Genomic DNA, 144,179 nt, shown 5'->3' on the forward strand with positions numbered 1-144,179 from the left:
TATTTGGGGTTCAGGGAGGAACTCAAATCCATCAATACCACCTTGGGCACCATTGTAGGGGTGCTGAAGGAACTCGTCAACACCAGTAGGGACAGTGTGGCACAACAAGGGGCCCCTGACACTAGCCTGGACGAAGGACAGCCCACCACCTCCGCCGGCGCTAGTGGACAGGAGGCACCGGCACAGGATCACAACACCAGCACCCCACCCCCTGCAGATGGAGGACCACCCCGCAAACGGTCCCTGAGATCCAGGACAAAGACAGAGAACAATGCCAAGACCCCCGCCAAGAAATGAGACCACCCTGAATGTCATCCTTCTGTCCCACTTTGTCACCCTGTCCATACTCAAACTACTCTAGCTACACTTCCTATGCCCCTTTGGACAATGCACCTGTGAGACTAATAGACTGGACTCTGCCATGGACTTTCCTCCACCATCACCCCTGACCAATTTACAACCCCCTCCACTATTTTGCACTTAAATAAACACCCTTAAATCACAAAACAATCTGGAGTCAGTCTGTGCTTTCGAAAATGTGTATTTGCAATAACTGCAAAAATGATATATCCAATTTATGCTCAACATACCTATGTTACACAGCTCTAGTCCATGCGGAAACAAAGCAGATGTCACACAGTGGGACCCACATCTGTGAAATTGAAAGGGAAAGTGACACATCAGGGTCCATACACTGGGTGAAAGTGACAGACAGATGAGAGGTAGAAAAATTAAATCAGATGTAGCAGGCAGTGTTGTCTTCTTACATGTGTCTCACTGGAAGTATTGATGAATCACAGTGTTCCTGTTGTCTATGTCCTCTTCCTCTGCTTCCTTGTCTTCACTGTCCACAGGCTCCACAGCTACCACAACACCTCCATCTGGACCATCCTCCTGCAGAAAAGGCACCTGTCATTGCAAAGCCAAGTTGTGAAGCATACAGCAGGCCACGATGATCTGGCACACCTTTTTGGTGAGCTGAATAGGGAACCACCTGTCATATGGAGGCACCTGAACCTGGCCTTCAGGAGGCCGAAGGTCGTTTCTATAATCCTCCTAGTTCGCCCATGGGCCTCATTGTAGCGTTCCTCTGCCCTTGTTCTGGAATTCCTCACTGGGGTCAGTAGCCATGACAAGTTGGGGTAGCCAGAGTCACCTGCAAATGTCGAGGGACAACTGTTAGACACACACTAACTCTTAGGGACATCCCCAGACCCAGACACCTAGTCACACTGTATTGGGTCCATGTCCTCACCTAATAGCCACACACGGTGCCTCTGGAGTTGCCCCATCACAAAAGGGATGCTGCTATTCCGCAGAATGTAAGCGTCATGCACTGAGCCAGGAAACTTGGCGTTCACGTGGGAGATGTACTGGTCGGCCAAACACACCATCTACACATTCATAGAATGGTAACTCTTCCGGTTTCTGTACACCTGTTCACTCCTGCGGGGGGGACCAATGCCACATGTGTCCCATCAATGGCACCTTTGATGTTGGGGATATGTCCCAGGGCATAGAAGTCACCTTTCACTGTAGGCAAATCCTCCACCTGAGGGAACACGAAGTAGCTGTGCATGTGTTTCAGCAGGGCAGACAACACTCTGGACAACACGTTGGAGAACATAGGCTGGGACATCCCTAATGCAATGGCCATTGTTGTTTGAAAAGACCCACTTGCCAGGAAATGGAGTACTGACAGGACCTGCACTAGAGGGGGGATTCCTGTGGGATGACGGATAGCTGACATCAGGTCTGGCTCCAACTGGGCACACAGTTCCAGGATTGTGGTACGATCAAGTCTGTTTGTGACAATTACATGTCGCTCCTCCATTGTCGACAGGTCCACCAGTGGTCTGTACACCGGAGGATGCTGCCATCTCCTCACCTGCCCCAGCGGACGTGCTCTATGGAGGAGAACAGCAAGCAGAGAGTCAACCAACACTGAGGTACGTAAACACAACTTTATTCCATAATTTTTGAAAATCGATATATGCCTGTATTAGTGTTTATGCAAGGCCTAGATATGTGTGACGCAGTCAAAATTTATGCCATGTAGCCCCTTGAAATGGCGGCTGCCTGACCTGTAAGGTGGGACAAGGGGATATGATGTAACTGCGCTGGCGTTGTACACCGTTGCGGTAGGTGGTCGAAGACAGCGGCGCAATCCTACATTGGTTAACATTTGACCCTATGGGTTCCAGGAGCCAATGACGATGTACGCCAGTGGTGACGGTACGCACCGCCGCAGACGTGACTGTCATTTTCTGTCTGTTCACTCACTTGATACCTGATCTTCGACAGGAGAGGACCTACACTGCAAGTGCTGCTGTGACTTCAGTCTGGAAGAGACAATGGCTCATGTGTCTGGGGAAAGGGCCCCTGCCTTCAGCACGGAGTAGTTGGAGAAATTAGTGGATGGGGTCCTCCCCCAGTTCACGCTACCCTACGGTCCTCCAGACAAACAGGTAAGTACACTGTGAGCATGCCGAATGGGCAATGCCTGTGTGGAGTGGTGTGGATGAAAGATGGGGGGGAGAATGAGGTGTGCATGAAACGACAGTGAGTGCATGTGCATCATGGCAAGGGTAGGGATGCGGGCCAATGACTGTGACGGTGCGGACAGTTATATCTTCTCCTTTTCCCCTGTACTATTCGGGTAGGTCAACGCCCACCAGAAGAAGGATATTTTGCGTGCCATCGCCAAGGAAGTCCGGTCCCTGGGGGTCCACCACAGACGGAGCAGCCACTGCCGTAAAAGATGGGAGGACACTCGCCGCTGGAGCAAGAAGATGGCGGAGGCCCAGCTGGGGATGGCCTCCCAACGTGGGAGGGGTGCCCGTCGCACCATGTCCCCCCTGATGTTCCGGATCCTGGCGGTGGCGTATCCGGAGTTGGATGGGCGCTTGAGGGCATCACAGCAGCCTCAAGGGGGTGAGTAGACTCCCATTCTGCTGATTTAGTGCGCATTGTAGGTGTCTGGGTGGTGGAGCTGGGCTGTGGTTCCCCTAGGCCAGGGCGAGTTTAGTAGGCAAGGTCCCTTCTTAAGGCAGGCCATGTGGCACCCCACCCCACCTGTGTTCAGAGGCAACTACACCTAGTCAGGCTCCTGTGACTTCCATGTGTGCAGCAATCGGGCATAGGCATTGTACCCCATGTCCCTGTGATTAATTAGGGAACTCAAAGTGCACGGCGTAGTGCAGAGGGCTTCTGTGTCTGTAGTGTCCGCCAACGGTAAATGTATTGCATGCACTCAACATGTCTTTCTTCTGTCTCCCCCCCTTTTTGTGGTCTCCCTGTTCTTGTGTGAATTAGCTTCATCAGGTGGAGGAGCAGTGGCACCGGAGCATGAGGGAGCTGCAGCCCACATGGCCCTGGAGGACGATACAACGGAGTCAGAAGCCACCAGTGGGACGAAGGGCGAGGGGAGCTCCACGGCGGGGACAGGAGCTGAAACCAGCGACATGGACTCCTCTTCTGATGGGAGCTCCCTTGCGGTGGTGGGCCCCTCTGTGCCCCCCGCATCTGCAGGTACAGCCGCCACCCACTTACCAGCACTGCTTTCCCAGCAGCCCCTCAGCGTGTGCCCCGTGGCCGCTCACCCAGGAGGGTGGGCATCTCCTTCGCCCCAGTCACCTCAGACCCTGCCCGTGTCAGCCCTGCTGCCCTCAGTGAGGAGGCCATTGACCTCCTCAGGTCCCTCACTGTTGGCCAGTCTACCATTTTGAATGCCATCCAGTATGCAGAGAGGCAGTTGCAATAGACAAATGCATACCTGGCAGGCATTCATTCTGGTCAGGCAGCCCACCAGTGAGCTTTTCAGACTCTGGCCTCAGCATTGATGGCAGCCATTGTCCCTGTGTCCAGCCTCCCCCCTCCAACTTCCTCCACCCAGACCCAAACACCTGTACCTCAGCCTATCCCAAGCATACCATCAGACCAGCATGCACACCCCTTAACACACAAGGGAAGCTCAGGCAAACATAAGCACCACACATCCCACAGGCACTCACGCAAGCATCATACACATGTAGACATACCAACATCCACTGCCTCCACTGTGTCCCCCTCCTCCTCGTCTCCCTCATCCCTCCCAGTCTCGTCTCCACTCACACCTGCATGCACTACATCTTCAGCCACTACCTCCATCACCAGCACACCCACCACCACACCCCACTCACTTGCACTCACCACCCCCATTACCATTCCCACATCTCCTGTGTCCTCTCCCAGTGTGTCTGTGAGCCCACCTCCCAAGGTACACAAACGCAGCCAAACACCCACCCAACAGCCATCCACCTCACGACAGCCTCCAGCCCATGCACCTTCATCCAAAGTCAGCAAACGTACACCTCCTACAACCACTACCTCTTCCTCCACTCCCAAACCCCCTCCATCTACCCGTCCCAGTGTGTCCAAAACACTTTTCCTGTCCAACCTTGACCACTTCCTCTCACCTCCCCACCCCTTCAGTCCCCTAGGGCCCGCCTTTTCAGGTCCCAACCCAGCACCTCAGCCACAAAATCTGCGGGAACAGTGGTGCCAGTAGTAACCGGCTTCTGGAGTGTGCCAGGCAGCAGGGCAGCCAGTTTGCCAAGGAGCCAGACCACAGACAGTCCCCCACCTCAAAAGCATAAAAAGTTGGCCACTGCCCGGCAGGAGAGAGGCAAAACATCTACCACCAAAGCCTCTCCCAGGAGTACAGTTGGGATTGGGAAGACAGCTGTGCCACCATCCAAGGTGGGGAAGGGGCACAGAAAAACAGGCAAGTCATCAAAAACCTGCAACCAGCACCGCTGCCAAGGACACCGCTGCCACAAGCACCGCTGCCAAGGACACCATCGCCACAAGCACCGCTGCCAAGGACACTGCCACCCCAGCACCGCTGCCAAGGACACCGCCGCCACAAGCACCGCTGCCAAGGACACCGCCGCCACCAGCACCGCTGAACATGACACTGCTGCCACCAGCACTGCTAAACAGGACACCGCCGCCACCAGCACCGCTGAACAGGACACCGCTGCCACCAGCACCGCTGAACAGGACACCGCCGCCACCAGCACCGCAGGCCAATGAGCACCAAAAGCTCCGACGCTACTGAGACCGCCACAAGCAGGATGAAGCACTCTGGGCACCAAGCCCCCTCCAGAACCAGTGGAGAAAGGCATCCACTACCTCAGTCCTTGGCAGGATGAAGCACTCTGGGCACCAAGCCCCCTCCAGAACCAGTGGAGAAAGGCATCCACTACCTCAGTCCTTGGCAGGATGAAGCACTCTGGGCACCAAGCCCTCTCCACAACCAGTGGAGAATCACATCCACTACCTCAGTCCTTGGCAGGATGAAGCACTCTGGGCACCATGCCCCCTCCAGAACCAGTGGAGATTCACACCCACTACCTCAGTCCTTGGCTGGATGAAGCACTCTGGGCACCAAGCCCCCTCCAGAACCAGTGGAGAAAGGCATCCACTACCTCAGTCCTTGACAGGAAGAAGCACTATGGGCACCAAGCCCCCTCCAAAACCAGTGGAGACTGTTATCCACTTGTGAGACTGTGGCTTTGCACTCCCCAGCATGCAGCAGTGGGCAAACCCCCCACTGTAAAGACTTGTGAGACTGTGGCTTTGCACTCCCCAGGATGCAGCAGTGGGCAAACCACCCACTGTAAAGACTTGTGAGGCTGTGGTTTTGCACTCCCCAGGATACAGCAGTAGGCATGGAGCCTCCTCGTGGATCTGGCGTTTTGCACTCATCCGGTTGAGGTGCCCCTCTTCCCTTCCCCCTGAGGTGCCTGTTGTATTTCGAGCTGATGCCCCAGCAGTGTTCTCTCCATTTTGATCGGGTAACTTGTGTGGGCCTCGCCCATGCATTTTGGGCCCAGTGGTCCACGGAATTTAATGGTGGAATACCTTGGACTTGTATTCTTGTTGTATATATTTGTTTATAGTGTAAATATATATATATATTTTTGATTACTGTATTTTAATAGATTACAAACGTTCAACTCATTTCCTTTTGTCCTTGCATTCTTCCAGTGGGTGTTGAGGGTTGTAAATGTAATGTATCAACATGTACTTGTGTGTGTGTTGTAGTGGGTGAGGGTTGGAATGTTTCTTGTTGCGTGTGTGTGTCACTCTTTTTTCCCTCCCTTGTGTCGTAGGTGCAGTACTCACCTTGGTCTTCGCCACCGTCTTTGATGTTCCTGGTATAGGAGCAGGAAGACAAAGGCTGGGAGTATCTGGAGCTCAGGTTCCATGGCGTCCTGGTTCCTTGTGGGGTGTGTAGAGGTGAGCGTTTTCCCTTCCAAGTCCTGTTTCCGCCATTATTTTTTTTGCGGTGAATCCGCCCCGGAAAAGGTGGCGGATTGGACTGTTGTAATACAGTGGGCGGAACCTTGTCTTCCTCCTGTCTGTTGGCAGTTACCGCCGCGGTGTTTGTTCGGACCGCCGTGGCAGTCGGAGTGTTAAAGTGGCTGTCTATGTTGCCGGTTTCCGCCACAGTCGTAATTCAATTTTTTTTACCGCCGGCCTATTGGCGGATTTACCGCTGCTTTAACACCGACCGCCAGTTTCTGAGGGGGACACGGACAGTCTTACAGACTTTTCAGTGACCCTATAGAAAGTGTGCGTTGTCTGAGGGTGCAGGCTTCGATAAATGCATGCCATTACATAGTTCTGAAGTGAAATCGCAAGAAAGGATGGCATGTTGTCACAGATTGTAATTATACTTTATTGTAAATTACATTCTGGAAAGTAATTAGAAAATATGTGAAAAAAATGAACCTTGCATTTCATGCGCAGAGCAACAAGGGTGGGAGAGAAAGAGGTAGCAAGTGGTAAAGTGCTTGTACTCTCTCCTTTAAGTATGGTCAAATTAGCTTACATTGAATTGGCACATTTCATCTGTTTACTTGTCCCTAGAAAAGTGATACTTCATATCCCCAGGGCCTGTAAATGAAATGCTACTGTGCAGCGCGTATTGTGCCATCCTTTTAAGAAGCCTCTTAAATCATTTCTCATGCCTGCCATGCAAGTCTTTAGTGAAGTTAACTTTTTGCCAGGTTAATTCTTCATTTTAATGCACATAAGTCAATCCTAGGTTAGGTGCTAAATGGCCAATAGGGAAGGATGCAGTGTATTCAAAAGTTGGATATGTGTTTTCAACTTTTACTTGTCCTGGTAATGAAAAACACTTTTCAGTACTGCAAGGCCTGATTCACTCATAGGATAACATAGAGTTTCCTTATTACATGTAATAAGTGCTAAGTTTCAATTGGAAACAGGTAGGAATATCAAGTTTGGTTTCCAAAGAATTGTACTTAAAACCCCTCTTTAATAGTAAAGTTGAATGTTAAGTCACAATCCTAAAAATTCCCCTTTTAAAAAGTTGGTATATTCTTGTCCTAACTATTTGGTGCCTACTGCCTGCATCCTGGGCCACAGGTCTGGATGTAGTTGGCAGTTGGCCTTTGTGTATTCCCCTGAGAGTGTGAGACAAAGGTGGGTTAGGTGGTGGCTAGATTGAAGGAGCAGAGCTGTTTCTGTGCCCGAATATATTTCAAAGGGACTGTCTCAACACATTCACAAAGAACTTAGCACCAGTCTATTGAGACCCCAGAACTCTTGGAGCCTGGGTAGGGGAAGTCAGGAAATTACAGAACCAGATGTGGGGGGAAGTCTAGTGGTTTCTCCCACTTCAAAGGCTGGCACCAGGTATAAACATTGGAACCTCAGACCAACTCTTCATTACACCCTTGGACCTGTGGAAGACTCCAGAAGGACTACCTTGTACTCCAGTGGACTACCCTCCTGCTTCAGCCTCGCCTTGTTTCTCAGAGGACTATCCCGCTGCTTCAGACTTGTCTTGTTTCTCTGAGGATTGCTCTGCAGCTACCAGAGGACTGCCCTGTTGCTTGAGGCCTGCCTTGTTCTTTGGAGGACTGCTCTGCTTCCAGAGGCTTACCTTTTTGTTTGAAAGAGAGAGGACTATCTCCATGAACCAAGTCTACCAGAGGGACTCTAATGGTCAGGTAGCTAACCTCCTGTTCTGAGCTACAGTGACAGAGCAAGCTTCAGGGACCTCCCTGCAACTGTCTAGCTGACCTGCTGCAACTGGCCTTGCCCAGACCTGCAATTGGATATGTCTGGACCTGCAACTAGACCCGTCTGAGCCCTGTTGGCCTTTGCTGGAGTGAGATCCTGATTCCCAAGAGGTGCCTCCCCTAGGTCCTGGACCCTTGGTTGGCATCAGTTGAGCTTCCCCATTGAAATCCTGAAGTTTTTAACTCTGTGCTTTGGACTTTGAGAAGATAACCTTTTTAGCCGGACCAATCTAGTTCTTGTGCCTGGCCCACATTCTATTGTGGTCGGCCGGAACTTGTAATTTTGTTCTGGTCTAGTGACCAGGTACCCACAGTTAGAGCTTTCTGCATCTTGGTGCTTTTTTTACTTCAACCTTTAAAATAGCATATGTCTGATTCTACTGATTGGAGTTTTGTCATTTTGGTCTCGTTTTATTTATTAAAGATTACTCTATTTTCTAAAGTGGTGTGGGGGTTTTCTTGAGCTAAGTTTTCACTTTATTACTGTTTGTGTGCTGCATAAATACTTAACACAGTGCCTCTGAGTTACTCCTGGCAGTATTTTATGCCAGGCCATCAGACAGTTAAGCACAGGTTAAAGTAGTAACGTTTGTGATTCACCCTTACCAGGATTGTGGTTGTTGCTTGAGAAGGGTTTTCACCGCACTCAATCAAAATCTCATTTAATTGCAGTATCCATCATTCAGTAACCACTTCTATCCCAGGTCTCTAGAAGAGTCTTAACAATCTGCTTGTCAGGAATGAGAGCGCTTAGAAACAATGCTAATGAAAAACCATTGACCAGACCCTCAGTTGGCAATGCACTTGAGTAACAGACAGCACCACTACCCTAACTGTGGTCATGTGTGCATGTTTTAGTCAAAAGAACTATTAGATTTCTAATCCCAGCTTCTTCTTTTTAATAAATTTGATGTAATGTCCACTTCATTAAGATCTGCACAGGACTCCCAACAGTGCCATTTGTCCATGAAGGTAATCTCTGGGCATTTTTACCAGAATTCACCCCACGATGCCTGCAGTGTTGTGGGCAATGTGGGACCAGTAAAAAAAATATTATTCACAGCCTCCCTGTTGAAAAACTGTGTGCCTGTGGTCAATTGTAGTTTTCATCATATGACTCTGCTGCCATTTGCTTTAGTATTGCACATGATGGGGAGGTGGATTGGGGATATTACTACATAAGTTAAAGTGTATTGCTTGCTCTTCTGTGGCTGGAAGGTGGATTCTGAGGCACGGTATGCCCTCCCCATGTTCGGAAAAACAAGATTCAGTGTGTGTTTGACAAGTCATACAAATGCATTAAACTTGTTGTACAAGACAGAGTAGCCTATGTCATGAGATGCTTGAAACAATGAGAAATGTGGTACCAGCCTCTGAAATGCTCTCAGAAAATCATTCTAGTAAAATACTCAGAATGAGAAGAGTGTGTGTGATACTCGGTTAGAAAGCAAATATAAGGTCTTCTGTGGAGCCAGCCTTTAATTCATAGAATCATTTGAAACTTTCTTGTGTCAGTTTATTCATTTTTAAAATCACTCTAAGAATGTTAACAGTCCTGGAAGGGTTTGCACTAACACAGTCCGAATGAGTTACACAAAAAAAACAAACATTGAAAGCACTGTAAGCAGTTAAACATTGAGGGGAAAAGTTGTAACTGTCGATAACCAAAGTTTATTTCCTGCATCAACAGGAAGAGTAGACCAGCACCGTGTCTACTAAGGTATGACACTGGTATTGCCTTTCTCTGTGGATACCACATTTGGCAGACTTGTGCTAATGTGTGTGATGTCACGCATAGGTTTTTGGAGTGAAAGTGTAGCGTTCTGTACAAAAACTATGCTTTAACATAGTTTCATATTTTTACCACTGTATATATGCTGTACATGTGTAAAGTTTGAAATGTTTATAGAGAAGACAATTTTACTCACTATTTATGCCTGTCTCAAGGAGCTGTATGTTTTTGGTACAAGTACCTATCTACATTTGTTAAGTAAATAAGGCTTTTCCCCAAAAACTATGGATGGTTGAATGGGAATGCCCATATATAACCACATGGAATGTATACTTACCGCAAAGTAGTCTTGGACTCCTAGCCTGCCACTTGCTTGTGGCTTTCAGGTCCTGCTTGTTCCAGACTGATCCAGTGAAACTGCAACTGCCTGGGTTTTCCATCTGGGGTTTTCCCAACCATTTTTCCCACTCACCGTTCTTCCCACCAACAGAAGCCCTGTCCGCCCCTGAACCTACTTAATGCAGGCAGCAGCGTGATCGCACAGTGGATGTGTTCAGGGGGTGCTGCTGGTGCACCAAATCAAGCCTGTATGTGCCCGTCAGCCCTGGACTGCACCCAGCTACGTGAACCCTGGCCCTCCCTCCCCTGAAGCTCTACACCCTCTCCCCCAGATGCCACAACAAACACTGCCATCCCGCCAACCCATACTCCAAGTTAGGACCTTTCACCTACACCCAGTGCCACTTCACCTGCCACAGCACACACCGACCAGCACCACCCCGGAGACACCACCTGAACAAAAACACCAACTTGCATGCACACTTCTCAACACAAGCTCAATATGCAAGCATTCCATCAAATTATGGAACCTCATCGCCACCCTCACACCCAACATCGTCTTCCTCACCGAGACATGGCTGAACCCCACATCCGCCCCAGACATTGCCATTGCGATTCCCAACAGATATAAAATCCCTCACCAGGACCACACCAACAAGCTGGGAGGAGGCACAGCCATCATCCACAAAGAGACTATAGAGTGCACCACCACCACTGAAAATAAAACCACCCACATAAAACATCTCAACTTCAAGCCCCACACGGATGACAAAACAACATTCAGAGGCACCCTCACATACGACCCCTTGCCCCACACTTGAGCTTCTGCAACACCATTGTAGACTTCATTGTGCCTCTAGCTTTAAACTCCAAGGACTAGATCTTCCTGAGTAACCTAAATTTCCACATTGACAACCCCACCGACAACAACACTACACACTTCTTCAACAGTATGAGCAGCCTCAGACTGTCCCAGATCATGCATGACCGGACACACAGGATACACGCTGGACCCCATTTTCACCTCCAGCAACCACGTCAAATACTGCCATGTAACAGAACACACATGGACTGATCACTCCATCGTCCACTTCAGCATCTCTATTCCCTCCACCTCCAAGATAACTAGTGCCCCCGCACCAGAAGTGGGATAAAATCTCAGAGACCAGCTGGGTTGATGCCCTTAACACCTTCAAAACCACTACCGAAACCAAACTCGAACATGGAGTGAAAAACTTCAACACCTGGATCACCAATTGCACTGCCATCATCATCCCCATCAGGAGCAACATCCAGAGAAAATCCTCCATATATGCCAGCTGGTACACCCAATAACTCAAAAAAGTGAAAGGAGACAGCAAACAGCTGGAGAGGAGATGGCACACCAGCAAGGGCACCTCCTACAGAGCAGCCTTCAAGACCCCCTCAACCTCTACCACCACCTGCTGAGGGCAACAAAGAAAACAGCCCTTGTCGCACGCTTGGAAACCAGCACCAACAACACCAAGGAACTTTTCAACATCGTTAAGGAATTTTCCAGCCCGGCTGCCAGCAAAAACAACATCACACCCTCAGAGGAGCTGTACGACAACCTTTGCACTTCCTTGACAGATATGCCACCACCGTAACTGACACGAATCAAGAACCGACCACCTGGAGCATCCTCTCCACCCAGGACATCACCTTTACTATGATATCCATCCACTCAGGAACTCCCACAGGCCCATGCCTGCACCACATCTTCAACCTTGGAAACCAAAGGATCAGGCAGGAACTCACCACCCTGCTCAACACCTCTATCACCACCTCAAGATTTCCTGATGCCTGGAAAGATGCCGAAGTCAGACCACTACTCAAAAAACCCTCCACCGACCCCACAAACCCAAAAACTACCGGCCAATCTCCCTGCTCCGATTCCCAGTGAAGGTACCGGGAAAGATCATCAACAAGAAACTCATGACATACCTGGAGCAGAACCGGTCACTCGACTCCTCCCAATCACACAGCAATCACAGCACAGAAACTGCCCTGATCGCAGCCATTGATGACACCCGAACCCTCCTTGACCGAGGAGAAACAGCAGCTTTGATCCTCCTCGACCTCTCAGCAGCTTTGGACACCATATCCCACCACCTCTGATCGAAAGACTCAACCACATTGACATCCAAGGGAACTCGCTCAGATGGATCATCCCCTTCCTCACCAAAAGAACCCAGAGGGTCCACCTTCCATCTTTTACCTCTGAACCCAAGGAGATCACCTGCAATGTACCCCGTGGCTCATCCTCCACCCAACGCTCTTCAATGCCTATATTACCCTGCTGGACAACATCGTCAGATCCCACGGTCTCAACATAATTTCCAATGCAGATGACACCCAGTTCATCCTCTCACCCACTGACGACCCCTCAACCAGCAGAACCAACTTCCACAGATGCATGATAAACGTCACCGACTGGGTGAAGAACAACTGCCCACAGCTGAACACAGACAAGATGGAAGTACTGATCTTTGTCATCTTTAGCAACACATGGAACTACTCCTGAGGGCCATCAGACCTAGGACCCTCACCCACTCCCAAATCATCATTGACAACAAGCTCACCATGAAATCACAGATCAACGGCATCTCCTCCTCCTGCTTCCTCACTTTGCGCATGCTACAACAGATCCTCAATTGGCTACCCCTACACACAAGACACACTGTGACACAAGCCATCATCACTAGCTGACTGGACTACTGCAACGCCCTCAATGTAGTAATCACCACACACTCCCTACAGAGACTTCAGAGCATACAGAACACCACAGCCAAACTCATCTTTGGCCTTCCCCAATGAACCCACATCACACCCCACCTCAGGAAACTCCACTGGCTCCCTGTACAGAAGAGATACCAATTCAAGTTGCTGACTCACGCACACAAGGGTCTACACAACCAAGAATCAGCATACATTACTCATTGCCTGAACTTCCACCAACTGTGGCTCCCTTTCACTTGTCTAAACTCCCCGCATCTACCGAAACAATAGTGGAGGATGCTCCTACTCACATCACAGCAAAAACCTGGAACAACCTCCCCACGCACCTCCAGACCATCACCTCACTTCTGGAATTCTAAATAGCCCTAAAGACCTGGCTGTTTGAATAAGCCTCTGGGACCTGCAAATGCCTGCATACCCTATCTGGTGATCAGTCACGCTTTATATATCCTGATGGATGGATTAGGTAACTTTGCAATGCAAATCAGGATGAGTGATGGAAAGTAGATTACATCATAACATTTTGTCTGGGGTTTGTGTCACTTTTGTGAGGCACAAAAGTAGTGAAAAAGTTTAATAAATCTCCCCTTCAGTCTTTGTGTAGATTTTCAGTCTATCTTATACTGTGTGCAGTCAGTAATACATTTTGAAATTGTCCAACATATAGTGCTTTCACTTCCATACTGGGACCTCATAGGTCTATGAACACAAAAGTCACGAGTCCTCAGAGGGCTAAGTGCATTAAAAAAGTATGGGAACTGTGATGGTGCATGCAGTGGGGGGCAGGGGTCATTGTGAGTGGGGGCAGGGTCAAAGGTGTGGCTAAAGAAATAAAATATCCTATAAGTTTTTTTGATCTTTCACCATCAGGTAGCTACATCTAAAATAACACGCAGCTTAAATGAAAAATACATTTAAAAAACGTTATTACTCATTGGCAAATGCAATATAGCACATTATAAAACCTCTATTAGTTAATGCACTGAAGAGGTCTGTGTGCAACCAGAGAGCCACCTAATTAAGTATTGGTTGGTGTAGTGGAGAAACATGACTTGTGTATTTTTAATGGTACGAGGTTGCAGCCTATGACAGAAAGTACTGTGAATATGTATATAATTAATTTAAACATACATTACATACAATTTAGGAAGGGAAAACTGGACCCTGCCAACCTGTATTTGTATTATACAGTAAAAGATAGACTGCTACAAAATGCACAAAAACGTTTAAGATAAAATGGTGCTTCAATATATATTTATATATATATAAAAGCTTAACTCGTAGCACACACTTGCATCTCTTTTAGGCAAGCATGCTTCCCAGGAGGAAGGCTTGTTTAGCTCTCTGCCCGGCTTCAATTTCATCCTTCAGCTATGGCATTTAAACTGTCAGAAATAACTGTCCCTTGATGGTTGTCTTTTTACAAAAAGTAGGTGAACTGTGTTTCAAAAATCAAAATATTATGGGCCCATTGTGCCCCTCCGATTCTGCCACCTTCAACCAAGATAGACCCAAGTGCACCAACCGGTTATACATACATATTTCTGAAGTAATCATATTAACCTAGCGGTGTAAAAGTGGACCAGCCACTAAAAGCTCAAGCAGGCTTGAGCCTGAAGCCTGGCTCAAATCATGTTTCAATTGGAACCTCAAGCCCATAACAAGACAAGCTTTCATGTGGCTTCCTTCTGCCTGCCACCCTCACTCTACCCTCATGCACAGAAGGTAATAACAAAACATTCACTTTTTGAGTTAAAAAAAGACACAAATAAATGCCAATTTAGTGTCTTATTTGTACAAAATGAAGCCAGAAAACCTGGATTAATATGTCTTCCCCACTTAACCAAATTGTGTGATCTTAGGCACATGTTTTATTTAAAAATGTTGCTCTATTTATATGAATGTGGATTGCAAAAAAGGATTCACATCACATGTCACCTGTCATGACATGAATAGTTCTAAGTTTCACTTTTAATAAATACTTCTCAGTGCAGTGCTATAACATGACATATTGATGTCAAAACTTCCACATGCTAACGAGATACACTTTTTCGAATTTTGAAGAGAACTTATCATATTTTAAGTGATATTTGGTGTGATTTTCATGCAAACATTTTCAGGGCTCAGCTTGTTCACAAGCTCTAAGAGCCGGGCTCGGGCTCGGTTCTGACTTGGCTTGCCCTGTTAATTTGTTGTCTTGTCTAAATCCATATTAACAAACTGAGCTTTACTCTCAAAACATTGCATTTCCCACAGATTAGTTTATCTTGCATTTATTTTTAATTTAAGGTGTCTGCAATTATCTTTTACATGCAGTTACTGCTATAATCAGGGCCACTGAGATTATGCAGCAGGAAGGACCAAATTATGTAACAGTACTGGCTGAATTATGCAGCATTAAAAAGCAAATCATGCTGTATAATGTGACACTTTTTGTGGTGGTATTACTTCATTATATGCCATTTGTGCACATCCTAACACTGCATGGGCAAATAGTCCACCTCATTAGTACCAATTTATTGCTTAATATGATGTGATATGAAGACTACCAAACTTCAGAGTTGTAAACCATGAGCGAGATTTAAGAGAACATGACTGTGCCCATCGCTGCGCCAAATTTGGCAGGGTCGCACACCGTCATTTTCACTACGCTAGAATGTGTTGTGTTTAATAGATTATGGCACACCCATGTGTTTACCCCTGTGCCAGAGTTGAATTTGCTGCTGTGTGCCAACGCAGCAACCCTTGCACCATAGTGCACGGATGGCTGCATTGAGGGGTATATTGCTTTTGTGCAGGATGGAAGACCTTCCTGCACAAAAACAATCTTCAATGGCAATTTGCTCTTTCTATGTGTGCTGGAGAATGCAGCACACATAGAAAGAGCAAAAAACAATGGGAAATGAAAGCATTTCTCCTCGTTTCACCATGCTAACGCCACCACTGGGGTGACGTTAGATTTTGGCGCTGCCCCAGGTTTGCGAAAACTGGTAAATTTGGGGCAGCGTCAAATTGCAATGGGTGTTGCTGTGGCATGCTCACAGCAACACCCATTGCACACCCCTTCCATGCAAATTGTTGCGTGTGAACGGGCCGTATTTATAAGATGGCGTTGTAGGAGGTTATCCCTTATTAGTAGAATAGAGGTGTTTCTAGCAGTTTAGGCTGATAGAGGTAGCTATTGCAAAGCAGCTTAGGCTGAACTAGGAGACATGCAAAGCTCCTACTATACCACTTATATCATATCGCACAATATCATACTAAAACACAATACTCAAAGTTACTAAAAATAAAGGTACTTTATTTTAGTGACAATATGCCAAAAGTATCTCAGAGGATACCCTCACTTAGGAGGTAAGTAATATAAACAAATTACATGTACACAAACCCAAAACAGGTAAGTAACAGTAAGAAAAGTAGTGCAAACAATGTAGAATCACAATAGGATGCAATAGGCAAACATAGGTCTAGGGGCAACACAAACCATACACTCCAAAAGTGGAATGTGAATCACGAATGTACCCCAGACCTACGGGAGATTGTAGAGGGTCGCTGGAACTGTGAGAAAACAGTAAGGGTGTCCATAATACCCCACCCCAAGACCCTAGAAAGTAGGAGTACCTACTACCCTACTACCCCAGAAAGACACAACAGTTGTGATAGGGGGATTCTGCAAGAACCACAACACCAGCAAAACACTGAAGACAGATTCCTGGACCTGAGGACCTGAAAAGGAAGGAGACCAAGTGCAAGAGTCGCGATAGTGTCCGGGGGGGCAGGATCCCAGGAAACCCCAGATGAAGGTGCAAAAGGGCTGCCTCTGGGTGGAAGAAGCCAAAGATTCTGCAACAACGAAAAGGGCTAGGAACTTCTCCTTTGGATGAAAGATGTCCCACAGCGTGCTGGATGTTGCAGAAGTGTTTCCATGCAGAAATACCGCAAACAAGCCTTGCTAGCTGCAAAGGTCGCAGTAGAGGTTTTTGGGTGCTGCTAGGGACAAGGAAAGACCAGGATGTCGCCCCTTGGAGGAGGAGACAGAGGGGGCGCTCAACAACTCAAAGAGCCCCCGCAGATCAGGCAGCACCCGCAGAAGTACCGGAGCAGGCACTTGGAAGTTCTGTGAACTCAGAGTCACAAAAGGAGGGTCCCATGACATCGGAGTCCAACTCAGTGGGTTGAGCACTGCATGACGGAGTGCTGGGGACCCAGGCTAGGCTGTGCACAAAGGAATCCTTGGAGAAGTGCACAGAAGCCGGAGCAGCTGCAAATCACGTAGTACACAGGTTTGCTGTCTGGCGTGGAGAGGCAAGGACTTACCTCCACCAAATTTGGACAGAAGGGCCACTGGACTGTGGGAGACACTTGGACCCAGCTCCTGTGTTCAGGGACCAGGCTCCTCAGGATGAGAGGGGACCCGGAGGACCAATGATGCAGTCTTTTGGTGCCTGCATAGGGAAGATTCCGTCGACCCATGGTAGATTTCTTCTTGGCTTCCAGTGCAGGGTGAAGACAGACAGCCCTCAGAGCATGCACCACCAGGAAACAGTCGAGAAAGCCAGCAGGATGAGGCGCTACAATGTTGCTGGTAGTCATCTTGCTACTTTGTTGCGGTTTTGCAGGTGTCCTGGAGCAGTCAGCGGTCAATCCTTGGCAGAAGTCGAAGAGGGAAGTGCAGAGGAACTCTGGTGAGCTCTTGCATTCGTTATCTGAGGAATAGCCCAGAGGAGGTCTGGGACACACTGGAGGAGCTCTGGGCACCTCCCCTGGGAGTTACTGGTCAGGGGAGTAGTCACTCCCCTCTCCTTTGTCCAGTTTCACGCCAGAGCAGGGCTGGTGGATCCCTGAACCGGTGCAGACTAGCTTATGCAGAGATGGGAACCATCTGTGCCCATCAAAGCATTTCCAGAGGCTGGGGGAGGCTACTCCTCCCCAGCCCTTCACACCTATTTCCAAAGGGAGAGGGTGTAACACCCTCTCTCAGAGGAAATCCTTTGTTCTGCCATCCTGGGACTGGGCTGCCCAGACCCCAGGAGAGCAGAAACCTGTCTGAGGGGTCGGCAGTAGCAGCAGCTGCAGTGGAAACCCCGGAAAGGCAGTTTGGCAGCACCCGGGTTCTGTGCTAGAGACCCAGGGGATCATGGAATTGTCCCCCCAATACCAGAATGGTATTGGGGTGACAATTCCATGATCTTAGACATGTTACATGGCCATGTTCGGAGTTACCATTGTGACCCTACACATAGGTAGTGACCTATGTGCAGTGCACACGTGTAATGGTGTCCCCGCACTCACAAAGTTCGGGGAATTTGCCCTGAACGATGTGGGGGCACCTTGGCTAGTGCCAGGGTGCCCACACACTAAGTAACTTGGCACCTAACCTTCACCAAGTGAGGGTTAGACATATAGGTGACTTATAAGTTACTTATGTGCAGTGGAAAATGGCTGTGAAATAACGTGGACATTATTTCACTCAGGCTGCAGTGGCAGTCCTGTGCAAGAATTGTCTGAGCTCCCTATGGGTGGCAAAAGAAATGCTGCAGCCCATAGGTATCTCCTGGAACCCCAATACCCTGGGTACCTAAGTACCATATACAAGGGAATTATATGGGTATATCAGTGTGCCAATGAGAATCAAAGCAGAGAGAGCATAAACACAGAGGTTCTGGTTAGCAGAGCCTCAGTGATACAGTTAGGCACCACACAGGGAACACATACAGGGCATACACTATGAGCACTGGGGTCCTGCCTAGCAGGATCCCAGTGACACAAGGGCAAAAACAAACATACATACAGTGAAAATGGGGGTAACATGCCAGGCAAGATGGCACTTTCCTACAGGCGTTAAGCCACAAAAAAGTGGCTTAATGCCACCTTGTAAATATGGTGCAGTGCATATCGCCACAGGAGTGTCACTGCAAGTGACACTCCTGTGGGCGCTAGGGTTTTTTAAATATGCCCCTAAGTGCTTCAAACTGGTAAAAAGGCCCATACATTCACCCAATCACCCCAAGCATCTTCAGTAGAAAGAACATGCACTTTACAGTGCAACTGGGCCTAAAGTACACACAATACACTTTAATAAAGGCAACAATTAATCGGAATCAGAAGAGAAGATGGATATGGGGGGCTGGGCCATTAAATAAAATCATTTATGGAACCTGATTACAGAATATAACTTTTTCCATTAAAGATTTTTGTTTAAGTGCCTTGTGTAATGAATGGTTTCAAGACAGTAAGAAAATGAAAAAAAGTTATTGGTATTGATATTCTGTCATAAATATTTATGTAACAGTTCCTTGACACACACAAAAGTTAGCAAAAAGTTACTGAAATGCCAGTATAATACAATGTAACAGTCTTGCTCATTTATATTTATAGAAAACTTGCACAACCATTACTTTGTAGTAGTTTAATGTGTGAAAAGGTGCTACTGCAGTGTATTTGTCAATGGGTGAAAGATATGCTAATGGAGCCATGCGCCCCAGTTTATTTGTCCCTACCAAGTCCTTAGTTGCCACTTTGGAAGTGGACTGAAGAGAGTGCGATTCCCCCAGGGGGCACAAGAAGCATTTAAATAAAAACACAAAGACTTCACTTTGAATGACCTGTGAAGTACTAAAGTCCAGCAGACAGGTCAGATAAGAATCCTCTTTGTCATGGAAGCTGCGCAGCCCGAGCCACAACACAGGAGGCAGGTGAGGCAGGAGATCTGAAGGAAGCACTTGTAGAGCAATCGGCATTGCACATTTGGCTTCAGGAAAAGAGCTGTGCAGCATTTAAGTCAGCAGCTCGTTTAAACTTAATTCGTTTTTCAGTGCGTTAAAAGAATTGGGAATGAATAACGAATGGTGTTTAAACAGGGACTGCAGCGCTGTCTCTTTTTAAACTTCAGGATTGTCTGTCCCCCTTGTCACGCCCACTTTTGACCCCTGTGTCCCCCTACCTCCAAAGTCTTGGGGGATAAATCCCCTACGTCCACCACACTTCTTGCGCCCATGATATGTGCTAGCTGACCTGATCCAGGTAGGAGACTCCCGATTATTAAACCAAAAATGACTTTATTTCAGGTGTCTCCCGCCTCAAATGTAACTATTTCACAGTCGGTCAATGTGGAAGATAAAGCCCCCTGGTTTTTTCTCACTTATGCCCTCTTTCTTGTTTCGAAATGTTGGAATGTATGCAACAGTGTCAGCTTGTTCGTAATAGAGCAATTAATCAAACCACAATATTTGACTCAAATGTTTGCATACTGTACAAAAAGAAGCATTTCATTTATGCAACATTGTTTGATGTATATCATTTTTCCTTTACAATCTGTCAGTGCTTAATTTGTAAAATATTGAGTACCTGTGCCCAAAGTGCTGTTTAGAAGCCCGATTAGCGCTATTAAATATCAGTTGACAGCCTGACACTCTGGGCCATATTTACAAGGCCCTCTCGCCTCCTTGTGGCAGATTAGCCTAATTTTTTTACAGTGATGTGGCTCAATGAGGTAAAAATAGCTGCACCACATTTACAAAGTGGTGCAATTCATGCATTGCGTGACTTTATGACCCCTTTCGTCACATTATGCCTGTGCCAGGCAACATTTATGCAAGAGGGGCGTTCCGGCATAAGGAGGCCCACAAAAATGACGCAACAAAATCTTGTAAATTTCGTGCACCATTTTTGCCGTCATTTTTAACGTTTGCTCAAAACAGGCATTAAAAGGATGCACCAATTAAAATAAATGGGCCTCCTTGCACTTTGCCCCACTAGCATCAACATTTTTGACGCTAGTGGAGCAAAGCGCCACAATTGCATCAAAAATGTTGATGCTATTGTCCTAATGTGCATCATGGTGCGCCATATTGTAAATACGCCGCATGCATGGAGCTGTTAGGTGGCGGTGGGGGGGGCAAGAAATCTGGCGCATCACTACTGATGCACCAGATTCTTGTAAATTTATGAGTCTTACACTCTTTAATCCACTGTCAGACACTGCCTGCCCCTTTATTTCACTCTTGCAGGTCCCTGCTTTCTCCCTTGTTTAGGTTTTTCCATCTTTCTCTTCCTCCTCCTCCCCCAGTTGTGTGTTTTTCCCTCTTTTGCTCTCGGGAAGTGTCTGATAAGAAAAATTAAAAGAGCTGGTCCCCAAAAAGGAGTGCTAGGGGCTCCCACCTGTAACTACCGGCTCAAATTAAAGACAGCAATCTGTATACTCCTCGAAACACGAGCAAGCCTCAATTGTTTTCCTGCTGCAGTCCAAGCACAACATATGATATTGGATTTGACACTGTTTATTCGTGAGAACAGTGTATGTCTGTTTTAATTTACATCAATTGTCCTTCACAATCTTGCTAGGTAAACTGCGATATAAAAGAACGAAATTAATTTTATTGGTCGTTTTCTTGTACCACACGGAACCAAAAACCACCTCGAAGATTATGAGGTGAGCACTGCCTATATTTATGCTAAGTGCAGTTTGACCAGTAAAGATTATGCATACAGTGGCAAATAACATCAAATGATTATTATGAAAAAGAAAGTGGTGTTCATTTGATGTAGCTTTTTCATTTTAATGGCATGATGGAATAGAGATGAGTTGATAAGATTTCTGTACCATATCACGAAAAGTGTCTGACCCAAATGTTGTTTCTGCAATATTATTCAGTACAACTTGTAAACACAGACTTTGAATTGCGATATTTTGATATGCATTCGTTGAAGCAAATAAAATTGCCCAAGGTGGCGAATGCTTGTGTAAAAATGTCCGCTACCAGCACTCTATAGGACTATAACTAATCCAAGAAATGACTATTTGAATGATATATAATTCTGTGTGTGATCTGAGGCCTTCATTTGATTGACAGAGGTTAATCAGATCAGAGTTGTGTGAAATTCTGCACTCCTGGGTTTTCCCAACCACAAACTTCTCCACGCCTTCAGTGGAAGAATTCAAATGGAGAAGAGAAGAGAAGAGAAGAGAAGAGAAGAGAAGAGAAGAGAAGAGAAGAGAAGAGAGAAAATGTGTATGAAACAGTAAAACTGCCCAAGAAAAAACACAACAAGAAACTGTACTCAACCCTGTTTTCATCAACTTACCTGACATCACATTGGACAAGCCCTCCCTCTCATCTAGACTGACCACTCTCAGGTCTGATTCATTCGGCCTACACCTACCCTAACAATGCAAAACCGCACCCAGAATAAATGCCAGATGCAACTGGAACAAGCTTCCTGAGGAATCCTGGACCAGAGAACTTTATACCTACTGGCCCTCCACATCTAGATGACCTCCATCAATCTATCACCAGTTTGAATGCCTGGAACACCTCCTGCGCAGACACCCTGGTGCTGCTGCAGTCCATCACTCTCTGACAAACTAGACCGCAAGGTAACTGGTACATAGAAGATCTTCAGCTCTACAAATGCCATTAAGACACACGCATGATGAACTCAACAAAAGCACCAAGAGATCAGCCCTACCACCAGTGTCTCAGATCCATCAAGCTCTGACTGAACAAATTAAAACAGCTCCAACAAGTCCAAAGCGATATTCTCTATCATAAAGGAATCCATCTACCCAACAACCATCACTATCAGTCAGGATCTCTGCACCTAACTCTCCTGCTACTACAGCTACAAAATCAGAACGATATTCAACAAGTTTTTCCCCAACCGAGCCTGCCCACCCTCCAACACGAAGATTCCAGAAACCTGAAAACTGCAATGACCCTCTGGCCCAACGTCACCACAATGGAAACCACTGACACCATGCACGGTTTCAGGGGCCCCAGCTGACCACTATCCACATTTCATCTTCACCAAGAGAATAAACCATATCTGAGCTGCCCTCATCCCAGTACTCAATGATTCACTCACCACTGCTACTTTTGGATGCCTGGAAACATGCCACCTTACTATCACTATTGAAGAAACCCACAGAAATCCTTTGACTCTGGCCAACCAAAGACCAATCTCCTTGCTACCCTATCCGGCAAAAGTCTGAGAAAAGCTCCTTACTAGAAGACTGGCTGACTACCTCAAGACAACCACCTCTGAACCCTTCACAATCTGGATTTAAACCCAATCAAGCAGTGAGACCGGTCTCATCGACGCCACTGACATCCGCTTTATAATGGACAAGAGAAAGACTGAGGCACTGATCATACTCACCCTCTCCACTGCATTGAACACCATTTTTCTCCTTATCCAACACCTCAATGAAACTGGCATACACACACCCATTCTTCAGTGGATCAGCTCTTTTCTCACTGTGCACACTGTGCACACTGATACCGTCTGCCTGGATCCATAGGTTTTCCACTTCCAACCTGACTAGCAGAGTCCCCCAAGGATCTTCACTCAGCCCTATTCTTGTCAATGTCTACATTGCACCACTTGTCAACATCTTCCTTGCCCATGGCACCAGCATCGTCTTTTACGCCAATGACCTTCAGCTCTCCTGCTCCCTCTCCTAAAACACCACCAACATTGAGTTGAAATTCACCACCTGCATCTTCAATGTCGCCAACTGTCTGAAGCTCAACTCAGACAAGAAGAAAGTGGTGCTGTTTGTGATAGGCACATTGCTCTGGGGTGCGGCAGATGGCCATACAAACTAGGACTGACACCCCATCCGTTGAACCAAGCCAGGAACCTAGGGATAGTAAATGACAATCAAATCTCAATGACCCGCCAAGTCAACTTGGTTGCCACCCTCTGATTCCAAACCCTCAAATGCCTCCGAATAAACTTCAGATGGCACCCGCTCAACAATCAAAAAACCATTATACAAGCCCTGATGACCAGACAATTGGATTATGGGAATGCATCACCACACAGTTCACCAGGAGACTGGAGGACATCCAAAACACAGCAGACAGACTCACGTTCAGTCTGCCAACCTGCACTCATATCTCCACACATCTCAAACAAGTCCATTGGCTCTTGGTTAAAAAATGCACACTCTTCAAGCTCCTTGCACATGTTTACAAAGCCCTACATTATCCAGGCCCTGCATATCTAAACAGCTACATCAGCTTCCATGTATCCACTGAATCCTTATGGTCTGCTGGCCTCCTGTTCACCCAAGTTCCCAGTATCAATAGAGCCAGAGCTGGAGGGTATGCTGACTCTTCCTGGCTACTAAAGCCTGTAACAACCTCCCCCTGCAGATCAAAACTGCCAGCCCAGTCCTAGAATCTCATAGAAAACTCTAAACCTGGCCATTCTCATAGTCACCAGGTACGGCGGCAGGCAGCCTCCTCCTCTGGGACTATGATACCCACCCAGATGATATGCGCATTATAAAAATAGATACAACAAAAAAATACAGACACAAGCATTTTAAAATCGAACCTAAAGTCATACAAGTTTGTGGTTATTCATTGACATTTTAGGTGTTTATATGGTAAATCTGTGTGAATAACATATAACACCATGTGTAGAACCATGCATTTTGTAATCAGGCCAGTAACTGGATAATTAATTCATCAACAACAATTATTCACAAAAGATAAAACGATCACCTTAGAGGAGGACATCAATGTTGTGGTGATAAATAGTGATCCAGAGGATGGCCAGTAACTTTTCTAAGTCAGGGGGGCTACTAGATTCATGCTCCTTGCTTAGGGCACAAAAGTTCCTGGTTATCTTCAGGATCACTCTTTATCAACATAGCTTTGCTAGCCTCCTCTGAGGCAGATGCTTGATGGCTAGCAATGGACTGGACACCCACTGAGGAATGAGATACACAGAGCTGGTGGTGGGGGGCTAACAAGTAAAAAAGACAAACTGAGAGATGGCACTACAGGTGGTGGGGGGTGGATTGTGGAGGCAGACAAAGTATTCTGTCTGTAATCAAAGCAGTGATGAAACAACATAGATTCTGATGCTGTTCAGTAAATAGCTGAGAGATCTTTAATGGAACATTTGCTATGGGCATCTAGATCTCCTCAATAGCAGTCATACTGATATAATCATGAGGAAGGGAGAGGACAACCATGTGAAGGTTAGAGGTGTCAGGGGAAAGTGTACCTTGGGTCCTGTTGTTGTTCCGTGCAGGCAGGCACTCAGGGGCATATTTATACTCCGTTTGCGCCGGAATTGCGTCGTTTTTTTTTACGCAATTTCGACGCAAAACTAACTCTATATTTATACTTTGGCGTTAGACGCATCTAGCGCCAAAGTCCATGGAGTTAGCGTCATTTTTTTGCGTGGACACCTACTTTGCGTTAATTATATGCAAGGTAGGCGTTCCCGTCTAAAAAATCGACTCCGAGGCATGTGCGTCGGATTTATACTCCCGGGCAAAATTCACGCCCGGGAGTGGGCGGGTCAAAAAAAATGACGTACGGCCGCTTTTGCGCCGTTTTTTAGTACCTGCAAAAGGCAGGCGTTAAGGGACCTGTGGGCTCTGAAGGAGCCCAGAGGTGCCCTCCCATGTCCCCAGGGACACCCCCTGTCACCCTTGCCCACCCCAGGAGGACACCCAAGGCTGGAGGGACCCATCCCAGGGACATTTAGGTAAGTTCAGGTAAGTTTTAAAAAAAATAAAATTTTGTGGCATAGGGGGGCCTGATTTGTGCCCCCCTACATGCCACTATGCCCAATGACCATGCCCAGGGGACAGAAGTCCCCTGGGCATGGCCATTGGGCAAGGGGGCATGACTCCTGTCTTTGCTAAGACAGGAGTCATTTCTATGGGGGTTGGGAGTCGTAAAAAATGGCGCAAATCGGGTTGAGGCGAAAAAATTGCCTCAACCTGACTTGCCCCATTTCTTGACGCCCAAGCCCCATATCCCCCTACGCCGACGCTGCCTGGTGTACGTCGTTTTTTTTAACGCACACCAGACGGCGCCGGCGGCTAACGCCGGCTAACGTCATTCAATCAATACGGCGCCCGCATGGCGCTTCAGAATGGCGTCAGCCGGCGCTAATTTTTTTTACGCAAAACTGCATTGCCGCAGTTTTGCGTCAAAAAGTATAAATATGGGCCTCAGTGTAGGAGGATGAGAAGATTAAGATGTGGGTACAGAGCAAAGGCCATGATTGTTTGAGGGTAGTGGACTTAAGGGGGAGGTAGATCGAGGTCCATTTCTGGTGATGAGACTAAGGACCAGATGTAGCAAGCATTTTGCATGGTGCAAACTGCGAAAATCGCAGTTTGCGCCATGCAAAATGCCGTTTGCGTTGCACATTCCCAATCTGCGAGTCAATACCGACTCGCAAATTGTGAATGCGGGTCACAAATAGGAAGGGGTGTTCCCTTCCTATTTGTGACTCGCATCGCTATGCTAAATTGCTTTGTGACCGCGAATGCGGTCGCAAAGCAATTCGCAGTTACCACCAGTGTCACACTGGTTGTAACCCATTCGCAAAAGGGAAGGGGTCCCCATGGGACCCCTTCCCCTTTGTGAATGTTGCCAAAAAGGGTTTTTTCAGAGCAGGCAGTGGTCCAATGGACCACTACCTACTCTGAAAAACCGAAACCAAATGGTTTTGTTATCTTTTTTTACTTTGCAACTCGTTTTCCTTTAAGGAAAACGGTCTGCAAAATAAAACAAATAAAAACTGCTTTATTTAAAAAGCAGTCACAGACATGGAGGTCTGCTGTCTTCAGCAGGTCACCATCCCCTGTGGGTGCAGGGACTCGCTATGGGGTCGCAAAATGCGACCCACCTCATTAATATTAATGAGGTGGGTCTTTGCGACCCCATAGCGACTCGCAGAAGGTGTCTGAGACACCATTCTGCATATGGTTTTGCGACTCGGAAATTGCGAGTCGCACCGAGTCGCAATTTCCGAGTCGCAAAATCTAATTTTGCTACATCTGGCCCTAAGTTTCCCAAAATCACATTGGACTGCATCTATAACTAGGGAACAGCATCACAAACATAGTTACTCATAACTTCAACCTGAAATAATACACACATGCATGTGTAGATTTTGAATGACATTTTGTAAGGTTCTAAGGTATAACATATTAACATGGGTTTTTATCTTTTTCATAAATTACATCAAAACAACATTTTGTAATGTTATGTTATGTTGTGCTAAAAACACTTATAATGTGAGCATGCAGTCCATCAAGAATATCCCGGGGTGCACCAGTGAAGGTCCGGGAAAAACCACACATTGGGGTCGAACATTGATGCAAAAATTCTACTTGGGGAACAGCCACATTTTGAACAGTGTTCTGAAACTGCTCTGATTAGTTGTTCACCCTTTCCCTTCTGCCACCCCACCACCCACTCCCCACCCCCAGTGCTGAGCCCTTTTCTTGCTATTTGGGGTAGTTTGTGCTTAGGCCTCCATACATTTTTGTACTCTTAAGGTATCCATGCCAAATCTGTGTCCTCTTTTTCCAACATCCTGGGGATTATAAAGGTGCTCAGGGTTTGCGTATTCCCCTGGAGAAGCCTAAGAAAATAGGCAAAATGTAGCAACATTTTGAGTTTTGGGGAAAAAATAGGCAAAAAGTGCTCCAGATAAAAGTGTTTTTTTCCATAAAAATAGCATCCACGGATGGTTTTCTGCACTAAAATCACCATCTTCCTCGGTTTCAGGAATATGCAGAGTTGAATCAAGTAAAACAAATTTTGTACCACAGTTTTGGCATTTTTCTACGAGGCAACCTATTTTCCCTATTTTTGTGCTCTGAGCCTACTTCCAGTTTGTGGTGGAAACCAGTATAAAACTCATAGGTGATTCAGAAAAGCTATAGATTTCTAAAAAGTAGACACAATTCGGGATTCAGCAAGTGATCCTATGTGTAGATCCCTCAGGATTTTCCCAAGGAAAATAACTGTTGAAAAAAAAGAAATATTGATAATGATTAGGACAAAACAGGCATTTGTGACATTTTCAACTGTAATTTTTTGTCACAATGGCAGATTGACAAAAGCAATACATCATTACGTCCACTAGACCCTTCTTGTTGTGGGGATATATAGGGTTTGTAGGTTCTCCAAGAACCCAAGCTACCCAGAGCAAACAACTGTGCTGCACCACACAAAAGGTTTTCATTGAGTACTGAGTATAGACCAATTTTTATAGCAAAATAGACAGATTGAAAAATGGGTATTGAGGAAACTTATGTACTCCTGAAATGGGCACACGATATAGAGTTTAGGTGCAGTGGGGATTTCCACATCTCTGAGTTTGTAGATACCCATACTAGCATATGATTTGAAGGATATTTTTCAAAACGTCATCTTTCTTTTGCAGTGACTTACATTTGAAAGGCACAAATGTAGCAAAATCCAATTGGTAATAAAAAATGGTATACTATTCGCTGCCCCTACAAGCCTCCCAATAAAAATGGTACCTCACTTGTGTGGGTAGACCTATTGCCCACAACAGGAAATGTCCAAAAATACAACAAGGACGCAGCACATTTTTTCACCCAAAGCTCACCCTCTTTTTCTGATGTAGATAGATTTTGGACCCTAACTCAGCCGGCACTTAAGGAAACCTAGCCAACCTGTACATTTTTTAAAACTAGATACATAAGGGTATCCAGGGTGGGCTGACTTGCGATGCTGACACCCCATTTTTCTATCCAGAATTCCTTGCAAACCTCAAACTTTGACTAAAAAACACATTTTCATCACAGTTCTGTGATGGAAAGTTCTGGAATCTGCAGGGAACCACAAACTTCCTTCCAACCAGGATTCCCCCAAGTCTCCTGATAGAAATGGTACCTCGGTTGTGTGGGTAGACCTAGTGCCTGCTTCAGGAAACGGTCCAAAACTCAAGATGGATGCAGCTCATTTTTCCATTGAAAATGTACTCTCTTTTTCCGATGTGGGTGTCTCTAGGTTTCGGACCCTAGATCAGCTGGCACCTAGGGAAACCTAGCCAACCTCTACATTTTTAAAAGCTAGACACCTAGGGGAATCCAGGATGGCATGTAGGTTTTAATTACTCACAATGCCCTGCAAACCTCCAACTTTGCCTGAAATCATGCATTTCCTTACATTTCTGTGATGGAAACGTCCAGAATAGCAGGAATCCACAAAATTCCTAACACTCAGCATTGCCCCTACTGTGTCAATAAAAATGTTGACCTACTTGTGTGGCTGGGCATAGAGCTGCAACAGGAACTAATCAACCCAAGGACAATGGGAACCCTTGCATGGAGACTCCTACTGACCACAGTTGGATTTGTTCCTCTTGCTGGCACTAGGCCCAGTCACACACATCAGGCATAATTTCTATCAGTATTGATGGGGCTATACTGGGTGGTAGGAATTTTGTGGATTCCTGCAGATTTTGAATGTTTCCTTCACAGACATGGTGGGAAAATGTGTGATTTCAGGCAAAGCTGGAGGTTTGCAGGGCAATGTGGGTGAGAAAATAGTGTGGGTGCATATGAAGCACACTAGACTGGACTCCCCCAGATGTCTAGTTTTCAGAAGTGTCTAGATCTGGTAGGTTTTTCCAGGCGGCCGCCTACCCAAGACCAAAAAGTGCATCCATTTCCCATTGCAAGTGGGAGTTAGCCAAGCTCTCCTGGCCCATATGTAAAATCAACAGCAAAAAGAGTCAAATGTCCTCTTGCTTCCCATTGGAATGAGATGCTTTAGGCTGCAGGAGGAGCAGAAATACTATTGCCCCCTTCAGTTGGGGGGGGGACATAAAAATTCCCATGATGGTGGGCAGCCCCACCCCTCTTTTTTTCAAAAAAATATTCACTGGTATCTAGTGGGCTTTCTACCTCCCACAGAAAGCAGATCAGAGGTAATTACCTCATCTGCCCCCGGGAGGGCAGAAAAACTTTGCCCATTTTTGGGGGGCTTTGCCATGCCCATTTTGGACAGCCCCCACCCCTAGACTTTTAAAAAGAATCACGGGTGCCTAGTGGGTTTTCTACCACCTCCCCCCAGAGGGGGCAGATCAGGGGAAGAAAGACTGATGATGGCTAAAGAAATTCAGGGGGGAGCAAAGGCTTTGCCAAGGGGCCGCTCCCCCTCCCTGGTATCTAGTGGTGGATTCCTCCTTGGGGATCGCCCTCCTGCAATAATCCTCAAGCAGGAGTCCACAAGGGAGGGTTATCATTGGAAAGAGAATGTTTTCCCCTTTCCAATGATACCTCTCCCATCAGCCTCAGTGCTTGGGGGACTGAGACAGCCCCACGAGCACTGAGGCAGAGAAAGTGAATTGAGCTGATTGGCTCATTTCACTTTGGTTTTCAGTGAAATTACGTCAGCGCGTCACATGCGCTGATCGTCATTTCACTGAAAATAAAGAAACAGCCATGGGAGCTGGGGAAGCTCTTCCCCAGCTCCCAAGGCTGTTTCTTTGTAAAGGAAACTCTTCTGGTGCCCGCACTAGAGGGATTTCCAGTGCCATGTTCGCAGACATCCGGGAGCCATCCGATGCACATGACCACCGTGGCATCAGAGGACTCCCAGCCATCCCACGCATTGAACCAGTTAAACATAGTTTCTCTGGCAGTTTATTCCAATACTCTGCTGCAAGAAAGGAAAACGATCTTTCACTTGTCCTAACTTAGTGTAAGTGTAAGAGGGAGCCTAAGCCAGGGAAAATGATCTGAAACCTCTGATGGGGGGTGTAAAATCCAGTCCTGGTCATTAAATAACGTGGTCCAAGTCCGTGAAGGGCCTTTTACTCATTGCACAAGAGACTGAATACAGACCTCATGTTTATCAGCAGTCAATGAAGAGTCTGCCATGTCGGTGCAGATGATGATCTGCCTAGTAATCAGCATACCAGTCTTGCATTAGTGCTTTGAACTCTTTGGAACCACATTAGGGACTGTTCTTCTCTTCCCACATAAAAGGTGCTAACGTAGTCTAGAAGACTTAATGTAAGTGCCTGGTTGATGGTTCTTCTGAATTTCAGTGGCAGACAGTTAGAAGCTTTGAGAAGCATTCACAAAATGCCTTAGCATGAACCACAGATAGCTGCTTTAACCTGCTCCTCCGTATCAAGATGGCAGCCCAGACGCATCCAGAGAAGGCTCCCGCCCGAGCCATAAAATCCGACAATATCCTGCAGCCCCAGTCCCCCCTGAGTGAAAGAAATTACACAGAGGGATGTGAGTCTCTGTTGGTTCTCCCCCGGAGCAGAGTTAGGCCCCTACCCTGCCCCCTATCCACTGCTCGCAGTTATCGTAGTTCGAGAAGTGGCCTCCCGTGCCCAGTCAGAGGCGGCAGAGGGAGAGGGGTGGGGCCGGTGTACGGCCTGCCTGCCTGGCCTTTATTCCTCCGGCGACTGCTTACGTCGGCGTACGTAGGGGAAGCGGTGGCACTAGTGGATGGCCCCCGTGGAGACAGCACTGCAGCGGGGCGTCCTCTGGAGCCGGAGCAGCTGTGAGGCAGTGAGCCTGGGGCTGCTGGGGCTGCCGCCACCCTTGGCCCAGGTGTCGCTGCGAATACTGGATGAGGGCGCTAGACAGAGGCATGTAATGGGCCCGTACACTTTTCGAAAGGAGACACACTTGTGCACGACAGAGTCGGTGCTATAGTTACGGGGCAGGGGGAGAGGGAGGAACCCCCCCTCCATGGACGAAGGTGAAGGAAGAGGCACAGACTCCCGGTGACATACAGCTACACCCTATTATTACTCTGGCAAACGGATCTCCAGAGCCTGTGCATAATAATAGTCACAAGCACTCACAATTGGTGTAATTATTGCCCTATTGGCTACTGGAAGTCAGGAACGGTTTTAAGCATAGTGTCCATTGGACTGGAAGTATTGCTTGAGGGCTGCGTTGCGCCATAATGGGCAAGGGTAAAATGCACAAAGGAGCCTAATCTAATAAGATCATGCAGTACACCACCCCGGACATGGATCAAACACCGCAGAGGGGCAGGACTCCCCAAACCAACCCTCACAGGAAACTACAGATATTTTGGAGGCAATTAAAGGGGCCGAGAAGCGCTGGAGAACAAGATGGACACTATGGAATTCGACATAAATCACCCCGCCTAGACCTCCGTAAGGTGGTGGAAGGAGTCACGAACACGGAAGAGGAGGTAAGAATGCTTCGGGCTATGGTTAAAGAGCGCCAAACAAAGGTCACAGAACTTAATAAAATAGCATTCCAGAACTCGGAAAGACTCGAAGAAGCGCAGAGGGCAGATCATGCCGTAATACCCTCCGCCCGGTAGGGTTCCAGGAACGTTTGCAGGGGCCTTCCACAGAACTTTTTCTTGAGGACTGGCTTGTTACTGCCATCCAGCTCATGCACCTCTCAAAAGTTTTCCAGGTAGAGAGGGCGCATAGAGCCATAGGCCCGAACCCGAAACCTGGTGCACCACCGTGAGCATTTATAGAATGCCTTTTTAATCACATGTATGGAGACTTAGGCCCTCATTACGGCCCTGGTGGTCAGCGGTAATTTGTGAAAAGGTACTGCCAATAGGCTGGGGGTACCTTTTCCCAAATTATGACATTGGTGGTTTGGCTCAAGCCAAACTGTCAATGTACCACTCTGGCAGCCAGGGTGGTAACGGCCGCTGGGCTGGAGACTTCAGTCTCCAGCCAGGCGGCCGGCAAAATCCCACCCTCGGGATTCCTTTCTGACACTGATAGGGGACTCCCCCACCCCCTCCTTAGGGTCTTCCCCCACCCTCCCCCTACCTCACTTGCCCCCGCACATTTACACACGCACACAAATACACAATCATACACACACATGCATACCCACATCCACCCATGCATGCACACATACATACCCACACACCACAACACAGACCAACATACATTGTCGCACACACGCATTCACAACACACAACATACTCACATTCAGTCATTCATGCACACATTCCATGCGACTCACACCCGTGTGCATGCATACAAAAACAGACACACACACCCCTCACACACACAACACCCCCCTCTCCTGTCGGAGAACCCGACTTACCGTCTTGAAGGTGGTCCTCCGGCAGGACACGGGATGGAGCGCTGCTGCCAGCAGCAGCGTCTGCCAGCAGCAGCGTCTGCCAGCAAAACACCGCTAGGCCGTATCATTGCTCACTTTACCGCCGTCCACCGCCATGACTGTTGACAGTATTCTTCCAGCCTTCTGGTGGAATTCTGTCTATGGTCATAATGCGCGTGGGCATGGAAAGTCCTAGATATTTAAAGCTGTTTTGGCGAATGGGGATGGTTTGTTGCCAGTCAACACAGTCTCTCGAGGAGTGAAGCGGGACCAGCAGGGATTTGCGGTGGTTTAGTGTGAGGCCGGAGGCCTCCGAGAATAGATCTAGGATCTGCAGGATACGTGGGTCGCTTGCAGCTGGGTTGGCAACGTATAAGAGGATGTCGTCGGCATACAGTGCCATGCGGTCCTCTGAGCCAGTAGGCCAGGACCATCTCTCGATCAGGGGGTCCTCTCTGAGCAGTTTCGCTAGCAGTTCAATTACAAGGGCGAAGAGGAGTGGGGACAAGGGGCAACCCTGGCGCGTACTGCCTCCAATGTGAAACGGGTCAGACACCACTCCATTTACCTGCACTCTGGCCGTTGGTTTGGAGTATAGTAATCCTACTAGTCTCCGGAATCTGGGGCCTATCCCGTTGCCCTGTAGAACCTGGTGTAGCTATGACCAGTCCACAGTGTCAAAAGCCTTTTCAAAGTCAAAGAGTAGCAAAGCCTTGGATGAGCCCGCTAGAGCGCTATGATGAGCCAGGGCCAAGTGAAGGCGTCTAATTCAGTGTCTAGTACTCCGGGAGGGCATGAAACCGCACTGGTCTGGGTGAATTAGTGACAAGAGGGTGGGTTTTAGTCTGTTTGCAAGGATTGAGGAGAGTATTTTAACTTCAATGTTTAAAAGGGAGATGGGCCGGTATTCTGAGCAGTGTCTTGATGGGGGCTGGGTTTTAGGGATTACTGCAATTGTGGCTTGGTCAATGTCTGGGGGGAAGTGTCCATTATTCTCGGCTTCCTCGTACATGCTGAGGAGGTGTTGTCCTAGTATGTCACTGCATCCCCTATATAGCTCTGCCGGGAAGCCGTCCAGACCGGGGGTCTTACCTGGGGCCATTGTGGCAATTGCGGCCGTTACTTCCTCTAGTGTTAAAGGCTCGTCGAGGACATCCCTCATCGTGGGGGATACTCTGGGAGGGTGATTTCAGCCAGAAGTGGAGACTCTCTCTCTAACTGGGGTCGGGGCGCTCTTTATACAGCCCCTCATAGTAGGCTGCAAAACTTTGTGCGATTTCCTTAGGGGTCTTAGCGAGAGTTCCGGACTCATCTAAAATTTCGGATATAACTCTGCTGGCCATTGGCCATGTAGATAACCAGTGCAAGAGTTTCCCATTCTTGTCCCTCCATCCGTATATCCGGGCAGTTGACGCCCTCCAGAGATGTTTGGCGGATTCTAGGGTGAGGGTTTTGATCTCCTCACGCACTCTCAGGAGCTGTCGCAAGACCTGGGCCGAGGCAGGGGAAGGTGTCTGCGTTCTAAGAGCATTGCTTGTGATTCTAGTTCCGCTATTTGGGAGATACGGGCTCTTTCTCGCACTCGAATGAGGTGCTTGGCGTGACCTCTAACTGTCACCTTGCATGTCACCCAGATCGTTCCTGGAGATTGCACTGAACCTAGATTTTCGTCAAAGTATTGTGTTAATCTGTCCCTCACCGCTTGTTTGTACTCCTCATCCTGTAGATACCAGGCATTTAGCCTCCAGATTGGTCTGTTGGTGGGGTCGGTGCTGCCGAGGCGCATTTGAACTGGTGCGTGGTCAGAAACCCTGTGTGAAAGGATCTCAACTCCAGTGACGTTAATAATGTCTAGTGCTGGGGCGAATACGAGGTCAATCCTGACGTGTGTACCATGTGCAGCTGATGTGTGTGTGTACTGCCTGGTTCTAGGGTGCCAGGTTCTCCATATTTCGCATAGGCCGAGGCCATCATCCCAGTCTCCAAGTGCTGATGCTCTGGACGAGCGGTTGGTCGTACTATTGCCTGATATGTCTAACTCGATATCTAGTACTGCATTGAAGTCGTCCCCTATTAATGTGATGCCCTGGGGGAGATCAGCTATGGTTCGACCAAGGGAGGTCAAAAAGGCCTCTAGTCCCACTGGTCGGGCGTATATGCTTATAAGATTAAGAGGATTTCCCTGTAATAGCCCAGATACCACAATATACCTGCCCTGTGGGTCGGCGTGTGTAGTCGTGATCGTCATGGGTAGTGAGCGGTGAAGCAAAATAGCCACTCCTCTGGAGCCTCTGGTGAAGCCTGAGTGGTAGACTCTGTTGTAGCCTCCTCTAGCTAGCATAGGGCATCTGGTCCCTAGGAGGTGTGTCTCTTGCAACAGGATTACCGAGGGTGAGTATCTGCGTAATGTGCTGTATACTGCCGATCGTTTAATTTTGTCTATGAGACCGTTTACGTCCCATGACAGAATTTTGGTCAGTGAGAGCAGTGCGTGGGAACGGTAATTAAGTATTGGTGTCGGGCCTCTCTCCAGGAATGTCGAGTCAATCGTCTCAAATGGTGGAGCAAAGAGGGGAAAGAGAAATCATTGTAATAAAGGAAACTTACTAAAACATTAACCTGAAACTGAAGTGTGAACGTAGTACCCCCCCAACTCCCCCCCACCCCATACTTCCACCCAAGAAGCATCTGTCGCCCTTGTGTCCATTGTAACCTATACAACTAGTAGTAGAACCAGCTTTGAGGTGGAGTGGTGGACCCCTCCTGATGAACAGATCTTATGCAATACATACTTGGAAAGTCTACGAAGATACGTCCCATAGTTACTGGGGCCTTATTGCATGGCACGTGTTCAGCTCGTACTTGCCGTGTCGGAGTCAAACCCAGGCCAGCAGTAGTCAGTGTTGTGGAGTGAGACTAATGGTTCTTGTCAACCCAATGTCGGGGACTGACTCAGTCTGTCATCTTTGGTTTCTTGTGTCTGGTCTTTATCACTTGGGGCGGTTTCCAGTGCCCCCAACGAATAGGTCACTGCATCGCCTCTCCGGCTCTTGCTCACTAAGTTCACAAGTTCCTCTTGGTCTCTGCGCCTAGACCTAGTGCGTCGTCGGCTCCTCCATTGCTCCCTCCGTGGGAGGGATCGGCCCTCTGCAGACACGTCTGCCGGTTCCCCAGATCCCCGGCAGGGTCTCGGGCCTCCTCAGTCAGCCAGGTCCATGCCTCCTCTGGTGTGTCGAAGAAGTAGGTCTTTCCAGTCATGATGACCTTTAGGCGCGCCGGAAACAGGAGCATATAGGAGAGCTGCATGACCCTAAGTTTCTGTTTAACACGCTCGTAGGACCGGCGTTTGGTCTGCACCTCTCGGGTATAGTCAGGGAACACCAGGATTTTATGGTTGTCCCAGAGGAGGTCAGTTGAGCACCTGGCTTCACCAAGGACCCTGTCCCGGTCTTTGAAGTTGATAAAGCGAGCGATCATCGGCCTCCTCGGACCGTCAGCGCTCTATGTGCTTGTTCAATCAAGAACCAGGTCGATAGCATCTGGTCAGGCATCCAGGATTTAATCCAGTTTTCTAGGAATTCGGACGCTCTGTTCTCTTCCACTTCCTCAAGGAAGCCACGAACCGCAGATTGTTTCGCCTGGAGCGGTTTTCGGAGTCCTCTGCCCGTCGATGGAGCTCACTGGTCCGAGTTTGCAACTGGGCCACCCTGGTTTTAAGCTCGGCAAGGTCATCCTCTGTTTGTGAGACTCGAGTCCCAACCTCTGTTATGCGGCCCACTGCGTTTCTGAGGTCCTGTCTGATGAGGCCCATATCTACACGGACTTCGCCTATTTTGGATTCTACTGCCAGTTGTGAAGTTTGAATAGCTAGGAGGATTGCATTTACTCCATCCGGCGCAGAGGCCCCTGGAGGTGCTGCGACATTTCCCTACGAGGCCGTGGAGACGGTGTACTGCTCGATTTTGTGCTGCATGGCCGGGGGCTGTCTGGCTGCTCTATCTTTCCCCATTGTCCGTCTGGGTGTCTTCGTGCCTCTCCGCGACTCTTGAACCCAAGGGGACTGTTTCTGGCGCGCCTCGACTCCTGCATTGTGGCCACTGCCCAGGGAGGGACACACCGCGCGTGGCTGGTGAGTGTGGTTTCGTGGGTCACCTCAATAGGACCAGTGGCATCCCCCCCCGGCCCCGGGGAGGCCACTCGGTGGCTGAGTTTATTGTCTTCAGGTGTCAGGGTCCCCCCGGGACCCCAGGGGGGAGGGTGCGGTAGGGCGCTCCCCACCTCTTCGTTGAGGTTGTGGCGGTCGCGCAGTGGCTCTCTCAAGTTCGCTCCCTCATGTGGCAGAGGGTCCCAGGGATGGGTACACATTCATCTCCTCTGCGGCACATCGGGTTGTCCACACTCCCCAGGAGGGCAGGGGGGTGGCCCCAGGCCCAGGCGACCTCCTCCTCAATCCCTCAGGGGCCACCGGGGGTCGGCCGCACCCAGCACAGGCCCGGTACCTCAGTCCTCGGCTCCCCCACAGGGGCCCATAGCCCCAGGCGTCCCACAGAGCTCTCCGCCCCTCCAATGTCACTCCCCACCTGGGGGGGCTCCGCACTCGTGCTCGGGGCCGGCAAGCGCCGGGGCCGCTCCACCCCGGGCCGCCACCCCAGATGCCGCAGGGCCCCTCGCACTCAGAGCCCCGGTTCTCCAGTAGCCTTCAGCTCTGTCGCAGCACGGGCCGGGGGATGGGGCAACGAGCCCCAAGGCAAGGCTCACTCCGCGGTCCCGAGCCCCCTCCGCCCCAGTCCAGGACCTTCCAAATTCAGTCCCGGTCGGGACGCAATCAGTCGGAGCCGGTCCCAGCAGGTCTCTGGCGTCCCCGGTTACCTCGGGCCGAGGCCACGCCTTTCTGCCACCGGTTTCCGCGGCAGCCCCATGGGTGGTCCACTCACCCCAGCACCGTCTGGGGGAACGGGTCTCTATGCCCCGGTCGTTCTCTCTTCTCTGGCTCTCTCCGGAGCGCCCGTCGACTCGCCCCTCCTCCTCGCAGAGCCGCGCTCAGGGGACGCAGCCTGCATCCGCTCTGCGGCCCGGCCCCAAACAGTGCCGGGACCACTTACCGGCACAGAATTCCTTCGGCTCTTTGGCTACAGGGCCGTGGCAGGAGGAAGGTCTTTTGGGCTATTTCGTGTCGTGCCTCAAAATATTATAGGGCTCAGCTTCCCTGGCGGATGACGGAGGGGTTCAGAGCACTCTCAAAGTGCGACCGCCATCTTGACGCTCAGGCCACGCCTCCGGGACGGGGTTTCAGACCCTCTTGGTGACTGGGTACTGGGAGGTTGTTGTGGCCACTGCCTATGGGTGGGGAGAATCAGGGGGAGTGGCAGGAGTTGTCACCCCCAGGACTGTTTGGGGATTACATTAGATGTTTTAGTTTGTTGTGCGTTATATTTGTTGCTACCACCAGACCTGTCATAGCGCAAACGCCTGTCTGTGGGGATAAACGGCCCTGCCGAAAACGTCTGGTCACCCTACACCTCTTTGGGTTCCCCCTGCTAAAGGGATAACACACAACAGAATACTTCATAGATGGTAGGAACAGAGGTAAGAGTCGCGGGCCTTCAGGTCGCGGACTAATGAACAGGGTAGATTTGTCCTGCTGGAGGGAACACTAGATGCTCAACAGATTTGTATAGTTAATGTATAGGGCCCAAGTAAGATAATGGTGAATTCCTGGGATCTATGGTGAGAACGGCTCAGCTCAAACCCACCACTGACATGATTATGATGGGTGACTTTAATTGTGTGCCTGACAGCAATATGGACAGATCACTCCCTAAACTTCACATTAAGCCACGTTTGACTGCCTCCCTCCACCTGCTCACACATGCATTAGGGCTGGTATATGTCTGGCGCCAACATCACCCGCACACCTGAGCCTACTCATACTATTCCCATCTAACGATGACCCATAGCCGTTTGGACTATATGTTGAGTACAGCATCATCTGCACATTCTATCACACATATACACTACCTGTCAAGATATCGCTCGGACCACTCCCCACTCCTTCCTACATATACACTTCTGAGACACCACCCAAACTGCCCTTATGGCACATACGGCTGGAGACCCTAACCGACTATGTGTTTCGGGCAACAATTCAGGAAACTTTAACACACTATTTTACGGTGAATAGACACACTACTAAGAGTCGGGCCACTGAGTGGGACACCATGAAGGTGGTTCTCCAAGGGGTCTGTATGTTCACCTCAGTGGGGGTGAGTTGAGTGCTTGAAAAGGAACTGTCAGAACGAGAACGAGAGCTGGAGGCACTGGGGTCAGGGCCTCCGGCAGCCCCGGATCTCAGAATGAAATGGGATCAACTGCAAGTGAAGCTGTCTGAGTGCTGGCTCCAACTCGAGAAATATACTAGAACAGCGGCTCGTAAACATTGGTACGTAGAGTGGGACAAGGCAGGGAAGATGCTAGCTCATTTAATCAAGGCAGAGAAATCACTTGATCCCATATTATCCATACATGACCGAGGGGGCCAGAGGTATATACTCAGCAGGCCATCAGTTATGTTTTTTTGGACCCCCTCCGGAGGGTGTACACCCAACCTCACACTAATGGTGAGACAGATAGGCAAAAGTATTTACACTCGCTACCCCTTGCATCACTCTCAGAATCAGATTGTGATAATCATGGAAACCCAATTAGTAAAACGTGAAGTATTGGAGGCTATAGCAGCACTGAAGTCAGCCAAGGCACCTAGGAGTGATGGTTTACCATTTGAATTCTATAAAGCATTACCAGGAGTCTTGGCGGAAAGCCTGACAAAGGTGTACGACGAAGCATATAAAACTGGATACCTCCCTCAGGCCATGACCGATGCTCTTATAGCAGTCATACCCAAACCGGGCAATAATAGGCTAGAAGCAGGTTCCTACCAACCCATATCACTGCTTAATATGGATATAAAGTTTTTAAGCAGTATCCTAGCAGCAGGACTGCTCCCACATCTCCCAACTGTTCCTACCGACCCATATCAATGCTCAATATGGATATAACGTTTTTAAGCAGTATCCGAGCAGCGAGACTGCTCCTCACCTCCCAATCCTTGTCCATGATGACCAGTCGGGGTTCATCCCACATAGAAACACCCTCTGTCACCAGCTTTGACTCGCACACGTAATTTTCAACCTCCTGCTCTGGCAAGATAAATATGCCCTAGCCTTTTTGGACATCGAACAGGCCTTTGATTCCCTTAATTGGGACGTTGTCTGGTCAGTCCTGGGAAAATGCATTGGGACATCGGTTTAGCCGATGGATTAAGTTCTTATACACTCAGCCCAGGGCCAGGGTCCGTACAGGACTTATGTATCAGACAAAATCATATTGCAAAGAGGTACAAGGCAGGCATGTCCATTGTCTCCCCTAATATTTGCGATAGCCTTAGAACCGCTGGCGTGCAGACTACACCAGGTTCTACGGGGATGGGGTATTCAGGTGGGGATGAATGAACACATAGGCCTTCATTGCAACCCTGGCGGTCGGTGATAAAGCGGCGGTAATACCGTCAACAGGCCGGCGGTAAACAAAATGGAATTATGACCACGGCGGAAACTGCTTAGACAGATAGCCACTTTAAAACACCGACCGCCACAGCAGTAGCAACAAGCACCGCAGCAGTAACCGCCAACAGCCAGGCGGAAGACAATGTTCCACCCACTGTATTACAATGGCCTATCCGCCACCTTTCCGGCGCGGTACCAAGGACATCAAAAGCATGGCGGAAACAGAACACAGAAGCCAAAGGACTCACCTCTGGAGACTCAAGGAAGAGCCACGACGCAATGGAGCCCGAGTTGCACATCTTCCCCATGATTGTATACCTCCTCATTCACTACGAACAGCAACGCCGGCAAAGGCAACCACGATGAGTACTGCCACCTAGCACACAAGGGAGGGGGGAGGAAAAAGAGAGTGACACACACACGCAACACCCCTACCCTACCCCCAACACCATCCACACAAACAGATGCAGTAACATTACATATTCACCCCCTACCCCTCAGGAATAATGCAGGACAAAAGGAATTGATTAAAGTGAGTGTATTAAGATATAATACGAGAAAATCATGATTACAAATCAAAACATTATATACATATATACAAATGGAGGGACACTGCTCAGTCCTCAATGTCCGTGGGCCACAGGGCCACATCACATAGGCCAAGGCCCCACTTGACTCCTGCACCAACACGGAGAGAACACTGCAGGGGCATCAGGTCAAAAATACACAGGCACCTCAGGGGGACGGGGAACAAGGGGCACCTCAGTCGGAAGATGGTACAACACCACTGGTCCTGGAGGGGGCAACATGCCCATCACTCTGTCCTGGGGAGTACAAGGCCACAGTCTCTCAAGTGGGTGGTTTGCCCACTGCCTGGTCCTGGGGAGTGCAAAGCCACAGTCTCTCTAGTGGGTGGTTTGCCCACTGCTTTGTCCTGGGGAGTGCAAGGCCATAGTCTCTCTAGTGGGTGGTTTGCCCACTGCTTGGTCCTGGGGAGTGCGAAGCCACAGTCTCTCTAGTGGGTGGTTTGCCCACTGCTTGGTCCTGGGGAGTGCAAAGCCACAGTCTTTCTAGTGGATGGGTTCTCCACTGGTTCTGGAGGGGGCCTTGTGCCCAGTGTGCTTCATTCTGGCAAGGAGGGGGTGAGTGGATGGCTTCATCCACTGTTTCTGGAGGGGGCCTTGTGCCCAGTGTGCTTCATTCTGGCAAGGAGGGGGTGAGTGGATGGCTTCTTCCACTGGTTCTGGAGGGGGCATTGTGCCCTGTGATGCAGCACTTGGGGAGCGCAAGGTCACAGTCTCTCATCTGGGTGTCACACCTACAGGATTTGCAGGCTCCAGGACGCACTACAGCCCATGGAGGCAGGACTACACTGCCCGCCGGCGGTGACGGCTGCTCAGTGGTGGCAGTGGCAGTGCTGGTGTTGGGGTTGCCAGTGGTGAGGGGAGGCTCTAGCCCTTCCCCTGAAGCCTCGGATGGCTGGCCACTGGGGCTGCTGGCAGTGGTGCTGGTGTCGGGGGTTCCAGTGCTGGGGGGAGGCTCCAGCCCTTCCCCTACAGCCTCAGACAGCTGAACTGCCATGGTTGGTCGTGGGGGCTCCGAATTGGTCCCAGCACCAGGCCTCCTGTCCTTCCTGCCTGCAGGTGCTGGTCCTTTGCCCTTCCCCTTGGCAGCTGGTGGTGCTTCCTTGCCCTTCCCCTTGGCGACAAAAATGCAAAAACCCAGCACTCTCAAAACAAAGTAATTTATGCATTGTGCTGATATGTTGTGGTTTAACCTTTTGCATTGCAGAGTTCAATCCTGAAAACTTATTTTTAATATGCTTACAAATACTGTTCCTTTGCAATGTATTGCTGCAGGTTTTCAGAGTGTGTTAGGGTTTGGCCCCTTTCCAGGGCCTTCCAGAGACTTTCCCTGCAACATGCCTGGGCGTGCTTCTGGGCTGGGCCAAGACTCTATAAAAGAGAGCCAGCCCAACTCCCAGTGCTCACTATTCAGAGGTCCCGGTGCAGAGCAGCAGCTTCTTCCTGAGCTCCTGTCCCAGCGGCCTATTTGCATCTTCCAGTCTTCTGCCCTAATCCTTCATTGGTGATCATTGTTCCAGGCGGTAAGACGGTGGTTGGACTGTCCGACACCGTTATTTAGAATTTTCATATTCTTGGTTTAAATTCTTAAATGAGTAACAGATTAATTGCGCGCTTTCTTGACATTTATATGTTTTTTTACAAATAGGCAAGATGCACGGTTTATTTCATAAAGGTTTGACTTTGTTATTCATTGCGCGCTACCATTTCTTGACATTTATATGGTAGTTTACAAATAGGAAAGACGCGCGATTTATTTCATAAAGGTTTGACTTTGTTATTCATTGCGCACTACCATTTCTTGACAAATACATGGTGGCTTAAGAATCGGCAAGATGCGCGATTCGTTCTAAGGTGTTTAAACATTGTTGTCCCTTGCGCACTACTATTTCTTGACATTTACATGATGTTTTATGAATTGGCAAGACGCACAACTCGTTTGATGAGCATTTACCTTTGTTGTTCATTGCGCGCTACCATTTCTTGACATTTTACATGGTGGCTTAAGAATCGGCAAAAGAAGTGCGATTCGTTTCATTGTACTTTGATCTTGTTATTTATTGTGAGCTGTTATTCCTTGACATTTACATCGTGTTTTTACGAATCGGCAAGACGCGCAATTCGATTAATGATGATTTGACTTTGATATTCATTGCGTGCTACCATTTCTTGGTATTTTATATGGTAACACTCGAATTGGCAAGACGCACAATTCTCTCCTCGAGTTTAATTCCTGTTGTTTATTGTATGCTACTATTCTAAGATATTTATTATGTAATATTCGAGTTGACAAGTAATGTGATTTGTTTCCTGAATCCAAATTGTGTTATTCATGGTGCACAATCCTTTTATGGTGTTTACTATATATATATATATATCTCTGCAATATGCGCAATTTGTGTTGAAACATTTTAAGAGTACACAGAAGGCCAGAGTTTCTAGATGCAATATTGAATGGTCCTATTATACATTCTCAAAACAGGATTTATATGACTGGTTTAAAATTTAGTCAGAATGTTTTTTCTGATTCTCATGTAAAGGAAAGTACTTGAATAAGAAAGGTTTAATTTAATTCATCTTGATTCCTCTACAGGTATCCGGCCATCTTGAAACTTAGTCATTTTAAACTTAACTCTTAGACTGTTCATGTTTTCAGAGTGACTAGGCTTAGAATCATAGTCTAGTAGTGATTTCAGGAGATATAATTTTCATATTGTGTGTTCCAACCTTTTTCTTACTACAGGTCTCCTTCCCAGCTGTTCCCTTCCTAATCTCCCCTTCCCCTCTTGGACTCTCTCAGTCTCTGTGATTTATCTATCAGAGACTTGGAGCTGCTCAGTGGTGGACGTGATGGGAACATGCACAGACCCCGAGGATCTGGTGACTCTGACAGAATAGTGAGCCCACAAATTATTATACTCCTGGCTTGTGTATGTTCTCAGCATGGCCACGCTAGACGAGTTAGTCAAGCCTATCACCCAGCTCCAAGCAGAGGTGGTAGCATCCAAAGAATTTACAACTAGCTTAGCAGAGAGAGTGAGTCAGTTGCAAGATAAGGTAGAGAAGAAGGAACAAAGACCCGCAGGTGTGTCTTGGCCAGGTACTTCTTCTCAGGCTTCTGGAAGTAATCCGATTTCCCTAAATGTTCCTTCTGCAATTCCTTTAGCTCCCCCAGAACGTTTCTCAGGTGACCCTTTGAAAGCGCAATCTTTCCTGGTTCAAGTGGAACTACACTTCACCTGCAGACCAAATACTTTTCCCGATGCCCAGTCCATAGTAGCTTTCTTGTTATCATATCTGTCCGGGGATGCAGCTACTTGGGCAACTCCTCTTGTGTATAAAAATAGTCCCTTGTTGTATAACTGGAGAAATTTTGTTTGTGCATTTTAGAGAGTTTTTGATCGTAGAACTGTAACACTGTCAGCAGATCCTGAATTATTAGATTTACGCCAAGGAAATCAAGACCTAGTGTCGTATTTAGCCAGCTTTAACCGGCTGGTTGCTGAGACAGCCTGGCCTGAAGAAAAACAAGCGGTCTTGTTTTACAAGGGACTCAAAGAGGAATTAAAAGATATCTTAGCGCAAATCGATCCACAACCTACAGACTGTCAAGAATGAATAAATCTTGTCTTGAGACTTGATCATTGTTTAGCAGAACGTAAAGGAACGCGCAAAAAGATTGAAGAATAATCATGGCGCGTTCATGATAACAGAGACTCAAGAACTCCGAAAGAAAGAACGCCGGAACTGATGGAAATTGGAACCATCAGAAGACCTTTGACCAAAGATGAAAAGGACCTCCACAGAGAAAATGGACAATGTCTTTATTGTGGGCGAAAAGGTCATTTTGCCAAAGATTGTCCAATCAAACCAAAGAACAAGCAAGGTCCAGTTCAGAAGGTCGCAGCCAATGCACCAGTCGAGTTGGAAAACTAAAGCACCCGAGATGCAGAGAAGGGTTGCTCTTGGGTGTCACTGTTGACCCTTCACAATCTAGACATCTTAAACTGGAAATAAGAGTTCAGGTCAAGAAAAAGATCTATTTAAAAAAAGCTCTAGTCGATTCTGGGGCTACTGGGAATTTTGTTGATGTCCTATTGGTTAGTGCATGGAAGATCCCATGTATTGAAAAGAAGACCCCAGAAATCATCCAGGCAGTCGATGGAAAACTCTTGACTGGAGGTCCGGTAACTCTTCAGACTATCCCCTTGTCGATGATTTGTGAAGATAAGATTCAAAGAGAAAATCATCTTTGACGTGATCCATGCTCCCCAATATGGGATTATCCTCGGCTTGCCATGGTTAACTCATCACACTTCGGAGATCAATTGCTCATCTGCGCTATGTAATGAACAATGTCTCCAAAAGATTCAAGTACCAAAAGTTTGCAACTCTTACATAGCTACTGCCGCGGAGAAAGAAATTCAGCTGCCCAAACAGTATTCATCTTACAAAGATGTATTTGATGAGAAAGGAGCAGAGACTCTACCTCCTCATAGATCTTATGACTGTCAAATTGATCTAGCCCCAGGTGCGATACTTTCCAACTGTCGTATATATGCCCTGTCAGAACATGAAAATCAACATTTATGAAAATACCTAGATCAATTTTTGGAGAATGGCTTCCTTCGCCCCTCTAAGTCTCCTGCAGCTTCGCCTTTGATTTTTGTTCCAAAAGCTAATGGAGAACTTCGAACCTGCATCGACTATAGGGGTTTGAACAAAGTCACCATCAAGAATAAATATCCTTTGCCCCTAATTCCGGTCTTATTGGAACAAGTAAAGAAAGCAAAAATCTACACGAAGCTTGACCTTCGAGGTGCTTATCATTTGGTCAGAATGAGAGAGAGTGACAAATGGAAAACAGCGTTCAAGACAAGATATGGCCTTTTTGAATACACCGTCATGCCTTTTGATCTGTGTAATGCTCCAGCAGCATTTCAATTTTTCTTGAATGACGTTCTTAGAGAGTACCTCGACATATTTGCCATAGTCTACATCAATGACATTTTGATATACTCAAACAATGAAAACGAACATGTCCAACATGTCAAGAAAATTCTTGCAGCCCTTCGAAAACACAATTTATATTGCAAACTAACCAAGTGTGAGTTTCATGTTACCACAGTTGAGTTTTTAGAGGTTATTCTTACCCCTCAAGGTATGGTGATGGCAGAAAAGAAAGTAAAAGCCGTATCTGATTGGCCCACCCCAAAGACTGTTTGTGATGTAAAATGTTTCCTGGGGGTTGCACATTTTTACCGGAGGTTCATAAATCATTTCTCCCAGACAGTGGCTCCAATCACTAAGCTACTAAGAAAGAAAGAAAAGTTTGTATGGTCCCCAGAAGCTGATCAAGCCTTCTCGACTTTGAAGGAAGCTTTCTCCATTGCCCCAGTTTTGACTCATCCTGATGCGAATCAACCTTTCATAGTGGAAGCTGATGCTTCAGATGTAGCAATAGGAGCCGTCTTATCACAACGAAATAAAGACACTGGTCAACTTCATCCTGTAGCTTATATGTCTTGGAAGTTGAACGAAGCCGAACAGAACTATGTCATTGCTGAAAAAGAGCTTCTGGCGATTCGTGACGCCTTTAAAGAATGGAGACATCATTTGTTGGGTGCCAAATACACTGTTACAGTATATACTGATCATCGTAATGTTCAATTCATGAGTTCCACCAGACTTTTGACCCCTCGGCAATTACGCTGGATGCTTTTTTTTGCCGAATTTGATTTTGTAGTAACCTTCCGGCCTGGTAAAGATAATCACAAGGCTGACGCCTTGTCCCGTCAAGAGTCTACCACGTTGCCTGCATTTCAAGCCTCCAGAGCTATCATTGCTCCTGACAAGGTTCTATGTATCATAAAAACTGAAGATTTATTTGAAGAAATTTGCACCTCTTTCACTGTTGAAAAATGGCAAACATGGGCCCAAGCAGATCCCAAAAGGTCAATCAAGCAAGGTTTACCCTTTCATGACGCTCGTTTGTTCGTACCCACTACCAAACTTCGCAAGATAGTGTTTCATTGGTTGCATGTTATACCTACGGCAGGTCACCCAGGTACTCCTAAAACTCTTGAACTGATCCAACGCTATTTTTTGTGGCCTACCCTAACAAAAGATGTAAAAGCAATGGTAAACAAATGTGAAGTTTGTGCTCGCATTAAAACAAGTCATTCAAAACCAAAAGGGTTGTTATATCCACTTCCAACCCCAAGTCGTCCATGGGAGCACATTTCTTTAGACTTTATTACCGGTCTGCCAGTGGTTCAACAGCATTCAGTAATTCTGGTGGTAGTAGATAGTCTCATGAAATATGGACATTTCATCGCCTGTAAAAAATTGCCCACTTCTAGTGAATTGGCAACTATTTTACTGAACAGAGTGGTTCGTTATCATGGACTGCCAAAGGTTATCCTCTCCGATCGGGTTTACAATTTTCCTCCAATTTTTGGAAGACATGGTGTAAAACACTCCAAGTGACATCTACGCTATCTACTAGTCACCATCCTCAAACAGATGGTCAAACGCAGAGACTAAATCAGACTTTGAAACAATACCTACGTGCCTATGCTGAAAAGGCACTTCATTCTTGGACATCTATGCTCTGGTTAGCTGAGTTAGCTTACAATAACTCATTCCACACTTCTATTGGCGTTACACCCTTTTTTGGTTTATTTGGCTATCATCCTGACACCTTGCCCATCACAATTCCTCAAGAAAGTTCTCTTACTCCAGCTGTGTCAGAAACCATTCAGCATTTACATCAAACCCAGAAACTGATTCAACAGCATTTAGAAAAAGTCAAACAAAAATATAAAAGGAATATGACAAGAAACATTGTGAGGGACCGCAATATCAACCAAGTGACAAAGGGGGTCATTCCGACCCCGGCGGTCAAGGACCGCCGGGGCCGGGGATGCGGGAGCACCGCCAACAGGCTGGCGGTGCCCCGCAGGGCATTCTGACCGCGGCGGTTTGGCCGCGGTCAGACAAGGAAAACCGGCGGTGTCCCGCCGGTTTTCCGCTGCCCTGGGAATCCCCCATGGCGGCGCAGCTTGCTGCGCCGCCATGGGGGATTCCGACCCCCTCACCGCCATCCTGTTCCTGGCGGCTCCGACCGCCAGGAGCAGGATGGCGGTGAGGGGTGTCGTGGGGCCCCTGGGGGCCCCAGCAGTGCCCATGCCAACGGCATGGGCACTGCAGGGGCCCCCATAAGAGGGCCCCACTTTGTATTTCAGTGTCTGCTTTGCAGACACTGAAATACGCGACGGGTGCCACTGCACCCGTCACACATACCCACTCCGCCGGCTCCATTCAGAGCCGGCTTCCTCATGGGGAGGGGTTTCCCGCTGGGCTGGCGGGCGGCCTTCTGGCGGTCGCCTGCCAGCCCAGCGGGAAAGTCAGAATGGCCTCCGCGGTCTTTCGACCGCGGAGCGGCCATTTGGCGGCTCCCTCCAGGCGGGCGGCGACCGCCGCCCGCGGGGGTCAGAATGACCCCCAAAGTGTGGCTTTCCATAAAACATATAGACTTCAAGAAGAAGCACATGTTTAACCCTAAATTCATAGGTCCTTATACTGTCCTTCAGCAAATCAATCCGGTGACCTACAAACTACAATTGCCCAGATCCTTACGGATTCATCCAGTGTTCCACACTTCCCTCTTGAAAAAGGCAGTCCAAAAGGTCCACCCTCATCCAGCTCCTGTTCTAGTACAAGGGGAAGAAGAATAGGAAATCAAGAAAGTGTTGGATTCTAAACTGAGAGGGCGTAATCTATGGTACTTAATGTCATGGAAAGGTTATGATCCTGAGAGTAACTCATGGGTTTCCGCATCTGATGTTCATGCTCCAGTACTTGTGAGACGCTTTCATAGTCTTAATCCAAGCAAACCAGGCCCTAGAGCGCGTCTGGGAGAGGGGAGTACTGTCAACACCAGAGCAATACACGCTCTATTAGCGACAAAAATGCAAAAAACAAGCACTCTCAAAACAAAGTAATTTATGCATTGTGCTGATAGGTTGTGGCTTAACCTTTTGCATTGCAGAGTTAAATCCTGAAAACTTATTTTTAATATGCTTACAAATACTGTTCCTTTGCAATGTATTGCTGCAGGTTTTCAGAGTGTGTTAGGGTGTGGCCCCTTTCCAGGGCCTTCCAGAGACTTTCTCTGCAACATGCCTGGGTGTGGTTCTGGGCTGGGCCAAGACTCTATAAAAGAGAGCCAGCCCAACTCCCAGTGCTCACTGTTCAGAGGTCCCGATGCAGAGCAGCAGCTTCTTACTGAGCTCCTGTCCCGGCGGCCTATTTGGATCTTCCAGTCTTCTGCCCTGATCCTTCATTGGTGATCATTGTTCCAGGCGGTAAGACGGTGGTTGGACTGTCCCGACACCGTTATTTAGAAATTTCATATTCTTGGTTTAAATTCTTAAATGAGTAACAAATTACTTGCATGCTACCATTTCTTGACATTTATATGGTAGTTTACAAATAGGCAAGACGCGCAATTTATTTCATAAAGGTTTTACTTTGTTATTCATTGCGCGCTACCATTTCTTGACATTTACATGGTGGCTTAAGAATCGGCAAGACGCGCGATTCGTTTTAAGGTGTTTAAACATTGTTGTCCATTGCGTGCTACTATTTCTTGACATTTACATGATGTTTTACGAAATGGCAAGACGCACAACTCGTTTCATGAGCATTTAACTTTGTTGTTCATTGCACGCTACCATTTCTTGACATTTTACATGGTGGCTTAAGAATCGGCAAAAGAAGCGCGATTCGTTTCATTGTACTTTGATCTTGTTATTTATTGTGAGCTGTTATTCCTTGACATATACATCGTGTTTTACGAATCGGCAAGACGCGCGATTCGATTAATGATGATTTGACTTTGATATTCATTGCGTGCTACCATTTCTTGGTATTTTACATGGTAACACTCGAATTGGCAAGACGCACGATTCTCTCCTCGAGTTTAATTCATGTTGTTTATTGTATGCTACTATTCTAAGATATTTATTATGTAATATTCGAGTTGACAAGTTATGTGATTTGTTTCCTGAATCCATATTGTGTTATTTATGGTGCACAATCCTTTTATGGTGTTTACTATATCTATATCTATATATATATATATATATATATCTGCAATATGCGCAATTTGTGTTGAAACATTTTAAGAGTACACAGAAGGCCAGAGTTTCTAGATGCAATATTGTATGGTTATAGTATACATTCTCAAAACAGGATTTATATGACTGGTTTAAAATTTAGTCAGAATGTTTTTTCTGATTCTCATGTAAAGGAAAGTACTTGAATAAGAAGGTTTTCATTTAATTCATCTTGATTCCTCTAGAGGTATCCGGCCATCTTGAAACTTAGTCATTTTAAACTTAACTCTTAGATTGTTCATGTTTTCAGAGTGACTAGGCTTAGAATCATAGTCTAGTATTGATTTCAGGAGATATCATTTTCATATTGTGTGTTCTAACCTTTTTCTTACTACAGGTCTCCTCCCAGCTGTTCCCTTCCTAATCCCCTCTTCCCCTCTTGGACTTGTAGTGTGGTTAGTTTTACGTATTCATTGCGCTTTAGCTTCAGGCTTTAGGCCTTTGTGCACTTTGCCCTGAATATATTTTATTCATTTGCTGACAGCTTAGAGCCTCTGTGCACTTTGCTCTACATGCTTTTTATTAGGCTTCGTACTCTTATTTTTCAAATAGCCAGTTCTACGGTGTTGTTTTTTTATTCATATCACACTGTTTTGTCTACTTCAGCACTGGAGTTCTCCATAACATATTTACTCTGTGCTTCAGTCAAGGATACAGTCTGGTACATTGCCGATAGACGTGGTAAGAGTTTAGACTTGGCATTCCTGCGTAGGGACATTTTGTGATCACGATGGCATGTTAGTTATAAAATCACTTCCTTGTCCCAATACACGGAAGAGGGAGATTCCGACCAGGGAACCACAACTAGACGCTGACTGCCTCGTTGCAGATGCTGAACCAAGATCACAGGTCTTTGCTCAGGTATGAGGGCTGATGTCTCCACAGTGATTCTAATAGGCAAGCTAGAAGCTTAACATGCTGTGCTCTAAATAGAACAAGCAGAGGGAGAGTAGAAACTGTTAGACAATATGATAGCTTTGTTCTTATGTTTTACTCTCCTGGTGACTATTTCAATCCTACTGTGTTGTATCGTTCTGGTTATTGCGGCTCACGCCTTAATATCTAAAATACAGTCGTTTTATTAAAACATTATATAAAACTTATACTGTCTTTGTCATTTGTAAATGAGATCATATTGGAAATAAGAGAGTTGGTTTGGATCTGAGTAACCACGACTTCCCTGAGAAGTTCCAAAGATGTCATGCGCTCGGCTGCCAAATCATTCCTTCCACATGGGAGAAATGAGGCACTGCTAGTTAGCCGGAGCAAAAACCGGATTTAGGGTGACAGAGTTCTTTACACGTGGGTCAGACTCAGTCCCCCACACCGTTATAGATCCTGCTACCTAGAAATCCAGTAGTCTCATTTAGAATAATGAGAGCCCACGGGACAGACTCTCTCGGTCTCTGTGATTTATCTATCAGAGTCTTGGAGCTGTTCAGTGGTGGACGTGTTGGGAACGTGCACAGACCCTGAGGATCTGGTGACTCTGACACCTTCCCCTTGGCAGCTGGTGGTGCCTCCTTGCCTTTTTCCTTGGCAGCTGGTGGTGACTCCTAGTCCTTCCCCTTGGCAGCTGGTGCAGGCACAATGTCAGTGCTGATGGTTGGTTTCCTGGAGCCTCTCCCACCTGCAGCAGCTGCTGACACTACTGTGGCCGTGGACTGGGTGGCTGAGGTGCTAGCCTGGGTTCTGACCACCCTGGCCCGACGTGAAGGACGGGGGGAGGGGTAGAGAAGAGGTCAACGGCGGAGAGGAAAAGCTTCTTAGGGACACTGGGGGGAAGACAGTAAAGGTTTGGGAGTGGAGGAAGAGGGAGTGGTTGTTTGAGGTGTCTGTCTGCTGTGTATGGGTGCAGGTGCATGGGCTGGATGCTGTTGTGAGGTGGATGGCGTTTGGGTGTCTGAGTGCTTGCGTTTGTGTACTTTGGGAGGAGGGGGCACAGACACACTGGGAGAGGACACAGATGATGTGTGCATGGATGTGGGTGCGGTGACTGCCAGTGAGGGGTGTGTAGTGATAGGTGTGATGGTGATGGAGTAGTGGATGTTGCAAATGGCCTTCCAGCCCCTGGATGTCATTCACTATTGTTGACTGCCCAACAGAGATGGATCGCAGGAGGTCAATAGCCGCCTCAATCAGGGCAGCAGGGCTCACTGGGGCAGGGCCTGAGGTGCCTGGGGGGAAGGAGATACCCACCATCCTGGGTGAGCGGGCACGGGAAACTTGCTGAGGGGCTGCTGGGAGGGCGGTGCTGATACGGGGGTGGCGGCTGTACCTGTAGTTGGGGTGGGCACAGAGGTGTCATCCACCAGCAGGGAGTTTCCATCGGAGGAGTTTTATCACTGTCCGAACTGTCCCCTCCTGTCTCTGCCCATGGTGCTCCCCTCTGTCCCACTGGTGCCCTCACCGTCGGTGGATTTGGCCTCATGAGCCCTGTGGGATGCAGCTCCCTCCATCGCCGGTGCCTCTGCGCCTCCGCCCAATGATGCTAATGCACATAAGGACAGGGTGACAAAACAAAAAGGGGGGGAGAGACAAAGGATACTCTTGGTCAATGACAGCAACAACACCACCGTTGCCATACACGACACACACACACACAGGGAACAGCCCTACGCACTAGGCAATGCACTACCAGTCACAATGCTAGTCACCAGCCCATGGACAGGAATACCTAACGCCAATAGCAGCATACCTGACACTCACAAACCCCTGCCCAGTAGTGGATGCCTACTAGCTTGTTAGGAGGTGGTGTTCATCAGCCCCTGCCTAAAATGGAACCTACCCTGAAATCTCTGGCCTGGCCTAAGGCCACCCACATGCCCACATCCCACAACCAGAGACCACCCCACCATGCACAACTAGTATATTTGGAAACTATATTCACCCCCTTGTGGCTGCTGTGATGCCCTCAAGCACCCATCTAGCTCCAGTTAGGCCACCACCAGTATGTGGGCCATCAGGGTCAGGGTTCGACTGGCACCCCTTCCTCGTTGGGAGGCCATCCCCAGTTGGGCTTTCGCCATCTTCCTTGCCAAGCGTCTCAGGTCCTCCCACCGTTTGTGACAGTGGGTGCTCTGCCTGCCATAGACCCCCCCAGGGTTCACACGTCCTTGGCGATGGCACGCCATATACTCTTTTTCTGATAGGCGCTGACCCGTAGAAAAAGATACATAGAAAAAGGTCATACCGTTAGGCCTGTTACAATCATGGCCCACCATGGCCCTCACATCCCCATATGCTCAGACATTGTCCACCATACATGCAGCACGCTGCCCAGAACCCTTCCACCACCCACCTCCTACACAAGGCAGTCACACACAGCACTCCATGCATCCATGCCCTTTGCATTGTGCTCACAGTGTACTCACCTGTTGGTCTGGAAGCCCATACAGCATTCGGTACTGGGGTAGGACCCCATCCACCAGTCTCTCCAACTCCACAGCGGTGAAAGCAGGGGCCCTTTCCCCAGTGACACGAGCCATGGTCAATTCCAGACACAGGTCACAGCAGCACTTGCAGTTTAGGTCCTCTCCTGTTGAAGGTCAGGTAGCAAGTGAGTGAACAGAGAGAAAATGGCAGTCACGTCCGCGGCGGTGTGTACTGTCACAGCAGGCCTACATCACCATTGGCCACTGTAACCCATAGGGCCCAATGACAACGAATACGGAGTTGCACGGAGGTACTCGACCGCCTCCCACAATGGCGCACAACGTCAGCGGAATTACCTCATTTCCACCTGTCCCTCCAAACGCGACAGGTGAATGCCATTTCAGGGGGGGAGCAGGCCATGGCTCCTAACTGAGTCACAGTACACATAAGCACCATTTGGGCCTATCCAACAACATACTGTTACAGTCACAACATGCAATGCATTGTAGTGTTTGGGAATGTGTAATACTGACCAGCTGCTCACTCTTTTGTCCCCTAGATTACAACCGCTGCGGATGACTAGGAGATGGAGACATCCCCCCATGTACAGACCCCTGGAGGACAGGTGCATTATCCTCACCTATAGACTTTACAGGGCCACAATCACAGAGCTGTGTGCTCAATTGGAGCTTGACCAGATATTTGCTATCCGTCAACCCACCGGGATCCCCCCTCTTGTGCAAGTCCTATGTGTGCTCCATTTCTTGGCAACTGGTTCTTTCCAAGTGACAGTGGGCTCGGCAGCAGGAATGTCACAGCCAATGTTCTCAATAGTGCTAACCAGAGTGTTGTCTGCCCTGATAAAACACATGCGCAGCTACATTGTTTTCCCCCAAGTGGAGGATTTGGCCACAGTGAAAGCTGACTTCCATGCAATGGGACATATCCCCAACATAACTGGGGCCATTGATGGTACACATATTGCACTTGTCCCTCCTCCCCCGGAGAAATGAACAGGTGTTCAGAAATTGAAAGAGCTTTCACTCGATGAATGTGCAGATAGTGTGCCTGGCGGACCAGTATATCTCCCATGTCAATGCAAAGTATCCTGGATCTGTGCATGATGCCTATATCCTGAGGAATAGCAGCATCCCATATGTGATGGCTCATCTCCAGAGGCACCGGGTGTGGCTGATAGGTGAGCCCTGGTTCCCACCCTGTAGGTGTTGGAGTATGGGTATGGTGTGGGCCCTAAGGGTTAGTGTGTGTCTAACAGTTGTCCCTCGATATTTGCAGATGACTCAGGTTACCCCAACCTCTCATGGCTACGGACCCCAGTGAGGAATCCCAGGACAAGGGCAGAGGAACGTTACAATGAGGCACATGGGTGAACAAGGAGAATAATAGAGAGGACATTCGGTCTCCTGAAAGCCAGGTTTCGGTGCCTCCATTTAACAGGTGGATCCCTGTGCTACTCACCCAAGAAGGTGTGCCAGATAATCGTGGCGTACTGCATGTTGCATAACCTTGCCTTGAGACTCCAGGTGTCTTTTCTGCAGGAGTATGAGGCTGGAGATGGGCGTGTGGCATTAGTGGACCCTGTGGACAGTGAAGATGAGGAGGCAGAGGATGAGGATGAGGACAACAGAACAGCTATTATATGACAGTACTTCCAGTGACACACAGGTAAGACACTGTAACTTCACTTTGCATTGACAGTTTTGTATTTGACATTGTGCATGGCAGCCAGATTTTCCCACTTCTATGGCCACTTACTGTACCCTTTGGTATCTCTATTTTCAGATATCTCTGCCCCACTCTGCCACCTGGTGTGTTGACTGCAGCCAACTACAGGTCATTCCTATGTATACATTACTGTGCAGTTGTATTGCAGTGTTTAAACCTTGTTCAACAAATACATAGTTAAATCATTTGACATGCTCCGTACTTGTATTTTTTCAAAGGGTGTTTATTTAAGTGCTAAGAGGTAGAAGGGAATGTGCAATGGTCTGGGGGGATGATGGAGGAAAGTACAGGAGAGAGTCCAGTCTATTTGTCTCACACGTGCATTGTCCAAGAGGGAATAGGAAGGGGGGCAATGGCAGTTCAAGGTGGACAGGGTGACAGAGTGGGACACAACGGTGACAATCAGGAGAGTCTTATTTCCTGGTGGGAGTCTTGGCAATGTTCTCTGGCTTCTGCCTGGATCACAGGGACTGTTTGCAGGGTTGTTCTCCTTCTGAAGGGGGAGGGGTGCTGGTGGCCTGTTGTTACTGTGGCGGGGCCTCCTGTCCACTAGCGGCAGTGGAGGTGGGGGACTGTTCATCGGTGTGGCTAGTGTCAGGGGCCCGGTGGTGTGCCAGTGCCTCCCCCATGGTGTTGGCCATGTCTGCTAGCACCCCTGCAATGGTGACCAGGGTGGTGTGGATGTCCTTCAGGTCCTCCCAGATCCCCAGGTATTTTCCCTCCGGCAGCCTCTGGGTCTCCTGCAACTTGTACAGTATCTGGCCCTTCGTCTCCTGGGAATGGTGGTATGCTCCCAGGATGTTGGTGAGTGCCTCGTGGAGAGTCGGTTCCCTGGGCCTGTCCTCCCCCTGTTGCACAGCAGTCCTCCCAGCTTCCCTGTTGTCCTGTGCCTATGTCCCCTGAACCGTGTGCCACTGCCACTGACCCCAGGTCCCTGATTGTTTGTGGGTTTGCCTGGGGTCCCCGTAGTGGTGGACACACTGCCGATTGACGTGTCCCGGGGACAGGGGTATGGGCCCGCTGGGTGGGTGCTGTGGTGGTGTTTCCTGAGGAGGGAGGCTCTGTGGTGGTATGGGACTGTGCCTGGGTAACCGACTGTCCGGAGATCCCTGATGGGCCTGGTTGGTCTTCTAGATCCAGGCATCCAGAGCTGCTGTCATCACTGTGGGCCTCTTCTGGGGGGGTACTGGATGTTGCTGGCACCTCCTCTCCGGTGACATTTTGTGGGGAACCTGTGGGGATGTAAATGCAGTGTTATTGTTTCTGCGTGTGACATCATGTGCATGGGTGTGTTGCCCTCTATGGTTGTAGTTGCCCTGGCACATTTGCCTTTGAGTGAGTAGCTATTTGTTTGGCTAGGTGGTTCTCTCTAGTGTGCATGCAGTGGTCATAGGTGTCAATGCAGGTCTGTGAGGGGTGTCCATGCATTGGTGTTACATGCAGGGCTTGGTATTGGGATGAGTGGGTTGTGATGGTGGAGTATGTGAGGTATGTGGGAGGTGGTGAAGTGATGGGTGTGGGTGTGACATCTTGTGCATGGGTGTGTTGCCCTGTATGGTTGTGATTGCCCTGTCAGCTTTGCCTTGTGTGAGTAGTGATTTTGTGGGCAGGTGATTCTCTCTAATGTGCATGCTTTAGTGATGAGTGTCCATGCAGGTCTGTGATGGGGGTCCATGGATTGGTGTTGCATGCAGGGCTTGGTATTGGGCTGGGTGGGTTGTGATGGTGGGGTTTATGTGAGGTGGTGGAGTGATGGGGTGAGGGTAGGGGCAGGGGTTTGTGATGGCATGCAGGTAGGGAGGGTGATAGTAATAGAGATTTGACTTACCAGAGTCCAGTCCTCCTGCTACTCCTGCAAGGCCCTTAGGATGCAGTATTGCCAAGACTTGCTCCTCTCATGTTGTTAGTTGTGGGGAGGAGCTCAGGTCCACCACCAGACCTCTATACAGCTATCTGGTGTCTTGCAACCACGGAACACACCTTCCCCCGTAGGTCGTTCCACCTCTTCCTGATATCATCCCTTGTTCTGGGGTGCTGTCCACGGTGTTGACCCTGTCCACGATTCTCCACCATAGCTCCATCTTCCTGGCAATGGATGTCTGCTGCACCTGTGATCTGAATAGCTGTAGCTCTACCTGGATGATTTCCTCCACCATGACCCTTAGCTCCTCCTCTGAGAACCAGGGGTGTCTTTGTGGTGCCATGGGTGTAGTGTGTGTGGTGTGTGTGGGGGTTTGTGGGGTGTGTTGGGGTGTGTGCTGTGTGGTGCATGGATGGTGTGTGGGTGTGGGGTTCTGTGGCTCTGGTTCTGTGGGTGCTCTTGGTGTGTCTCTCTCTTAGTTGTCAATTTTTTTGAGTCGTAAAGGGTTGTGGGTAATGTGTGTGTGTTTTATAGTGTTGTGGGTGTGGTGTGTGTATGTGTGTCAGGTGTGTGTAGTTTGAATTGTCCAATGTGGTGTTGTTTTGTATGTGTGTGTATATTTTGAGCACAGCTGTATGTGCCGCCAATGGTTTACAGTGGTCGAATGTCCAGTGATTCGTGGGTCATAATGCTGTGGGCGTAGTTCTGTTGGCATAACTGTGTGGGTTTTTCTACCTCCAGTTTATCACTGACCTTTGGGCTGGCGGACTTGTGTGTGTGTCTGTATTGTGATGGATTGCTATGTGTGGATCATAATATGGGTAGCGGTAAACCGCAGCAGCGGTATGTTAGCGGCAGTCAGCATGGTGCTAAGTGGGACTTATCACCAATGTCATAATGAGAACCACAGTCTTCTTATATGCGGATGACGCATTGATATACCTCCGACACCCCGATATATCACTCCACCTACTGCTCAAAATAATGGACAAATTTAGAGAGGTGTCAGGCCTGCAGGTCAGTGTGAGGAAATCCACCCTTTTCCCACTTGGGACACTGACAGGAGTACCTTGCGATGAGCTCCCCAACACGAACTCAGGTGAGAATTAGAAAAAGTTAAGAACTTCAGCCTGTACATAACACAAGACTAAGATTTATTTTATGCCAGTAATCTGGCCGGAGTGTTGACAGGACTAAGATCTTCTGTCCGTTTCTGGAACTCCATTGGGCTGTCCTTGCTGGGAAGGATGGCACTTGTGAAGATGGTTGTCCTGCACAGATGTCTCTATACAATGCAGGGCTCTTATTTTGAAATTCCGAGGAGAGTGTTCCGCGAGCTTGACAAAATCTTAATCGAGTTGCTTTGGAAGGTAAAGAGGAGCCGGGTTAGCCTGGCCACCCTGCGGCGTGGGTGGGCTGAGGGGGCTTAGATGTCCTGGATCTGGAACTGTACTACTACGCAGCCCAGCTCCAACATGGTGTTTCTTGGTTAGATGGGGAGTGGAACTGGGAGAGAAGACTCCTGGAAGGATCATACAAAGGTCACCAATTGGGGGAACTTTTATTAGCAGAAGTGGTCATACCTAAGCACTTTCCGCATTTAATATGTCTTATGGGTCAAATTTGGGACCAAACAGTAAAAACAGCCCCGATAAGAACCCCTCTTGCCTTAGAATTGGATCTATGGATAAACCCCAGTTTAAGCGCATAGCACAAGTGATGTCATTGGATAAATGTCAAGAGGAGGGCTGCATAATGTTAGCGGACCTACACCCAGATGGACGATTTCTATCCTTTCGGGAGGCACAAACACAATTTCACCTAGGAGGAGGTCAATTTCTTCAATACGCCAAAATATCCGCCACGGCACGCCATCTGTAGCCTGTATTCCCTAGTGCACAGGACCCGACTTATACGCTGACCACACTCCTAGACATGGCAGGGGGAAGACTCTTTATTGCCAATATGTATCGTGCCCTCCGTGCTAACGGACACCAAAAGCCAATCAGAATCGAGCAGGTTTGGCAACGATATGGTGCAGAACAGATCTCTCCCCAAGACTGGAAAAAGATACACAAAGGGGTTTGTGGGATGGCCACTTCAGTCAGATTCAAACAAATACAGTATACCTTTATCCATATGACATATCTTTCCCCTCAGCCAAATATACCCCTCTAGACCCAGCTTGTGTCCTAGATGTAACATTGCTGAGGCAGACTTTGTCCACATGGTCTGGTACTGTACAAAAATATCAGAGTTTTGGATACAGATTTTGGAACACTTAAAGGCAGTGACGGGATGGGACGTTTCCATGACTATCACAGAGTGTATATTAGGGCACCTACGGTTTAACCCCAAAAGAAAAATCACTAGAAGATACACAATCTTAGGCTTAGTGGTGGCTAAGAGCTGAATTAGCATACAATGGATTAGCCCTCACCCCGACACTGAGTGAATGGAGGAAAGATTTATTGGAATGGGCCGGGGCGGAAGAGTCACAAATGAGAAAAACCAGGAAGGATGCACGGGCGGAGGAGGTACTGAAAGCATGGGAGGCCATGACCCAAACACCAAAACACCTTGATCCGCAGATGTGGGACCACTCCACGGTTGGTCCCGGTTAAGGTTTGAAAATACCTATGTGATCCATATAAAATGCCCTGCATCAAAGTCTATTCATAAATAATAAGAACCCTACACTTAAGAGATCCAGGAGATACAAGTCAGATACCAGACGCAATACCAACAGATGTAGGCAGTAAACAAAGATATCCTGAAGCATTCTTGGCTTGACTTATACTGGTGGTTTTGGGTTTAACGGTTCTTATAATGTTGATTTAACAATAAGAAAGTTAAAAGAAGAAAGAAGGTAAAACAACAGAATGTGTTATCAATACTTCAAATGGCTTTTTGTTTTATATCCGACAACTGCTCTGAACACCTAAATGAATATTGACTTTATAACAATAAAGAGATTTGTACAAAAAAACTGCTCCTTCATACTAAGTTTGTTGTTTAATTAAGATGCCAAGGTTCCTGGCCCCCGTAGGCAAGAAAGCTTCAACAAGTCCCCGAGGCTGCCAGTCATCAGATTAGTGGCTGTTAGCCCTACTAAGCAGACAACTCAGTGATACTGTAGGTGGATGTGATGACACAGAGGACTAATACATTCACTGTGGGAATCTATCTTCGACCTCATATTTCAAATTCCCGTGGACTACTCACCCATTCAATTACTGAAGTTCATAAAATGAGTACAGTTGAGTTGGGCAACAATAAATATCTGTTATTCCAGCAACAAGACACCCTTCAGAGTCAATGTTGTGCTTGACAAATGTGCCTGTTAAACCGCAGTTAAAAAAAAAATTGTTTGCAATGATTTTACATATCTCTTTAAATAAATAAATATATCAATTCATATATAAGAAGTATTACTTCTTTGTTCCAGGTGATCTTGGTTTTTCCCTACCTCCCCATTTCCTCACCCCCTTTCAGTCAACCAACCACAAAACCTCAACAGTGCTACAATAAAGCACATATATGTACACAAATAAAGCACATATATGTACACAAGCCATCATTTGGAATGATCAAGTAATGCTTTATAGGCCTTGAACATAGGGAGTTTGTTCCAGAACTGCCATAAGTAGCGTGCAAGATTATTTTTCCCTGTTCCACTTTGTGAAACATTACTGTTCCACAGAGCTTACATGTAGATCTTCCCCCTGACCTGGAGCCCTATCCAGGCTCCTGGAGTGGGACACAGATCAGAGGTGATGGTCTGCAAGTATGTGACAAACTGTAAAAGTAGTTTTTCACCTAATGTGCTAATTTGATTGGTACATCATTGAGGTTGAGTCAATAAGCAATAGTGGACTATGACAACATCCACATACACCATCCTGAGACACCACTGTTACCCTACCATGATTTCACATCCAAACTTGTGATTCGTAACGTAAAATGCATCCACTAACATATCACTTCCCTACTGATTCATTCATAGTATACATGATCTGGTTAGATTGATCATTCAAATAGAAACACAAACACAATGAAAAAGCCATGCGGCTTAGAGTTATAGATAGATGCTTTTCCAATTCATTCAGACAACGAATGCTGAGAGAAACTCTTTGTCTGGAGTGAGTGTTGATGGCTGTCAGAGCTGGGGAACGTGCTGTGAAACAAGCTGCTGCCGTGGAGGCCGGAGATGCTTACAGCGAGTCAGTCATGGATGTGAAAAGTAATTTGAAAGAAAACACTGAAGGCCACAAAGTGATGTCTACACATAAGAGGAATTTGTGTTTGAGATGTGGATTTCCATTTCCACACAAAGGAAAGTGTGCCGTCATTGGACAAATATGCAAAGGCTGTGGGAAAGAGAATAATTTTGTGACAATGTGTAAAGCGAAGTAAAAAGTAAGTGCGTCATGACGCAAAGACAAAATGGCCACCAGAATGTTCTAGAAGCAACTTTCGAGGCACTCCCACAAGGCCAAGCGGTGACATCAGTTGAGGCAAATAGATACTACACAAAGCCAATTGCCATCTAAATCATCATCAAACAGTTCTTCCACCTCAATAATTAGTGAAAGTGATGAAAGTGATTGTGCCATGTTGATGGTCACCTAAAAACAAAGTGCACATGTCAGACTGGTCGCATATGCAGAAAAATGTCAGTCAAAGAAAAGCCAACCTGCCAAAGCAGCAAAGTCATACAAACACTGTTCAAACATTACATTACAAATAAATGTATGTTCAATAACTTTCATTATCAACAGTAGTGCATCAATAAATATAATGCCTGCAGAGAAATACAATGAACTGTCTCAATAACCGCAGCCTATGCTGTTGAAGACCAAATTGTATACTTGGGCTGCATTTACTCCCATGAAGAGCCAAGGTTCTTTAGTAACAACAGTGAAATATAGGAAAACAAAGGTACAAGGATGGATCCATGTGCTTCAAGGTACAGCTGCAAGTGCCTGTTTGCTCAGTTTGATCATGGCTGCTGATATGGGACTGATTTATGTGAATTACAACATGAATATTCTTAACAAAATAGTAAGTCAATTCCCTTTGTTGTTTCTTGGTTTAGGAAAGTTAAGGACTATTAAACTAAAGCCGCATATCAATGAAGATGTTCTTTTTTGTAGCTCAGAGACATAGATGACTTGCTTTTCATTTACATGAAGCTGTTGAAAAACAACTTGAATCGTTACTTAAGCATGACATCATTGAGCGTTCCATTGGTCCAACACCATGGGTCTCTCCACAGTAGTGCCCAAAAAGACCCAAAAAGGAGCTGTGCACAAATGCATTGACATTTATCAGGCAAAGAAAGCAATTGACCGTGAACAACAGCCAGGGGCACGCATTGCGGACATGATAGCCCAATTGAATGGTGCTAAGGTCTTTTCTTGACTTGATATAAATAAAGGTTATCATTAGTTGGAACTTGAAGAAAGCTCTAGGTACATTACAACCTTTTCTATACACATTGGTTTGTTAGATATAAATGTAGTTTTGCAGAACTTTTCCAAGACATCATTTGACACATCATGCAGCCTGGTGTGAATGTACTCAATTATAGCAATGACATATTAATTAGAGGATAATTGGTTTTCAGAGCTAAACAGAAGGAGCACAATAGAGCTCTCATACAAGTATGTCAAATATTCAGTGATGCAGGTCTGACTTCGTATGCAGATAAGTGTGAATTCAACAATACCAAAATGAAATTCTTTGGTCATATCTTTTCTATTGGGGGTATGACCTTACTCTGCAAAAGTACAAGATTTATCAAATGCTGACCGTCCCACAAGATGTTTCAATGGTACGTCCTTTTCTTGGCATGCCCAGTTACTGTTCAAGATACATACAAGACTTTGCCGCTTTTAGTGCTCCATTACAAAAGCTGACCTAGAAAAATGTTTCTCTTCAATGATCACAAAAATGTGAGAAGAGTTTAAAGAGAATCAAATATGTAATTGAAAAAGCTACGGTAATGGCGTACTGTAATCCAAAGCTTCATACAGAGGTTGTGGTTGACACTAGCCCAATTGGGTTAGGCGCTATCTTTGCACAGCATAGCAGACTCCCAAATGCTCTATAACATATTGTGGTCTATTCTAGTAGAAGTTTGTTTCAAACAGAACATGCCTACTCACATCCTGAGAACAAAATGTTTGGATGTGGTATGGCCATGTGAACATTTCCATGTATTCCTGTATGGAAAGCCTTTTATGCTGGTGATCATCAAGCTTTGCTGACCATCTTTGGCAATCCAAAAGCAAGAAGCCTCCTCGCATTGAATAATGGGGATTAAAATTGCAAGACTATGATTATACAATTGGGCATCGTCCAGGAAAGGATCACAATCCGTCTGACTATTCTTCAAGAGTGACTATGCAAGGTCATGGCGTCATGGTATTCCATTCAAGACAGCTGAGGCCTACATAAATGTCATTGTCAAGACAGGTAAAGCAGCTGGTGTATCACTAGCCCAGATTGTCACTGCCATGAGTCGTGATAGTGACCTGTTGAAGTTAAAGGACATATTTACACATAAGTCATGAAACTAACATATTAGACCTTCTCTTAATAATGATTGTGAATATCAAAAATACAAAAAATGTCAAAGATGAATTGTCCATAACCCAGACAGTAATTACATTGCAAGGGTCGAGGATCCTGATTCCTGATAGTGTGCGACAAAAAGTGATTGAAGTGGCCCACGAAGGACATGGTGGTATTGTTGCCACAAACAGAGCTCTCCAAGACTGAGTTTGGTTTCAATGCTCAGATTAAAGAGTTGAAAAGGAAATCAAGACCTGTCACATATGCAATTGCCCATCAGTCAAGATTGTGCAACATACTCGGAACATGTCAGAACTCTCAGAACATGCCTGGGAGAGAATAGCCATTTGTTTCTTTGATCCACTTGATAATGGACATCATTTAATGGAGATTGTAGATGAATACTCACATTTTCATTTTGATGAAGATCTCTCATCCATAACTCATGAACGAATAATCGAAAAACTTGATAGCATCTTTGCGACTTGGGGCATACCAGCCACTGTAAAGTCTGAAATGGTGAAAGTCCTGTGACTTTGACGTTCGGGAGAACCATGACAACCAAGTTACCTCAGTGGACCACTGAGAGAGATAAAAGTGAAAACATGGTTCATACAAGGGACTTGGTTCATAAGTTGAAAATAAGTTTATGCAGACAGAAGGCAACATCAAAAGACATCTCGTTCAGAAAATGAGATTTGGTGATCATTCAACTAATGCACAAAAGAAAATCTGATGCTTTTTACAACCTTTCCAAGTGGTGTGTACCAAGGGCACATGGTGACTTCCCAGCACCATGGGAAGTCTATTACCAGAGACTCTACTCATTTTAGGCCTGTGTTTCATCGGTCTTCAAGTTGAAATGGTTAAAGAAAGACTGACTCTGGAATATCAGTGACTGTTGCTGATTCCTTACCATTTTTAGCAATCTTTGACACTGAAGATGACAGTTTACAGCTTGCCATAATACGATCGGGTTGGATGATCAAAGCACCAAGAAGATTGACTGAAGAGCTATAGTCCTACATATATATATATATATATATATATATATATATATAAATATATATATATATTTTTTTTTTTTTACTGAAAAAAACAATGGTTACAGGGACATTATAGTTAGGAAATAGAATGAGGAAAAACCTTAGAAATTCACTGAAAAAAACAAAGGTTACCGGGATGTTATAGTTAGGTCCTGAACTTACTCGTACAAAACCATAGAAATACAGCAGTTATAGTTAGAGTTCTTTCAAGTAACTATAACGTGCGCCCTCGCCATGCACAGCTTTTTCTTCAAAAATTTGACTCCTAACGTTTCATTTATACTTTTAAGGATGTTATAGAAATTGTCATGACTGCTGTAATATCTGGTGTAATTTACAGTGCATGGCGAGGGCGCAAGTTGTAGTTACCTTAGGGCGCAAGTTATAGTATAGTTATTGAAAAAACTCTAAATATACTGCTGAATTTCAGTTATTTTGTATGAGTAAATCATTTCCTAACTATATCGTCTCTGTAACCTTTGATTTTTTCAGTGAATTTATAAGGTTTTCTTTAAACATAAAGGGCCTCATTACAACCCTGGTGGTCAAAGACCGCCAGGGCTGTTTTGACGATTGCACCGCCAACTAGCTGGCGGTGCAATCTTGTGAATTACGACTGCGGCAGAAGTGCTGCGGTAGCACCGCCGGGACCGGCGGTTTTCCGCCACGTTGGTCCCGGCAGTTGTAATCCTCCAGGGCAGCGCTGCTTGCAGAGCTGCCCAGGGGATTACGAGTCCCCCTCCCGCCAGCCTTTTCATGGCGGTAGGAACCGCCATGAAAGGGCTGGTGGAAAGGGGAGTCGCGGGGCCCCTGGCATGCCTTTGGCATGGGCAGTGCAGGGGCCCCCTGTTACAGCCCAATGAAGCTTTTCACTGTCTGCATACCAGACAGTGAAAAGCGCGATAGGTGCAACTGCACCCGTCGCACCGCCGCAACACCGCCGGCTCCATTTGGAGCCGGCTCCCATGTTGCGGCCGACATCCCCGCTGGGCCGGAGGCCAGAAATTCGGTTTCCGCCCGCCGGCCCAGCGGGGATGTCGAAATGGCCACCGCAGGAGTGCGGCTGCATTGGCGGCGGTGCCAATGTTGTAATGAGGGCCAAAGTAATTTTCATTACCATACGATAAGTCAAATGCTACTAGTCAGCCTGCAGCACTAAACATAAAGTAATTTTCATTACCATACGATAATTCAACCACTACGACACACAGCCTTTGGCCGTGTGCAGTGGCAGTTGGCCGCAGAGGCTGGCCTGTGTCCAGGTCCTGTCGCCAGCCCCCATGACAACCCAACCCCACACATCGCAGGGCCTGGCCTGCAGTCAGTCCCTGCAACCAACCCCTATAACTACCCGACACCACATGACCCCCCACTCCCCAGGCAGGTCTCAGCCCCGGGGACTCAATACCCCAGGGCCCAGCCTTTATATTAAATTTATTTTGGGAAGTGGGCCGTGCACCCCCCAGGTCGATCTCAGCCCCGGGGATCCCATCTCCTGGGGCCCAGCCTAAAGATTTAACATTTTTTGGGGGGCAGAGGGTCTGCATGGCCCCCCTCCCCAGGTTGATCTTGGCCTTGGGGATCCCATCCCCCTGAGTCTGATCTAAACATTACATTTTTTTAGGGAGGGCGTTGCGCGGCCCTCCCTTCCTAGTCTGATCTCAGCCCCGGGGATCCCATCCCTCGACGCCTGGACTAAATATATATATGTTATTTAGGGGAATGGGGCCTTGAGGCTTCCCTCTCTAGGCTGATCCCCCGGGAGCATAGCCCACCTCACCAGGGATGATCTTGGCCCTGGGGGCCCTATCCCTCTGGCCCAACCATGTGATCTGCCTCCCAGTCACAATGTTGGGGACTGTGAGGGGAGCCTGAAGGTCCCATGGTCCTAGCTGGCTCCCCATCTCCTTCAGGAGCCGGCATTGCTGTCACAGAGAGGGAGCCGCTAATGCAGTTCCCTCTCAGTGAGAGCAATTGTTTCTTTGGTCTCCCTGCCTGCATCTTGCGGGCAGGGAAACAGAAGAAACCTCTGCTCGCAGTGAGGGAAAGCAGTTCTACCTTGCTGCGAGCAGAGTGTTTGCTGTGGCTTGGCGGTAGCTGTCAAGACTGCCGCCAAGCCAAAGCAAGCAGGTATGTCCTGGGGGTTGGCACCCTGGGACATAGCAGAAGCCAGCCCTTGGGGGGGGGGCGGTGATCCCCAGGGCCATCTGTGGCTCCTTGAGGGGGGATGTGTGTCCCCCAACAATGTAAATAGCCCTAGGGAAGTGGTGGCCCTTGTGGCTCTGAGGGTCTGAAACAGACCCCCTTTCCTTTTTTTAATGTTTGCCCCGGAGAGGTGGTGGTCCCTGGGACTGCGGGGGGCACTCATCACCCGCATACAGTTACATGAGTGCCCCACGGAGGTGGTGGTCCCTGGGGCTGCGGGGGTGCCACATGGCCCTCTGCATACAATTGTAGAAATTCCTCAGGAAGGTGGCGGTCCCCGGCCTGCAGAGGGGCCACGTGACTCCCCGCTAAAAATTACTGAAATGCCGAGGGGGGTCCCTGGGCTGTACAAAGCCCAGGAGGGGGTCTCCGTGCACCTTTCCTTATTTATCACATGCCCCTGGGACCTGATCCACCTGGGCGGGGGCTTTAAAAAAAACACAAGCACTGGAGTCCGTGTTTTGTTTTGTTTTTATTTTTTGTGCTGCAAATTCGCAAATTTTGCTAATTTGCTGCAAAAACATTTTTTTTTTAAATGCGTTTTGCTTTGGCATGGTCACCAGAGCTTAGGTTGTTTCTACCCTGGCCCCCTTTCTTTTTTTACACTCTTTTGTTGAGGGACTCGGCTGAAGCGAAGTCACAAGATGGCTGCCAACACTTCCTGGTTGAAGTTTTGGCAGCCAATCAGAGCTGTGCATTTCCCTGCACAAACTCATCATTATTCGTCAAGTCGTTGGGGAGGATCCGCGGCCCTGGGCATATAAATGTATTTTCCCTTCAAAATCTGCTGGACGGATTTAAATCAAATAAGCGAAAGTGTAATCTGAGTACCAAAAACTAGCTTTCTGTCAAATTTGGTGTAATTCAGTCCAGTGGTTCGAGCTGTAGTTGTGTCTACAGGTCCTATGGGAGTTAACATAGGAAATGCAAATTTCTTGACCCCCCTTTTTCTCTGCCCCCTTTTGCCGGATCACTCCAAAACTTTCCATGCACAACAAGAATCACCCATCCACTTTTTTTGAAAATTTTGTGAAGATTTGTCAAACAGTGCTGAAGATACAGGCAAGTCAAAAAACACTTTTTCTAGGAAACAAGGTCCTAAGTATAACTACCTAGTGGCGACCGCCACTGGGTAATACATATATGTGTGTCTGTGTGTGTATGTCTGTGTGTGTGTGTGTATATATATTCCATGCAGTTGTAGCCCTTCTTAAAGAAGTTGTTGGACCTGGCTCTTTTTGCAGGGTTATCTCCAACTTTTTGCCTTTTCCTCCTATTTCTTCTGACCTGTTTTTATTGGCTTTAGGACTCTGGACACTTTACCACTGCTAACCATAGCTAAAGTGCATATGATTTCTGTCTATAATGTATTTGTGATTGGTTTATCTATGACTGGTATATTTCAACACCCGTAAGTCCCAAGTATAGTGCACCCTGTGTGCCCAGGGCCTGGAAGTCAAATGCTACCAGTCAGCCTGAAGCACTAATTGTGCCACCCACATAAGTAGCCCTGTAAACATGTCTCAGGCCTGCCATTGCAGTAACTGTGTGTGCAGTTTTAAACTGCCATTTCCACCTGGCAGCCTAAACCTTCCCTTTTACTAAATGTAAGTAGCCCCTAAGGTAGGCTCCAGGCAGCTCCATGTTTAGGGTACAGTGCATTTAAAAGGTAGGACATGTACTGGTGCGTGTCACATGTCCTGATAGTGAAATACTGCTAAATTTGTTTTTCATAATAGCAAGGACTATCTCTCTGACAGGGTAACATGAGGATTGGCTTGATTTATCTTTTAAGTGTCATTTCCCTTTGGGAGCAGATAGAGATGTGGATCGTGGGGTCTCTGAACTCACAATTTAAAAATACAACTTTTGGTGAAGTTGTTTTTTGAATTGTAAGTTTGAAAATGCCACTTTTAGAAAGTGGTCATTTTCTTGCTTAACCATTCTGTGCCTCTGCCTGTCTGTGGAGTGCACATATGGGTCAGGATGACAGTTGGGCTGTTTGTGTATTCACTCTAGACAGTCACACAAAGGGAGCTGAGGTGTGCCCTGCATATCCTGATAGTCCATCACCAGGATGATGGGTCTTACTTATAGAGTGGTGGAAGGACTGACACTTGCACCTTAATAGGGCTGTACGTGTCCTCACACAAAGCATGCTCCAACCCCCCTGCAGGGCAGGGAAAGGCAGGGTTTTGTGCACTACAAAGACTTCTCTTTGAAGTTTGCCTACATCAAAGGCAGAAATGGGTATAAATACTAGACCTCTGACACCATAGAGTTAGAATCCTTCTGGACTGAGGACATTTTGCCAGGAAGAAGAGCTGGATGCTGTAGGAGGGACTGCAACTCTCCCTCTTGCTGAGGCTTTATTGTGCTGGTCTGTAGCTTGCTGCTTCTGCCCCGGGAGTGAAAGGACTGGACTTTGGCACTACACTATATGCTGCTTTACTTTATACCACTAGACTCTATGCTGTCTACTCTATGCCACTACACTGTCCCTCGTTGCACTGTATGCCACTCCATTCTACACCACTGCACTCTACGGTATGCCACTGTACGCTAAACACTCTACCACATACTATTCCATGCAACTTCACTCTTTGCCTCTCCACTGTACGCGATTCTACTGTATGCCACTCTAATCTACCCCACTACACTGTATAACACTCCACTCTACTCAGTTTCACTCCCATGTATATCAATGCACTCTACATCACTCGTCTGTTTCCCCTGCAGTCTACAGCACTCCATTTTAAACTATTCCTCTGCATGCAGCTGCAGTCAACGCCACTCAACTCTACCCTAGTCAACTGTATGTCACTCCACTCTACCCCAGTCTACTGTATGCCTCTCCATTGTATGCTATTCCAAAGTATGCTACTACACTGTACCCCTACTGCACTCTACACCACTCTACTGTACACCCGTGCAGTGTATGTCAATCCACTATACACTATTCCAGTCTATGCCACTGTACTGTATGCTACTCTGCTGTGCATTTTTTCAGTGTATGGTAGCTTACTCATGCTATTCAACTGTATGCTACTCCACTCTACACCACTCCCCTTTACACCAATCACATGTAGGTTATCCTACTGTTCACCACTCCACTCTACCACAAGCAACTCTATGTCACTCCACTCTATGCCACTCCACTATACAACACTCCCTTGTGCGCAACTCTACCTTTTCTATTCAATAGTACAGCACTCCACTGTATGCAAATCCACTATACATCACTCCAGTCTATGACACTTCCCTGTATGCTACTCCACTCTAAACCCAACCTACTCTATGCTATTGCACTGTATTCAACTCCACTCTATGCTGCTTCACTCTATGCTGTTTTACTCTACCCGACTCTCCTGTATGCCACTCCAGTGTATATCACTACAGGGTAAGCCACTCAACAGTACGCTAGTACGCTGTACTCTATTCCACTCTGGGGCAGTGCGCTGTATGCCACACCAATCTATGCTATTCCACTATATGCCACTCCAGTCTACGCCACACCACCATTTGCTATGCCACTTTATGGCACTTCAGTGTACTCTTCTTCACTTTACCCCACTCCACTGTATACTGTTCTCCTGTACTCCACCACGCAGTACGCCAATAAAGTCAATGACACTCTACTATAAGCAACTCAACTGTATAGTATTTGGATGGTTGGGCTTACAAGAGTCACCGAGATGGGGGCATGACCAAGGAATATGGCAGACAGGACAAGAGCCTCTGAGCTCCCAGCCCGCCTGTGATAAAATCCTGACTATTCCTGTGTAATCCCAACCCTTCATAGCACTGAAAATACCTCAATTTTGATAGTGGTGTTGTTAGGAGAGTTCAACTCCAAGACTGGCTTTCTAGTGCTGCTTGGGGAGTGCGGCAACTTGAAAGGCTCAGCTGGTGTGAGGCATGGGCCTATGAGAGAATAGACGGAAACCAACCACCCTTGCCTAGTGGATATGGATTGTGGCTGTGTGAGGAGGCCCTATATTGCTGGCACCTTTCGGGCTGAGCTGACCGCAAGGGGTGGTGAAGCAGGGGCTAAACACCCCAGAGCCACTTGGTGCTGAACGAGGCAGAACTACCCGTGTCTGTGGGACTTACATAGCCGGGGCTGGAGTTGCACTGTGCTGCTGGCTGTGGCCCAACGGTGTGCGGGGATTCTTGTTCGCCTGAAGGAGAAGGGTTCTGTTGATGGTGTGATGGTTGCGAGCCTTGATTGTTACAGCTGTGCCCCAGCCTTAAAGATGTGGATGAGGAGACTTGGGGAATTCGGTGAATGCCACATGGGGCATGCTGACAGGGGGAACTTGAGGTCAAACTCGCACCAGGATGGACACCTGATTGAGACGCTTGGGCCGAGTGCTGCACCCTTGGTCTCAAGGGACCTGAAAACAGTTGCAGCTTCCCCCCGCCATAGTCGGCACTCAATTATGAGCCCTGCCCCTTGAAGCACAACGTGGTAGAGGCACCCGGGTCTCGACCCCGGTTTGTGCCCCTTTTATATCTGGCATATGGCTGAGAGGGCAGAAGATATATACAACTCCCTCGGGCCGGGAATAGTGCCCCTGTGGTTGGCATCCCCTGCATAAGGAACTGTGAAACTCCCTGTCCAGTGCACTGTAAGTAATCCTTACTTGGGGAAACTGAGATGGAAGCTACCTGGTAGTTATCAAAAGACTGGGGAGGTGAAACCTGACTTTATGCCTGCATGGGACAGGTGCGGCTGTGGGTGCAGCAGTGAGGCTCAGGGACCCAAGTGACCCACGCTGGAATCCTATGCAGAGACAACTCGGTGCTCATGCCTAGACCTATGCAGTCTACACAAAAAGTAAATGTGCACAGTGTCCCTTCCAAGGTGGCAGGGCCCTGGGGAAGACCTCCACCAGTAACATCTCTTTAATTCAAGAAGACTCATCAGGAAGACCCCAAGACCAAATCTATCTTTGGCGACAGACCACTGAAGAGGGGCATCAGCCCTTGAAATAGCTGAGCAGTGCCTGCCTCGGAGGAGAGCAGCAGATATGCAGGCATGCCTGGTGCCTGAGTACCTGATAGACTGTAACTCTGGGAAGAGTTCAGAGACAGTACTGTTGGACTCAGGCACCCAAGGTATGTTTGGTGAATGAGACAGTGAGTGAGGGGACCAGGAACAACACTTACCACCTCTTATATGGTGACCTGTGGGCCTACAGAGACAGTAGTCTTCTACTACTCAAGGAATGGAGATAGATGTTATGAAGGCTATAGACCCCTGAATTATTTCTGCAAAAATTGGTTGGACCTACATGGGGGCTGCTCTCAGCAACTCCCCTTTAGGGAACTCTCACTTTTGTCTGACCAGTTGAGACAAGGGGTCAACCCTCTTAGTGACAGGGACCCAGAGTCTGGGGTCAAAACTACTATGAAGGACCATGGTGGAGTGAACACCTGGAAGCCCAGATCTGATTATTATGGTGAAAAATAGGGGGCCATGGCAGGCCCAGTCCAATACATTTGTGAACTACACACTGACGGGTCCCTCCAATCGAAAAAACTGGCGACAGATCATTGACTGACCAGGGAGCAGTCTCCCTCTGGGAGACCTGACGGAGGCCATTAAGAGGACCCCTTCGGAGCTGGGCAACATGATAGATTCGGTGGCCATTGATGTCACCCTCCTCAGAGTGGACCTCCGAGGTGTCACTGACCGTGTGAAAACCACAGAAAAAAAAAGTAGGAGATCTGCAACAGGAAGTGGCCACACTACAAGACATTATATTCTCACTACAATGACTGACAGCGAGGCTTGTAGAATGGATGGAAGACTTAGAAAAAAGGTCCAGAAGAAATAACCTGTGATTTATTGCCTTCCCTGAGAGGGCAGAAGGCCCATGCATGGAGCTTTTCTTGGAAGATTGGATCACTAAAAGTATGCGCCTACCACAATTATTGAAATTCTTCACAATTGAAAGGGCGCATTGAGCGCTGGTCCCTATACTGAATCCTGGTGCCCTGCCTCGTGCCATTAACACCCATCTCTAGGGACCACAACACAATTCTTCAGCACATCCATATTAAAGGCCTACTGGCCTCTGAGGGGTGACAAGTATCAATCTTTATGGACTTTTCCCAAAACCAATGCAAAACATATCTGGAAAAGGCTATGCAACCTTAATCTTCATTACAGCCTGATGTTTCCAGCAAAGCTCTGTGTTGTGCATAATTGAAAGGTACATTCTTTTTTACACCTGCTGAGGCTAGTGACTGGTTGGATACGTTGTCGTAGAGGTCCCATCCAAAATCAGTCTGGTGATGGAACACCTTCCTCAGTAGTGCAAAATCACTCGGAATAATTAAAGAAATGAAAAAATGGATGGAAGTCCTCCAGGGCTGAAGGCCCTTTGGGCCCAATAGTGTTCAGATGGCACCCTCAGAGTCACAGAGACGGTGCCAGACTCCTGGATGTCCTTCCAAGTTCAACAGTGAAGCCCTGGATTAGGCACAGACAGCACAGATGGTGGTCCACTGTGATACCTGTAGAACAGTGCTGTAAGAGTATAATGCTGTGTAAGTCCAAAAGGCTATCTGCTGCTGTGGTGTCTATAGTGCTGTGACCACCATTTACTGATTAGTGACAGTGAACTTTGTGTTACTCCTGGTGGAACTAATTGAACTATCCTTATATGATTGCTTGTTGGCTCCTATTTTTGCCACTGAGTCATATCCTTGTTAATACAAGGGGATGGGCTGTGTTGGGGGGGGGGAGTGGAGTTTATGATTGTATCTGTTTCATATTATATCAGGTTGGCAGAACAATAGGTTTTAAGGGCACAGGCGCTGGCAGGGCTGAATGGGAACCACTGCCTTGTGGCCCCAATGGCATACTGACTCCTTGCATAGCATATACTGTGATTTTTTTTAGTATCTGTCTTTTTGAGCTGATTATAGTACCAGGGGTAATGGGGTGGGAAATGCTAGTTTCGGCACTGTCTAGGTTTAGGCAGCGTGTGTTTGCTTTACTGCTCAAGGGGTGGGGGAAGCTGGAAGGGGAAGTTGAATTCACTGTTATACTGGACACATGCTCCTTAAATGGATGGGAACACTGCAACCTCATGTTGCGGGCCAGGGAGAGAGGTTTGGGGACATCAAATCTGGGAAGGCTAGTCAAGATATTGTGCTAAAATGTGATGATGATGATGGTGGATGAAGTGTTTAAATTTCTAGCATGGCATGTCAGGGGACGCACCCAGCTGGTGAAAAATGCAGAGGGTCTATGAGTACCTAAAGTGCTATGGGGTCTCCGTGGTATTCCTACAGGAGACCTATGTGTAGGAAGATTTATTGTTAGCCTTTCTAAGCCCTGGTGAGGGCAATTATATGCAACCTTGTATTCTGGGTATGCCCGAGACTCACTAATATGTGTGGCATCTAGGGTACCCTTCCATTATAGGGGATACATTATGGATCTAGAGGGCTGGTACGTGACTTGGAGGCGCTTGACTCCAATGAGTCAAGCGCCTCCAAGGGCATGAGTTGTTCATGTTTAATCTGTATGCTCCCAATAATGACTGTGAGACATTTTACACTGCGGTAGCAACTAGGGCTGCTCCATGCTTGTCAGCAGATATAGCTTTAGGTGGAGACTGCAATTCTGTCCTTGATAGGATGCTTGACCAAGAGCCACCACGGGGGAACATGAAACCACATATGACAGGACAACTGAGGGATCTACTACAGGACTGAAACCTACTGGATGTCTGGCGAGTGAGACATCCTGACTCAAGGGTATTCTCATGTACACGCCAGCTGCAGGGATGCATAGCCACCTGGACTACTGCTTTTATCAACTGGTCTGACACAGAGAGTGAAAGAGGTTACTTATTTGGCATGCTACCTCTCAGACCACTCTCCATTGTTGATGAGTCTGGAGAAGGGTTGTGCATGCCCTGCGGTCTCCTTGTGGTGATTACCCGTGGAGGCATTTTCAGACCCACCATTTGCCACCACAGTCCATGAGGAATTGTCTCATTATTTCTGTTAAAACTGGGACATTTCCAGCCGTAAGGGGTCACAACTGGGAGGAGATGAAAGAGGTGATCAGAGGGATTTGCCTTAAGACCTCATATGGTGTTAGACGACAGTTAGAACAGGTCCTATCCCAGAAGGAACTCAAGCCACTAAACACTCCACGTCCAAACACAGTGCCTCGTGGAATGGCAGCAAACCCAAAAACACTTTCTAGATGACTGGTGTAGACTGGAGAAACAGACTCACACAGCATATCAACACCGATTGCATGTGGAGGGAGACAAAACGGAGGCAATGCTATCACAACTGCCTAAACAGCAGGAGTCCCGGGATCCATTGTTGTCTCTGTGAGATCAGTCTGGAACATATGTTTACTCCCAAACTACAATTTATGAAGTATTTTGTGCCCACCTCTCCAGCACCTATGGAGGAGGTGGTGCGCGACCGGGCGATTATGGGAGAGAGTTCCTTGATGGAATTGACCTACCCGGGTTGAGGGATGAGGATGGAACTGCCATAGATATTCCCATTACTACGGAGGAATTACAGACGGCGTTGAAGCAATTAAAACCAGCTAATACCCCTAGGAGGCGACGGTCTCCTGTCCGAATGTTATCAAAAATATGCAGAAGAGATTGTAGAAAAATTGTTGGAGGTCTATCACAAAGCACCACAATGAGGACAAGAGGACAATTGCCCTCCACTATGTGCAAGACCCTGGCGGTTTTAGAACTGAAGCCCAGCAAAGACCCGGAGATTGCATCATCTTCCTACCCAATTTCACTTTTAAATGTAGATATTAAAATACTGAGTGAGGTACTGGCAGCCTAGTTGCTCCCACATTTAACCTCATTGATTCAAATGGATCAATGTGGGTTTATACCACAGAGAAGCACAATGCACAGTCTCCACAGGTTGTTTCAAAATCCTTCATGCCCCACACCTATAAGAGGGTCACTATTCTTTGTCCCTGTTGGACATCGAGCAGGTGTTTGAATCTGTTGACTGTGAGTACTTATGGCCCATCTTGGAGAAAATGGGACTTGGTCCCAAACATATAGCATGGGTCAAATTGTTATATACTGACCCGGGTGCCAGGGTACGGACAGGTTGTATTGTGTCTGAAAGATTTGCACTGTACAGAGGTACCCATCAGGGTTGCCCTTTATCCCCCGTACTGATCGCCCAGACTATGAACCCTGTGACAGCTTTGCTGCGCCGTGAGGTGGGTCCCTGGGGAACTGTGGTAGTGGACACAATGCATGTGTTGTCCCTGTACGTTGATGATGCCCTGATATATATGGCCTACCAGATGGCCTCGGTCCCTGTGATGCTGCATGTGTTGCAAACCTTCTGAGAGGTTTCCGGTCTCTTTGTTAATGCTCACAAATCTTAACTGTTGTTGATCTGTAGCTTAGCTGGGTTGTGGATGGAGTCACTCACTGTGCTGGGACTCCTGTGGGGTGGGGAGGGTGTGAGATATCTTGAGGTTTGGATCGCCCGCGCAAAACAACAATTTCTTGGTCTTAACATTGGCAGAGTGCTGGATTGGTAAACGGTCATCGCTAAAATAGTGGTGCTTCTCAGATGTGAATAGACACTACAAAACACAATGTATGAGATACTCCAGAAATATTTTGCGCAGAAAGATAGCTTGATTAAGTAATTGCTGTTGGTCCATTAACGGAAACGCATAGGGCTCTCTATTCTCAAACAAACATGGGAGAGGAGAGGACTTGAACGCCCCAATGTGGCGTTTGATTACTTTGCAGCTCATTTACAACCCGTGGTCCAGTAGCTCGACGAGGGTGACAACTGGGAAACAAATCTTTTGAAAGGCTCCTATACAGACTTGGCACTACCGCATCTGCTATTCGCAGCTCCCAGATACCTGCGAAGACTCCCCACCTGATAATCTATGTGTGCTGGGTTTGGGAATGCACGAGATATGCCACTCTGGGTGCTACAACCATTTGCAAGAATACCTGAGGTGATATCTGTGCAGCATTGGAGAGTTGGCGGCTGCAGATTCCTGGGAGATTTATATCTGGGTGGTCAATTTATCACATGGGTAGACACAGGAGTATTATTTACGTTAGGTCCCAGGCAATAACTGCAATATGTTAAGATATTGGTGACAGCACAAGAGATATGGCCTTGTTTCCCTGAGGAACCAATGCCCTCATAGACATTGGCTGGGCTGCTCACACTGGCTGGGGCACGTAGACTGATCTCACATCTTTACCACACACTGAGAGCAGACCTGGCAAAAAAACATGCCCAAAGCACACGAGAAATGGGAACACACACTGGGCGAGTCACTCACCACCCGAGAATGGGAACAGGTTCATGAAGGGGCCCACACAGCGAATTCTAATGCACGCTTTAGGCTGATACAGTACAACTTTACTCATCAGACATACCTTGCACCTACTACCGTACAGAAGATATACACCACTTGCTCATCTCAATGTGTTCAATGTGACTCTTCTGCGGCAGACTTTGTGCATGTGGTGTGTCAGTGTTCTGTGATTGTGCTATACTGTACAATAGTGTTGAGACTTTAAATGAGGTGATTTGATGGGTGGTACTGCATTCTCCACAAATGGTACTGCTGGGACTCATCTGGAACCCAGTGAAAAAGAAACTCAGTCACTAGTTACGTCTGTTCAGCCTGCTGTTGGCGAAAAGGCACATCACCCTTAAATGGATGAATGTTCAACCCCTCAACTGTGCTGATTGGCTTAGAGACATGTTTGAATGGGCAACGGGAGAGGTAATCAGAATGAAGCATGTAAGGAAAGATGAGCAATCAGAAGATGATTTAGTTGCCTGGGCACTGATAGTGACAGAGTTATAAGATGGGCAAAGGGCAGGTGTGGCTGAGGGGGACCTTGAGGGAGGAATGTGTGCAGGATTCTAAGTGGAACGAATAACGTTGGAGAGATGATACATGATTGTCAGGTCCCGATTATTCATTCACCTGGACTGCGAACCAATGAAAAAATATTCTTGGATTGCTCATGCACAGCTCAGTTGATGTCCCAGTAGTTTCTTCATGAATAATAAGATTACAACACGAAAATGTATCCTGCAACAATTAAGCAGCATGAGGGGATGGGGTAGCAAATATGGATTTGTTCATTGTTCAAGTATTGTGGTAACTTTTCCTTGTAGTGTATATTGGATCAATGGAGTTTTGATGTGTAGTATTGCTTCTATGAAGCCAATAGAGAAACATCAGGGGAAAAAGAGTCACAGAGACTCTCACAAGATCACCAATTTGAAAATAGATCATTTTGATTGGCTAGGGAGCTTTATTTTCTCTTTGGCCATTTCACCCCTGCAGGAGTCTAACTCCTGCAGGAGCGAGTGCTCAAATTGTCTGCCAGCAACATCAGAAAAGTGTTGCTGGCAGCCATTACAGGACCCAGGGACTTAGGGTCAGATGTGTGAAGCTGTTCTACTGGTTGCAAATAGCCCAATGGGCCATTTGCGACAAGTAAAAGTATTTTTGCCATGTACTATTCGGTAACCTAGTCTGTAACCTACTACCGACTTGCGAAATATGGTTTGCGACTCACTTTTAGAAAAGGGTGTGCCAAAGGCATCTCTTGCTAATAGTGAGTTGCAGGGGGATGTAAGAATGTTTTGCTTCTGGGAATGTGGTTGTGAAACTTTTGTAGTTACCACCAGTTTCAAGTAAGCCATTTGCAAACAGGAAGGGGCCCCCAAGTGAGCCGTTCCCCTTGGTGAATGGAGGTGCAAATTTTTTTTAGGTGAAGGCCGTGGTGCCACGGACCGCTGCCTACTCTTTAAAAATGAAGAAAAAACTTTTTCATTCTGTCTTACTTGGAGTAAAACGGTCTGCGTTACCAAAAAAATGATTGCTTTATTTGAAAGCAATCACAGACATGGTGGCCACCATCCTTGTGATTGTAGCCATTCACAATGAGTCACAAATTGCGACCTGCTACATGAATGTTGATGAGGCAGGTCCATTTGCGACCCACTACAAATCGCTAACAGTGTCAAGCACACAGTCATACATCGATGTTTGCCATTTCCTAATAGCAAATTGCTAAGATTGAAGATTAAGAAATTGCAAACCTTAAACTACGTACATCTGGGCCTTAGACCTCTCTCTTGAAGTTGTAAGAAAAAAACGTATATGGGGGCTGGGTAGGGATACCTTGACCTACTAGGCCCCATGATGGAGACTCAGACGAACCCCTGGGTCAAAAAGAAATAAAATGATAAAAAAACTACTGTGATCCCAAAAGACTCTGGTAACAAAAGTGGTAGTCAGGCAGCATTTCTATATGCTAAAAGCCTAAGGGAGCCTACTCCCAGAGTGAAAACCAATTTATTTGGGAGGGTGACACGTGCCCCTCTAGCTGACTCATTAGAGGCCCCGGGAAGCCCTCCCACAGGAATGATTTTTTTGGGGGGATGGGGTACCTTGGACCAAAATCAGCTGAGGGGGTCCGCGTGCCCCCCCATTGAATGTAATGCTGAGCCCTAGGGGAAAGGGTCCCCGAAGCTGAAATAGGCCCAAAGAGGGGGCTGTCTACCCTCTGCCCCCTTCAAAATAGCACTTGGCCCTGGGGGGTGGGGTCCCCAGGGACAAAATTGTCCCAGGAAGGAGGGGGGCGCTTGCCACCTGCCCGTTAATTTTAATGAGTGGCCCTGGGGAATGGGGTTCCCAGGGCCAGGCCATATCACCAACCATCCACTGGGCATGGGCAAATGCTGTGTGCAGTATGGGGTTGGCTGCATGGGGAGTGTTGGCTGTATTCAACCTCCCACCACACACGGCCAAAGGCTGTGCAAGCAGGGGGTTGCTTTCAAGTATGGTAATTCATTATTACTTATCATTGTTAAAAAATCTAGCAATTCACTGAAAAAAATAAAAATTAGAGTAACGTTAAAGGTAGGTGTAATAAAAACGTGTGTTTTTGATTGCACCTTAGAAATTCACAGAAAAAAACAAAGGTTAAAGTAACATTAGAGTTAGGTGAATATCTCAGTCTCAACGGAAATGTTTTGAACTAAAAAAACACAGAAATTCATGAATTATAGTTAGCAGCATTAACTATAACTTGTGCCTCAGCCATGCACTGCTTATGTCCTCACATATGACATCACTTATGGCATGTTCTATGATATCATTTATGACATCACTGATGACATCTCAAATTACATCATTGATGACATCACTGATGACACCACTAGCCATAAAAAATATTAACATTTCAATAGCAAAAAACAAAAAATATATTAATTAATGTATGCACTAAATAAAATGTTTAAAAAAAAAAAAAAACATTTACTAAAACACTTTGGGCCTGAGTTTTTCGAAAGTTACCGCCACCTTTGCATCAGTTTTTGATGCAAAAGCGACACAAATGTACAAACTATATCTATATTTTGTACGTTTACGCCGCTTTTGTGTAAAAAAATGACGCAAAGGTGGTGCTAACTTTCCATAAATCAGGCCCTATAAACATAAAAACAATAAAAAATAAAAACATAGTATAAAATGTATTAATTAATGCTAAATAATGATTAAGCAATAGCATGAAAACTATTGGTGTCTAAGAATATTTACTATACTACTCCCACCAATAGTAGGTAGAGAAAGAGTTGGATTTCGGAGAGGTCAAAATAACTATTCCTACTCCACTCAGTGCAACAGTAGAGAAAGTGTTAGCCTTTGGAGGGGTAAAATTTACTATTCCCTCTCCAGTTGGTGTAACAGTAGGGAAAGCATTGAATTTTGGAGAGGTAAAATTTACTATTCTCACTCCAATCAGCGCACAGTAGTGGAAGTGTTGGACTTTAGAGGGGTATAATGTACTATTCCCACTCCAGTTTCTGCAATAGTATGAAAAGCACTGAATTTCAGGGGTGTGAAATTTACTATGCTGACACAAAACAGTGCAACAGTAGGAAATTGTTGAACTACAAAGAGGTTATTTTTAGCATTCCTACTGCAGTCAAAGGAAGAGTAGGGAACATACTTCAGTTCAAACACATTACATATATTAGTTAACACATGAATGTCAAAAAAATATTAATTAACATAAAACATATATTACCTATTGGCGGTCACCAGTAGGTAGTTATAGTTAGGACCTAGTTTCCATTGAAAAAGTGTTTTTTGACTTGCCTATGTCTTTGGCACTCTTTGGCGAATCTTCATAAATGTTTTATTTTTAAAAAAGAGCCTTTTATGGTCTTGTTGTACGTGAAAAGTTCCAGAATGATCCGTCAAGAGGCAGCCGAGAAAAAGTGTGAGGGAGGGGGCGAACATGAAAGTATGTTTCCCAGTTAATTCCCAAAGACTCTTTAGACATGCCTGCAAGCCAAATCGCTGGACGGAATAACACCAAATGTTGTAAAAAGGTAGCTTTTGGTCTGCAGATCATGGTTTTTGTTATCTGGTGAAATTCTGTTAAGTAGTTTTCAAGATAATAAAGGGGAAAAAAAATTGTATACCTAATGCCGTGAATCCATGGAGATTGCTTGCTTAGATCTGCAGCTCCCTGCCAGTAAAATTTGTCTTTATGTGGTAGACTCTGACATGATGTGCAATAACAGATAGTGACTACCTTTACATTCTATTCCCAACACTTGACTGGAGTCCAAGGATACAATCGTAAAAATGGAAGCTGACCCATGTTAATGCTTGGATGAAATGGTAGATTTACTATGAGACTCCTCTCTGGGTGGGTGACAGAATGAGGGGCTCGGGCAGTTAAAGCAGTTCAGACAATTTGATTTTGATTAGGATTATATCATAAGAAGGATATTTGGGGGCCAGCAAGCATGAAGTCATCTAATCATTTATTTGTGAAATATGGCAGGAATTTTCTGATTCCTTCAGTTTGGGCATGATCTACAGCAATAAACTGATGTATATCTTGGATTGACAGATTGCTCTGCCCTCAAAGGGTACCGAAAGACTTTGACGGTCATTCTGACCGCGGCGGGCGGCGGTAGCCGCCCGCCATGCGGTCACCGCCATTTGGCCGCTCCGCGGTCAAAAGACCGCGGCGGCCATTCTGGCTTTCCCGCTGGGCCGGCGGGCGCCCGCCAAAGGAGCGCCCGCCGGCCCAGCGGGAAAGGCCCTGCAACATAGAAGCCGGCTCCGAATGGCAGTTGCACCCGTCGCGATTTTCACTGTCTGCCATGTAGACAGTGAAAATCATGCTGGGGCCCTGTTAGGGGGCCCCTGCACTGCCCATGCCAGTGGCATGGGCAGTGCAGGGCCCCCCAGGGGCCCCACGACACCCGGGCCCGCCATCCTGTTCCTGGCGGTAAAAACCGCCAGAAACAGGGTGGCGGGAAGGGGGTCGGAATCTCCATGGCGGCGCTGCTTGCAGCGCCACCATGGAGATTCAGCCCAGGTAGGGGAAATCCGTCGGGAAACCGCCGGATCCCCTTTTATGACCGCAGCTTTACCGCCGCGGTCAGAATGGGCAGGGAAGCACCGCCAGCCTGTTGGCGGTGCTTCCGTCGTCATCCACCCTGGCGGTCGATGACCGCCAGGGTTGGAATGACCCCCTTTGTCTCAGTCTTGCTACCAAACTGGATGGGCATATTGCTTGTTTTGATTTTTGTTAGATGCAAGTGGTTGGAGAATGTCATGGTTGTAAAGATACATTATTCGTGTATTTATTTAATTTTAAAACAATTTTTAAATAAATATACTGACATCTGAATACTAATTTTTCCTGTATGTACAGTGACACACACATTAACCTTCAAGCCAATCCATCTCTGGCTGCTGATGTTTGGACAGCCAATTAGGCCAAGTACATTAGAAATGTACTTGTATTTTAGGCAAACTGTAAGACCTAACATTCTTGGTGTGGTATTCCCCCAGACCTTTTGCCTGCAGTCCCTTAATTGAGATGAACCTGGTATCTGCATCAGACCCTTACTCCATCGTGTTCACCAAATACATGTTACTTTAATCCTGCCCAGGGTGAATACACACACATGAGTGGCGCTGTGTGCTTTTTGTCACTATTTTCACCTAGAACTTCATAACTGAAGTTCTACCTATTGGATTCTTGTGCTATTAGTGTAATTTTTGTTTAATAAATTGTACTTGATTTTTCTAAATTGGTTTGAGAACTGTCTTGTCTTGTGTTTCACTTTATTACTGTTTGAGTGCTGCATAAATACTTTACACATTGCCTCTCAGTTAAGCCTGACTGCTTGTGATCCAGGCGATCAAAGGGTTAAACACAGGTTCATGTATTGATCTTTGTGGGTCACCCTCACAAGGACTGTGTTTGTTATTTGAGTGGGTCTCTCACCCTCTCAACAAATAACCTGATTTCTTACCCAAACAATTTTTTTTAAGTTAATATCAAAATATGAATCCAATGCACTTATAGCTATTGATTGTAGACCCAGCATATTCATTGACTTTATATGTGTATAAGATTAAGGGCCTGATTTAGATCTTGGCGGTAACAGTCCTGCTGATTGTTTTCTCTTGGAAAACCTGTCTGAGGCCTTGGTGGTCTACCCACTCATTTTAGATGTTGGGAGTCCCATAGATGAGACACTATTTGAGTCCTGCCGAATGTGCCAGAAATCTGACCCCTTGTTGACGGCACCACTGGATAAAGTGGCAGGTGGCGGCACTACAGCCACAGTTCCTGCCAAGCTAATCACGATGTGCCCTTCCGTCAAGGAACCTGAGAACAAATTGGAAGGGAAATGAGGCAAAACCCACCTTTTCTCCCGTTTCCACCTCTGTTTTCAACTGGACCCGACTGTACGAGACCTGCCGCTGCTGCTGCTACCGGACCACAAAGGAAACACGACCCCATTGTCACTGGACTCGAAAGCAAGTATTACATATTGCTTGTGTATATTATTTAGTCATCTAACATTAGTTCTGAACCAGTGAAGTAAAATACTTGTTACAGGAATAATTTTTAAAACAACTTGTGACATACATATGTCTGTAAGACATCTGTGTCAAACATCATTGTAGACACACCTGTATAGAACATAAATCAATGACATTCACAATTTTTATTTTAGTGCAAGTATACATTACCAAATGAATGCTGTTAGACCTGGCATCCATGACATGGTCTTCCGTGTCCTTTTTGCCTCTGCTTCCCAGGTTTTGAGTGTGTGCTGGACACTCTTTTTGCTGTTTTTGGTACTCTGGGCACTTTACCACTGCTTACCAGTGCTAAAGTGCAAGTGCTCCCTGTGTAAAATGTATGTGTAATTGTCTGTTCCATGTTTGGTACATTTTATTTACTAGTAAGTCCCTTGTAATTTTCACTAGAGTTGCCCAGGGCCTGTAAATGAAATGCTACTAGTGGGCCTGCAGTTGTCCCACCCACATGAGTAGCCCTGTAAACATGTCTCAGACCTGCCACTGCAGTGTCTGTGTGTGCAGTCTTGCACTGCCAATTCGACCTGGCAAGTGTACCCACTTGCCAGGCCCAAGCCTTCCCTTTTTATACATGAAATGCACCCCTAATGTAGGCCCTAGGTAGCCCCATGGGCAGGGTGGAGTGTATGTTAAAGGTGGGACAATCACTGATGTGTTTTACATGTCCTAACAGTGAAATACTGCCAAATTTGTTTTTCCTTGTTGCATAGCCTATCTCTCTCATAGGTTAACATGGGGGCTACCTTTGAACAATTTTTAAGTATAGTTTTCCTTTGGGAGCAAATAGAAATGTGGAGTTTGGTGTCTCTTAACTCACAATTTAAAAATACATGTTTTGATAAAGTTGTTTTTTAAATTGTCAGTTGGAAAAGGCCACTTTTAGAAAGCAGGGATTTTCTTGCTTAGACCATTCTGTTACTCTGCCTGTTTGTGTATTCCTTTTCTGGGTTAGACTGACAGTTAGGCTGTTTGTGAATCTCCGCTTGACAGTGACACAAAGGGAGCTGGGGTGTAGCCTGCATATCCTGATGGGCCATCTGAGCAAGAGTGGAGGGAAGAGTGATCATTTACACCTGAATGAGCTATGCCTGCCCTCACACAATGCAGTCTCCAAACCCCTGGTATGAGTCTGGAGCCAAGCCTGAGCAAGGCAGGATCTTGTGAAGAACAGTCTTTCCTTTGAAGTCTGCCTACTTCAAAGGCAGAAAGGGGAATAAGTAGTGGACCCAAAACCCCAGATTTTTAGATTAATTCTGGAATCAAGAGGAACCTCTACAAAGGAGAAGAGCTGAAGAGCTGAAGGAGGAGTACTGCCCCTTTGCCTGTGACTGTGCTTCGCTGGGTTGAATAATCCACTCAGCTACGCACATAAAACACAGATCTTTTCTTTGCGCTACTTGATGGCAAGTCAAAAATGCCACTTGACAACACACTGATCTATCCCTAGCAGGAACATTAATCACAAGAGTGATCTTGACATTTTTATTGCTGCCTCAAAGCTGGGCACACAAAGAACTTTGAAGCAGGTGCTTTTAAATCCTAAATTAATGTTATATACAGCCCCTCCCTGAGGTCATTGCCCACCCTCAAGGTCAGCACCCGGTGTGGTCACACTCATCACAGCACCCTACACCCAGCCCTGTGGATCACCAATATAAGGCTCGAGTCCTCCCATCCACAATACCTAGCCTGCTCCTCGCACCACTCCAACTATTCCCAGCAACACTTTCCTTATTCCTGGCAAATATCTTCCATGCAAACGGGACTCTTGGCCCAAAACTTGAGACAGTAAAACTTCAGCTGGACTAACCTGGGACTGTATCGATCCCGAGCTCCATATCAGTAGGCTTGAACTTTTGGCTTTGACTCGGTCCATTGCGGGAAGAGAGCAGTGGTGGGCACTTTATGCTTTTAGGCTCTATATTTCAGTTTATTCTCAAAAAAATCATAACTCTGGTTCTACTGATTGGATTTTTGTCATTTTGTCATTGTTTTATTTTTCTATATTTTTCTAACCAGTGTGTGATCTTCTGTGTGATGGTTTCACTGTTTTAATGTTTGAAGTGTTGCATTAATAATTTACACATGTTCTTTAAGTTAAGCCTGACTGCTCTGTGCCAAGCTACCAGGGAGATGAATACAAGTAATGTGGGGGTTGATCAGCCCTTACCCTGACTAGGATTGTGGTTGCTGCTGGACCAGGGTTTACATCCCAGTCAACTAGTAACCCAAATTCTAACATTGGTGTTCAGCGGTGAGGAAAGAATTGTGTTTGTGTAGTGCCTTACAGTGATTTGGTGTACACTACCATCCCATATCTGAGGCCATTTTGAGTTTCAATTCTCCATGATTGTCCTTTATGTTTTTCTAAGTGGATCCCTACTCTACCTATCAGTGTCTTTGGACCCACATACAAGGATGGAGCTTGCCAACCTGAAGAGCTATATTGTGGCTGAACTCAAGAAGTTAGAAAGGAGAAGAGGCTGCCCTCAAAAAGGAGCAGCAGAAAGGTGGAACTTCAAAATGACTTAAAGGTATGGGCAGAGGCCCATAAGTCACCAACAGATGATGAGGAGGGAGGAGATGATGAGGAAGGATCAGAGCAGGACCAGCAGGAGGATCTTGGTATGCAGCCTGTTGAGGAGGGAGGCAGCCAATCCCTAGGATTAAAAGTTCTGTCCTGTGCAGAGAGCAGTGTGGCTTCCAAGGAGTGCCCCAAGGGAGATAGGAAACAGGAGGAAAGAGAGGAAGCTCAGGCTAGAGCTGGCTAAACTAAAAATAGAAAAGGAGGAGAACTTGTCCATGGAGGCAAAGCAGGCTGAGAAGGGCTTGGCTAAGAAAAAGCTACTATTGGAGCATGAGAAACACATGATGTAGTTGAGGCAAAAGGCAAACCACATAATGGTAGCAGCGTGCCAACTGTATCTGCTGGTAAGGTGAGTTTCTCCACACCACAGGAGCTGATGCTTCACTATGTATTGGGATATGATATAGACATGTGGTTTGTTGCTTATAAAGTTGTTCTCAGGGTACATAAGGTCCCTGAGGAGTACTGGGGGGGCAACCTGTGAAGAGACATAAACACAGATAGAAGTGACACACTCTTGACACTAGAGGCAGAGACTCAGACCAGATATATCCCCATGAAGGCAATCCTTGTTGCTAAGTTTGAGTTGGCCCCTGTGAAGTACTTTCAGAAGCTTTCAGAGGTTCAGAGACAGCCACAAGCTCCCAAATCAGTCCTGGGTGGATTTCTTAGATTAGGCCAGCAAGGCACTAAAGGGCTGGGTGAAGCTCAGCAAATTGTATGATTTTGACAGGGCTAACCTAATGCTCACCAACAGAACCCAAAAAGTCAGACTCACCCCCTTCCAATCACCCGCCACCAAAATCACCTGCGGAGTCCCCCAAGGCTCCTCCCTCAGCCCCACACTATTTTATACATGACCCCACTAGCCAACATCATCAAACCCCATGGAATCACCATCCTCTCATACGCCGATGACACCCAACTCATCCTCTCCCTCACCCGCAACCCCAACACTGCCAAACTCAACCTACACAACACACTCATCGACACCGCCACATGGATGACAGCCAACCACCTGAAACTCAACTCAAGCAAAACCAAAATAATCCTCTTTGGCCCACACAAAAAGACCTGGGACCCCTCATGGTAGCCCACCACGCTAGGCCCTGCACCCACCCCCGCCAACCACGCACGCAACCTCGGCATCATCCTAGACTCCTCCCTCTCGATGACCCAACAAATCAACGCTCTCACCTCCTCATGCTTCAACACACTCCGTATACTGAAAAAACATTCAAATGGATCCCCACAGAGACCAGAAAAACTGTCACCCACGCACTCATCAGCAGCAGACTTGATTACAGAAACGCCCTCTACGCCGGCACCACTCTAAAACTCAAGCGCAAACTACAGCGCATCCAGAACTCAGCAGCACGACTCATCCTCGACCTCCCCCGACACGAACACATCTCTCCACACCTCAAATCCCTCCACTGGCTCCCCATTGACAAAAGGATCACCTTCAAGATCCTCATCCTCGCACACAAATCACTCCACAACACAGGCCCTGCCTACCTCAACGAAAGAGTCACCTTCCACACCCCCACACGAAACCTCCGCTCAGCTGACCTCTCTCTCGCCTCTGTCCCCGCATCAAACACACCACCACCGGGGGCAGATCCTTCTCCTACCTGGCACCCAAAACCTGGAACGCCCTCCCAACCCACCTCCGCAAGACCCAAAACCTACTTCTTTTCAGGAAGGGCCTCAAAACTGGCTTTTCAAACAGTGATCCTCCCAGCCCCTCTTCCCCCCTATCCCCCGCGCCTTGAGACCCTCGCGGGTGAGTAGCGTGCTTTATAAATCTCTTTGATTGATTGATTGATTGATAAGGGAGCACATGCTCCATTCTTGCTTTTCAGAGCTGTGGAAAGCAAATCAGCACCCAATTTTCTAAGAAGGTGTCTGAGGTAGCTTCCAAAAGGGTGGTCAGGGTTCCCAACAGAAGAAAGAGGAGGGAGATAAAAATACAACCAAGGAGTTCTCTTAAGGACCCCAAAACAGTTTACAGGGGAAAGGGTCGCAAGCCCAATCTGGCTACCAGAGGAAACGCTTACAGATAAGAAAACTAGAAAGTTTGTCCCAAAGTGGTATGAATATGGGCATTTGATGGGAGATGCCAAGTGCTCCAAGAGGGTACCTCTCCCCAGTTGTGGAAAGTCACAGGGAATAGTCAGCATAGTGGTTGGGAGGAGATGTCCCTAGTAATTGGGGGGATACTACTGAGGTTAACCTAGTGTCCATGGGTGATGTAATTATGGTGGCCAAAGCCCATGTGCTTTCCAATACTTCAAAGTATAGGCAGTGGGTCACCATCTATGGGCAGGAGGTAGAGGCTCTGAAGAATACAGGAGCTAGTATAACTACTTTCAGGTATCATCTGGGTTCCTCAGAACAGGTGACACCTAATACATTTCACCAGGTTGTGGTAGCAGACACCTGGGAGACCCACTACCCCATAGCTCTTGTTTCCTTTGAGTAAGTGGGGGGTCTCATGTCTTCTGAAGGTTGTTGTGAGGCCTGCTATGCCTGTGGACTATATGTTAGGAAATGACCTGGAGCACACTGTCTGGAAGGAAGTGAGCTCTGGTAACACCTGGGAATGTTAGGGCTACATGACTGGGTTTGTGCGACCACCAGGCCTATGGGTGCCCAGGAGGGGAGTCATGAAGGTCTGGAGCCTGAACGAATGGCTCAGACAGCTACCAGGAAAGGCAAGAAAAAGGGACATGTGAAGCCATGCCCTGAATGTCCCCTAGCATAGGTGAATGGGGCCCCAGAGGAAGCCATTCCAGAGCCTCCTGGGAAGAAGATTACTTCCCATGGTACCTAGCTGTACTTGCTGGATGGCACTTCGAAGGGGGGCCCATGAGAGAGGAGTTCTGCAAGGCACAGAAATAGTGCCCAACTCTCGAGGGCATGAAGCAGCAATCTGAAGCCCAGACAGGTGTTGACACCTCTGGAGATCACCTCATATACTGGGAGGATGATCTTTTGTACAGTGAACCTAAGATTCTTAAGCATAGGGCAACTTGTGTATTTGTAGTACCCCAGTGCTACAGGACCTTCCTACTGGAGCTGGCTCATGAGATACCCCTGGCAGGACACCTGGGGCAGAACAAGACCAACCATTGACAGGCTTGAATCCCACTTCTATTGGCCACGGATAAAGACCACTTTCTGTAGGACTTTTCACACCTTCCAGGCTAGTGGAACAACTTAGAAGAAACTAAAAGCTCCCCTGATTCCCATGCTTTTTATTGACACACCCCTTGAGAGAGTGGGAATTGATATTTTAGGACCCATGGACCCCATGACTGCTCTAGGCAATTTGTTTATCCACGTCTTGGTGGACTTTGCCCCTTCAAGGTATATTTGCCAGCCTGCCTGAGCCCATGAGGAAGATGTGGGACATTCGCTTACCATGCCTTCTCTTTGCTTACAGACAGGTGCTACAGGAAGTAGTGGGTTTTCGCCCATTTGAACTCTGTATGGTCACCCTGTCAGCGGACCTCTCATCCTAGATAAAGAGGGGTGGGAGCAAGCTCCCAAGAAACCTTCCCAGGATGTGGTTAGCTACATGCTAGCCCTCTGGAACTAGAGTAACAACTTCTTAAAGACAGCTCCTAAGAATGTGAAGGCTAGACAGGAGGATATGAAGCAGTGGTAAGACCGTACAGCTACCCCTGTGGAATTCAACATTGACAGAAGTTGTGGGTGATGGAGCCAGTGGAGCACAGGACTCTCCAGGATCGCTGGACTGGGCCATATGAGGTGGTGGAGCGGAAGGGGGAGTCCACCTGCCTGGTGGATCTCAAGACTCCCAGGAACCCCTTAAGGATACTCCATCTCAACCTCCTCAAACCCCACTGTGACAGATCTACAGTCAACATGCTGATGGTGACAAAGGATGGGAAGGAGGAGGACATTGAGCCTCTTCCTGATCCCCTGTGATACAAAGAGAAATAAGAGTCAGTGGGAGGTGCTCACCTCTCCACTACACCGATTTCAGGCTACCAGAGAGACTGTTCTGAGTTACTGGAACAGTTTGCTTTCCTATGTCCCTCATTCCCTGACTTGCACACATGTGTACCCATGGTATAGATATTGGAGACAGCCTGTCTGTTAGAAACAAAATGTACAGGCTTTCTGACAAAGTGAGGGCCAGCATCAAAGCAGAAGTCACTAGAAAGCTGGAACTAGGGGTCATTGAGCCCTCCAGGAGTCACTGGTCTAGCCGAGTGATGTTGTTAACAATGACGTCCCCAACACCAGACCAGAAGTAAGGTTCTGTGTTGACTACTCAATTCATTCAACAAGACTGATACACACCCCATCCTTCGAGCTGATGAGCTCATTGATAGGTTAGCAGCTGCCAAGTTCCTGAGCTCTTTTGATTTAACTTCAGGGTACTGGCAGATTGCCTTGACAGAGGGGTATACAGAGAGGTCAGCTACCCTAGAGGGCAAATTCCAGTTTAAGGTGATGCCCTTTGGACTCATGGATGCCCCTGCTATCTTCCAGTGGCTGGTGAACCAGGATTGGCTGGGATGAAGGCCTTCAGTGCTGCTTACTTAAATGATATAGCTGTTTTTAGTAGTATCTGGAAGGACCACCTATTTCACCTGCAGGAAGTGCTTCAGGCTCTGCAGCAGGCAGGCTTGACTATCGTGGACAGTAAAGCCCTCATTACAACCGTGGCGGTAAATGCCACCTATGACGTGCTGACGGCCGCCAACATACTGTGACCACGGCGGTATTCCGCTACGGGTATTATGACCCACACTGAGAAATCCGCCACTATACAAACACCCACACAAGTCTGCCAGACCAAAGGTCAGTGATAAACTGGCAGTACCAAAACCCACACCATTATGCCAACAGGAATATGCCCACAGTATCAGGACCCACGAATCACCGCGGTGGTCTTTCAACCACGGAAAACCATTGGTGGTACACACCGCTGTGCTCAAAATACACAATCCCTAACAAAACTTCATCACATTGGACAATTCAAACTACACACACCTGACACACATACACACACCACACCCACACACCCACAACACTATACAACATACACCCACAATACCCACAACCCTTTACGACCTAAACATTTTGGCAAGTGAGAGAGAGAGAAGCCAGGAGCACCCACTCAATCAGAGCCACAAAACACCATCACCCATACACCATCCAAGCACCTCACACCACACACCCCAACACAGCACTCCACACACCTGCACACATATCACTCACACCAGATCCATGGCACCCTAAAGACACCCCAGGTTTCCAGAGGATGAGCTAAGGGTCATGGTGGAGGAAATCATCCGGGTAGAGCCACAGCTAGTTTGATCACAGGTGCAGCAGACGTCCATTGCTAGGAAGATGGAGCTATGGCGGAGAATCGTTGACAGGGTCAACGCCGTGGGACAGCATCCCAGAACAAGGGGTGACATCAGGAAGAGGTGGAATGACCTAGGGGCGAGGGTGCGTTCCGTGGTTGCAAAACACCAGGTAGCAGTACAGAGGACTGGCAGTGGACCCTTACCTCCTCCCCCACAACTAACAACATGGGAGGAGCAAGTCTTGGCGATCATGCATCCTGAGGGCCTCGCAGGAGCAGCAGGAGGACTAGACTCTGGTAAGTCAAATCTTTACTACTATATCCCCCACCCTACCTGCATGCCATCACAAACAACAACCCTTACCCTCACCCCCATCACTCCACCACCTCCCATATACTCTACTATCACAACCCACCCATCCCAATACCAAGCCCTGCATGCAACACCAATGCATGGACACCCATCATAGACCTGTATGGACACCCATCACCACAGCATCCACACTAGTGACAATCACTTAGCCAAACCAAGCACAACTCACACAAGCCAAAGCTGCCTTGGGAATAACAACCATAGTGGGGAACATACCCATGCACAAGATTGCACACGCAGAAAAAATAACACTGCATTTGCATCCCCACAGGACCCCTACTCAACCTCACTGGAGAGGAGTTGCCAGCAAAATCCAGCCCCCCCTCAACAGAGGCCCACTGTGATGACAGCAGCTCTGCATGCCTGGATCAGGATGACCAACCTGGCCCATCAGGGACCTCCGGACAGTTGGTTACCCTGCCACACTCCCATACCACCACAGAGCCTCCCCCTCAGGAAACACCAGCACAGCACACACCCAGCGGGCCCATGCTACTGTCCCCAGGACACGTCAATCAGCAGTGTGTCCACCACTACAGGGACCCTAGGCAACCCCACAAACCCAGGACGATCAGGGACATGGGGTCAGTGGCAGTGGGCACACGGTTCAGGGGACAGAGGCACAGGACAACAGGGAAGCTGGGAGGACTGCAGCGCGACAGGGGAAGGACAGGCCCAGGGAACCCACCTCTCCAGGAGGCACTCACTAACATCCTTGGAGCAACCACCATTCCCGGGAGACCATGGGCCAGATACTGGCCAAGTTGCAGGAGACCCAGCGGCTGCAGGAGGGACATTACCTGGGGATCAGGGAGGGCCTCAAAAACATCTACACCATACTGGTCACCATTGCAGGGGTGCTGGGTGACATGGGAAACACCATGAGGGAGGCAGTGGCACTACAACGGGCCCCTGACACTAGCCACACCGGAGAACAGCCCTCCACCTCCTCCGGCACTAGTGGACAGGAGGTCCCGCAACAGGACCAACAGGCCACCAGCACCCCACCCCCTGCAGAAGGAGAACCACCCCGCAAACGCTCTCTGCGATCCAGGCAGAAGCCAGAGAAAATTGCAAAGACCCCTGCCAGGAAATAAGACTCTCCTGATTGTCACCCTTCTGTCCCACTTTGTCACCTTGTCCACCTTGAACTGACATTGCTCCACTTCCTATGCCCCCTTGGACAATGCACCTTTGATACCAAGAGACTGGACTCTACCCTGGACTTTCCTCCTCCATCACCCCAGCCCATTGCACATCCCCCTCTACTTATGAGCACTTAAATAAACACCCTTGGAACAAATACAAATCTGGAGTCTGTCAAATGATTCAAATATATATTAGTACAACATTATCAAAGCATAGCAAGTCATATGTACAGTATTTTTTCATTGGAATGACCTTTAGTGGGCAGCGGTAAACACACCAAGAGCCAGAGTGGGCCACAGAGATCTGAAAATAGAGATGGTAAAGGGTACAGTAAGTGGCCATAGACATAGGGAAATCAGGCTGCAATGTACAATGTCCAACAGAAAAATGAAAAGTAAAGTGAAGTTACAGTGTCTTACCTGTGTGTCACTGGAAGTGCTGCTATATTATGTTACTTCTATTGTCCACATCTTCTTCCTCTGCCTCCTCTTCCTCACTGTCCTGAGGTTCCACTGCTGCCACAAGACCATCTCCAGGCTCATCCCCCTGCAGAAAAGGCACCTGGCGTCTCAAGGCCAGGTTGTGCAAAATGCAACGATGATCTGGCACACCTTCTTGGATGAGTAGTGCAGGGATCCACCAGTCAGATCGAGGCATTTGAAGCTACCCTTCAGGAGGCCGAAGGTTCTTTCAATTATCCACCTTGTTCGCCTATGTGCCTCATTGTAACGTTCCTCTCCCTTGTCCTGGCATTGCTCACTGGGGCCAGTAGCCATGAGAGGTTGGGGTAACCAGAGTCACCTGCAAATATTGAGGGACAACTGTTAGACACACACTAACCCTTAGGGACAGCACCATACCCAGACACCTACTTATACTGGGTGGGGACCTTGGGCTCACCTATTAGCCACATCCAGTGCCTCTGGAGTTGGCCCATCACATATGGGATGCTGCTATTCCTCAAGATAAAGGCGTCATGCAGAGAGCCAGGATACTTGGTATTCACATGGGAGATGTACTGGTCAACCAAACACACCATCTGCACATTCATAGAGTGATACCTTTTTCTATTCCTGAAAACTTGTTCATTTCTCCGGGGCGGACAAAAGCCACATGTGTACCATCAATGGCACCAATGATGTTGGGGATATGTCCCAGGGCATGAAAGTCAGCTTTCACTGTGACCAAATCCTTTACCTGGGGGAATACGGTGTAGCTGCGCATGTGTTTCAGCAGGGCTGACAACACTCTGGTCAACACGTTGGAGAACATTGGCTGAGACATCCCTGATGCCACGGCCACTGTAGTTTGGAAGGAACCACATGCCAGGAAATGGAGCACTGATAGGACCTGCACTAGAAGGGGGATACCTGTGGGCTGGCGGATAGCTGACATCAGGTCTGGCTCCAATTGGGCACACAGTTCTTGGATTGTGACCCGATCAGGTCTGTATGTTATGATAATGTGTCTGTCCTCCATTGTCGCAAGGTCCACCAGGGGTCTGTACACCGGAGGATGTCGCCATCTCATATTCAGCCTCAGCGGTTGAAGCCTATGGAAGAAAACGGTGATCAGAGGGTCATATTCACACATCTATTGCACTAATGATGCATTTTTTCGTTTACAGAAAAAGTATGTGAATCTGAAAATCAGTTACTGTGCCAAAGTCTGCTGTGACACTGTTAGGTGCCATGCCTTGTGCCCCCCTGAAATGGCAGCTGCCTGACCTGTGAGGAGGGACAAGTGGAAATGGGGTAATTCTGCTGGCGTTGTACGCCATTGCGGTAGGCGGTCGATGACCACCATGCAACTTCGCATTTTTTATCATTGGGCCCTATGGGTTCCAGGAACCAATGGCGATGTACGCCGGCGGTGACGGTACGCACTGCCGTGGACCTGACTACCATTTTCTATCTGTGCACTCACTTGCTACCTGACTTTCAACAGGAGAGCACCTACACTGCAAGTGCTGCTGTGACCTGTGTCTGGAAGCGACAATGGCTCATGTGTCTGGGGAAAGGGCCCCTGCCTTCACTGAGGAGGAGTTGGAGAAACTGGTGGATGAGGTCCTACCCCAGTACACGTTACTCTATGGTCCTCCAGACAAACAGGTGAGTACAATGTGAGCATGATGCGTGGGCCAAGAATGTATGGATTGGTGTGTGTGTAAGCCACATGTAGAGGAGGCAGAGGCTTCCTGGCCAGAGTGCTACTTGTATGTTGGTCTATGTATGTGCGTCAGGGGATGGGAGGGATCTGGTGGGCCATGAGTGTGACGGTCCGGACGGTTGACTAATTCCCTTTTCTGCTGTCTTTTCCATGCAGGTCAGCGCCCACCAGAAAAAGGGTATTTGGCGTGCCATCGCCAAGGAGGTGCGGATCCTCGGGGTCTTTGACAGGCAGAGCACCCACTGCCGCAAACAGTGGGAGGACCTGCACTGCTGGGCAAAGAAGACGGTGGAGGCCCAGCTGGGGCTGGCCTCCCAATGAGATAGGGGTGCCCGTCACACCATGACCCCCCTGATGTTTTGATCCTGGCGGTGGCCTATCCGGAGGTGGATGGGCACTTAAAGGCATCACAGCAGCCACAAGGGGGTGAGTACAGAATCTGAATCCTGACTTCGCGAGTGTTAAGGGTTACCTGGGTGGGGGATGTGGGCTGTGGTTGCCCCTAGCCCAGGGCGAAGATGGTAGGGCAGATCCTTTGTTGGGCAGGCTCTGAAGCACTCCTACCCCAATGGTGTTACTGGGCATCTACTACTGGGCAGAGTCCTGTGGGTTTCAGGTGTGCAACTAATGGTGGTAGGCATTGTACCCCATGGTCTGGTGACTATCTTAGTAACTGGTAGTGCATGGCCTAGTGCATAGGGCTGCTCCCTGTGTGCTGTGTACGCCAACGGTGGTGGTGTTGCTGGCATTGACCAAGTGTATCCTCTGTGTCTCCCCCCTTTTTGTTTCGTTACCCTGTCCTTGTGTGCATTAGCATCATCTGGCGGAGGAGCAGAGGCACCGGCGATGGAGGGAGCTGCATCACACATGGGCCTAAAGGCCGAATTCACCAACGGTGAGGGCACCAGTGGGACGGAGGGCGAGGGGAGCACCACGACGGGGACAGGAGGGGACACCACAGACAGCAACTCCTGCTCCGATGGATGCTTCCTGGTGGTGGTGGACACCTCTGTGCCCACCCCAACAACCGCTACAGCTGCCACCCCCCCTACTAGCACCGCCCTCCCAGCAGCCCCTCAGCATGTTTCCTGTGACCGTTCACCCAGGAGGGTGGGCATCTCCTTCACCCTAGTCACCTCAGGCCCTGCCCCAGTCAGCCCTGCTGCCCTCAGTGAGGAGGCTATTGACCTCCTGAGATCCCTCACTGTTGGGCAGTCAACCATTCTGAATGCCATCCAGGGTGTTGAGAGGCATTTGCAACAAACAAATGCATACCTGGAGGGTATTCACTCTGGCGTGGTGGCCCAACAGAGAGCATTTCAGACTCTGGCCTCCTCTCTTATGGCAGCCCTTGTCCCTGTCTCTAGCCTCCCCCCTCCAACTTCCTCTACCCAGTCCCAATCTCCTCAACCACAGCCTATCCCAAGCACACCTTCAGACCAGCATTCACCCAAATCACCACACAAAAGTGGCTCAGGCAAACACAAGCACCACACTTCATCTCACAGGCACTCACACAAGCACCATCCCCATGCAGACACACCAACATCCACTGCCTCCACTGTGTCCCCCTCTTCCCCGCCATCCACCTCCCTCTTAGTAGCATCTCCACTCACACTTGCATGCACTACATCCTCATCCACTACCTCCATCACCAGCACGCCCATCACAACACACTCCTCACTGGCAGTCACAACCCCCACATCCTTGCACACATCCCCTGTGTCCTCTCCCAGTGTGTATGTGACCCCTCCTCCCAAAGTACACAAACACAAGCACCCAGCCATCCACCTCACAACAGCATCCAGCCCATGCACCTGCACCCAAAGACAGCAGACAGACACCACCTATAACCACTCCCTCTTCCTCTACTCCCAAATCCTTTCCCTCTTCCCGCCCCAGTGTCTTTAAGAAGCTTTTCCTGGAAAACATTGACCTCTTCCCTACCCCTCTCCCCTGTCCTTCCCCTCGGGCCAGGGTGTCCAGAACCCAGCCCAGCACCTCAGCCACCAAGTTGACATCCGCTGTGGTTCCTGTAGCTAACAGAGGCTCAAAGGGGGCACCCGTCAGCCCAGCCAGTGTGCCACCAACACCTGCCAAGGACAAAACCAATCCGTCACTTGCCAAGGTGAATAGGGGGACAGCATGCAGCAAGGGGAAGGAGCACCAACCACCCAGCAAGGCAACCTCAAAGACTCCAGCTGCCAGACCCAAGGTGACAACACCAACCGCCAAGGTGAGGAAGGGGTACAAAACACCAGGCAAGGCACTTCAGCCGTCGGAGGCTGCAGGTGAAGGCCTGGTGGCTACCAGCACAAATGCCAGTACCGCCACCTGCACCGCGGCCAGCACAGCCAGCTGTCCTGCTGCTAGCACCGCTGCAAGCCCCGCCACCTGCACCGCCACAAGCACCACTCCTGCCAGCAGCAGCAGCCCCAGGTGTCAGCCGTTTGAGGCTGCATGATAAGGGCTGGATCCTCCACCCACCACTGGCAGAACTTGCACCACGGCCAGCACCGCCACCTTCACCACTGCTAGCTCCGCCGCAGGCACCACTGCAAGCACCGCCGCCGACAGTAGCACCACTACCAGAAGCAGCAGCCCCAGTGGGCAGCTGGCTGAGGCTGCAGGAGAAGGGCTGGAGCATCCCACCACCAATGGCAGCACCCCCACCAGCACCAGCACTACCACCAGTTTGCAGCCTTAGCTGACGCATGATGGAGTCTAGCCCTGTCTCAATGGACTGTCATGCAACCTGGTCCCTGCAAATCTCGTGCCTCAGACCAGTCTTGTGAGACTGTGGCTTTGCACTCCCCAGGACCAAGCAGTGGGCAAACCACCCACTTGAGAGACTTGTGATACTGTGGCTTTGCACTCCCCAGGAGCAAGCAGTGGGCAACCCACCCACTTGAGAGACTAGAGAGACTGTGGCTTTGCACTCCCCAGGAGCAAGCAGTGGGCATGGAGCCCCCTCGAGGAGCAGTGGCGTTATTCCATCATCCGGCTGAGGTCCCCCTTCCCCATCCCCCTGAGGTGCCTGTGTGTTTTTGACCTGATGCCCCTGCAGTGTTCTCTCCGTATTGAGACAGGAGTCAAGTTGGCTTGGTCCATGATTTTTGGCCCAGTGGCCCACAGACATTTTGAGTGGACAATGTGCCACCTTATGTACATATTGTATATTTTTGTAAATACTGTTTTTCTATTACGTATATCTGCCTATTTCTAAAATATCACAGATTTAACCCTATTCCTTTTGTCCTTACATTCTTCCAGGGGGTTACAGGGTGTAAATGTAATGTTGATGCATGTGTTTGTGTGTATGGTGTTGTGGGTGAGGGTGGGGGTGGGTGTGTTGTGTGTTGCGTGTGTCACTCTCTTTTTCTACCCCCTCCCCTGTGTACTAGGTGCAGTACTCACCGTGGTCATCGCCGACGCCTTTCGTATTCCTGGTAGATGAGGAGGTAGACCAGCATGGGCAGGACCTGCAGCTCGGGCTGCATGGCGTCCTGGTTCTTCGTTTGTGTTGAGCAGTGAGTGGTTTCCCTTCCAAGTCCTGTTTCCACTGTGCTTTTGATGGCATTGGTACCGCCCTGGAAAAGCTGGAGGATAGACGGGTTGTGATGTGGTGGGTGGTACATTGTCTTCCGCCTGTCTGTTGGCGGTTACCGCCGCAGTGTTTATTGCTACCGCCGTGGCGGTCAGAGTGTTAAAGTGGCTGTCTGTGTTGGCGGTTTCTGCTGTGGTCATGATCCCATTTGTTTTTACCGCCAGCCTGTTGGCGGTATTACCACCGCTTTAACACCGACCGCCAGGGTTGTAATGAGGGCCTAAGTGCCAAATAGGACAGGGATCTGAGGTGTACTTGGGACGCCTGGTGAGAGGAAAAAAGGAGCAGGCCAGAATAGAGCCAATGCTGGCCTGGGAGCCCCCCTAATCACAAACAGTAGTGTAGGCCTTACTGGGACTCGCTGGGTACTACAGAGGATTGCCAAGGGGTGTGGCACCATTGTTTCCCCCTCGACTGAGCTGGTTTTGAAGAAGCAGCCTAGGAAGGTGATCTGGATGGAGGCCTGTTAGAAAGCCTATAACTCCTCTCTGTCAGTTGTGAGGTGAACGGTAGGAGCCTGACTCTCTGGGTACGGCCGGTAAGGAAGGAGCGGATCCACTCTAGGACTTTGCTGCGAATGCCGGTATCATGCAGTCTAGTGCAGAGGATGTGGTGGGAGACAGTGTTGAAGGTGGCGGAGAGGTCTAGTATAAGGAGGGCTGCGGTTTCGCCTCAGTCAAGGGGAGTACAGATGTCATCCTTTGCTGCCATCACAGTTAAATAAGCAGGGTCTAGCTCAACCTATAGCATTCATCTCTAGGAGGCTATTTCCCAGGTAACAAAAGTTTAATTGTATTGAAAGAGAAGTATTTGCTGTGTTCGGGCACTGAAGAAGCTGAAACCATAATTGTTTGGGACTCACTTCCAGGTTCCAACAAACACAGGCCACACAGGTGGCTAATGCAAATGAGGGGTGAAAATCCAAAATGTTTTAACTGATCTATTTCCCTACAGGGACTGGTCTTTATGTTGAAAACACAGTACTGGGTCAGGCCACACAAATGCTGATGGTCTCTCCAGGTTCTTTTGCCTTATTGAAGACGGGTTGGGTAATTCTAGCCACTTTCAGCTGGGGGGGCATGTGTTATACCTATCAGCCTTAGGAAGGTTTTTCTCCAATCTTTTTGCCTTTTCTCCACCATTTTGCTTGACCTATTTTTGCTGGCCTTATATCTCAGAGCACTTTACGACTGCCAACCAGTGTGAAAGTGCATGTGCTCACCGTTCAAAACATTGTAATATTGGCTTATCCCCAAATGGCATATTTAAAAACTCTTAAATTCATTTTTCACTAATTAAAGGCATATCTCTGCCATAGAACAACTTTAGAGTTGCCGTATCACATTTTTTAGGTGTAATTTCCAAATATCCTAACTTATGGCGAAGTCACTCTTTAAGAGACAATTATGAAAATGCTACTTTTAGAAATCTGCCATTTCCTTGCTTTAGCCAACTGGGGCCTGCCGCCTGCCTGGGTCACATGACCGGTGGCACCCCACTTAACCAGTAACCCAATTTTTAGCAGTTATACATATACTCACCAGGTTAACATGATTCCAACAAGAAGCTAATGCAGCTTAGTTTCTGAAAAAGCCATTGCTGCTGTTCTAAAGTATAAGCAGAAGGTTGTTCACTCTCTGAGCAGTACATTGCAGATATATAGATTGAAAGTGGTTGCAGCGTCTATTTATGGTGCAGTGCTATGGGATCACATTGACGTAGCATTGTAACAAAAGATTGAAAATAACTTTTGCTTTCACACCTACGTTTAGATCCTGGTACCCCCCTGGTGGCAAGGTCAGAGAAAACGCATCCTTCAATAATTCAGGTTCACCCAGCAGGATCATAGTGGATAATTGTCATTTTAAAGTCAGGGAAGCTTGGCCCAGCACTAAAATTGACACCCAGATCAAGAGGTTCCTCCTACATGAGGATCATCCCATCTTTGAAATGATCGAGATAACATTCATCCTGAAGCACAGAACAATTTATGCTTATGGTATCGCCTACAAACACACACATATATGGTTAGACGGAACGCTGGCAAGGTTTGGATGATCCAATGTGACTGTACAATGGTAATATGAAAATTGTTCTGAATTGTAAACCATTTTGCACTAAATCAGCAATCCTTCATTGGGAATGGCTTGCATTTTACTAAAAGTATACACATTTATGGATAATCTTGATTATTTTATAGGAATGAACAAGCAGTAATCTAAAATGCCACTCATATGTGGCTTGTTTGGAATGTTTTGGTAGTTACGTAACACATTTGTAAAGGCATTGTGTAAGGAAATACCTCCTTGGCATGGTTACCCCCTGACTTTTTGCCTTTGCTAATGCCAAGTTATGATTTGAAAGTATGCTGGGACCTGCTAACCAGGCCTCAGCACCAGTGTTCTTTCCCTATAACTGTACCTTTGTCCCACAATTGGCACAACCCTGGCACCCAGGTACGTCCCTTGTAACTGGTGCCCCTGGTACCAAGGGCCCTGATGCCAGGGAAGGTCTCTAAGGGCTGCAGTATGTCTTATGCCACCCTGGGGACCCCTCACTCAGCACATGCACACTGCTTGCCAGCTTGTGTGTGCTGGTGGGGAGACAATGACTAAGTCGACATGGCACTCCCCTCAGAGTGCCATGCCAACCTCACACTCCCTATGGTACAGATAAGTCACCCCTCTAGCAGGCCTTAAGCCCTAAGGCAGCCTGCACTGGGTGGAGGTGCTTCTCACCTCCCTCTGCAGGAACTGTAACACCTGGCGGTGAGCCTCAAAGGCTCACCCCCTTTGTTACAGCGCCACAGGGCATCCCAGCTAGTGGAGATGCCCGCCCCTCTGGCCACTGCCCCCACTTTTGGCGGCAAGGCTGGAGGAGAAAATGAGAAAAACAAGGAGGAGTCACTCCTCAGTCAGGACAGCCCCTAAGGTGTCCTGAGCTGAGGTGACTCTTACTTTTAGAAATCCTCCATCTTGCAGATGGAGGATTCCCCCAAAAGGATTGGGGATGTGCCCCCCTCCCCACAGGGAGGAGGCACAAAGAGGGTGTAGCCACACTCAGGGCCAGTAGCCATTGGCTACTGCCCCCCCAGACCTAAACACACCCCTAAATTGAGTATTTAGGGGCTCACAGAACCGAGGAAGATAGATTCCTGCAACCTGAAGACGAAGAAGGACTGCTGACCTGAAGCCCTGCAGAGAAGACGGAGACAACGACTGCTTTGGCCCCAGCCCCACCGGCCTGTCTCCCTACTTCGAAGAAAACTGCAACAGCGACGCATCCAACAGGGTCCAGCGACCGCTGAAGCCTCAGAGGACTACCCTGCATCTAAAGGACCAAGAAGCTCCTGAGAACAGCGGCCCTGTTCAACAAACTGCAACTTTGCAACAAAGAAGCAACTTTTAAAGACCACACGTTTCCCGCCGGAAGCGTGAGAATTTCCACTCTGCACCTGACGCCCCCGGCTCGACCTGCAGGAAACCAACACTACAGGGAGGACTCCCCGGCGACTGCGAGCCTGTGAGTAGCCAGAGTTGACCACCCTGAGCCCCCACAGCGACGCCAGCAGAGGAAATACAGAGGCTGCCCCTGACCGCGACTGCCTGCTTCAAGGAACCCGATGCCTGGAAACCACACTGCACCCGCAGCCCCCAGGACCTGAAGGAACCGAACTCCAGTGCAGGAGCGACCCCCAGACGACCCTCTGCTTAGCCCAGGTGGTGGCTACCCCGAGGAGCACCCCCTGTGCCTGCCTGCATCGTTGAAGAGACCCCCGGGTCTCCCCATTGATTCCTATTGAAAACCTGACTCCTGTTTGCACTCTGCACCCGGCCGGCCCTGTGCCGCTGAGGGTGTACTTTCTGTGCCTGCTTGTGTCCCCCCCGGTGCCCTACAAAACCCACCTGGTCTGCCCTCCGAAGTCGAGGGTTCTTACCTGCTGGCAGACTTGAACCGGGGCACCCCTATTTCCATTGAAGCCTATGTGTTTTGGGCACCACTTTGACCTCTGCACCTGACCGGCCCTGAGCTGCTGGTGTGGTAACTTTGGGGTTGCCTTGAACTCCCAACGGTGGGCTACCTTGGACCCAACGTTCAACCCTGTAAGTGTTTTTACTTACCTGTGAACTTAACATTTACTTGCCTCCCCCAGGAACTGTTGATTTTTGCATTGTGTCCACTTTTAAAATAGCTTATTGCCATTTCTGTCAAATCTGTACCTGCTACTGTGATAATTCAAAGTTCCTAGAATACCTGAGTGAAATACCTTTCATTTAAAGTATTGTTTGTAAATCTTGAACCTGTGGTTCTTAAAATAAACTAAGAAAAGTTATTTTTCTATATGAAAACCTATTGGCCTGGAATTGTCTTTGAGTGTGTGTTCCTCATTTATTGTCTGTGTGTGTACAACAAATGCTTAACACTACCCTCTGATAAGCCTACTGCTCGACCACACTACCACAAAATAGAGCATTAGAATAATCTCTTTTTGCCACTATCTTACCTCTAAGGGGAACCCTCGGACTCGGTGCATGCTATTTCTTACTTTGAAATAGTACATACAGAGCCAACTTCCTACACATTGTTTTTATTTTGATCAGATGTAAATGCTCTTTAGACTCCTGAAATGGATAAATAACTTTTTAATATATGTCGCTTTTAATTTGTTTATATTTTTATTCTCTGATATAGAATAATTTATGTTTTTAGTGCATGTATTGGTAAGTTTTGTAGAGAGAACATTAAATAAATAATATAAAAATAGATCAGCTAAGGACCATGTGAAATGCGTGGCTAAGCTTTAAGTCATTTCCATATCAGCCTGCTTTTACATTAATGGACCACTAAGGAATGTAATTCTCATATTAAATAAAGGCCCTGTTTCTCTATTTGACCATACACCTGTAACAGGGCGTCCGCCCCTGTGGTCAGAGACGGGGACACCAGAAACCCCAGGCCGTCAGATCAGTGCCCCCGGAGCACTGTGAAGAGAGAGATCCTGACGTACCCAGGAGTGCTTGACAGCGTAATGGGGGAGGACACGCCAGGAGAAGGAAGCACAGGACGGAGGGACAGAAAAGCGTACTGGGGAGAGACAGAAGTCGTCGGGCAGTCGAGAGAGAAGGCGAGCGATGGTGGAAAGAGGCAAGGTGAAGGACAGCATGAGGAAGACGGGAGAAGGACGAGTCCATCGCCTTGGAGCCGACGACACCAGGAACCATCGGGGAGAGCTGGAAAAGAGAAGGAAGCCACAGAGAGATGACCAGAGATCCGCCACATCCCAGGAGGGACGTGGATTGCCAGTTACGATCCTGCTTGTGGGACACATTATCACCACTATGAAGGAGGGCTAGGGAAGAGGCGCAGGACTTTGGAGGAAGGCACTGGTCCCAAGGAGCGGGACACATGGAGTAAGGTGATACTGGGTGCATGCTATTTTGGGTTCTGCCACCGTGTCCTTAACACCTCACAGGTGCCTGCAAGACTCTTTCACACACCACACCTCAACACCCCCTTCTTTTCTTTTTTTGTTCTTAATTTTTCTTAGTGCATGCATTTAGAAAACCTGTATGAGTGAAAAACAACCCACTTACCTGAAACTGGTTCCTCTATTCTCTTGTTTACATGTACATGGTAACGGAGTCCTAACAAAGACAGAGAAGGTCCTGGAAAAGAAGCAAGAGAAACATATCCATGAATGACAACTGACAATAGACTCTTGAAAGACTAAAAGAGAAGTTGAGCAAAACAGATGCAGACGAAAGACAATTTATAGTGCTGTTCTTGGAAAAACCACAAAAAACTTTAAGAAAATTGTATTAGGAATGGAAAGTTAAATAAATTACCTTGGTGGAACTGATTGATCTCTATCTATAATGACAAAGATATCTAAAGTACGGACTCCCCAAGGAGCCTACTACAACACCTTTGAGTGTGTGCATCTCTACCATTTTTAGGACTAATAGATGATGTATCTGAAATGTCAGTCCCTTTTTGCTGCAGGGAAAAGCTTTTAAAGGGGAATCTACAAAAAACAATATTTTTATCCTAAGTCTTGGAAGGTTTAGTAATGGGCTCATTACATGGTCAGCGCTCAAAACCCTAATGAAAAGAGCTACTTTCGTCTATGAAGCATTCACTAAGCAGCAGGAATTAACAAAGTTCAAAACTTTGGGAAAGAAATGGAAATAAAAAATGTGTGGAAATCTGTTCAATGACCTCTGAAAACAGACAGGAAAATGTCAGTACGCCATAAAAAAGCTAAGTCTCTCCTTTACTACAATGACACAAGTATTGGGGTGTGGGGTAATAGTGGCCTCTACTTGCTTAGGAGGTTTTTTTCATTCTGCTGTAGCTAGAGTTCAGCAAAGATACATGGGTGCAGTGAGCTTTAGGTACAATCACCGTGGTTACCTCATTCCTCTACCTCCACCTTCATTCACAAATAGTTGCAATTTGTTCCCTTGTGTCCTTGTATTGCAGGCAATAAGGTGTTTGGTCTGCTTTCTTTGCATAGACTCAATGTCCTTCACATGAGCCCCCACCCATTTGCTGATTCCAATGTACACTCAATGTTCAGCAACAACCTTATTTTTTCTCTACTCACTGATTCATATGACCTGGCTTGCTTGAACAAAGATTTTAAACATTTGTTACTGTACTTCCTCTTGTGACAATCTTATTTTTTCATAGGCTGCTTATTTATGTTAGCCTAATCTGCTCACACAATTATATAAACGTTTATACTCAATCGATGGAAAACGTCATCACAATTACATCTGTTCGACATTTTTATAATTTCACATACGCTGTTTACCCGTTTCCTGCAGCGTCCTTGAATGAGCATCACACAATAGTATAAGAATGTCGAACTTTTGTGTTTTATTCATTTCCTATGTTCTGCTCTCACAGATCAGCACTAAGGGGGTCATTCTGACCCTGGCGGTAAAAGGCAGTTACCGCCGGTCAGAAGACCGCCATAACACCGCCGCAGCCGCGGTAACCCGCCAGGGTCATTCTGACCCACAACGGCCAAACCGCCAAAAACCCGACCTCCACTGAAGGCCGCCACATCAGCGGTCAGCGATAAACTGGAGATGACCAAACCTCCACCGTCACGCCAACAGAAATACACCCATGCCATTACGACCCACCAATCCACGTGGCGGTCTTTCAACCGCGGTATCCCATTGGCGGTACACCCCGCCGCGGTCAAAATACACACACCTTTACAAAACACAGCCACATTGGATAATTCAAAATACACACACCTGATACACATACAAACACCACTCCCACACAATCAATACGATATAAAACACACACCCACATCACCCACAAACCCCCACAAATCGAAATTCAGAGACAAGGCGCAATACACAGAGAGAGAGCACAGGGAACGCAAACCACAACACACACAGGAACCCAACATCATCCCCCACACTACATCTACGCACAAAACACCACACACCACTACACTCATCACCACAAACACCACCCCACACCTCATCCACACCACCCCATGGCACCCCAAAGACACCCCAGGTTCTCGGACTAAGAACTCAGGGTCATGGTGGAGGAAATAATTAGGGTAGAACCCCAGCTCTTCGGCACACAGGTGCAGCACACCACAATAGCCAGGAAGGCGGAGCTATGGCAAAGGATCGTCGACAGGGTCAACGCTGTGGGACAGCATCCCAGAAATCGGGAAGACATCCGAAAGCGCTGGAACGACCTACGGGGGAAGGTGCGGGCGATGGTGTCAAGACACAACATCGCTGTGCAGAAGACTGGCGGCGGACCCCCACCCACTCCACCCGAATTCACAGCATGGGAGCAAGAGGTCTTGAACATCCTGCATCCTGAGGGCCTCGCTGGAGTAGGCGGAGGAATGGACTCTGGTAAGTCTAATCTCAACTACTTCCCCCCCAACCACCAGCATGCCAACCCCCACCCCCACCCTCACCCCCAACCCCCCAGCACATATCCTCCCTGCTAATGTCTCACCAGCACAACCCACCCAAACCAACACCAACCCCTGAATGCCAACACAAACTATGGACACCCATCACCTAAGCATGACCACTGCACATACCCATCCCCCCCCCAAACCACCCTCACAACTCCTCCCACAAGGGAATGCCAGCACTGGGGGACAAGGGCACCCACAATTCGCACGCCATGGCACACACAGAAGCAATAACCATACTCTTTTACCCCTGCAGGGCCCGAACGCCAAGACACCGGCCCGGAGGGTCCAGAAATGTCCATCCCACCCCCAGAACAGGCCCCCAGTGATGACAGCAGCTCTGTCGACCTAGAACCTGATGACCAGCCCGGACCATCGGGGACCTCTAGACAGTCGGTTCCCCTCAGGCAGCCACAGGCCACAGCAGACCTACCCCCCTCTGGAAACCCCAGCACAGCACCCACCCAGCTGGCCCATGCCTCTGTCTCCAGGACAGGTCAAGCAGCGGTGTGTCTACCACTACAGGGCACCCAGGGCAACCCACCACCCCAACAACAACAGGGACCTGGGGGCAGTGGTAGTGGGCACACCGTCCAGGGGACAGAGGCCCAGGAACAAAGGGGAAGTGGGAGGGCTGCTGTGCGACAGAGGGAGGACAGGCCTAGGGAACCCTCTGTGCAAGAGGCCCTCACCACCATCATGGGAGCGTACCACCACTCCCAAGAGACAATGGCGACGGTCCTGGCCAGGTTCCAGGAGATCCAGGCCATGCAGGAGGGCCAGTACATGGGGTTCCGGGAAGAACTGCGCAGCATCAGTTCCGCAATGGGTACAATCGTGGTGGCACTCAACCAGATTGTCACCACATTGCGGGACCATGTGGCCCCCCAAAGGGCCCCTGCCACTAGCATGGAGGAAGAACAGCCCACCACCTCTGCCGGCGCTAGTGGTCAGGAGGCCCCGACACAACAGCAACGGCCCACCCGGACCCCACCCCCTGCAGAACATGAACCACCCCGCAAGAAAGGCCTGAGATCGAGGAAGAAGACAGAGTAGGATGTCAAGACCCCCGCCATGCACGGATCCCCCCGGATGTCATCCCACTGTCCCACTTGTTCACCCTGTCCAACCTTGAACTGCCCCTGCTCCACCTTCCACAGGCATATGGACAATGCACCTGTGCGAACGTGAGTCTGGACTCTGCCATGGACATGCCTCCACCATCACCCTTTTTGAACTATACACCAATTATTGCACTTCAATAAACACAATTATTGCACAAAAACCATCAGGAGTCTGCTATTTATTTTTTTAAACCAAATGTATTCGATATAACCAACCAAAAATGTCCAAATACATTGTGATGACAACATACCAGTGTCACACAGCGGTAGTCCATGGGGAAATAAACCAGAGGGCACTCCGTGGGGACCAGATCACTGAAATAGGAAGGCAAATTCACAACTAAGTTACCATACATTGGGGTGAAAGGTCAGACAGTAGAGAGCCAGTACTGTTACAGATATAATAAAATGCAGGAGTAGATTCTTACCTGTGTGTTACTGGAAATACTGCAGTATCACTCTGTCCCTGTTGTCTGTGTCGTCCTCTTCGTCTTCCTCCTCTTCACTCTCCGCAGGCTCCACTACGGCCACAACACCACCATCTGGACCATCCTCCTGCAGGAAAGGCACCTGGCGTCGCAAAGCCAGGTTGTGAAGCATGCAGCAGGCCACGATGATATGACACACCTTCTTTGGTGAGTACATTGGGGATCCACCTGTCATATGCAGGCACCTAAACCTGGCCTTCAGGAGGCCGAAGGTCCACTCGATCACCCTCCTAGTACGCCCATGGGCCTCATTGTACCGTTCCTCTGCCCTTGTCCTGGGATTCCTCACTGGGGTCAATAGCCAAGGCAGGTTGGGGTAACCAGAGTCACCAATTAGCCACACACGCTGTCTCTGTAGCTGTTCCATCACATAAGGGATGCTGCTATTTCGCATGACGTACGCGTCATGCACTGACCCTGGGAACTTGGCATTTACATGGGAGATGTACTGGTCAGCCAAACAGACCACCTGGACATTCATGGAATGATAACTTTTTCGGTTCCAGTACACCTGTTCATTGTCTTTTGGGGGGACCAAAGCCACATGGGTACCATCAATGGCACCAATGATATTGGGAATGTGTCCAAGGGTATAGAAATCACCCTTCACTGTAGGCAAGTCACCCACCTCAGTGAAAATGATGTAGCTCCCCATGTATTTCCTCAGGGCAGACAACACTCTGGACAACACCCTTGAAAACATAGGCTGAGACATCCCAGATGAAATGGCCACTGTAGTTTGAAATGATCCACTAGCCAAAAAATGGAGTACTGACAGCACCTGCACTAGAGGCGGAATCCCTGTGGGTTGGCGGATGGGTGACATCAGGTCTGGCTCCAGCTGGGCACACAGTTCCTGTATAGTGGCACTGTTGAGTCTGTAGGTGAGTATGACATGTCGTTCTTCCATTGTAGACAGGTCCACCAGCGGTCTGTACACGGGAACATTCCTCCGTCTCCTCGCAAGTCCCAGCGGACGGTGCCTAGGAAGGACAACATGGAGCACAGAGTCAATCAACCCACAGGTAAGTTCCCACAGCCTGCACAGTACACAAATCTCTCTGGATTGAATAGCTTGTATGAGTGTCGATGCAAGGCCTAGCCATGTGTGACGCAGTAGGAATTAAGCCATGTGGGCCCTTGAAATGGCGGCTGCCTGACCTGTGAAGTGTGATAATGTGAAGTGAGGTCATTGCGCTGGCGTGGCACGCCGTGGCGGTAGGCGGTCGAAGACTGCGGCGCAAAGCAGCATTGGTTAACATTGAACCCTATGGTTTTCAGGAGCCAATGACGAGGTGCGCCGGCGGTCGCGGTACGCACCGCCGCGGTACGCACCGCCGCGGGCGTGCCCGCCATTTTCTCTCTGCTTAATCACACGAGACCTGAGCATCCACAGGAGAGGACCTATACTGCAAGTGCTGCTGTGACCTCGGTCTGGAAGTGACAATGGCTGCTGCGACTGGGGAAAGGGCCCCCGCCTTTAGTTCCGAAGAGTTGGAGAAGCTCGTGGACGGGGTCCTCCCCCAGTATGCGCTACTCTACGGTCCTCCAGACCAACAGGTGAGTACACGGGGGCCAATACATAGTGGGCAATGCCTGTGATGAGTGGGGTGGATGTACGATGGAGGGGAGGGGAGCGAATGACGAATGCATGGCACGACAGATGAGAGCATGTGCCACCTGGCAAGTTTGGGGAGGGGGGCCACTCACATCGAGCATGCAGAAAAGTGATGATGTTTCTTTTCCCCCCCTGTACATGTCACATAGGTCAGCGCCCATCAAAAGATCGATATTTGGCGTGCCATCGCCAAGGACGTCTGGGCCCTGGGGGTCCACAACAGACGGGGCACCCACTGCCGCAAGAGGTGGGAGGACATCTGCTGCGGGAGCAGGAAGACCGCCGAGGCTCTGCTGGGGATGGCCTCCCAACCTAGGAGGGGTGCCAGTCGTACCTTGACCCCCCTGATGTCCCGGATCCTGGCGGTGGCCTACCCCGATTTAGATGGGCGCTTGAGGACATCACAGCAGACACAAGGGGGTGATTACCAGCACATTCAGCTAAATTTGCGCGTAGTGGAGGTGCCTGGGTGGGGGAGGAGGGCTATGGGGATCCCTAGGCCAGGGCGATTTCTGTAGGCTAGGCCCCTCCGTGAGGTATGGTCCTGTGCCCCCGCCCCCCACCTCTGTACGGTGCCTAGTAACGCTATTCATGGACCTGTGTATTCTGTGTGGGCAGTTGTCGCCCATAGGCTTGTAGGGCATGTCCCAGGGAATGAGTAGTGTACCCCAAGTGCGCAGCGTAGTGTAGGGGGCTTCTGTGTCTGTCCTCTCCGCCAACGGTGTCCCCAATGCATGCACTCAACTTGTCTTTATTTCTCCATCCCCCCCCCCATTTTCTTTGTTTTTCTGTGAATGTGTGCATTAGCATCATCAGGCGGAGGAGAAGTGGCATCGGCGCAAGAGGGAGCTGCATCTCACATGGCCCCGGAGGGCCATGCAATGGACTCCGACATGACTAGTGAGACGGAGGGCGAGGGGGGCTCCACCACGGGGACCCGTGCAGACGTCAGTGACACCGACACGTCCTCGGATGGGAGCTCCCTTGCGGTGGCGGCAACATCCGTGCCCACCGATACTACAGGTACAGCCGCCACCCAGCGCACCAGCTCCGCCCTCCCAGCAGCCCCTCGGCCTTGGGCCCATGCCCGCACGGCCAGGAAGGCGGCCATCTCCTTCGCCCCAGCCACCTCAGGCCCTGCCCCAGTCACCCCTGCTGCCCTCAGTGAGGAGGTCATTGACCTCCTGAGGACCATCATTGTTGGGCAGTCTACCCTTTTGAATGCCATCCAGGGTGTGGAGAGGGAGGTGCATCAAAGCAATGCATACCTGGAGGGCCTTCATTCGGGTCAGGCTGCCCATCAGCGATCGTTCAACGCTCTGGCCTCAGCACTGACGGCAGCGATTGTCCCTGTCTCCAGCCTCCCTCTTCTAACTCCCTCCACCCAGTCCCACTCCCCTGTTCCTCTGCCTATCCCATCCACACCTACAGACCAGCCTGCACACACCTCAACACCCAAGGGAAGCTCATCCAGACATAAGCACCACAGAACACACTAGCATTCACACAAGCAACATACAGATGCAGACATGCCAACAGCCACTACCTCCTCTGTGTCCCCCACCTCCTCGTCTCCCTCCTCCCTCCTTGTGACGTCTACACTCACACCTGCATGCACACCACCATCAGCCAGTACACCCATCACCAGCACACCCTCCACACCAGTCCGCACACGTGCAGTCACCACCCCCACTGCCATGTACACGTCCCCTGTGTCCTCTCCCAGTGTGTCTGTCACCCCCACTTCCAAACCACACAAACGCAGGCAGCCACCCAACCAACAGCCATCCACCTCACGTCAGCCTCCAGCCCAAGCACCTGCACCCAAAGACACCAGACTTGACTCTCCTACAACCACATCCTCTTCCTCCACTCCCATACCCACTCCAGCTACCCTTCCCATGGCTCCTAAAAAACTAATCCTCTATAAACTGGACCTCTTTTCCTCACCTGACCCACCCCCTCCATCTCGTAAGAGTTCCAAAAACACCTCAGCCACCACCAGCCCAGCAACTCCCAAGAACGTCGTGGCTGGTTTTTGGAGTCCGCCCTTTCCTTGTGCAGGGACATCTGCCAGCAGCAAAGGCACAGCCAGCCCCCCCCCTGGGAAGAGGAGCAAAAAACTGAAGGGCAGGCGCAATAGGCCTGATACGCCTGCCCCCAAGGAGGGTAGCCTTGCACCGTCACCTGCCACATCGGGTAAGGGAGCCAAGGGCCACGGAGAGTCTGCCAAGGAGGGCAAGGGCAGCAAAGCGCAAAAGGCAGGGAGCAGCCGACCTGGCCATGAGGGCCCCACCAGCCCCATTCCGGGGGTATCGGAGGAGACCCAGGGCCCCAGGACTCCATCACAGGAGGGCCCCGCAACGGAAAGGTCCGATGCTGACTGAGCAGGAAGTATTGGCCAGGTGTGGTTCACTCGAAACACGAGACAGGCACCGCTGAACAGGGCCCCGCCAAGACAGGCACCGCTGAACAGGTCCCCACCGTGAGGAGCACCGCTGAACAGGTCCCCGCCGTGAGGAGCACCGCTGAACAGGTCCCCGCCGTGAGAAGCACCGCTGAACAGGGCCCCGCCGTGAGAAGCACCGCTGAACAGGGCCCCGCTAAGACAGGCACCGCTGAACAGGGCCCCGCCGTGAGGAGCACCGCTGAACAGGGCACCGCCAAGATAGGCACCGCTGAACAGGGCCCTCCTGTCAAGCACCGCTCCGCTGGGCCCTCCTGTCAAGCACCGCTCCGCTGGGCCCTCCTGTCAAGCACCGCTCCGCTGGGCCCTCCTGTCATGCACCGCTCCGCTGGGCCCTCCTGTCAAGCACCGCTCCGCTGGGCCCTCCTGTCAAGCACCGCGCCGCTGGGCCCTCCTGTCAAGCACCGCTCCGCTGGGCCCTCCTGTCAAGCACCGCTGGCCCATTGGCAGGTCCGGTTCTGTGTCGGGCAGGGCTTCACGAGGCACTCTGCCCACCATGCCTCCTCCATGACCAGTGGACTCTGTAATCCACCTGATGGACTGTGGCTTTGCACCCCCCAGGATGGCACAGTGGGCAATCCACCCACTGTAGAGACTTGTGAGACTGTGGCTTTGCACTCCCCAGGATGGCACAGTGGGAAAGCCACCCACTGTAGAGACTTGTGAGACTGTGGCTTTGCACTCCCCAGGATGGCACAGTGGGCAAGCCACCCACTGTAGAGACTTGTGAGACTGTGGCTTTGCACTCTCCAGGATGGCACAGTGGGCAATCCACCCACTGTAGAGGCTTGTGAGACTGTGGCTTTGCACTCCCCAGGATGGCACAGTGGGCATGGAGGCCCTTCGTGGATCTGGCGTCGTGGACTCATGTGGCTGAGGTGCCCCCCCTTCCCTTCCCCCTGAGGTGCCAGTCTTTTTATTTTAGTGATGCCCCAGCAGTGTTCTCTCCAATGGACTGGATCTTGTGTGTGGGCTTTGCCCATGTGTTGCTGCACATTGGCCCACGGACCTTGGGACTTTGATTGACTGGGCCGGACTTTTGCTGCTTGTATGGATGGAGTTCTAGATGTGTATTCATTCTTCATATATTGCTAAGGTCGCTATACTTTATTGTTGCAATAATATGGTTCTAGTTTTACATGCATTGGCTTTTGTCTTTGTTTAGGGGGGGGTTGGGGGTGTCACTCTGACTTTTTGATCTGCATAGGTATTTCGGTGGGGGTGAGGGTGGGGGTGGGTGTGTTGCGTATGTGTGTGCCCGTAACCTTTCCTCCTCCCCCCTCCCCTGTGTCGTAGGTGCAGTACTCACCGTTGTCGTCTGCGGCGTGGTTCGTGATCCTGGAAGAACAGCAGGAAGGCAATGGCTGGGAGGATGTGGAGTTCGGGTTCCATGCTGTTCCGATTCCGCGTGGAGTGGTGCTCAGCAACTTGCTAAAGAACAGGAGTCTGGAAAGGAAAGTATTTTTAGAAACAAAGGTAATATGCTCTATATAATGAGCAGGTGGTGGCAACATAAAGGCTGAGTAATAAGTCCACCCAAGACACTCTAAAATAAAATGGAGACATGCAGAAGTACCCACACAGCAGTCTCACCATTAGTGAAGTTACTTCTTAATTTTCATTTCTGTACCAATAACTCTGTTCAACTGACTGTTGCAATTTTAACTGGAATTATTAAACCTATTTTCTTCGGGATCATGAAACAAGACATTTACCACTTCATCCAATCTCCAAAAGAGACAACATAGTTAACCTCTGTGAAAACCGATTCTATGCCCTTGTTTTATTTCTTCTTGTGGAGGGCACCAATAATTGCATGCACATAGGCATTGGAAAGGAGAGTGCGTTTTGTAGCAGATAAATGACAGGCAGTTTGAATGCACAAATGATTTCTGAGACAGACTTATGGCCTGATTTAGAACTCGGTGGGCGATTTACTCCATCACAACGGTGGCAGATATCCCATAAACTGAAATCAAAATCCCATAGGTCATAATAGGGGTTTCGATTTTGGCGGACGGATTTTCCATCACAGTTGTGACAGAGTAATCTGTCCTCTAAGCTCTAAATCAGGTCCTTAATCATTACACTGTTCTACTCAATTTTCCATGGTCCTCCCATGACACATATATCCTAAGTTGCACTCGTATTCCATGTATTATGATAGACAAGCAGTTAGAGAGTTAATGCTTTAACATACGTTCTGTGTGTTTTTTAACTTCTTATGAAAAGGTATTTAAAATGTAAGTATATGGCTAAAATGTGTTTGACCTCTTGATTCATTTAGTGAATCATGTTAAAATTCCTCAATTTCATCTTTGTTTCGCAAGAATTACTAGTTCTTCCCATATAGATGACTACATCTACCCATTAAGGTCATGGCTGTTGACTCATATTCTGAATTCACAGAGTCATGAAGAGAAGAACTGGAACACATAAATTTAGGAACACTATTAAAATAACTATTAGGCTGCTAGTACGTATATTTAGTGGTGCACTTGTCCTGGGCCGGGATCTCACATTCTCTCTGGAAAGATTCTGTAATATCATTGTGCTGTGCTGGATGTTGTAATCAGATGAAATTTAACTCTAATAATATATGAACCACTGACTGAACAAAAACATATTAATGAAAGAGAGGAACTGCAAATAGAGGAAGGGCATTTGGGAGCACAGAATTATTCAACCAATGAATTCCAAATTTCAGGTAATATTATTTTGTAAGTATTTGTACACAATTTGAGGTCAGCGGTAATATGGTGGAAAGTACTGGAAACAGGCTGGCGGTACTTTCCACCATATTATGACATTGACAGTTTGGCTGAAGCCAAGCCGCCAATGTACCACACTGACCGCCAAGGAGGTAACGGCCGAAGGGCTGGAGATATCAATTTCCAGCCTGGCGGCCGTCACTGTACCACCTGCGGGATTATGACCCCACCTACCGCCATGGTTTCCGTGGCTCCTTTAAAGCCACTAAAACCATGGCAGTAGGCACTATCAGTGACAGGGGATCCCTTCCCTGTCACTGATGGAGGTCTTCCCCATCCCTTCCCCCCTCCCCAGATTCCCTCCCACCCCACTTCCACTCCAACCCCCCTACATTCACGCCCCCTTCCCACACACACAAGCATACACACACCCATTCCCACATTCATCCACATATGCATACATCCAATCACACACACATCTGCACACACTTTCATACATACACGCAGACACGCATTAACAGAACACAACATACACGCACTAACACCTCCATACATGCACACACATTCAACACGTAACACACACCCGCATACACGCACGCACAAAAATTCCCACACAACCCCACACACACAAACAACACCCCCCAGCCCCCTCCCCTGTCAGAGCTCCCACTTACCTGTGTTTAGGGGGTCCTCCAGCAGGAGACGGGACTGGGCAATGCTGCCACCAGCAGCATCCGCCGGCAGAACACCGCCAGGCCATATTATGGGTCATAATACGGCCGGTAGCGAACTACTGGCGTGGCACTGCTGGTGGCAGCAATGCCACCTTATCGCCATCCTCTGGCATGGACACAGCTGGATTTCGCCCATTCTTCTGGTGGAAATCCGGCTGTGGTCATAATACAGTGGACGGCAGGTAGCCGTGGCAACAGTCTTTTGGCAGCCGTAGCTGCGGCGGTAGGAGGTTTTTACCACTAATGTCATAATGGGGGCCAAAGTGCGTGATACAGATGTTGGTGGTAAAGGTCCCGCTGTTGATTTTCTGTCGGATTTCCTGTCCATGGCGGTTTGCCTGCTCAATTTAGAATTTGGTGGGTCCATAGACGAAAGACTGCCAATGAACCGCAGTCACCGTCATGAATCACCACCCGCATCAATGGAGCCATAGGCAAAAGCGGCTGGTGACATGACTCTAGGCAGTTTCACTGATGAGCCAGTCACAGTGTGCCTTCCTGCTGATGCCACTGTGACAACTAAATCTCCCACTTGAGTTGGTGGATTAGGAGGGATAAAATGACAAAACTCAGCTTTTTCCAAGGTTTTCCACCACCATGAACTCGGTCATAGAAGTCCTGCCATTGCTGTTGCTCCTGGGCCAAGATGAAAATCAACCCCTTTGTGGCCGGATTAGCAGGTAAGTCACTGTATTGCCTGTCATCCTCAAAATTGTTGGTGTACAGTAGCACAGGACTTGTGCATGTTAAAAAAAACGTGCAAGTAATATCACAGTGATGTACAATACATATGTCTGTAATGCTGTAGTAAGAAAAATATTTAAAAAGACACCCAGATATATCAGAAATACCCAGCAATCTGGTGCTAACTGCCTTCATGGCAATGGACACCTACACAAAAAAGTCACATCAATCCCAAATCAAAATGTGTCCACAGCAATAATTTTCTCTAAACTATCATATCCTATACAAAAACAGTATACCCTATAGGAACTACATAAATCCATGATAATGTCCCAATTGCCTTATAAAATGCTGAAGTGGGTGTACACAGAATGCACAACCAATTTTAGCTCTAAACTGCAAACGTGTCAGAGATGTATGAAGGTCCCATTCCCCCTGGTTTGTGCAATTAATGACAAACATTATGGGGGTCATTCTGACCCTGGCGGTCGGTGATAAAGCGGCGGCCAATCCGCCAACAGGCTGGCGGTCCAAAAAATGGAATTCTGACCCTGGCGGGAACCGCCAACACAGCCCGCCACTTTAACACTCTGACCGCCACGGCGGGACAGACAAACAGCGCGGCGGTCACCGCCAACAGGCAGGCGGCAGACAATGTACCGCCCACCCTATCACAACTCACCAACCCGCCACCTTTTCCGGGGCGGGAGCCCCGCCGATAAAAACACGTCGGAAACAGACTACGAACGGGAAAACGCTCACCTCTATACACTCCACGAGGACGGAGGACAGCATGGAGCCCGAATTGAACATCCTACCTGCTCTCGTCTACCTGCTCATCTACCACGAGTACGAACTCCGGCGCAGACGACAACGGTGAGTACCGCACCTACGACACAGGAGAGGGGGGAGGAGGAAGGGTTACAGGCACACACATACGCATTACACCCACCCCCCAACTATCTACACACCAATGCAGAGCACCAAGTCAAAGTGACCCCACCCAAACCCCCCGGAATAACGAAAAGATAAGATTAAAGTGAGAAACAACATTTATGTAAAAAATAGGTTCATTGAAGTCATGGTAAAATAGGAAAATGAAATAAAAAAATCCAAGTGTAAACATTGCGTAACCGATAAATAGAGGCAAAAAGTCCCGCACAGTCACTGAAATTGCAAATGTCCGTGGGTCAAAGTGTATCAACACATGGGCAAAGCCCACACAGGAGACCTGAGTCCGTTGGAGAGAACACTGCAGGGGCATCAGATGATAAAACTACAGGCACCTCAGGGGGAAGAGAAGAGGGGGCACCACAGCCACATGAGTCCACGACGCCAGATCCAAGAAGGGGCCACCATGCCCACTGTTCAATCCTGGGGAGTGCAAAGCCACAGTCTCTCAAGTCTCACAAGTGGGTGGCTTGCCCACTGTCATATCCTGGGGCGTGCAAAGCCACAGTCCATCAAGTGGATAACAGTCTCCACAGGCAATGGAGGAGGCAGGGTGGCCCGAGTGCAGCGTGAACATTAGCACAACACAGAACCGGCACTGTCAAAGGGCCAGTGGTGCTTGAGACGGCGGGACCCAGCGGAGCGGTGCTTGAGACGGCGGGGCCCAGCGGAGCGGTGCTTGAGACGGCGGGGCCCAGCGGAGCGGTGCTTGACAGGAAGGGCCCAGCGGAGCGGTGCTTGACAGGAAGGGCCCAGCGGAGCGGTGCTTGACAGGAAGGGCCCAGCGGAGCGGTGCTTGAGATGAAGGGCCCAGCGGAGCGGTGCTTGAGACGGCGGGGCCCAGCGGAGCGGTGCTTGACAGGAAGGGCCCAGCGGAGCGGTGCTTGACAGGAAGGGCCCAGCGGAGCGGTGCAGAGACGGCGGTGCCCATCGGAGCGGTGCATGAGTTGAAGGGCCCAGCGGAGCGGTGCTTGACAGGAAGGGCCCAGCGGAGCGGTGCAGAGACGGCGGTGCCCAGCGGAGTGGTGCATGAGTTGAAGGGCCCAGCGGAGCGGGGCTTGACAGGAATGGCCCAGCGGAGCGGTGCTTGACAGGAAGGGCCCAGCGGAGCGGTGCTTGACAGGAAGGGCCCAGCGGAGCGGTGCTTGACAGGAAGGGCCCAGCGGAGCGGTGCTTGACAGGAAGAGCCCAGCGGAGCGGTGCTTGACAGGAAGGCCCAGCGGAGCGGTGCTTGAGACGGCGGGGCCCAGTGGAGCGGTGCTTGACAGGAAGGGCCCCTGTTCAGCGGTGCTCCTCCCGGCGGGGCCCTGTTCAGCGGTGCCTTTCTGGACGGCGGGGCCCTGTTCAGCGGTGCCTTTCTGGACGGCGGGGCCCTGTTCAGCGGTGCCTTTCTGGACGGCGGGCCCTGTTCACCGGTGCCTTTCTGCACGGCGGGCCCTGTTCAGCGGTGACTTTCTGCACGGCGGGGCCCTGTTCAGCGGTGCCTCTCTGCACGGCGGGGCCCTGTTCAGCGGTGCTTGTTCTGTAAGTCAAGGGAGTCAGACCTGGCCACGACTCCCTGCTCAGTCGCCCTCCGACCGTGCATTTGCTGGACCCTTCGGTGACGGTGTGCTGGGCCCTTGGGTGTCCTCCCTCACACCCGGGATGGGGCTTGTGGGGCCCTCCTGGTCCACGCTCCTGCTGGCTGACTTCTCCGCCCTGCTGCCCTTGCCCTCCTTCGATCTGGCTCTCGGGCCCTTGCCTCCCCTGGATGTTGTGGCAGGTGAAGTGGCAGAACTTTGGTCCTTGGGGGCAGCCGTGTCAGTCGTCCCGCGGCGGCCCCTTACTTTACGGGTCCTCTTTCCAGGGGGGGGGCTGGCTGTCCCCTTGCTGCTGACCGATGTATCACTGCTGGCAAAGGGGGGACTCCAAAAGCCATGCACTACGGTGACCCTTGAAGCCGGGCTGGTGGTGGCTGAGGCGCTCCTGGGACTCTTAGCAGATGGAGGGGGGGGGGTCAGGGGAGGGAAAGAGGTCAAGAGTGGAGAGGTAACGTTTTTTAGGACCAGGGTAAAGGGTAGGTGTAGTGGTTATGGGAGTGGAGGAAGAGGAGGTGGTTGTAGGAGAGTCAGGTGTGCTGTCCTTGGGTGAAGGTGCATGGGCTGGAGGCTGTCGTGAGGTGCTTGGCTGTTGGGTGGGTGGCTGCCTGCGTTTGTGTGTCTTGGAAGAGGGGGTGACAGACACAGTGGGAGAGGACACAGGGGACGTGTAAATGGCAGTGGGGGTGGTGACTGCACGTGTGCGGACTGGACTGGAGGGTGTGCTGGTGATGGAAGTACTGGCTGTTGGTGGTGTGCATGCAGGTGTGAGTAGAGACGTCACAGGGAGGGAGGAGGGAGACGAGGAGGTGGGGGACACAGAGGTGGTAGTGGCTGTTGGCATGTCTGCATCTGGGTGTTGCTTGGGTGAATGTTTGTGTGATCTGTGGTGCTTATGTCTGGATGAGCTGCCCTTGGGTGTTGAGGTGTGTGCAGGCTGGTCTGATGGTGTGGATGGGATAGGCAGAGGAACAGGAGACAGAGACAGGCTGGAGGCAGTTAGAAGCGGGAGGCTGGAAACAGGGACAATGGCTGCCGTCAGTGCTGAGGCCAGAGCATTGAACGATCGTTGATGGGCAGCCTGACCCGAATGAATGCCCTCCAGGTATGCATTTCTACGATGCACCTCCCTCTCTACCCCCTGGATGGCATTCAAAAGGGTAGACTGCCCAACAATGATGGTCTGTAGGAGGTCAATGACCTCCTCACTGAGGGCAGCAGGGGTAACAGGGGCAGGGCCTGAGGTGCCTGGGGCGAAGGAGACGCCCGCCTTCTTGGGCGGGCGGGCACGGAGCGAAGGCTGAGGGGCTGCTGGGAAGGCGGAGCTGGTGCGCGGGGTGGCGGCTGTACCTGTAGAGGCGGGGGGCACGGATGTTGCCGCCACCGCTAGGGAGCTCCCATCCGAGGACGTGTCGGTGTCGCTGGTGTCACCACGGCTCCCCATTGTGAAGCTCCCCTCGCCCTCCGTATCACTGGTGGCCTCGGTGTCTGTGCCATGGCCCACCGGGGCCTGGTGAGTTGCAGCTCCCTCGTGCTCCGGTGCCAATTCTCCTCCGCCTGATGATGCTAATGCACACATGCACAAGAAGATAAAGAAAAAGGGTGGGGGGAAACATAAAAACTGTTTGAGTGCATGCATTGTCAACACCGTTGGCGGAGACACAAGAGCCTCATGCACTAAGCCGCGCAATCGGGGTACACTACTCCGTACTTGTGACTAGGCCAACAGGTCTAGGGACAACAAACGCGCACTTGGGTGATGCAGGTCCATGGATAGCTGTACTTGTCACCCTACAGAGGTGGGGGGCGGGGGCACAGGGACATGGCTAAAGCAGAGGACTACACTACAGAAAGCACCCTGGCCTAATGTCACCCACAGCCCTCTTCCCCCACCCAGGCACCTCCACTGCGCGTAAAGATAGCTAATTGTGCTGGTACTCACCCCCTTGTGTCTGCTGTGATGTCCTCACGCGCCCATCCAAATCGGGGTAGGCCACCACCAGGATCCGGGACATCAGGGGCGTCAGGGTACGACTGGCACCCCTTCTAGGTTGGGAGGCCATCCCCAGCAGTGACTCGGCGGTCTTCCTGGTCCTGCGGCGGATGTCCTCCCACCTCTTGCGGCAGTGGGTGCCCCGTCTGTTGTGGACCCCCAGGGCCCAGACTTCCTTGGCGATGGCACGCCAAATATCGACTTTCTGATGGGCGCTGACCTATTTGACATGTACAGGGTGGGAATTGAAATATCATAAATTTTCCGCATGATAGATGCGATTGGCCCCCCCTCCCCAACCTTGCCATGTGGCACATGCTCTCATCTGTCGTGCCTTGCACTCGTCATTGTCTCCCCACCCCACCATCTCACATCCACCATACACAACCCAGGCATAGCCCATTCAACGTGCACACAGTGTACTTACCTGTTGGTCTGGAGGACCGTAGAGTCGCGCATACTGGGGCAGGACCCCATCCACAAGTTTCTCCAACTCTTCTGTAGTGAAGGCAGGGGCCCTTTCCCCAGTCGCAGCAGCCATTGTATCTCCCAGACCGAGGTCACAGCAGCACTTGCAGTATAGGTGCTCTCCTGTGGATGATCAGGTCTCGAGTGATTAACCAGATAGAAAATGGCGGTCACGGCGCCGCGGTGCGTTCCGCGACCGCCGGCGCAGCTAGTCATTGGCTCGTGAAACCCATAGGGTTCGATGTTAACCAATGCGGCTTTGCGCCGCGGTCTTCGACCGCCTACCGCCACGGTGTGTCATGCCAGCGCATTGACCTCACATCCCACTGTCACACTTCACAGGTCAGGCAGCCGCCATTACAAGGGCCCACAGGGCTTAATTACTATTGCGTCACACAGGCCTAGGCCTTGCATTGCCACTCATACAAGCCATTCAATTCATTGAGAATCGTGTACTGTGCAAGCTGTAGTTACGTACCTGTGGGTTTCTTGACTCAGTACTCCATGTTGTCCTTCCTAGGCACCGTCCGCTGGGACTTGCGAGGAGAAGGATGAATCCTCCTGTGTACCGACCGCTGGTGGACCTGTCGACAATGGAGGAACGTCATATAATACTTCGCTACCGACTTGACTGAGCCACTATACATGAACTGTGTGCCCAGCTGGAGCCAGCACTGATGTCCCCCATCCGCCAACCCACAGGAATTCCCCCTCTGGTGCAGGTTCTGTCAGTCCTCCATTTTTTGGCAAGTGGGTCTTTTCAGACAACAGTGGCCATGTCATCAGGGATGTCTCAGCCTATGTTTTCTAAGATTTTGTCCAGAGTGTTGTCTGCCCTGACGAAATACATGCGGAGCTACATTATTTTCCCTGAGGAGGGTGATTTGGCCACTGTGAAGGCTGACTTCTATGCCCTTGGACATATCCCCAACATCATTGGTGCCATTGATGGGACCCATGTGGCCTTAGTACCCCCAAAAGACGACGAGCAGGTGTACAGAAACAGGAAAAGTTACCATTCGATGAATGTCCAGGTGGTCTGTTTGGCTGACCAGTACATCTCCCATGTAAATGCCAAGTTCCCTGGGTCAGTGCATGATGCGTATGTTATGTGAAATAGCAGCATCCCTTATGTGATGGAACAGCTACAGAGACACTGTGTGTGGCTAATAGGTGACTCTGGTTACCCCAACCTGCCTTGGCTACTGACCCCAGTGAGGAATCCCCGGACCAGGGCAGAGGAACGGTACAATGAGGCCCATGGGCGATCTAGGAGGATCATAGAAAGGACCTTCGGCCTCCTGAAGGCCAGGTTTAGGTGCCTGCATATGACAGGGGGATCCCTAATGTACTCACCCAAGAAGGTGTGCCAGATCATCGTGGCCTGCTGTATGCTTCACAATCTTGCATTGCGACGCCAGGTGCCTTTTCTGCAGGAGGATGGTCCAGATGGTGGTGTTGTGGCAGCTGTGGAGCCTGTGGAGAGTGAAGAGGAGGAAGACGACGGGGACGACACGGACAATAGGGACAAAGTCATTCAACAGTATTTTCAGTAGCACCCAGGTAAGAATCCCCCACGCCATTTTACATTTACTTCTGGCCTCCTGCATCTTTACCTTCTGTGTTTCCCCCCAGTTCCTTTCAACTGAATTGTGACTTTCCCTTGGCTTTTCAGAGCTGTATGACCCACTGCGTGACTTCTGGTTTGTTCGGCCATGGAGTAAAGCACATTGACATTGGTATGTTGTCATCACAATGTAACTGAACAATTTTGAACCGTTATGTGTAATACATTTGTTAAGAATACAAGCAGACTCCTGAGTGTTTTAAGTGCAATTAGTGATTTATTTAAAGTGCTACATATAGGTCCATGATAGTAAAACGGTGATGGGTGGGGGTAGAGTGATGTCCATGGCAGAGTCCAGTTCTCGTCGCACAGGTGCATTGTCCATATGGAGCAGGGGCAGTTCAAGGTTGGACAGGGTGACGATGTGGGACAGTGGAATGACATCCGGGGGGATCTTAGGCTGGCGGGGGTCTTGGCATCCTACTCTGTCTTCCTTTGTGATCTCAGGCTCCTCTTGCGGGGTGGTTGATCTTCAGCAGGAGGTGGGGTTCTGGTGGCCTGTCGTTGTGTGGGGGCCTCCTGTCCACTAGCGCCGGCGGAGGTGGTAGGCTGTTCCTGGTCCGGGCTGGTGACAGGGGCCCTTTGGGGTGCCACATGGTCCCGCAATGTGGTGACTATTAGGTTCAGGGCCTGGACGATGTTCCTGAGCTCCTCTCTGTACCCCATGTACCGTTCCTCCTGCTGTGCCTGGATCTCCTGGAACCTGGCCAGTACCGTCGCCATCGTCTCCTGGGAGCGGTGGTATGCTCCCATGATGGTGGTGAGGGCCTCTTGGAGAGTCGGTTCCCTGGGCCTGTCCTCCCCCCCCTGTCGCACTGCAGCCCTCCCAGTTGCCCTGTTTCCCCGGGCCTCTGTCCCCTGGACGGTGTGCCCACTACCACTGCCCCCAGGTCCCTGTTGTTGTTGGGGTGTTGGGTCAGCCTGGGTGCCCTGTAGTGGCGGACACACTGCTGATTGACCTGTCCTGGAGACAGAGGCATGGGCCCGCTGGGTGGGAGCTGTGCTGATATTCCCAGAGGGGGTTAGGTCTGCTGTGGCCTGTGTCTGTGTGTGGGGAACCGACTGTCCAGAGGTCCCCGATGGTCCGGGCTGGTCGTCAGGTTCCAGGTCGACAGAGCTGCTGTCCTCACTGCGGGCCTGTTCTGGGGGTGGGATGGACATATCTGGACCCTCCTGGCCGGTGTGTTGGCGTTCGGGCCCTGCAGGGGTGAAAGAGTATGGTTATTGCTTCTGTGTGTTCCATGGCGTGCGATTTGTGGGTGCCCTTGTCCCCCAGTGCTGGCATTCCCTTGTGGCAGGAGTTGTGAGGGTGGTTTGTGGGGGGTATGGGTATGTGCAGTGGTCATGCATAGGTGATGGTTGTCCATGGTTTGTGTTGGCATTCAGGGTTTGGTTTTGGGTTGGGTGGGTTGTGCTGGTGAGACATTGGCAGGGAGGATGTGTGCTGGGGGCTTGGGGGTGAGGGTGTGGGTGTGGGTTGGCATGCTGGTGGTTGGGGGGGGGAGTAGTTGAGACTAGACTTACCAGAGTCCATTCCTCCGCCTACTCCAGCGAGGCCCACAGGATGCAGGATGTTAAGGACCTCCTGCTCCCATGCTGTGAATTCGGGAGGGGTGGGTGGTGGTCCGCCGCCAGTCCTCTGCACAGCGATGTTGTGTCTGGAGACCATCGACCGTACCTTCCCCCGTAGGTCGTTCCAGCGCTTTCTGATGTCTTCCCAGTTTCTGGGATGCTGTCCCACAGCGTTGACCCTGTCGACGATCCTCTGCCATAGCTCCGCCTTCCTGGCTATTGTGGTGTGTTGTACCTGTGTGCCGAAGAGCTGGGGCTCTACCCTTATGATTTCCTCCACCATGACCCGGAGTTCTTGGTCCGAAAACCTTGGGTGTCTTTGGGGTGCCATGGGGTGGTGTGGATGATGTGTGGGGTGGTGTTTGTAGTGATGTGAGTGGTGGTGTGTGGTGATGTGTGCGTAGATGTGGTGTGGTTGATGATGTTGGGTTCCTGTGTGTGTTGGGGTTTTCGATTGCTGTTCTCTCTCTCTCTCTCTCTCTCTCGCCTTCTCTCCGATTTCCAACTAGTGGGGGTTTGTGGGTGATGTGGGTGTGTGTTTTATAGTTGCTTGGATGTGTGGGGGTGGTGTTTGTATGTGTATCAGGTGTGTGTATTTCAAATTGTTCAATGTGGCTGGGTTTTGGAGCTGGGTGTGTATTTTGACCGCGGCGGTGTGTACCGCCAATGGAATACCGCGGTTGAATGACCGCCGCGTGGATTCGTGGGTCGTAATGGCATGGGCGTGTTTGTGTTGCCGTGGCGGTGGAGGTTTGGTCATCTCCAGTTTATCGCTGCCCGCTGATGAGGCGGCCTTCCGTGGATGTCGGGTTTTTGGCGGCTTGGCAGTTGTGGGTCAGAATGACCGTGGCGGGTTACCGCGGCCGCGGCGGTAGAATGGCGGTCTTCTGACCGGCGGTAAGTGCCTTTTACCGCCGAGGTCAGAATGACCCCCTGTAAGTCATTTAACTTTAAAGTGTCAGGTTCCCTGTGTAATGCATATGTGTATATTATAGACATATCTTGCTGAAATATAACACACATGCAAAATAATATCCTTTTGGTGTAATTGTCCAGTAGCATGCTGAATGCTTGCACCAAAATTAACATGACCATCACACATGTACACTAATGTATGCATTTCAAAGATATCTAAACATTACAACCTCTGCTTTTCACTGTTACAAATTACAGTAAGTGCATGGCTATGAGAGAGGCTTCTTTTTGCATGGATAGCCTCCATTTTGTGCCTGGAAAATGATGTGGCTTCAACATTGTAAGTGCCCTGGGGCACTGCTAACCAGGTTCCTATGGCCAGATCTTCCCCAAAACGGTACTATGAATTGGCACTTCAGTTACCAGTAAATGGTACCCTTGGGCCCAAGGGCATGGGTGCTGAAGAGGGCCCCCCAGAGCTGCAGCACCAATTGTGCCTCTCTGAAAGGCCCCACACCAGCCTCATGCAGACTACCATTGCAAGTGCATGACAAGGTGTGTTTAAAAGTTGCGAACTCGGCATGGCACCAACCAAGAGTGCCCTGTTCACTAACACTGCATGCGCTATAGGTAAGTCACCCCTCTGGCAGGCCATACACCCTAAGACAGGGTGCACTATAATGCATGAGAGGGCATATAGTTGCATGAGCAAATATGCCCCCTCTGTGGCTTTACCAAACCTTAAGGCATAGTAAATGTACAGGGGAGCCATAGCAAGTTCATGTGCTGGACACTGGTCTTTATGGGTATCAAACAATTCAGAGTAATAAATCCTCACTGCTACCAGTGTTGGATTTATTATCAAATGTACACAGGGCCTCATTAGAGGTCCCCTTCAAAACCAGCACCACCTTGGCACGGTTGCTGGCTAGTTCAAACCAGCCTGCCAGCACCAGACAGGAGTCTGGATCCTTGGGGAGAGAGCCTCGGCTTTCTGGGACCAGAAAACAAAGCCATTCATGGGCAGAGATGTTACAGCTCCTCCACCAGCAATGTGCACTGCCCAGGCCAGTGAGCTTCAAAGGGCTTGCCACCCTTGAAACTCAACCCCCAGCCCTGCTGCTAGCAGCAGATGGCCACCTCCATTACAAACCCCACATTTGGCAGAAGAAACAGATGGAAAATACACAAAGACTAGGAGGAATGGCCACCAACAGCCTGCACCACCCCTCCGGTGTGGCAGATGAGGTGACCACTCCATTTCATTTTCCTCTACCTTGGATGGCAGGAAAATAGCCTGTCAGGGTTAGGCATGTGACCCCTTCCCACAGGAAGTGACCACATAGTGGGTGTAGCCACCAAAAGGTAAGCAGCCCATTGGCCACTACCAGCTACTTCCCTAAATGCCCACTAAATGCAGTATTTAGTGGGCATCCATAGACCTGCGATCAGATTCAATGGATACATGAAGGCCAGCGACGAAGAAGACCCAAGGCTTAAGAACAGAAGAACTGCTGCACAAAGAAAAAGGTGCTAAACCTTGCCTGGTGCACCCAAGACTCAACAATCGCTGCTGACGGGTCGACTGGACACCGGATGTACTCCAAGAAACCCCAGTTGACCTCCACTCTTCCAACAATTGCCAAGAACCTCCCTCCAGAATGAAGACATGACTCCCTGCAAACAGCAGGTAAGACCTAGTGATGTCCAGTTCACTGACCAGCCCTAGACCAACGAACCAGACACAGCAGCCAGTCCAAATTTCACCTGACAAATCCGGATGACAAACCCCTGCAAGTGTGCCAGGTTTGGTGGCACTGCGACCTCCAGTGAATAAACCACGCAATAGCCAGGGATACTGGACCCCCAACATTGGACACCCATAAGACAAGTCCACTCCGTACTCTCTAAGGTCCAGGAGCAAGCATCAGTCAAGAGACTTCTGGACACCCACGAACCACTCTCAGATTGGCTCTGCTGACCTGCAAACTGCCCTCTACGTGACCTGCACCTGGCTCAGAAGGCTCCCTGACACACAACCCTTGGCTGAACTATCTGCTGTCCACTTGGCCTCCCTGGCCCTTGCATCGGAGAACCAGTGGTGGTCTAAGGGTCCCTAATCCCTTGTCCCTACGACCTCCATCCTCCAAGGGGACCCACTGGACTCACCTCTAAGTCCCCCGTGCAGTGCATTTCCAATTGGCCCCCTTTTCTGTGGAGCACCAGCTCCAAGACTTTCAGCTGCTAGTCCCACCAGAAATGGAAGACGCCCTGTAGGAAAGGCCTCCTTTTTGCCCTGGTCACTGTAAACTTTTTGGACAGATTGGCTGTGCCCTAGGTACTGATTACCAGTCCGAGGACCAGTGCTCTGTGTAAAGTGGATATGCAAATTAGGCTAATTATAATTGGCAGTATTAACCTACCTGTAAGTCCCTAGTATATGGTAGGGCATGTAGGTTTAGGGACCCGCAGCATAGGTAGTGCTCCCATAGGCGCACTGCTGAGGTTCCCAGTGTCATTTTAAAGACAGGCCTCCCTTGCTGGCTGCTTTTATACTAAAGTTATATGGAAATTCGACTTTGGAATTAAAAGTACTTCCAAAGTCTTAACATACCTTATTTTTACATATAAGCCACCCCTATGGTGTGCCCTAAGTGCCCCTAGGGTTGGGTGCCATGTAACTATAAGCAGGGACCTTCTAAAATTGTTTTATAAGTGATGGTGAGGTAAAATAGCCACATTTGTGTTCCACTCACTGTAGTGAATGGGGATACTTTATTTTAATTAATAAAGTCCACATAAGTCACAGATATTTTGAGTTTGGTAACAAATTAATTGTTATAATAAATCATACAACTTGCCAGTGTTGGACTTAATAAAACTAGTTCAGGTAAAGAGTTTTAAAATGAAACCTGAAAATTCCCAACTTCAGCTCTGTAGTGCCCTTCTCTGATTGGCCAGCCTCTGGAAGCCTGGCAGGCTACCTTGATGAGGTGTGAAGTTGCTTGGGATAAACATAAAGGGTGTGCCTGGGGGAGGAAATCTGCCTCAGCAGATGGTGAAACAGGATGGGTGAGAGCAGCCAAACTGGTCTTCAAAGGAGGGAAGGACATTTGGAGCAGCTCAGGACCTCCCCCATTTCCTGCAACCCCATACAATTAGGTGCCCTCTTATAAGATTAGGAGAGGGCAGGAGAGGGGTGTGTTTAGGATTTTTATCCACACCAGTAGGTGGGCTTAGCCAGAGCCTTCAAAATTAAGTTTCAGCTATGTTGGTTTTTTTCAGAATATTGCTCCCTGGGATTGATTTTGCCACACTTCCCAAAAAGTGGTCATCCAAGGGGGAAGTTGCCTGCCTGTGATTGGACAGTCAGCCCCCCCGCTTTCCATGCCAGGACCAAGGATAAATATGGCAGAGCTGCACCCACGCCTCAGAACATCAGAAGAAGAAGGACTGCCCTGCTGGACCCCTGACCTGGTCACTGCACTCTGAAGGACTGCACCAGCTGCACACTTGGGCTTCACCACTAAAATTATTTTGCCTGGCTTCAACTGGTTCAAGAACGGACTCCCTTCTTGCTACAGGTGACAAATAGCTAACCAGAGTCCCCAGCATCACCTCCTGAAGAAACTGACCAGCTTACCACTGTCCAGTGGTCATTTTTGAGTTTGAGCCAGGTGCATTCTGGGAGTTGGAGTTTTAACCCTCAAGAAGAAACCCAGAGCTTCTAGAATGTTGTGGTGATCTGTGGGCTCCTAAAAGGCCTCCCAAGACCTTCTGAAAGAGGATTCAGAAGTTTGTAGAAGATTGGAGAACTTTTGGTAAAAAGATTCATAAAGGGATCGACCAGCCGATGAGAGTCAAGCCAGCTTACGTCGACTGGGACCGGGCCTGACTTGCAGGTTCGTCCCGCTGAAAAGCTCCAAAGCCCTAGACTTCAGGGATCTTACCAGGGGCTCCTGGAAAGGCAATCTGACGACGTTGACTCGAAATCAGCTTGCTGTGAAGGGTCGTCTGACGTCAGAGAGAAAAAGCTCCAAAAAGGTGACTAAGTCTGAGGGTAAAAAGTTGAACGGGACTTGCTGTGCAGCGTATCCAAGGAGGGCTCCAGGGATGTTGGATCAAGATTAATCTTTGGCCCGGACAAAGTCCGAATGTAGAATTCTTCACAGAGGTCTCCTGCGATGCGTATCCGAAGAGGGCTCCAGAGAGGTCAAATCGGATTGGTGACTTCATCCTGCTGAAGAAAATCTTCAAGAAAAAGACTAAGTCTGAAGGTAAACTTTTGACCGAGGCCTCCCAACGGCCTTAAACTTTGACTTTGACCTGGTTGAGGTGCGACCAAATGACCACATTGGCGCTTTTCAGTTGTAATCGCAAAAAAAAACCATTAAGGCCCTTATCATGACATTAGCGGCAAATCCTGCTTACCGCCATGCCGACTGCCCCCCAAACATCACCCCACACACCCTCACCCACACCACTCACACTACACCCATGGCACCACAACGACACCCCAGATTCTCTGAGGAGGAGCTGAGGGTCATGGTGGAGTAAATCATCTGGGTAGAGCCACAGCTATTTGGATCGCAGGTGCAGCAGACATCCATTGCTAGGAAGATGGAGCTATGGCAGAGAATCATGGACAGAGTCACCGCCATGGGACAGCACCCCAGAACAAGGGATGCCATCAGGAAGAGGTGGAACGACCTAGGGGGAGAGGTGCATTCCACAGCAGCAAGACACCAACTAGCTGTACAGAGGACTGGCGGTGGACCCCCACATCCTCCCCCACAACTAACAACATGGGAGGAGCAAGTCTTGGCATTCATGCATCCTGAGGACCTGGCAGGAGTAGCAGGAGGACTAGACTCTGGTAAGTCAAATCTCTATTACTACCACCCCCTACCTGCATGCCATCATATACCCCCACCCTCACCCCCACGTCATCACTTCACCACCTCCCACATACCCCACCATCACAACCCACTCTTCCCAATACCAAGCCCTGCATGTAACACCAATGCATGGACACCCCTCACAGACCTGCATTGACACCTATCACCACTGCATGCACACTGGAGAGAACCACCTAGCCCAACAAATAGCAACTCACTCAAAGGCAAATCTGCCAGGGCAACAACAACCAAGGAGGTCAACACACCCATGCACATGATGTCACATGCAGAAACAATAACACTGCATTTACCTCCCCAAAGGTCCCCCAGCCAATGTCACCGGAGAAGACGTGCCAGCAAAATCCAGTCCCCCCTTCCCAGAAGAGGCCCACAATGATGACAGCAGCTCTGCTCACCTGGATCTGGATGACCAACCTGGCCCATCAGGGATCTCCGGACAGTCGGTTACCCAAGCACACTCTCACACCACCACAGAGCCTCCCCCTCAGGAAACACCACCACAGTACACACCCAGTGGGCCCATACCTGTCCCCAGGAAACGTCAATCAACAATGTGTCCACCACTACAGGGAACCCAGAAAACCCCACAAACACAGGACAATCAGGGACCTGGGGTCAGTGGCAGTGGGCACACAGTTCAGGGGACTGAGGCACAGGACAACAGGGAAGGTGGGAGGACTGCTGTGTGACAGGGGGAGGACAGGCCCAGGGAGCAGACTCTCCAGGAGGCACTCACTGCGCTCCTGGGAGCATACCACCATTCCCAGGAGTCGATGGGCCAGATACTGGACAAGTTGTAGGAGAATATGCGGCTCCAGGAGGGATAGCACCTCAGGATCAGGGAGGACTTGAAGGACATCAACACCACCCTGGTCTCCATTTCAGGGGTGCTGGCACACATGGCCAACACCATGAGGGAGGCAGTGGCACCCCACTGGGCCTCTGCCACTAGCCAAACCAATGAATAGCCCTCCACCTCTACTGCTGCTAGTGGACAGGAGGCCCTGCGACAGGACCAACAAGCTACCAGCACCCCTCCCCCTGCCGAAGGTGAACCACCCCGCAAACGTTCCCTGCGATCCAGGCAGAAGCCAGAGACTATTGCCAAGACCCCTCCAGGAAATAAGACTCTCCTGATTGTCACCCTTGTGTCCCACTCTGTCACCCTGTCCACCTTGAACTGTCATTGCTCCCCTTCCTATGCCCCCTTGGACAATGCACCTGTGATACAAATAGACTGGACTTCAACCTGGACTTTCCTCCATCATCTCCCCAGCCCAGTGCACATCCCCTTCTACCTCTTAGCACTTAAATAAACACCCTTTGAAAAAATACAAGTATGGAGTACGTCAAATGATTTAAGTATGTATTTGTTTAACAAGGTTTAAACATTGCAGTTCAACTGTACAGAAATGTATACAGAGGAATAACCTGTAGTTGGCTGCTTTCAACACACCAGGAGCGATAGTGGGGCACAAACATCTGCAAATAGAGATGCCAAAGGGTACAGTGAGTGGCCATAGAAGTGGGAAAATCAGCCTGCCAGTGACAATTTCAAACACAAAACTGTCAATTAAATGTGAAGTTACACTGTCTTACCTGTGTGCCATTGGAAGTATTGACAAATTATTGCACTTCTGTTGTCCTCATCCTCATCCTCTGCCTCCTCATCTACACTGTCCACAGTGTCAACTGCTGCCACACGTCAACTCCAGCCTCATCCTCCTGCAGAAAAGGCACCTGGTGACGTAAGGCAAAGTTGTGCAACATACAGCATGCCACAATGATCTGACAGACCTTCTTGGTTGAGTAGTACAGGGATCCACCTGTTAGATGGAGGCAACGAAACCTGGCCTTCAGGAGGCCAAATGTCCTCTCCATAATTCTTTTGTTCGCACATGTGCCTCATTGTAACGTTCCTCTGCCCTTGTCCTGAGATTCCTCACAGGGGTCAGTAGCCATGAGAGGTTGGGGTAACCAGAGTCACCTACAAATATCGAAGGACAACTGTTTGCCAAACACAAACCCTTAGGGCCACACTATACCCATACACCAACATCCACTGGGTGGGAACTAGGGCTCACCTATTACCCACACCCTATGCCTCTGGAGATGAGCCATCACATACAGGATGCTGCTATTCCTCCGGATGAAGGCATCATGCACAGGCCAGGATATTTTGCATTGACGTGGGAGATGTACTGGTCCGCCAGGCACACCATCTGCACATTCATCGAGTGAAAGTTCTTTCGATTTCTGAAGACCTGTTCATTTCGCCGGGGGGGGACAAATGCTATATGTGTACGAATAATTGCCCCAATAATGTTGGGGATATGTCCCATTGTATAGAAATCAGCTTTCACTGTGGCCAAATCCTCCACCTGGGGGAAAACGATGTAGTTGTGCATGTGTTTAATCAGGGCAGACAACACTCTGGTCAGCACTATTGAGAACATTGGCTGAGACATTCCTGCTGCAAAGCCCACTGTCACTTGGAGGGAGCCGGTTGCCAGGAAATGGAGCATTGATAGCACTTGCACAAGAGGGGTTATCGCGGTAGGGTGATGGATAGCAGAGATTAGGGCAGGCTCCCTGGGGACAAAGCTCTGTGATTGTGGCCCTTTCCAGTCTATAGGTGAGGATAATGTGCCTATCCTCCCTTGTTGCCAAGTCCACCGGGGGTGTGTACATGGGGGATGTCTCCATCTCCTATTCATCCGCAACTGTAGCAATCTATGGGGCAAAAGAGTGAGCAGTTGGTCAGTATCTCTTATTTCCAACCACTACACTTCAATGCATGTTGTGATTGTAACAGTATTGTTTTGGAGAGGTCCAAATGGTGCATATGTGTACTGTGACACAGTTAGGAGCCATGGCCTGCACCCCCCCTGAAATGGCGTCCGCCTGACTTGTGTGGAGGGACAGGTGGAAATGAGGTAATTACGCTGATGTTGTGCGCCATTGCGGGAGGCGGTCGAAAACCACCGTGCAACTCCTCATTGGTTAACATTGGCCCCTATGGGGTACAGTGGCCAATGGTGATGTATGCCGGCAGTGACGGTATGCACCGTCGCGGACGTCACGGCCATTTTCGATCTGTTCACTGACTTGCTACATGACCTTCAACAGGAGACGACCTACACTGCGAGTGCTGCTGTGACCTGTGTCTGGAAATGACCATGGCTCGTGTCTCTGGGGAAAGGACCCCTGCCTTCACCTCGGTGGAGTTGGAGCGAGTGGTGGATTGGATCCTACCCAAGTACCAAATGCTGTATGGGCCTTCAGACCAACAGGTGGGTACACTGTAAGTACGATGCATGGGGCGTGCATGCATGGAGTGCTGTGTGTGAAGGCCTCATGTGGTGGGGTTGGTGGATAAGCCCTGGGCAGCATGCTGCATGTATGGTGGGCCATGTCTGTCCAGCTGGGGATGGCCTCCCAATGAGGAAAGGGTGCCCGTCGAAGCCTGATCCCCCTGATGGCCTGCATACTGGCAGTGGCCTATCCGGAGCTGGATGGGTGCTTTGGGGCATCACAGCAGCAACAAGGGGGCGAGTACAGTGCCCCAATATACAACTTGCCCCTAGTGGGGTGGTATCCGGGTGGGGGATGTGGGCCTGTGGGTGCCCCTAGGCCAGGCCTGACATTGCAGAGTAGGTCCCATGTTGGGCAGGGTTCTGATGTAAAATACCTCCAACCAAGCTAGTAGGCATCCACTACTGGGCAGGGGTCTGTGTGTCTCAGGTATGCTGCAATTGGCGTTAGGTGTCCCTATCCATGGGCTGGTGACTAGCATTGTGACTGGTAGTACATTGCCTAGTGTGTAGGGCTGTTCCCTGTGTGTGTGAGTGTGTCGTGTACGCCAACGGTGGTGTTGTTGCCGCCATTGACCAAGTATATCCTTTGTCTCTTGCCCCCCCTTTTTGTTTTGTCACCCTGTCCTTATGTGCATTAGCATAATCTGGCGGAGGAGCTGAGGCGCCAGCAACGGAGGGAGCTGCATCCCACAGGGCCTAGGAGGCCAAATCCACCGACAGTGAGGGCACCAGTTGGACGGAGGGCGAGTGGAGCACCACGGCGGAGACAGGAAGGGGCAGTTCAGACACAGATTCCTCCTCCGATGGAAGCTCCCTGGTGGTGGCAGACACCTCTGTCCCCACCCCAGCTACAGGTACAGCAGTCACCCCCGTACCAGCACCGCCCACCCAGCAGCCCCTCAGCGTGTTTCCCGTGCCCGCTCACCCAGGAGGATGGGCACCTCCTTCGCCCCAGGCATCTCAGGCACTGCCCCAGTGAGCCCTGCTGCCCTGAGTGAGGAGGTTATTGACTTCCTGAGATCCATCTCTGTTGGGCATTCAGCCATTGTGAATGCCGTCCAGGGGCTGGCAGCCCAAATGCAACAGACAAATGCATTCCTGGAGGGCATTCACATTGGCATGGCGGCCCAACAGAGATCAATCCAGGCTCTGGTCTCCTCTCTTATGGCAGCCATTGTCCCTGTTTCTAACCTCCCCCCTGCAACTTCCTCTACCCAATCCCATTCCCCTCAAACCCAACCCATCCCAAACACACAGTCAAACAAGCCGGCACCCAGGACAACACACAAGAGTGGACATGGCAAACACAAGCACCACACTTCATCCCATAGGCACTCACACAAACACCATCCAGGTACAGACATACCAACACCTACTGCCTCCACTGTGTCCCCCTCCTCCTCAGCCTCCACCTCCCTTCCAGTTGCATCTACACTCACACCTGTATGCACCACATCCTCATCTACTACCACCATCACCAGCACACCTATCAGCACACACCCCTCACTGGCACTCACCACCCCCACTTCCATGCACACTTCCCCTGTGTCCTCTCCCACTGTGTCATAATGTGGCTGTCGGACCGCCTAGGACCACCAGACTGATAATTAGGGCCTTTGTCCCCTAAGTTAACCCTTGTTGCTCATTGCCAAAGTACCAAGGGTTGAGCTGGGGTTAATTTATTGAGACCTAACTGAACCTGGTGGGGGTTAGTGGCCTATTCCTAAGTGTAGGTACTTACCTGCCATTATCAATAATCCACTTTCCACCACACCTGAACTTCTCTGGTCGGTCCACAGGACATGACCTCGACCTGGAATTAAAAGGTGAAACTTGTGAGAACATTGACTTTATATGTAATTTTAAAGTTGTCTTTCATTTATTCCTATGGTGGGTGTGTAATTCCACAGAGAAACAGAACTGATTTAAACTTTGAAAAAACATAACTTAAGAAGTACTTACCCAATTTGGATGATCTTGGTCTTGAAACTTTTATAAAAATCTGTATTGTTTGTAAATTGGTCTCCAGTAATTCCTTTGAGTGTGTGTCCACATTTATTGATACTGTGAGTACAAGAAATGCTTAGCACATCTCCTGGATTAGCCTAACAGCTCAACCAATCTACAACAAAAATACATTATTAGGTGATCTATTTTGCTTCTGGATACCCAGGTGTGGTTGCCCAGAATTTCTGCACAGTGTGCATTGTTTTTGCATACAATATAGAGAGCAAGCCTCTAACAGTGGCATACACATTAGCAGGAATAACATCATCAGGAAACAATTAGAAACAATCCAAAGATAAGGCCATGACAAAGGTACTGTCAAACAAAATAGTTATTATGAAAATGAGATAAATATCTCAAAATGTTGGTTTTATGTAAAGGGTACAAGAAAGAGTCATCCGAATGTCTAAAGGATGGGTTGCATGCCCAGTACTTGCCTCCTATTCATACTGTCAGAACCAACCTCCTACAGAAGGGGCATCAATGGGGCAGAGAGCAGGCACCTCAATTATCTTGCTTTTGGGGGTGGGGTCCAGGGGTTTGTGTTTGGGAGGGGTGTTTTGGGATTTGGGAGCGGTGGGTTGGGATGTGGAAGGCATGGGTTGGAGTGTGGAAGTGGTGAAAAGACGTTTGGGAGATTTACATTTGGGAGAGGTAGTTTGGGATGTGGAAGGGGTGGGTTGGTATGTGAAAGGGGTGGAAAGATTTTTGGAAGGGATGGTTTGGGATGTGCAAAGGGTCAGGGCAAAGGCAAAAAGAAGGTCTTCTTTAGGAAACTGGGTAGGGTGGTTGGCAGGGAGTTTGCTTTGGAAGGTAGAGGTAGTGGTCGTGTCTGATGTGTATCTTGATGTTGCTGGTTCCTGTGGGTCTGGTTTATATGGTGTACATGTTAGTTTATGCCTCTTACTGGTGTTGTATAAATATTTTAGCCATGTTTTTGACATGTTGTTTTAAGCTAAATTCGGCCTGTCGCTGTGCACTTTAATCCTGTTACATTTCATTCAGCATTGCTATATTTTTCTAGCAATTTCAACATTTGCGGTGTTCTTTTATTTTCTTTATCTCATTGTACTTTCACCAAGGAAACCATCACGTTCTTATTAGGACATTTATTTCACTGTGTGGTTTCTCCAAGCTAAAGTCAGATAGGATTGCCGACAAACATGGTATGCTGTGTCTCCAACGTTCACAGAAAACACACACTCATATGTGGGGATTCTTTCTTAGAATGTCAGCTGTTTTATTATAAAAACACCCCCTTTCTCCCAGATATGTTAGAGGGAGATTCCAGCTGGATGACCATGCTGATTGTTGACTGCTTTGCTGCAGCTACTTGCTTAGCTGCCCAGACCTCTGGTCCACATGGAGACAGTGTCTCTCTAGACCACAGGCTTCTTCCTCCATGTATGAGGGATGATGTACCCCCAGGGGGAAACCCAAAGGGCAGATTAGGCTTATTGAGCTGTGCTCAGACATAGTGTAGGTAGGAGAAATATATACATCACTCCTAGTGACAGTATGGTAGGGCTATTCTTGTGTTCTACTCTGTTAGTCACCTTTTATCATCCTAGTTATTGCAATACATGCCTTTTTATCTAAGATGCAGTTATTTCAATAAATCCTTATTGAATCATATTCTGTCTCTGTTGTCTTTGCCTATGTGAGACCCATTGGTAACTGAGAAAAAGGGAAGTGATCTGATCAACCACAATTCCCCTGAGGAGTCTTGCTTGTCATGCGCCCGGTAGCCACAATCATCTCGACCAAATATGAGGCTCTGCTAGTTAGCCGGTTAACCAGGATTAGGCCGACAGGCGTCATGTGGTGAGGAATTTTACTTAATAGCCACAATCCTTGTGATCCTGTCTCCCAAATCCAGTAGCCTCATTAGCCTAATGAGAACCTACGCGACATGGCACTACCAACGTTTGGTCAGGCACTAATATTTGGATCCTCCTAAGTATCCCTGTCTCACTTATGGCTAAAGACACCTCAATACTATATACAGAGATGTTCCGTGGTATTGAGGATTTCCTCCTGAGCTAAATAGGTAGTACCTATCTTGAGCTGTAGGTTGTTCAAGCTTGAACTTTAAAAGGACTAATTCCCACTTGGTGTCCTTATCTCTGAACATACATCTACCATTAAAATGGTGAACCCACAATGGGCAGTAAGGGGCTCATCCAGCCTAGCCTATAGAACAGAAATGTTCTACTCTGGGGTCACCTTTCCAGCAGCAGATGGGAACAAAAAAACATTTCACCACTATACACCTGCAAACATACTTGCACAATACAGAGCTTATGCATATTTAGAAATACCTTTCTCTTATCAAGACCATAACAACTGGCTTGATGGCACCCTACCACACAAAATATTACATGTTAGGTTAGGTCCTCTGAGCAATGATGGCCCGACCTGGCCTTTATTGGCCACATAACCACCACACCCTGATGCAGCAACCTTAGCGGGAGCTGAGGTTCGCCACCTATATATAGAGCTCACGATAATATACAGACTATTAGTACAGTTTGTCGTGCAAACATTAACTACCAACCCAGCACGTGCTTCTCCGGTGCAACAACATGCAGTCATGGCAGGTATTAACCCTGCAACTGTACATTCGATCATGGGTAAGGTACCCCCCAAGCGGGAGAAAATTCTGTTTTGGTTAGAGCAAAAGATAAATGCACTGGAAGCAGTTTTTCCTCACACAGGACCTCAGGATAAACATAGAATTCTCACTATGTGCTTGCCATTCGGGATGGTACCCACAGTTGATAACTGCAATACATGGGGCACAGTATTTGCCACGCTCTATATTACCGCACATGGTACACCAACACTTGCCAATCTTCCGGAGCTGTTAAAACAAATTGAAGGTGAATACGGGGCTGCCCCGGCCCTGGATTTGAGCATGCAATTAATGGGCAGCTTTGCCACGGTATCCTCAATTATTTTAAGTAATCTTAAAGGGGAAGCAGTTGCACTAGCAGTGCGCATGTGGCTCTGTGATGCTCCTCCACAAGATCAAGAACGGGAGCTACCAAACATTATCGCAGAGATCTACTCTAGTATTGGTTGAGCAAGTCTGGGGGGGCAGACTGATTAAACCATAATTTCAAGGCAGATCTAATAAAGATACTACCAAGCAAGCATCTGAAGGCTCCAAATAACACTGGGATAAAAAAAACAGCAAACACCTAAACAAGAAAGGGGACAAACACCTAAAAAAGAAAGGGGAGAATCTCCACACGTGGAGACCCCACAAAATAGGCACAACCTTAGAAATAGGGATAATATGAAAATGCCTGACTGATATCAATATACTGATACACGGCAATCACGTTCCTTTCAGGACTCACTGGAAAGACGCAGTGAGAGAGGAGTGCGGTCAGAGCAGAAACCGAGAAAGGACTCAACACTCGTCTGAAGTTTCAGTTAGAAAAGAAGAGAAACTTCCCCAATAAAAAACACAATAAAAAAAAAAAATTAGCAGTGGTTACAATTCAACATGCCACTCAAGAAGAGGGCTTTACTAAAGAACAGGAAGTGGGCACTGGCACTGCTCGACAGTACATCAGAGGTCACAATAGTTTGCCAGGATCTTCAAGAGCATTTGAAGGTGAAAATAACTGATGACTTCTTACAAGCTGAAACTGCGGGCATGAGTGTCTCCACACCCGGTAGGGTGTACAGAGCAACTATTCAGTCAGCAGGGGACATTGAATGCATAATTGACTCTATCTTTTAGGACTGCGTCATCTCTATTTATGATATTTTGCTGGCTGAAAAAGATTGGCCGCCAGAATTCATCTGCAATCTCCCTTATGGATAGGATGTGATTGAAACATCCTTCTCGCCCCTTGTTCCCAGAAAGTTTGTTGAAATGCATGCCATTGATTGGGTAGTTGCACAGGCACCTGCATTATATCACAATCATGTAGGATGGGACAAAGATCCCCCCTACCACGTAATACCAATAAAATCCCAAACCCAAGCGCAGCCTCAATACCCAATAAAATATGATGCTAAAGCACCTGTGAGGGAAATCCTCAATAAATTGGAGTACCAGAGTGTTATTGAACCCTCAGACTCATCTATGACTAATCCATTATTTTCAGTCGCTAAACCCAACCATTCATATAGAATAGTGTTAGACTACAGACATTTAAATAGTCACACAAAAACATTTGCGGTACAAAATGCACGCAGCACAGCACTTATGAACAACATAGTGTGCAGAAAATACAAGACGACCCTCAATATATCCAATGGGTTTTTCCTCCAAAACATAGCACCTGAAAGTAGGGACCTAACAAATTTTAGCGCCCTTGGCTCTCAGAAAAAATTCTGCTGACTCCCACAGGGGGTACAAGAACAGCCCAGGACTGTTCTCAGCTTCTGCAACATCTATTTAACACGACATTGAGCCTGAGGCGTTGTCATATGTGGATGACATCTCATAGACGATGACCTCATGCAACATTTAAGACAGGAAGCCCGTATTGTTGTAGGATTTGCCGAAATTGGCTGCAAATTCAACTTTACAAAAATGAAAATAGTCTTCCTTAGTGTCCTGTTTCTGGGATACAAATTGTCAGATGAAGGCAGGAGCCTGGCGCCCTAATTTTTAGAAAAATGGGAACAACTGCAACCTCCATTCACAATAAAAAAGTTCCGGTCAGTGTTGGGCTTTTTAAACTTTAGCAGAACATATATTCCAGAATATGCAAAACGCATTAAACCATTGTTTGATTTAATGCGTCCTGATTTTACTGGAAAATTTTGGACAGTCGAACACACATGCATTCTAAAAGCTTTGCAAAAAGACATGCTTGAAGCAAAAACTTGAATACAAGGGACAATAAAAAACATTTGGTCATCAGAGTAATTGCTGGTGCCATTGGTTTCACCAATGTGACATACAATGAGGGTGAGACCTTCTCAATTGCATAAAATCACGCACATACTCCACAGCTTAATAACGCGTTGCTCCCACTGACAAAATCCTCACTGCTGTCCAGATGGCGGTCCTTAAAGAGAGACCTCTTGCACAGGGGAAGCTCATTATTGTAATATCCCCGATTCCAGCCACTGATGACGATTACGTTTTTGACTCTAAATTACAAATCCAAGAATTCTTACAACTTGAGTATCCAGTACAAGTAAATACACTGCCTATCAAACAATATCAGAAAATGTTGTACACTCTTGGTTCAGACCAACCAGCGATAGGAACAAAACATCAATACTCCGCTGCTTGCACAGTCGTGAGTGGTTACATGAAGGATGGCAAGTTCCAAGAGATTTTACTGCACAACTTGCAGAGTTTATGGCTCTGGTAATGACACTGGAGCATACGGATCCTGAGCAGATGACGTTGATTGTCTGTGATTCGTACTATTGTGTCCAGTCCTTCCATGAATATCTGCATTACTGGCGGCGAAATGGGTTCAGAGATTTAAAAGGCAACACCGCTAAACACAGTGTGGGGGAAGGTAGCGGGGTTGAAAGAAACGCTACCCAAAGTCCATGTTGTGTATATACTAGGACATCAGCATGTTGGAATACATGTTGAAGACAATACTCTGGCTGATGAAGCAACCAAATCAGCAGTAACTATGGCTTCTGTTGCTGAAGTAACTCATTCTAAGCTAAAAGTGGATGACGAAACACGGGCAGCCGTGGCAGTTTTGGCTGACGGTACGCCTTTTCCTAAAGCATATCCTGCTAAATATTCCTAACGAATGGGAGACTTGTTTGATGCACAAGTAACAAAACCAGGTGTGGGAGTTCCAATAATTCCCAATAAAGAACCAAGACCTGGGTTAGTAAAAGCACGGCATGAGGGAGTTGCTTCTGCCCATGCTGGTGTAGCAGCCACAATTTCGATATTACAATCACAATATTGGTGGCCAGGTCTATACAAACAGACCAAGCAGTATGTCCTTTGTTGTGACATCTACCAGCAAATAAAAGAGTCCAACGTAAAACACCCACCGCAGACACCCCTCCTAATTTCCAACAAACCATTACAATGCGTGTACTTGGACCATTGTGGTCCCCTGACACCAGATAGTGCATGCAAATACATCCTAGTCGGTGTTGACTCACGCTCCAGATTTCTGTGGGTTTGGCCACAATGCTCGGCTGACGCTCAAACTGTTATTAAAGATTTACGAGTCTGTATGAATACATATGCTGTTGCGGCTTTCTACTTGGACAGGGGCCCTGCTTTTTCCTCAAGGGCTGACAGGGACGCCATCGCTTCGTTTGGGGTCCAACTGCATTTATCATCTCCATTTCATCCGAAGGGAAATAGTGTCATGGAGCAACGAAACCGAGATTTAAAGCAATCTTTAACAGCTAGAGTATTAGGCATGGGTCGTACCTGGGTTGCACGCCTATGTGGAGTCCAGAGAGCACTTAACAATCTGCCTAGAAGGTCCTGAGGGGGGCGTACATCATACAAATGCCTTTTTGGAACTCAAATTTATGTTCTAGACTGTGATGGTCCTGGAGTGGAGGCAGCGGATACACTCTTTGACATAAACAAATGTGTCACTGTCTTGCAGGACTTACTACAGTTCTGTGATGACAACGTATCTGTCACTGCTGCCTACTTTGGAATCAAGGATGTACCATTAACACCTACTGGCTGGATTCCTAAACTTGGGGATCTAGTGCATGAAAAGATTGCTGTGAAAAAGGAATTCGGTCCTTCTTATCGGGCACCGGTTCCAGTCCTGGGAATACATGGTACCAGAACTTTGATTCTACCACCGCTGCCTGGCTCTAAAGAAAATCGCTTTGTCTCCATCGACAATGTCAAGCTACACCATGTGGCAGATCCTGCACAGCAGACCTAAAGGACTCCTTTGTAGTGCCCGAATCCCTCCCAATACAGACCAGGATGTTCCGCTACAAGTCTTCAGCAGTAACGTTGGTACCTCTCCAAACTTGCTGAGGGTAGCAAATTAGCTTTCATTAGTTCCACTTACAACTACTTCTACAATTAGTCATGAAAATGATGAGCAATTTCATACAAATTCTACCCATACGGATGTTGTAATTTACAATGGACCACCAAGGGAGTCCTCCGCAAGTTCTCTTCAAAACACAGCTCCAGTTTTTGCACAAACAGATTCTGGTTATTTTGTCGACATTAACAACACTTTCAGCGACTCATCTCCCTTTACTGCAACAGAACTGTCAAGATCACGTAAGCTGATACACTGGCTTAAAACTTACTGTTTCATTCGTCCATGGACCTATCTATGGCTTTTATTGACTATATTTGCCTTCCTTCTTTGGATTGGGTTTGTCATTGTCTGCTTTCTCCTGATGCCTGGTCATTTTCTCCCTAAACGCTCCACAGTAGAACTGGTGGATCAGGTTGAAAACCATATTTTTCATCACACAAAATTCACAGAGAGTTGTCTCTGGTGAACATTACAGCCATAACAATTCCTGATATGATTGTTTGGACAAAGTATTATTCGATAGTAATGGGCCTACTGAGATCATTCAAATCCCATTTATCTATTTAGATTTTCCATGACAGATGTGCTCACACCCGCAGTGGTTTCTGATAATTGAGATGTGAAACCTGTTGATGCTATGATGTCTGATCTAAAGTATTATACAGTATTCAAAAATGAAGATGTGTACCAGTTTAAAGGAAATTATGGAGACACGTTCTGTTATAATTATTATGGACATTATTACATTCACAGAACAAGTACCCCAAAGACTATTTTTAAATAAATGTGCACAATGGGAACACTGCCCAACTCCACCAGTAGGCAGTTCTAAAATGTATGCTGAAATATTTGTATATTTTTCTGGACACAATGTTAAGAATGCTGAGTCATAATAT

The sequence above is a fragment of the Pleurodeles waltl genome, chromosome 1_2 (assembly GCF_031143425.1).
Source record: "Pleurodeles waltl isolate 20211129_DDA chromosome 1_2, aPleWal1.hap1.20221129, whole genome shotgun sequence".
Lineage (NCBI taxonomy): Eukaryota > Metazoa > Chordata > Amphibia > Caudata > Salamandridae > Pleurodeles > Pleurodeles waltl.